This window comes from Motacilla alba, chromosome 4A (assembly GCF_015832195.1).
Source record: "Motacilla alba alba isolate MOTALB_02 chromosome 4A, Motacilla_alba_V1.0_pri, whole genome shotgun sequence".
In the NCBI taxonomy this organism is placed as follows: Eukaryota; Metazoa; Chordata; class Aves; order Passeriformes; family Motacillidae; genus Motacilla; species Motacilla alba.
The window spans coordinates 6303188-6425083 of NC_052045.1; the positions used below are offsets into that span (position 1 = coordinate 6303188).

The 121896-nt window shown below is 48.5% G+C and overlaps 7 protein-coding genes and 1 long non-coding RNA gene across 17 annotated transcripts in view; 4 read left to right on the forward strand and 4 right to left on the reverse strand.

Moving 5' to 3' along the window:
• LOC119695210 (probable G-protein coupled receptor 83) overlaps window positions 1-1858 on the reverse strand; it is an 8792-nt gene extending 6934 nt beyond the window's left edge. The window contains exons 1-2 of the mRNA XM_038123207.1: window positions 1241-1858; window positions 361-486 (exon numbers count right to left, since the gene is read on the reverse strand). Of these exons, the coding sequence (XP_037979135.1) occupies window positions 361-486; window positions 1241-1624 (510 nt within the window). The 5' untranslated portion in view covers window positions 1625-1858. The remainder of the gene's footprint in view (window positions 1-360; window positions 487-1240) is intronic.
• Window positions 1859-26724: 24866 nt separating this feature from the next.
• On the reverse strand, window positions 26725-34695 carry LOC119694962 (probable G-protein coupled receptor 83). 3 transcript variants are annotated; one of them, XM_038122666.1, is made up of 4 exons: window positions 33809-34695; window positions 32109-32234; window positions 30353-30486; window positions 26725-29708 (listed from the first exon to the last, which is right to left on the reverse strand). In XM_038122666.1, the coding sequence occupies exons 1-4, from the start codon at window positions 34184-34186 to the stop codon at window positions 29333-29335; spliced, it is 1014 nt and encodes a 337-aa protein (XP_037978594.1). In that variant the 5' UTR covers window positions 34187-34695; the 3' UTR covers window positions 26725-29332. The 3 variants fall into 3 exon arrangements, with proteins under 3 accessions (XP_037978594.1, XP_037978592.1, XP_037978593.1); XM_038122664.1 differs by having other exon boundaries at window positions 26725-29845; XM_038122665.1 differs by lacking the exon at window positions 32109-32234 and having other exon boundaries at window positions 26725-29845.
• A 13255-nt stretch (window positions 34696-47950) lies between these two features.
• HEPH (hephaestin) lies at window positions 47951-70468 on the reverse strand. Of its 7 annotated transcripts, none has more exons than XM_038164798.1 (21): window positions 70365-70468; window positions 66852-67048; window positions 64521-64765; window positions 63817-64029; window positions 63046-63225; window positions 62448-62702; window positions 61783-61951; window positions 60466-60605; window positions 59521-59652; window positions 59145-59356; window positions 57352-57502; window positions 56828-57040; window positions 56298-56502; window positions 55908-56047; window positions 54879-55010; window positions 53879-53985; window positions 52905-53130; window positions 51472-51611; window positions 50945-51107; window positions 50210-50242; window positions 48425-48669 (listed from the first exon to the last, which is right to left on the reverse strand). In XM_038164798.1, exons 2-21 carry the CDS (start codon window positions 67010-67012, stop codon window positions 48425-48427), a joined length of 3462 nt encoding a protein of 1153 aa, XP_038020726.1. In that variant the 5' UTR covers window positions 67013-67048; window positions 70365-70468. The 7 variants fall into 7 exon arrangements, with proteins under 7 accessions (XP_038020729.1, XP_038020730.1, XP_038020731.1 ...); XM_038164796.1 differs by having other exon boundaries at window positions 70017-70421; XM_038164800.1 differs by lacking the exon at window positions 70365-70468 and adding an exon at window positions 69267-69365.
• LOC119712925 (proline-rich receptor-like protein kinase PERK10) lies at window positions 68469-69565 on the forward strand. The gene is made up of 2 exons (XM_038164805.1): window positions 68469-69150; window positions 69257-69565. The coding sequence occupies exons 1-2, from the start codon at window positions 68499-68501 to the stop codon at window positions 69556-69558; spliced, it is 954 nt and encodes a 317-aa protein (XP_038020733.1). The 5' UTR covers window positions 68469-68498; the 3' UTR covers window positions 69559-69565.
• A 102-nt stretch (window positions 70469-70570) lies between the features above and the next one.
• Window positions 70571-86184, forward strand: LOC119712924 (heat shock factor protein 3-like). Its single transcript, XM_038164804.1, has 13 exons — window positions 70571-70777; window positions 71854-71962; window positions 73614-73741; window positions 76574-76698; window positions 77544-77619; window positions 78283-78344; window positions 78779-78860; window positions 79139-79272; window positions 80059-80304; window positions 81449-81554; window positions 82119-82184; window positions 83029-83095; window positions 83683-86184. Exons 1-13 carry the CDS (start codon window positions 70640-70642, stop codon window positions 84012-84014), a joined length of 1671 nt encoding a protein of 556 aa, XP_038020732.1. The 5' UTR covers window positions 70571-70639; the 3' UTR covers window positions 84015-86184.
• Window positions 86185-89560: 3376 nt separating this feature from the next.
• Window positions 89561-99235, forward strand: LOC119695198 (V-set and immunoglobulin domain-containing protein 4-like). The gene is made up of 9 exons (XM_038123185.1): window positions 89561-89741; window positions 90390-90746; window positions 91298-91579; window positions 92493-92567; window positions 93220-93297; window positions 93605-93673; window positions 94350-94463; window positions 95631-95652; window positions 96757-99235. Exons 1-9 carry the CDS (start codon window positions 89582-89584, stop codon window positions 96938-96940), a joined length of 1341 nt encoding a protein of 446 aa, XP_037979113.1. The 5' UTR covers window positions 89561-89581; the 3' UTR covers window positions 96941-99235.
• A 3026-nt stretch (window positions 99236-102261) lies between these two features.
• Window positions 102262-111552, forward strand: LOC119695118 (V-set and immunoglobulin domain-containing protein 4-like). Of its 2 annotated transcripts, XM_038123016.1 has the most exons (9): window positions 102262-102397; window positions 103715-104071; window positions 104671-104952; window positions 105857-105964; window positions 106491-106556; window positions 107089-107211; window positions 107513-107534; window positions 108340-108558; window positions 110326-111552. In XM_038123016.1, exons 1-8 carry the CDS (start codon window positions 102343-102345, stop codon window positions 108515-108517), a joined length of 1191 nt encoding a protein of 396 aa, XP_037978944.1. In that variant the 5' UTR covers window positions 102262-102342; the 3' UTR covers window positions 108518-108558; window positions 110326-111552. The 2 variants fall into 2 exon arrangements, with proteins under 2 accessions (XP_037978944.1, XP_037978943.1); XM_038123015.1 differs by having other exon boundaries at window positions 108340-111552.
• On the reverse strand, window positions 109003-115944 carry LOC119695119. Its single transcript, XR_005255058.1, has 2 exons — window positions 115814-115944; window positions 109003-112628 (listed from the first exon to the last, which is right to left on the reverse strand). It is a non-coding gene; the product is annotated as an uncharacterized LOC119695119 (long non-coding RNA).
• Window positions 115945-121896: the final 5952 nt, after the last annotated feature.

The window sequence follows — 121896 nt, forward strand, 5'->3', positions numbered from 1 at the left end:
TCACTCAAGGGTATGTTTTTTATTCTATATAAATTACATAAGAAATGTCTCCTGTTCCAGCCGGGCCTGTGAAGCTGAGCTTTCCTCCTCTCTGCTGAGGCAGAAATTCACCTTTCATGAGATTTTCTTTGTTAGATCTTTAAGCTGATAAAATCTGATAGTCTGGAACTTACTATTTGACAATAGCACATGAAATGGGAGTGATTGCTAGGGACAAGCACATGGCCTGGGCTGTCCTTGCTGCCCTGCACTGGACACAGAGCCAGCATTTGTCATGGTCAGGGACAAGCACAGGTAAAAACTGATCACAGCCCAAGTCTCCTCCCAGAGCCTTGGAGGAAGAGGGGCAGGCAGTGTCACCTGGTGCCTGTCCAGAGCGATGGCCGTCAGGGTCAGAGTGGACACGTGCAGGGAGCAGTATTGCACAAAGCGGCTGATGTGGCACATGGCCTTTCCAAAAATCCACGTGCTGTTCACAAAGCGGACCTGAGGGGAAACAACAGCTCATCAGCCAGAAAATGTGGTAAAACACAAATCCATGGGGAATTGGTTTGTTTTCCAATAAGTCCTGTGGCTGGCTGGTTGGGCAGCTTCACCTGAAACTTATAGAAAGATCAGCTATCCTGGTCTCTGAAACACCTTTACAGAAGAGTTTTTAGGATCAAACCCCAGTGATTATGAAGTGATGATGCCACAGCCCTCCTGGCCAGTTCTACAGACATTGGGAACAGTGGTAAAACCTTTTTATTATGCTAACAACTATATTTGGAAAAAGTGGACCAAGGTTTGATATCAACCCCACTGTCAGATTTGGAGAGCTTTCACTGAAGCCTTTATCCAGCTGGCATCTCTGAAATGCTTGACTATTTTCTTCCAGTCACCTAGTATGACTGGCATTCAGACTGTTCTGACCCACTAAGGGACTCTCTAGTGCTCTCCTGCATGAACATTAAAAACACAGGAACTTGTTCTCATTCCCCAAGAAGCTCTTGCTGGGGTTTAGCAGCACACATTGTGATAGACTTTGGAGTTTATGGGAGTTACAGAGTCGAACTGAGCAACAGAGAGCCCACAAGTTGCTGAACAGTGTTTTACTTGCCTGGTAGAGCTATCAGTTAGGCTTGGTGGTGTTGGGTTCCCACCTCAGCCCTAGGAGAGAGTGCATGGAAAGCCTATGCAGAATTCTGGTGGGTGGGAGACTCCTGTCCTGGTTGAAGGGACAGCAAGACCAGCTACTTACCAAGGTGAAAGGTGTGTTGAGCAGTGTGATCATGATGTCTGACACTGCCAGGTTGACGATGAAGAGGCTGGTGGCTGAGTGCATCCTCTTGTTCTTCAGCACCACGTGGCACACCAGCATGTTCCCAAAGAGAGACATGACGATAATGACTGAGTACGCCACGATTAGCAGCGCTTTCACGGTTGGTTTCTGGGATTCTGGCTCATATTTAGCCAGCTCAGCAAATTTCTCCCACTCAACAATGCGGCTCTCTGTCCAGTTGAAGATGCTCCTGTTCGTTGTGTGGTAGATGGACATGAGTTTGGCCAGGGAAGAGTAATGGTCGAACTCCTCAAGAAACCCTGTCACCTGTGACCTGGATGGCTGAAGCAGTGAGCGAGGCATGGTAGGTTGACCCCAGTCTTCCCTGCTGGAGAGCAGTACCAGTCAGAAAGGGGCTGGTTTGGGACCACACACTTTCTCACACAGCAAGAAGAGCAAGAGCTTCAAAGGTGAGCTCTGGGCTCAAGGAGGCTGCCTGACCATCCTGTGCTGCTGTTGCAGGAGTTTCTTCCCAATGCAGAAACGTTCACCTTTCGCTCTAAACAAATCCAAAGACGTCTTTCCAGCAACAACCTGAATTCTGAATAGAAACCAACACTTCACTTCCTGGATCAGATAGGTCTGTGCGTGACACCGCATACATTGCAGCATGACTACACCCCAGTTCCCTGCACACCCCAACCACAAGGAGAAACCAAACTCCCCACCTGTACCCCCCTGCACAATTCCTACCCTTACCCCCTCTCACTTACCTCGTACTGCCCGGCCGGTTTTGTTCCCGACCGTGCCCGGTCCCAAGGGGCAGCAGCGGCTCCTCCGGCTCCTGCGCTGGACACCCCGCACCGCACACCCCGCACCGTACACCCCGCAGCGCACACAGGCCACTCTCAACACACCCTGCACCGCACACCCCACACACCCCGCACCTTACACACGCCACTCTCAACACACCCCGCACCGCACACCCCACACACTCCGCAGCGCACACACGCCACTCTCAACACACCCTGCAGCGCACACCCCACACCGCACACTGCCTGCACCGCACACCCCGCACCGCACCGCACGCTCTGCACTCACCGCCGCACGCCGCGCACCTTCCGCACCGCACCCCTGCACCGCACGCACCCCGCGCACCTTGCACACCCCTCTCAGCGCGCACCCCGCGCCCTCTCCGCGCTGCACCGCGCACCCCGCACCCCTCTCACCCCGCACCCTCTCCTTGCTGCACCCCGCACCCCTCTCACCCCGCACCCTCTCCTTGCTGCACCCCGCACCCCTCTCACCCCGCACCCTCTCCTTGCTGCACCGCGCACCGCTCTCACCCCGCACCGCTCTCACCGCGCCCCGCAGCCCCGGCCCGTCCGCACGTGCAGCCGGCGGGGCCGGGGCCGCCGCTCGGGGCGGGGCTCGGGGCGGGGCCGCTCCATTCATAAATCGGCGCGGGCGGGGCCCCGAGAGTCGCTACCGGGGGTCAATCAGTGCCGCGGCTCCCGGTCCGTGTTCCGGTCCCTGTCCCGGTCCCTCGGTATCCCTCGGGGCTGCTGCGGACCCGGCGCTGCGGGGCTCGGGGGCGGACGGCAGCGCCCACCACAGTGGCGGGCGGGCACGGAGCATCCGTGCTTGCAGAGTCCCCGGCGCTGCCCTAACGGGAAAAGGGGAAAACCGTCCTCACCAACCTCTCCCGGCCGAATCTTTGTGGAAAGGCTCCCGGTGGAGTTTCAGCGCTTGTTTTTTGATAAGTGTTTTTCTCACGGCTGGGTCACTCTTGACAGGCACTGACACAGAAGACAGTTCAGGTTTCAAAGACTTTAGGCAACATATTTTTTAACTAGATAGTATCATCTTTCTCATTTTGCATTCTGTATGTATCACTTATTCCTTATATACACATACATACATACACACACACACACACACACACACACATATATATATATATATATATGAAGGGTTTTTTGGTTTTTTCCCTGTCCACTTCCAGTCACCTGCATGATCCCCTTCCCCTGTCCATGTCCATGCTGTGGCCAGGCCATGCAAGGACTAAGGCAGGGCAGTAGCTACAGGATGGTGAACACATGGGAGGGACATGAGACACAGGGCACAGAGAATGTGCCTCTTGCCAGACTCCAAATTCTGCTCCTGAGTAAAAAGGTCCCATGCTGACATGAGGAGCCAAGAATTCACTTTCATTGTCAGTCTGGGGTTTAACAGCCCGGTGCAGTTCAATAAACAGCTATGGATATCCTGTATGTCCCAATGATAAGAACACTTATATTTTCCAAATTATCTATTTTTTCCTATTTCCAATTAATAATGCATCTTAAAATGTTGTTCACAAGCCTGATGTCTGTCCTGGTACCTGGCATCTGTAACCTCTATCGGGGCATATAAACCATGATGACAGTATAATGTTAGATTTTTCCTGTTTAGGGGCTATTTGCCATGGAGCAAACTGGGCATCCCAGCTTGCACTGTGTCAGCCATAGGCTCTTGGACAGACTAATGAAGATCTCCCTGGCAAATAGTAGAAAAAGAGTCCAGATGAAGAGAGGAGGAAAGATTTGTATATTTGGTGTATATTTCCAAGGAATTGGTTCTTTGCTCAGAATTTTGTATTTAGGGATTTACAGGTCTAAGAGATGCACCAGTTCCTGACTGTGGCAGAGCTCCAGTTGCTTTCAGCAGAAGCAGAATGAGCTTTGCAGTCGCTCTCTGGAGTTTCTTGCCTGAGGGCTACAGAAAAGACCCACTGGATGTTTATTACCACTATAGCAAGATGATCTGGGAGGTTTCTGCTATTTTTTAGCCCCCCTGAAGCCATTCTCACTGTGGCCGTGAGATTCTTGTGCATCCAAAGAGTTGTTTCATAATCCTCCCATGCTGTTCTTGCCGGCACACATTGTCACTGGCTTTACAGCTGCAAGCTCAGAAGAGGAGAGCTCTGAGTTTAGTCTAATCATATTTCCAGCAAAATCCCAGACATGTCAGCATTCTCCAGGTGCAAATTATCAAACTACAGTATGTGCTAGAACCTACTGAAACACTCAGGCTCTCACTGGCTAAGGAGTTAAGACTTGATCTCTTACACAGCAATAATCCCAACCAGCCTCTCCTGCCCTCGGACCCCTGATGGAGCTGCCAGCCCCATGTTATTAGACATGTTATTAGACAAGTCTCTGGTTGATGCTTGTCTGGTTTTTATCTGTCAGAAAACACTTCAGGAGCAGGAATGGTTGTGTTGTGGAATAAAATTGTTAGAGTTTTCTCCCTGTCCTTGAGCAAAATTCCATTTACCTGCCTGTCTCTGAGGAGACTGCATGCAGGAGGTGTTAAAGGTATTCAGTGCCTTTTGTTCTTGTGTCTTGCTCTGAAATGTCAGAAGGTTCTTTGTTTTCTCGGAGGGCTGGCTTCCCTCTGGACAGAAGAATTAATAAAAGTGCAGATACACAGGCACCAGAGGCTTTGGAACTGAGGAGCTGCAGAGCTCCTCCTTTTGCCCTCGACATTGATGTCTGTTAGATTTTAGGGCACAGAAAGTATAGCTGAGCCCCTGAAATATTAATTACCAAGCTTTACTTTGCACATGCTACCAATGTGCACAGCCCAGACATGTGTTAGAACCCAGCTCGGGTTTGCCTGAGGTGGCAGCAGGGAAAGAGCTTTGGCACCAGGCACTTGCACCTGAGTGCTTCTGGAACCTTCCTCCCACCTGTGCTTTCAGCAGCCCCATAGAGGCTTTCAGGCTCCTCTCACCTGGCATGGACACACCAGACTTCTAAGCAATGGACATTGCACATCTAAAACATAAACTGCAACCAAATTTTAGATTCATTTTCCAACTTAAATTAAAATTCAGAGGGCAGGAACTGGGAAGTGCAAATAGTCGTCCATGATAACCAAAGCTCAATTTTCCTAGGGTCAGAGCATGATCTGGCATCAGTTGCCACTGACGTGGGAACAGTGCTTTCATGTGCATTAGGTCAGGCCAGAGCCTGCCTTTATTATGTGCTCTGGCTGGCTCTGAGATTCAGCACAGGCGAGTGGGTGGAGGGGCACCTTGTACAAAATGGGCTTCAAAAGGAGAAATAAGAAAGGAGCTGCAATGCCATAGCAATTGAAATTGATGTCCTGTGAATAGTTACAATTTAGGCTTCATTATTCAAAATACAAATGGCAATTACAAAATAGCTACTAATAATGCAACTTCGGGGTAGTTGGAAAAGAAAAGCTTTAGAATGGATTTGATAGTCCTTGAGGTTCAGCTGTAAGGTTTGGGTGACAGAACAAAGAGAACTACCATTGTATCTATCTATTAAAATCTACCATTGTAACTATGCCCCCTCCTCTTTCTGATGGGCTTTGTCTAGCCCCACTGGGGCTGGATCTTCAGGCTTCTTTTTTTTATTATTTCTCCTTGGAAAAAAGTCATACAGAATGACTGACAGCACACCCAATTGCTGTCTGATTGCTGCCCCCCTGATTTTCCATGGGATGTGAAACCCTAGCAGGTAGCAGTAACAGCCAGCTCCTACCTGTGCTGTCCTACCAGCTCTGAGTGCTCCAGCCTGGCCATGGCTTGGGCCATCGAAGTCTGCCCTTTAGTTTGGTGCAGCCCATCTGTGTGGGAGTTCAACCCATCAATTTCATTGTCCTTTGCTGGGGTGAACTCTCAGCTTCAAAAGCCTCTGAGCCTTGAACACTCCTTACAGTGTTTTCTTTTTAGGAGGTTCTCCCCTCTCTGTGTGGTAGTCAAGACAGAAAAACAAACAAGCAAACAAAACCCCCCAAAAAATCCTGTTTTCCTTAACAGAAAACTCTTTGCTAATGAAAGGGTCTTGACAAAGAGTGGAAGGGGTAAGTCACTTTCTGTGTGTGGTGTGCATGGGGGCTGTTGTCGGGGATATTAATGCCCTCATTCCTGCCTGCAGCTCACTCTGTGGGGGCACCAGCCACAGCTTCTTTGAGTCCTCCTGCACAGGTACGGGAACAGTGAGCAGAGACGCCCCCACATCCAGGTGGGACCACGTGCCACCCACACTCACACCCCCACTCACTGAGCCCTGAGCTCACAAGGAGCCTTCTCAGCTTTGTTGAACAGTTCAAAACTCACACGCCTCTCCCAGCATCTGAACCCAGCCCCTGTGCCAGCACATCGCTGCTTTGAGGCTAGAGAGCTGCAGCTCTGCAAGCAGGGTTTGTCAGAGCAGCTTCCCTTCAGAGGCGTCTGGAGTGGAGGCCAGCAGCTGTCAGACACTGCACAGACCCTGTCACAAGCTCAGGAAAGAGCTGGATATGTTTGACAAGGTGAGGAAGACTCAGGCAGCACCTTCCCCTGTGCTGTACATTCCCTGGCTTTTAAGAAATGCCGTCCTGGAATGGCTCATTATCTTTGTTCCCTTCCAAGACCCAATTAATTTAAAGCATGATGGGTTTGCTGGGATGACTCACACACCAAAGGAAGGGAGGAATGAAGACAGGACTTTGAAAGTATTGGTACAATGACATTTACTTCAAAACTCTGTCCTTTGTGCAGCTCTGACCAAAGGAAAAGATGTGACCAAGGCTGAAGTTTCCTGAGCCAGCAAGGGACAGTCATGCAGAGGCTGATGGCAGCTGCAGCATCCTGCTGAATTCTATCTGGGGACAAGTCACCCACCAGGGCCCTGATTCGGGACCTCAATATATGGCAAATATCTGTGTGTAGCTGTTGGGGGACGTGTCAGCTCTGAGCTGTGGAGCTCTGGTGAAAGCGCCTTCCCTCAGGTGGAAGGATCCCTCCTGGATCCCGGGAATCCTCCCCAGGATCCACATGTTTGCCCAGTTTCTGGGTTTGGCAGGAATGGTTCAGCCACCAGCAGCATTGGGGACAGGCACCTTCCTGTGTCACCCCTGGGCCTGGGTGCCCCGGCCAGGGGTGCAGCTCCACCACACAGCCCAGGGCAGCCAGGACTCAGCTCAGCCAGAGGATGGAGGGTGCTGAGGCTCTGCCAGATTCCTGATCAGCAGAACAACCACAGGCACCGGCAGCTCATGGTGAGGGGCACTGGGAGCAGGAGCCTCTGCAAAGCTGAGCTGCAGCAGGTGCTGCAGGGTCCCAGCAGGCTGCCAAAGTCCACCATTCTGGGTTTGCAAAGCGTGGAAGCAGGAGCACAAACAGCCAGGAAAGGAGGGGCAGTTCTGACAGGCACTTGTGCTGAAGCATTTAAAACTTAATTTTCAGCTCATTCAGTTAAAAGAGGTTGTGAAATTACAGCAATAAAATCTGAAGAGCATAATCCAATTGGCACTTTCCTGGGAGGTCTAAAGAGCTCAAACACAAAAGTAGTGATTATCTTGTTCTTAAATTATAAGTTAAACTACTTTACCACCAAGGGAACAAAAGATGGCCAGTAGGGCATCCTTCCTGAAAGGGACTCCAGGGGCAATCCTGTCTATTTTACATCCAAATTTCCTTCTAAGCAGCCTGAAAAAAAAAAAAAAGGATTAATACATACTGGAGAAATGTGATTTATTGGAGCATGCAAACACATACATGTCAGAGAAATGGCTCCCTTGCTGGAAGGAGGTACCATGGATAAAGAGGACCTCTAGGAGGATTTCCACTGGTTTCCCCTGCAAAAGCTCTTGAAGAGGCTGATCTGAGTGGGAGGGTGGGCACAGGGCAGCCTTGAGGATGGACAGAGAGTGACTGGCTGCCCCTCTGCCTGCACGGGAGACACGGATGGCTACGGGACAACTTCAGGGAACTGCAACAAAGAGGAATGGCTGGACAGGTTTAGAATGAAAGGGGCATTTCTCAATGCTGTGCAAAACTGGAGAGTGCTGTTATTGCTCAGGCAGGTCCCTACGCAGCCCCACGCTGCCCCTCTGCTCCTGGAGCAGCTGGACAGCACTGGGGTGACTCACCAAAATCCAGTACTGGAGATAATTGGAGCCTCCAAAGCTCAGTGTCGGGAGCTAAGCAAGAGCACTGAGGAGTGAGCTCTGGCCCTAGGATCAAACAGCACAAAGATTTCCAGGGCCACTTGGAGACTTAGATTTCTGTAACAACTGTAGACAAGGCAGTAATTTTCCATTTCTTTACTTACTGGTGCAGAATTCTAAACAACCCAGGCAAGAAATCAACACACAAACCACCCAGCCAGCATATGGCTGCAGAACACTGCCAGCCAGCATCCTCTGCTCCCAGCTGCAATTATCCAGCAAAACACGTTACCTGTGCCAGCTCTGGCTGGTTTATCTGCTGAATTTTGATCAGCTTATATGGAAACAGGCCCACAGGGTGAAGTCAAGGCCCATCAATGTACATTTCACTGCTGGGTAAAGTCGAGGCAGGTTTTTTCCTCTTCACAATAGCAATACACTATTTCTATCAAAAACTTTTGTATTAAATCCTCTGAAACTGTGACTGCGGAACAAGTTCAGGAATCAGCAAAACCAGAAAGGACATATCTAAAGGTGTCTTTTTCTTATCAGTTCTTTGGTTTCCAGCACCAGCATCACTTGGCCCTTAGCCACTGGAACCTCTCCTGCAGCAAAGAGACCAGGTGGGCATTTGCAGGGAGCCAGCCCAGCCCAGGGGAAAAACATGCCATTTTATTCAACCAGAAGATTCAGTTTTCACAAAAACAAACCACAAACAAACAAAGAATCACAAAAACAACTAACTTACCATCAGAGAGCTCAGCTAATAAAGCCTCCCAGCCTATGACACTGGCAGTGAGGTCACATCTCAGCCCCTCAGCTGGTGCTGGACAGGAGCTGCTGGCTGCAGCCCAGTTACTGCCCCTTGCATTTGGGTTCTGCAGAGGCTGGGCCCCTCCCCAGCCATGGCAGGAAATATTCTCCTTGCCAAAATGAAGCTTGGCTATATTTTGAAATTCCTGGGCTTCTCCTGGATTCAGGAAGCTCTGCTCCGGGTTCAATACCTGTCAGAACAGAGGAGGGATTGTTCCTCTGCTCCAGAGCTTTGGTACCTCAGGTACCAGGAGAGGTTTCAGAAATGCTGATTTCTTGCTCTTGCTCAGCTTTCTTGCTCCAGGGACTGATCTAAATCACTGTCTTGTGGGGTTCCTCCCTTTCCAGGTGTAAGAGGAAAAATTACGAGGGCTCTTCTTGCTTTTGAGAAGTTCAGCAAGGACAGGAGGCCCAAACCCCTCTACTGCTGGGGCAGGGACCACTGAGCCAGGGCTGGGAGGAACAGGGATGGGCAGAGAATGCTGGCAGGGGCTGGCCACGCTTCCTGCCTGCCCTCCCCAGCACCTGCACAGTGCCCAGCACATCTCTGAACCCCTGAAACCCTGAAACTCTGACCATGAGGCTGCAGAGCCTTTGGTAGCACAAAGACACCCACACATGGCAGGAGGCTCCTGCTGGGCAGAAGTGTGGAGACCAAGGGAAATGTTGCTGCTGCTGCTGCTGCTGCTGCTGCTGCTGCTGCTGCTGCTGCTGCTGCTGCTGCTGCTGCTGCTGCTGCTGCTGCTGAGACTTTTCCCAGGAGGAAACACAGAGAAGGAGTTCAAAGCCTTTGTTTGGTTCAATGCCATCCCCCTTGGTGCTGGGATCTCCAGCAAGCCTGCCCAGATCCTCCCTGGACTTCTCTGGTTCATAATGCTTAATTACACTGGGTGATTGATTAATTTCTGTATTTGGGGCTTATCCAATCTGGGACTCAGGTCCTCTCATTTTTTCTTCCAGTTTCTTCCTGCCCTAGATGATAACTCATTCAGGAAGCTTCACCTCAAAGAAGCCCCTTCTGTTAGATTTTCCCAACTGAGGCCCTTGAGGCCGTGGGCATCAGGTGGATGTATCTGCCAAATATTTTTCTATTTTCTTAGGACTTTAGAGTGCCTGGGATTTAAATGCACTAATGTTCCGTGTTTTTTGTTTCCTTGACTAGCCTGGCAAGCACAGAAGCTAAACCTTTCCCAGAGGCACATGAATGGCTGCAAAGAAGGAGAACCAGGAGCCTGTCTTTGTTCACTTAAGAATTTGTGAACAAAAAACTGAAAGGAAACTCAGGAGACAGGCATTTCCTTTTTGTATAGAGAATTCAATGCCAAGTGCTGGGCTCAAAGAGACATTTTCCACTTTCTATTCAGCTCATTTGTGCTAATCAACAGGGGTATAATCTAAGTGACTCTAGTAAGTGCAGGTCAGTGGCCCTGATGTGGCTTGCTGGGATGGAGTGACAGCTGGCTTAGACCAGCCTAAACTGATTTGTGGACCTGAACCCTAAAATACCTAATAAATGTGAGTGAAGAAAACAACCTGTTGTCAGCACTGAAGACCTCATTTGAGAGCAGAGCTACACCCCAGGTCTTGGGCTGGCTCCTTATTTTGACAGTCTAAGTCCTCCCATTCTGATTCAGGAGAAAATCCTGAATTCCCTGGGAAGAGGGAAAGAACAGAACTCAGTGTTGCAGTTGTGTGGCAGCTGTGAACAAAGATGAGCTGACACAATTCTGCTTTGCTTGCAGCTCAGGTGATAATAAAATGACTTTAATAAATGACTTCAATATTTAATGTATTAAATCATTATTATTATTAATATTTAATAATTTAAAAAGTATTTTAATAAAATGAAAATAAAATTATTCCCCATGTACCAGAAGCTCATTGATGTGGTAAAACTCAGTGTGGCTTTGGAGGCAGCTACAATCCCACATCCCTGACCACCAGCCTGTGTTTTGTACTCCAGTCAATCAGCACTGACACGGAGCACTGGAAGGCCCCAGTGCCTTTGTTGCTATGACAAGGAGGGACCTTCAGCAGTGAGGTTCTTCGCCAGGCTGCTCAGTGAGCAATATTCTCTCTTTCCTCCTTAGTATGTGATTGGGCTTAAACACACCAGCAGCTTAAAGAAAGGCTTTAACAGAAAAGTCTGTTGTGTGTATGTGTGGGGAAATAGGAACAGCAAAATAATAGCACCCTGTGACATAAACCATGCCCTAGGCCTGGGGGGCTCCAGCTGTAGGTGTGGCAGGAGCAGGGGCAGCTCAGGCTCCTGTAGCACAGCAGACAGGTACCACAGGCTCAGAGCGTCCTCTCCCAGCTCAGGATGGTTCCAGACTCACCTGCAATTGCAGCCATGGGCAGGTGCCTCAGCAAAGCCCTCACTGAGGCTCAGAGCCAGAGCAGCACTAATGGACATGACCAGAGTGAAGATCTCTTGAGCAACATGAACCCTGATTGATCACATGTCTTTTTGATGACGGTCTGATTTTGCAGTTCTCCTTCAGGACTTCTGTTTCTTCTTCAGGACTGAATAATTCTTATTCAATGAGCATCATCAATATGCAGCTACATTCTGAAGATGAGCTGCCAGGACTGCAGACACTTTCTGCTGGATTATATTCAAATTTCTTACAAAGGCATTTTGATTCAAATTACTCTAATTCTCTAATAAAAGCTTTGAATCAACCTGTAGCTCTCATGCTTGAAACACTGGAGTGGTCAGGAGATGCACAATGAATATTCAGAGCTCTAAATCTAGATACAACAATGTTTTTTTTCTCCATGTTTGCTCACACCTCCTTTCTAGGGGTCAGTGCATTAAAGGAAAAGATGTGAAGTGTAATTGTCCTCCTAGTGCCTCTCTCTGTGGTGTCCATCACCTGCTGGGGGTCACCAGTCAAGCAGGTTCATGTTCTCCAGCAATATGATGGCCTTCAGCAATCTGCTCCCTCTCTCAAAAGCTGCCCCCTACACCAGGAGAGTACAGCTCGGGCTTTGATGCTGCTATCTGCCTTTGCTCCCTTGTTTATCAAACACTTTGAAATATGTGACACTCCTTTTGCAGGCACTCCAAACCATCCAAGCACTCCCTTTCCACAGGGCTCAGCAATTAACACTAATCTCAGGCAATAACAACATAAGAGGAACCAGAAGACAAGGGGCAGCTCTTCACAGGCTGGGGACGTGCCTTTAGAGTTGCTGCAAGAAAACTCTCCCTGGATACTCAGGCAGTTTATCCCCGAGTGAGGACAGAGATTTCCTAGAACCTCTTCAGACAGCTTGTAGGATTTGCTTCATTAAGATGCCAGGAAACATCATCCCCACTCCTATACCCTTTTGCATTGACTTTCTTCCCCAGCCAGGAAAGACAGATAAAACTTTTCTTGAGAAATTTATAAAGATGCAAAAGTTCGCAAGGATGGTCAGAGGGGACAGCTCCTGGTGCCGACCTCCTGAGCGGAGTGACTCAGGGAGGGAGGAGGCACCTCTCTGGGGACGGCTGGGCTGCTCCTTCTGTCCCCTCTGTACAGCACAGCCTCATTCTCTTTGTGATCTTTAACACCCCCTGGCCTCCGTGGGTTTGTTTTTCCATATCTGAGCACATGTTTGGCTTAATGCTCCCTTAGCACGAAAAACTGCACTCAGACAGGGATGACAGTGATCTCAGAAACAAAAAGCTTGCAGCTGAGCTAATCCTTCATCAAGCTGCTGTTCTAAGTGCAAAAGGACTGGGGGCAAACCCCCGAGGTTCTGAATTTTCAGGAGTTCTGAACTGGCATTTCCAAGCATCACAAAATTGTGTCTTTCCTGCATCTTTCCTGCAGATCATTTGGACTATGAGAGGCAAAATGGGCAGAATAATCAGATGCCATTGAACCCTCACAGGACTGCAGTGACACTCAGGGAAGGGAAAGCTGTGGAACAGCCTGACCAGCAGCAGAGGAGAGAGATATAGAAGGATTCCCTGGAGGGAGAAACCATTTTACAACTCTGAAAAGCAGACAAAAATAGGCAATTATATTGCTATGGTAGTAAATCAGGCTTTTAGGTGTAAAGTGAAGCCTAAACTTCTCCAGAAATCCCTAAGTACTTCAAGATCTGGGAAATGGAACTTCAACCACATCCCTGTGAGGAGCAGAGCCCCTGGCCAGTGCGGGTACCAGGCTGGAGAAGGCCAGAAACACAGAGCAGACACAACCAGACCCTGCTGTGCCCCCCAGCTCCCCACAGCCCAGAGGAATCAGCCTTGGACACAGACCCACCAGACCCCCGCATTCACAGAGCCAGGACCTTCACAAACCTCCAGAGCCTCAGCCCTTCACACACCTGCTTGGCTTGGGTGCCAAACCCACCACTCCAAGGGCAATTCTGCAGGTTTATTAAATACCCAACAGCTCATGCACAAACCGCAGCACAGCCAATGCAGCCAGGAGCACACAAGGATTCGCTGCCCCTCAGATATCATTTTCCAGTGGTATAAATAAGACCCACTGAGTTCCAGGCTTCTTTTATGCCCCTCCTGAAGCTGAAGCTTACTGAAGATGCAGATGAATCTCTAGTCTACACCACACCATGCAGCACAAACCTGCTCACAGATTCTACAGCTTTGAAGAATTATCCTACCCTCAGAAAATGCTGTACAATCTGTCCTATCCTGATTTTCTTGCTCCTCCAGCAAATCACTCAGCAATTTCCTGCTGTACAGTGCTAAAATAGAAGGGAAATTGTTTCCTTATGAATCAGCACAACCAGCATTTTTTGCTTGTTTTATCTGGCTGAGTAATTTTCTCTTAGGAGAGAGAAAATAGTGCCCACGATCCCGTGAAACATCCATGGTCAAACACCTGTATATCCCAGGGAAAGTGACTCTGGACATGGGAGCCAAATATTGAGAGGCTATGTTTATTTTTTCATCTCCATTGAGGGGATCCTGTGGGCTCTGCTGGGGTGCACTGGCAGCATCTCCCTGGTCCCAGGGGAGTGAAGCAGAGAGCATCACTGAGGCAGCACCGTGCCAGGTTGCCACCCACACTGTTCTGCATGCTCCCACTCCGGGAAGGGGGCCAGTGGGTGACACAGCCAGGACAGCCCGAGAGTTCATGCATTGCAGACAGACCATCTCTGCTCTGCTCCGTTTTTGGGAAGTTTGGAGTTGCTGTGGAGACACAGAACAGGATGTGACATGACAACTCCTCTGCCTATGACCTTAAGGAAGACTTATTTTTATTAACAAGGAATGCACGCAGACAAATATTCCTCTGCTGCTGGCAGCCGTCTGTGTGGCTTGGCAGGAGTCACATCCCAGGGAGTGGGAGGGCAGGGGGATGGACAGAGCTCAGCTGGGTCACAGCTCCCCCTGATACAGGGCACACTCTTGCTCCCTCTGCCAGCTGGAGGTCGGTGGAGCTGCCTTGGGAGGGAGCCCCAAGGGGACACTCCTCTGTGGGGCCGGGTGCCCTCCTAATGTCAGAGCCAGGTTCTCCCCCGGCAGCAGCTTCCCCAAAAGTGTCCTCAGACAGAGTGTGATGGAGGATCCCACGGATCCCTGCTCAGCACAAAGCTTTTCCTCTCGGCTTGACGAGGCCCTGACAAGGACCCACTTGCGTCTGTCCCTTCAGAGCCAGGTTTGGAGTTCTGTGCCAGTCTCAAACACTTTGCCTCTGGAATTGAGTCTCTTGCAGTTGCAGCAGTCCACGAGGAATCGTGAGTTCCATAGGAGTGATTGATAACTCCTCTTTCTGAGCAAACACGACTTGACACAAGCTTAAAGAGCTTTTAAAACGCTGATCAAGAAGAAGCTGTAATTCATTACTGGAAGCTGGAATTAATTACTGCTGATAATCACATTAACCAGAGAATGCACATTCTTTGCAGGGAGTGATCAGGAGTGCTGACAGGTAAAACAGTTAAGCTCAAGAGCGTGGAATTACCCTTTTCCTCAGGAAGGCCAGAGACAGAGAATGAGAAACAGATTCATCTGAAGCTCCTCATGCCCTTTAGTTTTCTGTCCCCTCCAGGACATCCCCAGTTTCTTCCCTCTCTCCAAAGCTGAACCATGCTGTCACTCTCACCTGGATCCCTGGGATCCCATCCAAATGAGCTCAGGCTCTCTGCAGTGCTATTTGAAAGGTCAGGATCTGAGTCATGACTCCAGTATGGTGATATTTTTGGCACTGCTTTAATCATTTTCTCCTGTATGTTTCATGCACTGCCTGCCAGAACCCCTTGTCCACCCAATTATGGTGAAAATAGATAATTAGTAATGGCCTAATTCAGGAACTACTTGGAATTATTGACGAACAGACTCGAGTCCAACAATATGAATTCTTCATTTATCTTTTCCACTTCAGTGCTGGCACCGGGATAAATGCTGGACCAGGCTTTCCAAGGGAGACGCTTGTCAGCTGCTGGGAATGTTTATGTTAGAATCCTGACGTGTAATGCTAACATGCTGGTGCAAAAAGGGAGACGAAGCCCGTCACTAGGATCCCTGTTGTTCCCTTGGGGTCTTCTCTTGACTCCCAGTGACAGAACTCTTTTCTGTGCTCTGCAGAAAACCAGCACCCTGCTCTTCAAGCCTTGTGCTCTCACCACACCAGCCACAGGCATTCCAGATCACATGAACTCACAAATATTTCTGGCATTAATTTGTGTTCCTCAGTCTAGACTCATCATGTCCAGCTATTTCATTCCTGAGATCCCAAAAATTTCAAAACTGCATTTCCTCTGCTGAAGTTTCATTCCACATAAATATTGTTTTTAATGCCTCATATTATTTGACAAATATTAATTCATACCAGCTCCCCTGTGAAGCAGAGAAATTGCTATCATTAACCTCACTTTATGGAGAGGAAAGAGAAGAGAAATTTGCTGAGGGCAAAGAGGGAAAACTGGTATTAATGTGGGAGTGAGAGCTCAGAGGCTCCATCTCTGAGCCACCTCTCTCCTCAGCAGAGCAGTGCCAGGCATCCTTTTTTGGGTGGCCAGCAGAGACGTGCGTGGCACTCCACTCACATCTGCTCTGCTGTTTCATTCCACACAACCTGCTCAATAAACACCAGGGTTGCCCAGGCACTAGATCAACAAGGGAAGCCACCCTGCCTTCCCTCCCTTGCCTGCCCTGCAGCAGCATCCCTTCAGTGTCCCTGCACTCAGAGCCCCTTTTCCTCAGCCTGAAGATGACACCAAAGCCCTGCAGAGGGAGAAGACCCCTGGCCCTCACGTGGGGCCAGTCACTGGGCTTTGTCCTCACACTGGCTGCCACTGCAGGGGCAGCTGGGGCAGATTCGACAGCCTGGGCACCAACACATTTATCACAGGCACCACGGGCACTGCCACACATCCTGGACACCACTGCTGTGTGCCATGGGCACTCCTGCACACCCCGCGGGCATCACAGGGGCTCTGCCACGTCTCTGGGAACACACTGGCACAAACCCTGCACATCTCACCAGGGTGAAACTCTAACGCTGCCCCCGACAGCATCCTGGCTGTGACAGGAGCAGACCTTGCTGTGCCCTAGAGGCAGGGCTTTCTCAGCTGGTTTTATTTTTACCAAGGGATATGTCTGACCTGCAGAGGGGTGATCTCCCAGCTGTTGCATGGCTGAGCTGCAGCAAACGTGCCAACAGCACTTGACACTGGCACAAAACAGCCTTCCCCCTTTTTAATGGTACGTGTACTGGAAACTCCTATCTCGACTAGCAGAATCCCAGACTGCCCAACACTCCATCTCAGCATGGGGAGGTGTTAGGAAAGATATTTTTGAAGTTCTGGACAAGCTCAGTCAGTGAAGTGCAATTACTACGAAAAGCTCTTTGTGTAGAAGATAAATTTTGCTGTGCACACAGGATCCTGCACTCCCCAGACAGAACCAAGACATAAATCAGAGCACACATTCAGGGGACACACTTTCCTGATACTAATACCTCAGATATTTATTGAGGCTTGGGAGAAGGGACAGTTATCTGACTGACACTGTATTTTCCTTTTCTCTTTCACTCCCCTGCAAAATGCATGTTGGTTTTATGGAAGAATGGGAAACTGGCATTATTAGAAGTCACCATAGAGGCACCTTTGACCTGGTTGGAGATTTTTATTTTGGAGGAGACTATTTCCCTACTGCAGTTTTCCTGGTCTTCTGAATGTGTTGAATTTTCCAATAAATGTGTCCCTTAAAAGAATTATTTTGTCTGTAGCCAAAAGTATGACTTTATCACCAAAAATTCCTCTGCCAAAAGCCCTTGTCAGCTGCCTGACTGATTGCTGAAGACTAAGCACAATTAATGAGCCCGCCAATATTCAGGATTCCTGCATGACCAGGGCAAGAGGAAGTATTCAAGACATAAAATTCTTTTTCCACCCAAGAGGTGAAAGTTAAATAGCATTAATAATAGCAGAATAGGGTTGTGGCAGCCTTCCATTCCCGGGCTACCAAGAAACCCAAACATATAATTCGTAGCAGTTTTGGGATCATTTTAAAACACTTAAATTTGTGTCAAGCAATTTGCAGAAAACTGGGTAAGACTCCAAGAAAGACAGGCTTTCCTGATTGTTCTTTGATTGTTTTAAGATTTTTCCATGTTTGAACAGCAGCACACGGAAGCACTCAGGCTGTTGGTGGTCCTGGGGACACCTGGCTGGAGCACAGTGAGGGGACATAGGACAGGGTGTCAGCATGGGCTGAAGAGCATTGCCCTGCATGGGAACCCTGCTCCTCCACCTGTTTCCCTGCAGGTGGCTCTGCCTGGACACGGCAAAGGCTGAACACTGGATGCAGGGCAGAGACCAGGCTCCCAATTTACCAAACACAAACTGTGTCACTGCCAAACCTGCCAGATGTCCCTCTCCTTGAATAAGTGCCCATGAAGCTGGGACAAGCAGGAGAGGAACGCTGGAGCAGGGCTTAGAAAAGCAAGCTTTGATCCTTGCCAAGGTCTCAGACATGTGGTAGCATGTGAAAGACTGCATTTCTCAGGGCCTCCTGTGTCCCTCAGTGCCTCCTATGAGGTTGTGAGTGCCTGCTCAGCCCCACTCGCAGCTGATGCATCTCCCCCTACGTTGGTGATGGTGGTGAAGAGAGCTGGGCAGTTCCCTACTGAACTGCAGAGGAACTAATTATTGTTTTAGATGATTTTTACTTACACACACCAATGAAGTAGAGCAGCTTCTGCAGGAAAGCCTGTATTTCAAAGAGTCGTTCCATGTGGTGTTTACTGGAGGCAAGGGTGTTCTTGGAGGAGGGAGGTACACTGGCCAAAGTCCCCCAGCTCAGGAGGAGCTTTTCCCACCAAGGAGGAAGCCTTCCACTTGCTGGGCAAGGATTCCATTGCAGGGTTTCAAGACATGGGTAGCTGTGAGGATCATTCCAGTTCTGTGTCTGGCATTGCTTCTCAGAGTCTGCTGGACCAAGTCCCTCAAAAACATTGGTGGGAGAATCTATTTTCTGTGTCCTATCCAGTTACTGGCTCTCCAAGCACACTGCCTCTTTCCAAAGCACATGGCTACTACATGAAAACAGAGGGGGTTATTGGGAGCAATTGGAGAGGCAGCTTTTGATGGCTGGAGCTTTTAGAGATTGCTCCTGTGGTTGTAATGTTCCCTCAAACTGGATGGTGACACATACCTAAGGGTATCAGCCAGCCCTGCTCCAGGCCCTTTAAGCCCTGGTCTGAAATGCAACACTTTAGAAATATGATGGTTTAGACAACTTTAGTCAGTGAGTCAGTTCTGGATTATCAGCCCACAGAGGGAGGATACTGACTATCCCTCAAAAATTAGCAACCAGCAGGCTCTTTCCTTTGATGAATGTTATTTTAAAGAGTCAGCTCACTTCTTTGCTCCAAGAACACTTCCCATTAATCACTGCACAGGAACATTGTGACCTCCTCCCCCAATGGCTTTATGCCCAGGATGACTAGTTCAGCATCATCAGGAAAGAAGAAAGGGGAGAGGAGCTGGAGAAGATTTTGTCCCACCAAAGATGTGGGCAAGTAGATGTCACTATGGGAAGGTCACTTCAAGGGATGGGATAGATGGGAAGCAGCATACAAGTGCTCACAAGACTTCCAGACCTAAAAGTATTAGAAAACAACAAAACCTTTGCCTGCTTCAGGGGAAAAAAATAGAGAGTGGGAAAGGTCCTGTGCCAAGACATGAGCAGTTCTGAGTCTGGACTGAGCAGGCTCCTGTTGCCTCATCTGACAGACCTCCCTGGCTGCCACACACCCTCCCAATTTCCAATGAGCTGTGCTTATTGCTATGACCACTGCTGTCTCACCAGTAGCCAACCCCCGCAGTGCTGCAGTGAGTGCCTCAGTTCAGTGCCTCTGCTGTTGTCCACCAGCTGGGATTTACCCAGAATGAGCACCAGTTAAGGAAATCATGACAGTAGATAAAGCTGCTGAGGAACAACTTCCTTCATATGGCTTGGACTTCACATCTCAGTTTCTAGAAACTGGGAGAATCTGTGATTACTCCTAAGATAGTTAGTGATACCAGAGAAGAGTCTCTGGGTATGACTGAGCAGGGAAAAAATGCCCAGAAGCATCAATTCAGTGAATATTTACTCTAATTTGCAAGGCCCCATGAAAGGGTGGTACCTGCAAGCCCTGATCAGCCCAGAGCTGATTGCAATTTGCTCCATTAGTCTTTAAAACCACAGAACATAGAATGAAGCAGTAAAAGGCTGTGGGGACCCTCCCATTGAACTTTCAGGCCTAGCAAAACCCCACCACTAGTTTTAAAATTCTTTCTTCCCATTATATATATGGGAAGAAAGAATTGATGAAAGAAAAAGTGAAAATATATTTCACATTTGAGACCTTTCTGTGGCTTACACTGTATTGCCAAGTGCTCCCTGAGGAATTAAGAGGAGACTCAAACTCTTACAGGCTATCAGGATCATTAGCGAAGGCATTAAAACCAAACTTGAATGTCTTAAAACTATTAAAGCCCCGTTGTGGTACATCCAGCACCTTTAACACTGTCCAGGCTATGGGAGGAGGATGGGGCAAGCCCCAGCCAGGGTGCTCAGGGAGTCCTGGGGATGCAGCTTCCCAGGGACAGCTCTGTTGAGCAGGAACATGGTCTGGTCAGTACCAGGCACAGGGAAGGCTCTTTCTTCAGGGACTCATCAACTTAGTGAGGAAACCTTTGAACCAAGGTCACTGGGGTTGGTGATGTGAGCCTGCAGGTGGGTCCAAACCGCAGGGCCCTGGGCAGCAGCCTGAGCACACACAGTTGGAATGGAAACAAGAAAGAAAATACTGGCTCATTTTTGTTCCCCTGCTTTGATGTCTATGTCCCAGTGAGAGAAATGCACCAGCCAGCCCCGTGCCAGCAACAGGAGGAGATTTCCATACAAAAACATGCAAGCACAAAGTTGTCTGCAATAGGAAAATGCTGCAAAAGGTATACTTCTTAATTTGCTACCAGAAAATACTTTTCACCCAAGATTTTTCCGATTTCAGATTGATAGTGCTAGCTTGTATTTTAAGCTAAAACATTTTGATATTCCAATGGCAATTGGCAAATCCTTTTTCTGGCTGTATCTCCTGTCAAACTGGCCTTTTCCATAAAACACTTTGGAAGTCTTGTGTGACTGACAGCTGTCATACTGGCATCAGAGACTCTCTTCTTTTATCCCTGTCATCTCCTTCCTTGTGTCTGAATTATCTCAGGGATTTTGGGAAACTGGTTAGAAGCTCCCAGCAGAGGAGCAGCAGAAGCCCTGGGATCCCTTCCTTCACCCCACATGGTGGTTTTAGATCATGATCATCTCCAGCAGACAGTGCTGAAAGGAACAGGTTCTCCTTTTCAGCCAGGGCCCCTGGGGGCTCTTCTCTGTGGTGTGTTTGCTTGGGTTTCAGGCAGGTAAAGCATTCACAAAAAGTTTATAATTTGAATCTTTCTTTATCCAGAGGCAGAAGTTTATGTTTTCCACTTAATGTTTCTTGAAATAGCAGGAACAGCTGCTAAAGAAAACTACCTGTTTTCAGAAAAAGAGAGGAACCCTTAATTTCAGATTTGAAGTGATTTTTGCGTTGTTTAAACACACCTGCCAAGTTCTAGCTTTCTTTTCTTTTCAAGTTCATTTAAAAAATTGTCATAGAGGGAACAAAAAACAGAGCTCTTTCCATTTTGTATGCCAGACTTCTGAAGTCTCCGGCAGTTCAGGATGAAAATTGCCAAGGAAAAGAGGGCAAAAAATGTTTTAACAGACAGAGAGACATTTGCTATCACAGGAAAGAATGAGGTAATTTAGTTCATCTAAAACACCTAGATCACCCAGAAAATTGAGCTGACATTTATACACACACACTAATTACCAGAGACATGAGCACATCAGAGGAGTTCCCTAGGCTGAAGATGTCACAAATTCCATGTCCTGGGTACCTGACTATGGGCACTGCTGCCCAAGAGATCCACTACAGAAAAGCTGTGTTTCAGCAAAGGGTGACTGAAGGCACAGCCAGGACTCAAACAGCAAAGGCTAAAACAGACTGAAAAGTACTCCCAGGAAATAAATATTCCGAGGCAAGACTGTAGGGGGATTCTGCTCAAAAGAAGCATGACAATTTGACAATTGAAGCAAAATTATCAGGTTACCTTCCAGTCCCAGCAGCAGGGCCTGGGATGGCAGCCAGCTCTCCTCAGCTGGAAGCAAATCACCAAAGCACATCCCTAATCCCAGGAAGAGGCTCCCAGAACACAGCCAAGACCAGATCTTGAGGACATGGGGAAAGGCAAATGGTCCTTGAATTTCACCTAGCCAGTTGTACCTGGACTGACACTTGGCAGTGTGTGGCTAACATGCTGTAGGCAGTAACACGGGCAATAAATAACCTTTAGTTCACAGCCAGGGGTACTCGGTGCACAATGCTCTACAGGATTAGGTTAAAACTGCCTCAGACTGAGTGACACTTGCTGCTCTGTCTGGGTCCTCAGGTGCCTGATCCCACCAGGCTGACCTGCTGTGCGAGGCTCTGGGGCATCTCCAGAAAACGTGTGCTTGGCTGCAGTACCACTGGCTCAATGAACTCAGTTACACAGCCAAGGGAAGGGTTTTATTGCTTCCCTGAAAGCCATGGAAACAAGTAATGATTTGTAGTGGTTTCTTGATGGTCTGATTCTGCTACCTCAGGAGACTCAGGAGAAGAGTGAACAAAAGACAGGATGCTGACTCATGAGCAGAAATGGAGAAAAAAAGGTGACATGTGTTTTAAACCAGCCTTCAGAGCAGTGATGATATTCTGGAAGAGGCTAATGACTGGGAGAAGTATCTGTGGGATTCATCTGTTTGTTTTAACTTTCCCAGGGCAAGTGTTTTTTAGCTGTGGGCTTTCATATATATTAGGTGCAATATTATTACTCAGAAATCATCAGCTGGAAAGGAGAGACATTATGTCAGAGGACGAAAAGTGACACCCCCAGCATTTGGTTCAGCTTCACCAGAAATCTGTCATCTCCCAGGTCTTTTTTGGAAGAGTCTGAAGATTTAAGTTCAACGTATCAGAGGTATTTGGCTACTCTCCTCTGGCTGACCACTGCAAGCCGTCAAGACCTATTTTTAGACGCATGAATAACGAAGGATTTTGGAGCGGATCCTGAAATGTCCTGAGCCTCAACAGGAATGTGACGGTGGCACTCAAAGGGGCTTGTTTGCAAGTGTTGGATTTGTTCATTAGCTCTGAGCTCTCCATCCCAGTGTGTGCTGTGAGTCACATCTCCTCCGCCCACAGCCTCCCCGTGGAAGTGGTTCCGACTGTGGGGGGTCTGTGCTTACTTGGGGCTCAGCCGGGGTCCGGGCAGTTCCACCTTCTACTGATGTGGCTGTGAGAGTCACAGCCCTGGCACAGTCCCCCTGCAGCCCCCCCAGCCCCTGCCAGGCTGGCAGCTCGGGTCTGTCAGGGAGGTGCTGGGGTCACAACTGCTGCCCTTCCTTGGCCGGTCTGTGCCGCCACTCTCGACAGCCCAGGGCTCGGGGCAGTGACTGGAGCTTCAGCTCAAGCTGCCTTCTCTGGTTTGTTTGACTGTGTTCTGCCAGCTGAGACACCCAACTCCTCGGCCATTGCTGTGTCCGAGGCTCAAGGGGTCCCTGCCAAGGCACCAGCACAGCTCCAGACCACCAGCATCAGCACGAGGGGTGTCACCGTGTCACATCCCAAATGCGCAGTGTCCCTGCAGCACATCCCAAATGAGCAGGGTGCAGTGTCCCTGTGCCACATCCCAAATGAGCAGGGTGCAGTGTCCCTGTGCCACATCCCAAATGAGCAGGGTGCAGTGTCCCTGTGCCACATCCTGCCGTGTCCCTGTGGCACATCCCAAACGACCAGGGTGCAGTGTCCCTGTGCCACATCCTGCCGTGTCCCTGTGGCACATCCCAAACGAGCAGGGTGCCTGGTTTATCGCACCTGGGGCCTCTGGAATAGCAGGTGAACCATCAGGGACAGGCGGGCACATGCACGCACTCTTTGTCACATATCACATTCTTCTCTCCTGCAGCAGATGGGTGACAAGCTCAGACGCCCAAGTCTGCACGGTGTTTCTCAAACCCTGAATTACATTTTGATATTTTTCAAATTTGAGATTTTTCAAATTCTCCTAAAAAACCCCCGTTTCACTCGGAGCACGCCAGCGCTGCCCAGCTCGGCAGTCAGTGAGGCCTGGGAGCTCACTGGGCGAGCGGCTGAGGACGAACCCGGCGGCGCACCCCGGGTCACGGGCACCCCTCGCGGGCCCTCCCCGGGTCACGGGCACCCCTCGCGGGCCCTCCCCGCCCGGTCCCGGCGGTCCCGGGGCCTTTTCCCCCGCGGGGCCCTCGGCGCGCCGCGGCCAGGCAGGACGGGAACCGCGGGCCGCCAGGGGGCGCTGCGGGACCGTGTGGCCGCCCTGACGGCGAGGCGGGGACAGAGCGCCCCCTGCTGGCTCCCGCCGCCGTTCCCGAGCTCCCGGTGCCCTCTCCCGTGTCCCGCCGCCGTTCCCGAGCTCCCGATGCCCTCTCCCGGCTCCCGCCGCCGTTCCCGAGCTCCCGGTGCCCGCTCCCGGTGCCCTCTCCCGTGTCCCGCCGCCGTTCCCGAGCTCCCGGTGCCCTCTCCCGGCTCCCGCCGCCGTTCCCGCTCCCCCCGCGCCCTCTCCCGGGTCATTTTCCCCATTTAACGACGCTGCTGTGCCCTTCCCGGTGGCTCTCGGCGGCGCCGGTCATTCCATAGCGGCACGTCAGCCCTGGGCTCCCCGGGCTGCCTGTGGCCATGACAGCCGTGGGTATTTTCCTGCTCATTGAACTCAAAACTTCCTTTGGCACAGGAGCAGCCGAGCGAGCTGGGATCTGCAGGGGAAAGCCCACAGGACACGTCCCGGTTACGGTGTTCGAGGGCACTTTCTCCTGTGGGAAGCTGGCTCCACACCTCACATTCTGGAACACAGCAAAGCAAACCTCCAGCAATAAAGAAACCGCTGGTGACGCCAATTCCTGCCTTTCAGACAGGCAGAGCTGAAGCAGCTGAGCCAGCACAGGTGTATGAAGTACCTGTAAAAAGCCCTGCTGGCAATGCAGATCTTATAAAGAGTCATAAGGCCTTCAGCAATGACAGGACCTCAGTGTGACACATTCCAGCTGGAAAATACTCTGCTCTTCCTGGCCTTTGGATTTACAGTGGGCGAGAGATGGGATGGGACACGGCCTGTGTCATGTGCCCCCCTCCAGGTCCTCAGTCTTCCCAAAAGCTGCCAGCAGCTCGGTCCCTCCGGGCTCCATCCTGCTCCTGCAGCGCCCCTGTGCTCGAAGGCTCTCTCCCATCTTTGTGGCAGCCACCCATGCCCAGCTCCTTGCCCACACACAGCCCGGGAGACACTTTACACCAGGTTCCTGTGAGGTGAATGTCAAGACAAACCCCATTTACTCTTGTCCACACGGTGACAGAGGAATATTAAAAATATAAATGGATTCAGGATCATTTAAGGGTCAGTGCAGATGCCACAGAAAAGGATTTTCCACCTGAGAAAGCTGAATTTTGTCCTTCTGTGGGAAGAAAAAAAAAAAAAAGTGGCTTCTCATTTTGATGTGTAGGAGACCAGGCCCATTCTTTTTCATTCTTTTTCACCTGAGGTACCAGTCTCTGTGCAAACAATTGCACTGTGTGAGTTTACATTCTCTTATATGGAAAAATCATCAAGAAGAAGCAATTCCTATACCTGAGTCAGGGATAAAAAAAAATTTAAATGACCAAAGTCCACAGTAGCAATAAAGTGTCAGACCAAGTAACTTGGTTTTACCAGCTTAATAGGTATTCAGTTAGCTAATAATTACTTCACTGGCAAGCTTAACTCCTGCGCAGTGAGCACTGGGCTCTTTGACAATAGCAACAATCCCAAACCGAGTGTCAGCTCAGGTGACCCTCTGGTGTGTTCAACACACAAATGTGTGTTCTGGTGTGTTGGGGGGCAGAGCACACTATGAGCAAACCCTCAGGAGTCTTCTTACCACAATTAAAGCCAAAGACAGAGGAACCCTCCATGGAGGGATGTCTTTCCCATTCCTCTGACTTACACATTCCTATTCCTGCATCTCCCTGGTTTTCAAACTAAAGCCATTTGGTCTGGGTTTGGAGGGTGCCTTGGGTGATGTTGAAGTGTACCCAGTTAACAGCTTTCATTTTAATCACTCAGAAGTGACTCAAAAAGCCTGTGAGCCCTCTGTGGGGCTGCACAAAGCTCATCAGGGCTGGTTAAATGATTCACAGCTGTAGGTTTATTATTCTGCTTGGAAAGTTTCTTCAAAAGGAGAGATAAGAAACAGCTCTTCAGAGAGGGCAATAAAATATTCTCTTTTTTTTTTTTTTTGGTGTAGTCACCTGATTTTAACACTTTGACTGCAGAAGAGTTGTTTTAATGTAGCTGCAGGGCTCTGTATTTTGCATATTGCTGGTTTTCAGTAGATGTGTAGCTGGAAATTGATGTATCATCTTTGGTGACCAGTTACCTGCCTGAGCTCTTGCTGCCCTACTTGCAGCTTTCCCAGCGAGCCTGGGTCTGGCACAGTCACAGCACACGTGTTGTTACTGAGCAGCCCCTTCCAAACAAATCTGACTTTGGTGATCAGTTTTCACGTGTGGCAGAGCTGTGGCAGACTTGCTGTGCAAGGTTCCTGCCCTGTTTGCTTGCAGTCATGTGAGGGAGAGCACGAGTTCCCCAGCGAGGGGAGGGGAGCCAGGGGATGGCTGAGCATCCCAGCAGGAGCACTGGGGACAAATGCACAAGGAATCGATCAGGCTGTGCTTCTCTTCATGGAAGTGTTTATTGGAGAATAACAATTAAATTCAAGGAGACCTCAAAGTATCCCATGCTCCTGCCTGCACCAATGTGCCAGGCAAAAAGTGCTGCTGGGACCAGCCATTGACCACATGAGCTGCAGGGAAGCACGTGGCAATGAAACAGCATTTGCAGTCAGGGCACATCCATGGCCAACTCCTCACCTGGGTAACCACAGCACTTCTTTGTGCAAAGGGCTTTTCGTGCTGAAAGAAGTCAAGGCACATGGAGACAAAAGTTTTGGTCATGGGTTTATGTCTGCCACGAGCAGCAGTCTATGCTGTTTTGCTAATCCTCTTGTGAGAGAGAACATCTTCTCCTTTTCATAACTCAAAAGTTACACAAAACCCAGAGGAGAGAGAGGGTGCTGAACCAATATTTTATTTGACTGTTAGCCCCCAAAGAACATTGGTGGATCAGATCTTACTGTATTACAACCACACAGATATTTTAACAGAGCACATATTAAAGCAAGAGCATCCGGTGGGAGGTTGTATGTAATCAGGAGGAAGTATGCCAGACTTTTACAGAAACAATCACCTCAAAGAAATGATGTTTTTTAAGGCAGCTCAACACTGCCAGACTGCAGACTCCTACCAAGGAAAGCACTGCTGTGCAAGGATCAGCATGGGATGTGCTCTGAGGAAACAATGTCAGCTTTTCATCTGGGAGCAAACTGTCCCTTGGAGAGCTGTTGCCAAGTGAGGGATGATGTCTGCCTACTGCCATGGTCAGATGGGCAGCCTGTGGGTTTGGCCTTGGCCTGCACCATCCCTCCATTCACACAAGGCTGAGGGATGCTGAGCCAGCACGCTGTCCTGCTGAAGGAAAAGGGCAAGAACAGACTGATTTATCTAGCCCAGAGTAAGGATTTTGACAGTTCTCTGGGAGTGGGTTGGGATATACCTGCAAACTGAATTATTTAATCTCATTGATTTTTTCCTATGTAAAGAGAAGAGCATTTGAATAAGTTTTACTAAGTTACAGTAACAATGTTTATTTGCATTTGTGATTGGTTTGGGTTTTTTAAGAAGAGACATCTTGTATATAGAAACCTCCCGATAGTAATAGTAGGGAAATGCCATTTGCAGTGTCATGGATTCCCAGTTTTCCAGACAGTAAAACACCCAGCTTAGGAGTAATGTCTGGTTAATGCTGTAATTTACTTGTAACACAGAATTAAAGGTTTTGGTACTCCCTCTGTGGTGCCAGCTCCAGGCAGGACCCAAATCCAGTGGAACCAAATCAAAGGTTCACCTGGTCAGAGCCAACACCTTAGCCTTGGGTATTTGCTCTCTGAGGAGATGTTTCTAATTCCATTTCTTCCCCATAGCATATCCTCTGCAAAGTAATTCCTGCATATGTGAAGGAAAAGAAATCATTGTGCCTCAGATGGGAGCACAGACCTGAAGCCTTGGTACTGTCAGTGCCACTGGGATTTGCAGTGTCCCAAGCCATGCCAGGTCCCTGTCACAGCTGTAGTTGTCCTCCTCCTTCCCACAATAACTTAGGAAAAAGCAAGATTGGTGTTACTCTTACTCTTTCCTCCCCTTCACAGTTTCTTTTTGAAATACAAATACATTCTCAGGTCACATATTTTTGTACCCATCAAAGCATCTTGATTTCCAAATTGAAGCAGCCTTTCATGCAGGCCTGCAGCTGTGACATGCTGCCAGTCTGGGTGGAAATGCTCAGATATAGAGGTGTAATTTAGAGTATTTTGCATGGGAAGACTGAAGCTCATTTCCTTTTCACTGTCTTTTGAAGCTCAACCCTTTACCAGCACGAGGGCTGAGCCAGTGCAGAATGGACACAAAGAAACTGGTTATTCTTTCTGAGAAAGAGGAAAACACAACTTTGGTGGCATTTCATAGCCATAGGCTGAAGTTGGCCATGTGCTCCCACTGGGTGTCTCTCTCTAGTGACCCAAACCCAGCTCTGAAATGTGGTGGCTGGCTCCACTGTGAGCCCCCAGAGCAGCAGCTGCTGGTGCCAGCTGTCAGGCACACACATCCCCAGGAATCCCAGCTATCTCTTGAATTCCAGAGGCACTGTTTGGACCAGGACCAGCACTAGTGCACCCTGCCACCAGCGATGTAGCTGGAACACAAGGATCTGTGCTTGAGGTGAATGCTGCGGCACATTGTCAAATGCTCAGTTTAACTGAGCAGGGAATACATGACTGTTTACATGTTACAGGTTACATTTCTTCCATCTCCTGCCTTTCGGGTTGAAAACCTGCAGGTCTGGTTTGTTCCGTTGTGATGGAACCAACACAATGCTGGTTCCATCTCAGACAAAGGCAGAGCCCCCAATTCCATAGCTGCTTAAAGGTTGCTGCTGTTACTGCCCATGGGATAACTGCAGGACAGAGAGACAGGCTGAACCAATGGGGAAGGGCTGCCAGGCTGGCAGGGAAGCCACAAAGAACACAGTTCCTGAGGACTGGTAAAAATAAAATATTATTGAAAGTGAAAATAATTTCAATTTTATGCCAAAGAAGTGTTGATTCATGAAGTTAAAGCCCTAACAGCTTTAAATCAAGCCACAGTGTGTAGCTGGTGTGTGTATAACCAGTGTAGCTTCCCCGTGTTTACTTAGACCATGAAAGGCTTTGTGTGCTGTTAAATACTTTTTCTCATTTTTGCTGACAGTTCCAATGAAAAATTCAGTCAACACCCCTCATTCTGGAGCCCACAAGCGGGCAATTCATCCCTAGAGAATTTTGATACCTGAGAGAACAAGGTCCTGAATGACCCAATCAAAGGTTGAAGTTTGCATGCTGCGGGCAGAATGTGACTTGATGGTCTCCAGAGTCCTTCCCCAACCCATTTTCCCCATGATTTTGCAATCCCTGTGTGATGCTGCCCAGCTGTCAGATGAAAGGCTCAGCTTTCTGCCACAATCGGCTGCACGCTGGATATGTCCGTCCTCGCAGAGTTCCTCTGGGAAGGTGTCTGTGCCTTCTGGCACGTGCTGGTTCTTTTGCACGGGCAGTTCTCAGCCTTGGCGCGCCAGAACAGGGGGGAGATGGGCTGCAGAGCGTGGCCCTGAGCCGCGCTCCGGCGGCGGCACACGCACAGCAGGGAGCGCAGCTCCGTGCGGAAGCTCTCGTTCAGCCAGCAGTAGATGAAGGGGTTGTAGCAGGTGCTGCTCATGGCGAACCAGTGAAAAGCAAAGTACAGAGCGTTGCTGCTGTGGATGGCCCTGCAGGAGATCAGCACCACGTAGCAGTTCAGGGGAAACCAGCACACGGCAAACACCACCACCACCACCATCAGCATCTTCAGCGTCATCTTCTTCTTCCTCTGGTGGGCATAGTATTGCTCCATGGTGAGGTCCCCGATGGCGTTCCTCAGCCAGAGCTTTTTGGCCACTATGGCGTACGTGATGGAGATCACAAGCAAGGGCAGAACATACAAGAGAACAAACGTAGTCAGGTCCAAGTACTTCCAGAAAAGATCAGCAGGAGGAGGGAAGCTGGGGAGGCAGACCATTCGGATGGTTCTGTTTCTGAAGATCAAAGAGAAAGAGCTCTCAATTCCACTACCAGCTGCACGCATCTGAGGATGAACAGCTCAGACATTCAGACAAGTTTCAGTACAGGTACAGGTAACAGAACTCATTTGGTGTCATGGGGAGGTGCCCCTTTCAATGGAAAATTTTACTCTAGGTTTGACCTTTGGCTCTAATGAAGGTTATCCTAAACACATCCCCAGGAAAAGAAATCATCCATATTGGCATCTGTGTCCTCTGCTGGCGAGGAGGCCCTCTCCCCTGTACCTGCCCCAAATTACATGGTTGAACCTCTGAGCCCAAAACAACTAATGAATCAGCCTGGAAGCAATTCCATCGACTGTCATTGTCCCTTTGTGACAGACACACCACCCATGTGAAGGGAACGAAAACTTCTCTGTTTCACCACCCTTTCTGCTCTAATAACATGGACGGAGGGATGTGGCCTTGGCTTCTCTAGGGCTTTGCAAATGTCATACAGCAAAAAATATGTAAATGTCTTACCCAATATAAAACCTTGTCAGAGTCTGATAAATGGCGTGGGGCAGTGAGAAGCAGCTGGCCATGACCCAGATGATGATGATGCAAATCCCTCCTTTCACCATGGACATGCGTGGCTTGAGAGGGTGCATGATGACCTGCAGAGAACAACAACTCCTGAGGATTTACAGCATCTTGGTCACTCTTTGAGCCCCATCTTGCATGTGGCATGCAGCAGCAGCTCCACATCTCTTCAGTGTTAAAAGGCAGAGAGACTCACTTTACTGGACTTCAGGGAGCACAAGGGCTGGGAAATGCATGGAGTTGTGCCTGTGTTGGATGTTACTGCTGGCCCAGAGCCTGAGCAGGGAAACACATTCAGTGAGACCCATCAGCAGGACGCCAGAGACCACGGCAGTGAGATCCCTGTTGAACTGTATGCACTGTGGAGGATTTCCTTAGGCAATGAAACAATAATTAAAAATAGACCTATCATGTCATCCAGATGATCTCTTGGCTGATGAGGTCTTCGGTATCTTATGCATGTCATTTCTAGTCCCATTATAAATACCTACTTAATCAAGTTATACAGCTCCCCCAGAGTATCTGTCTGCTGTGGTATTTCTCAGGATTAGCAATATTTATAGAGGCAAGTTTTGGTGTCTCTTCTGTTCAGGACATCTCCTCACTTCTGCCTTTATCTCCTTGGGTTATACTAGTTCATTCCAGCCCTGAGGAACCCCCTCCACTGAATTTAAGGGCATGTATTTTTTGCCCTTAATTAAACAAACACTTTTTGATACCTAGCCATGCCTTGCAATCAACCCAGAATCTACTGATAAAAATGAATCACTGTCAAAGTGCTTTGATTTCAGGAGCTGTAATATTGCACATGAAATGGGCAGACTGTCAAACTCCTTGTGGTAAAAAGGACAGAAGTGGCTGATTTATGCTTCGACAGTCCCCGTGATCCTCTGACACCAGGTGGAGCCAGTTCTTGTTTTGAAGTTCATCCAGCCACGGCATTTATCACCTGAAGTTGCTTTTCTGTAGGAACTGTTTCAGTGACTCCAGCGCTGCAAGAAATCCCGTCTGCCTGTGAGCTCGCCTTGCTGGATCTGGCCTCCCAGCACTCAGCACTCATCAGCTAAAGAACAAATTTCCAACTCTGTTTCACTTAAGGAAACCCTTCAGTCTGTGCTGATTGCTTGACTTGAAAGGTTTTCCTAGCTGGAGGAGGAGAGAATTTCTTCCCTTGAACTGGATGAGTTAACATAGTTCTTACTGTTTCCAGCCTAAGGCAAGGAATGGGGCAAGTGTCAGAACAGACAGACTCTCATAAATCTGTGTGGAGAGATTGTGTGGGCTGGCTGATGTTTGAATTCAGCACTCATCCTCACCCTGCTGGTGGGGCTGTGCTCTGAGGCAGGGCTGAGGAGGGCAGGGAGCCCACGAGCCCAATGGCCTGGGCAGATCAGGGCTGGATCAGACTGTCTGGCACTGATCTCCTGAGGTTTTCAGTATCTCCAAGGACAGAGACTCCCACTAACCACAACCTCTCTGGACAGCCCGTTGCAGTATTTCATCACCCTCACTGTAAAAAACATGGGTGTTTGTTTTACAGGTGTTCTGTCCACTGCCACAAAAGCTGGAGTTCTCCCTTCTGTTCCCTGAGTCTCAAAACAGTGCCGGTTTCCAGGTACTGGGATTTGAGGAGGAAACAACTCTGTATTTAGCACTTTATTCTCTAGCAAACACAGGAGTGGTGTCTTCAACATACCTGGTGCCGGTCCAGTGCAATGGCAGCAAGGGTCAGCACAGACACGTGGACAGAGCAGTACTGCACAAACCGGCTGATGTGACACATCAGCTTTCCAAAAACCCAGGTGCTGCTCACAAACCTCACCTGAAGAACAGACAACATCAGATTAAGAGGAGCAGTACCTGAAGAGAAGCAAATTGGCTTCCCAGGTGCTTTAATACAGCTTCCTGAGGCTTCGGAGGTGCTTTATCCTCAGTTTTTCCTAGGGAAACAGTGACTGTGCAAGAAGGTCTCAAAGTGGGGTGAGATTTACTGCACTGTGCAAACCAATGGCTTGAGCAGTGCTCTGTGTATGTTGTGTATGTGTACACTTGTACATTTACCATGGAACACATAAAGAAATAGCTCTGTTCCTCAACAAGGCTCTGCAGGGCACACCAGGTGCCTCCCAGAAAACATTATACTTTTGGACATGTGGATGCCGAAAGCTGCTACACGGTCTCCAAACTTAGTGAGAGAAATCCATGGAATGCATCTCACCCTTTCCCAGAGAGGTCTTACTGATAATGGCTTATCTGCAGAGGAGAATGTACCAAATTGCCTCATTCCCTTGTTATTCCTGACTGCGTAATATTAATTGCAAATTAATGTCATTCATTTTGCTGCAGATTAAGCTAATTTGAAGTAAAGTATATTTACTACAAAGCATCTGTCCACAGAAAATTAGTCAAGACTAGCTAATCTGTTTTCAATTAGTCTAATTAATTTCCCTGTAGGGATGACTCTTGCAGCACTGTCACTGAACTGGAGCAGTGTGCTGGATCTCTGGAGCTGGTGTAAAGCTCATTCCTGAGAGAGCTGATAGATATTTAATTAAACATGCCTAGTGTGTGGCTGTTTGTGTGCGAACACACAAGAGGGCACCAAGCTCTCCCTGAAAAAATAACGGGATGCAAATCCCACCAGGGAAGTCCCACCAAAGAAACAGCATCCGTTTAAGAAAGGGTGAATTCCAATAGCTAATTCAAGACCCGCTTTTGGAAGGCTGAAGAGCGCTCTGGGCAGGATGAAGCAGGAGGATTTTGAACAGGAGCGCTGGGTCAAATCCAGGAGCAGAGTCCTGTGTACATGGCATGTATAATCTGTGACAGTGGGGCAAGAAATTAATCTTTAATTTTTTCCCACCTCATTCATTTAATGTTCTTTTATAGCATATATATTTTTAGTCACTGAAAATAAAAAAAAGGACCAATAACCCCAGGAAGCACCGCCTGTAGTGGCTGAGGGAGGGACACACCACCGACACCATTCAGTGCAGCCTGAGCACTTCCCTGAGATGTTGCACACGGACTGACCTGGTTCATGTTGTTTCCATAGGAAACCAGACATTAGTTGTATTTTCTCGTGTCAAACTTGTCCCTACTTCCCCATCTACAGGCAAAAAGGGCTCACAGATCTGTGCCTTGCCCAGGCAGAGGGGGAAAGCTGCAGCAGAGTGCCCCCTGCAAAGGACTGCGAGGAGGGGGCGTGAACCCCCAGCTCCACTTGCTCAGAGGGTGTTTGGGATGGGGGCCATGACTGCACCCTCTCCAGGAGGCAAAAGGGGAAGGGGGGCAAAAGTAAGTCTGGATCCCAGCCTGGTCCCAGCCCTTCAGTCCCAGTGCACACAGCTGACAGGCACACACAGACACCGGCAGGCGCGGCCGGACGGGGCTCACCAGTGTGAAGGGGGTGTTCAGGGTGGTGATCATCACATCAGCAACAGCCAGATTTACGATGAAGAGGTTGGTGGCAGAGTGCATCCTCTTGTTCTTGATGACCACGTGGCACACCAGGATGTTGCCGAAGAGAGAGATGCAGATGATCACAGAGTAGGCGACAATCAGCAGCGCCTTCACTGTCCGGCTCTGGGACTCGCCCTCATACTTGGCTCCACTGTCAAAGTCCCCCAGGTCCTCCAGGTTCAAGTCACTGTGGAAGAAGGACTGGTTAGGGAAGCCGTACAGTGCAGAGAAGAAGCTGGTCGTGTTGTGGTTCTCTGCTCTCCAGAAGGGCTTGGGCATGTACTGCAAGGGGAACCACGTGTGCTGTCTCATGGCTGGGGCAGCAGAGCCCTGGTCCAGCCACACTCGTAGCGCCTTCTGCCAGCTCAGCTGCTAAAGCCAGTGGTTGCAGGAGGGAACACGCACACTTGCCTTTTAAAAATCTGCCCCATTGCTTCAAACTAGAGAAGAGGGTTGATAAATGGGTCCTTCTGCCTGTGCTGGGGACACATCAGCTTCACCTCAGATGCTCCCTGTCGGCTGTCCTTCTTAAGTCCCATGTGTCCCCCTCAGAGGTGCTGATTCAGAGGCTGAAATATCAGAGATCCCCAAACACTTTCTCTCTGCACCAAGGAAGAAATCTTACTGAATAATTCCTTTTGGGCACCGTTCTTCAATCTGCAACTTATCCTTGGAAATCTGCTTTACTGGTTCTCCACACAGTCCTTAATCCATCACGTTTCTGTTTCCCAAGAGTTTTCAGAGCTTAGCAGAAACAAAAAATCAAGGGCTGTCTTTCACTTTGCTTTTCCCCCTCCAAGGATCTCTGACTACTCAGTGAAGCAGCTTTGCTCAGCAGCAGAATGGTCCCTGTGTTCCCTGTGATATACACAGCTGCCAGATGACACACTGCACAGGAAGGAGCCAATGGCAGATCTCTTCCCAGTTTTTCCTGAGGTGTATCGCAACCCACACGTGGGCAACAGCACAGCCTGACATGTGCAGATCCAGAGAGCAGCAAAACACAGATGGAGGGTGGACGTGCTATGATCTCCTCTGTCTGCTCTCTGCTCTTCTCTGGACATCCAGCACAACAGCTAGATGGGGTGAAGCATCTTCACTACTTTGTGGCACCCCACTTTCTCTTCATCCCAGAGTTTTAGCAGAGAACATCGGAGGGCCTTGTGCTTCGCCCCAGCCCCTTCCTGCTCATGTGGTGCAGAGGATAGAGTGAAAAGTGAGATGCAATCTGACAATAGGAGCAGCAGCCCACATGCACGGGGGGCACCCAGGATGGCCAGCTGCACTCTCTGCGTCCCGGCTGGGCTGGGCTCTGTGCTGAGCCCTGGGGCACTCAGGCACCTGCTGGCATCTCTGCAGCAGCCTGGCAGAGGCTGCAGGAACACACCGGGCACCATCCCCGGGCCCCTTTGCTGTATATGGCCCTGACAGGCCCCCTTGCCATTCCCTGCTGTGTAACAGGAGGGTGAGGGGGCACAGCAGCACTGGCTGGACATGCATGAATCCAACAGCAGTGAGATGTCCCAGGTGCCAGAGGTGGGTGACTCTAATCCCATATTCCTGCAGAACAGATTTATTCTGTTGCAGGTACAAACACTTCAGCAACCCCTCGCTGGTTTGCTGCAGTTATTATTTACTTGCAAACATTCTGAGCTGCTCAAAGCAGGATTTGGGGTTCATCATGCATTGGTGCTAGCTCCTCTCAGTCAGACAGACAAAGCAAGGGAGAAATGTACTTTTGCCAAGCCATCCAGGTGAATTGTGCCACCCATTGTTTCTGTAGAAGGTTTTTGGCTTTCATGTGATGACACTACTTGAGACACAAGTTATTGGCAATTTTCATTTTTGTGAGATTATTTAGCATTCTCCATGTTAGTGCTCTTTTGAAAGGAAATGTCAGATTGCTTAAAATGTCACTTGAGATGCATATCCACCTTCTGAACAAATCTAATGTGATCTAAGGTAATCTCATCAGCAGATTAGTGTTGATGAGGACCAGAGAAATCAGAGCTATACTGTAAAAATTCAGATCCTTGGGAACATGAAAACACCAGATTTCAAGCATTTTCATTGCCATGGTTCGTTGTCTTTGCTCATGGAGGCCAAGGGGCCTGTTGGGAACAAGTCCCTGAGCTCAGTGGGTTCATGGAATCTTTCCTGTACTTCCCTCCAGGGGTTTTTTCCTCTCTGACAGAGAGAAGTGAGATAATTCAGCAGTCACACTCATTGTACAGCATGTAAAAGCATCCAGGGTCAAGGCTGCTTGCACTTGCACCTGAATTTAGGCTAATTTTAAGGAAATGAGTTCTAAAGACATGATTCATCTCCACTATGGGACGAAATTTAATGATGAGGCAAATCATAATAGCAATGGAGATTTTCTCTGCAGGCTGCTCTATAGGCTCAGTGGGTACACGCATTCAAATGCTTGTCCCTGTCTGTTCCCATGAAGATTACAGAAAGTGCTTTCATGACTGGACTATTGAGCTCAAAAACTGAATGAAATTGTTCCCACAGGTCCCTGCAGATTGTTATGTTTCATATTCATGAGGTATGTAAAGACTTCACAAGAAGGCAGATGAGAAATCCTGTGAACCCGAGACCACTGCGTTAAAACATTTACTGATAAAGATATTCCCATCATGTTCCAGCTGTGGATTTTTTGGTTTCTTGCTTTGGTCTTCATCCATCCTTCCCTGAGCTCCACTCCTGATGCTGAATATGGACTTCCCATGTCATCAGGAAAGGAGGTGAGAGCTGCTGGAGATAAAGTGCTGCTCTGCTTTGGGTCTGCACTCAGGACACCCAGAGCTGATGCCCAGAGCACCCACCAGGAGTGTCCAGCCTCTGAGAGAATCCCCTCTCCTGCCAGCTGGGAGGAGCCACAGGAGGCAGGGAGCAGGGATCCTGGCAAAGCCTAAACCGAGGTCTGCTGGTGCAATAATCAGATTTCTGGATTGAAAAAGAAAGTGTCTCTGCTCTGCCATTGAGAGCTGAAAGTAGCTGGAAGCAGACAGGAAGTTTCAGTGCCTGAGCCTCATCCAAAGAGAGAAAATTCAACAGCTGAAATTGTCAAGTCCAAAGGGAGAAAATTCAATTCAATGTGTTTGTTGCACCATTCAGCTTCTTGCAAGATCTCTCTGCCCTAGAGGGTTTCACAGTTTACCCTTCTCTATGTTAAATAAAAGTTTGATAAATAACAGAAACAACAAGAGCTATAGAACAATCCCTTAAGTTTTATTTCATTCAAAAGGTTTGTTAGAAATAAGGGTCTGGACATTCCACATATACCATGAATCTGCAACATTTTCTTTTTTCATATTTGCTTTAATGCACTTGGGACACTGTATTCTTCTTCATTTGCAATGATTAGTCCTGCTTTTGTGACTCAGAAAACATGGGACGAACAGGCACAGGAATTTTCCAGGACATTTCATGGACTTGATCATAATAAATAACCCACATTTGGTGATGACAGAGTGAATACCCCAGTAATACATTAAATAAAGCAGTTCTGTAATTCAGACAGGTGCTAACCATTCAAAACCACACCACACACGATGGCTTTCTGTGCAGGTGAGCCAAAGTTTGGCTCCTGGGGAGGGAAAGATCTGCTCAGCTCACAGCAACACAAGGATCACTTATGTGTTCCTCCATCCCACTCACACCATTCACTGTGGGCTCCTTCTAGATATATGAGAAGCTATAAACCAGCTTTTACAAAAGATTTTCACTTACTGAGAGCAGACTTTTGGGCAAAATCATAACCTTTACCACTCTTAATGTGGTAAATTTACCAGTCCCAAAGGCTTTTGTTTTTTCCCTGAGAAAAATCCCTGTTTGGGGGAAAAATGTGGAAGGAAGGCACCAGGCACAAACTGTCTCTGCCACATACTGAATTACATCCCCTTGAAAGAGTATTTGGGCTTTTATTCTCAGGTCTTTCTTGGAGGCAGTGTAATTGGATTCTCATGCTGCAGACAGACAGAGGGAACAAACAACGGAGGACACATGTGGGATACCAGGGTGCTGATGCTTGACTTAGGAGCTGGAAATAACTTCTTCAAATAGGCTAGACCAGCTTTCTGCAGTGAAGCCTGACATCTGAATTATTCACAGTGAACTGGAACACTGGGGAGGAGCTGCATGGCCTTGGAGCCAGCTGCTGTACTGTGATGGACCCTGTCCTTTCCTAGAGAGCAGCCTGGGCTAGCTGAGTGTCCCTCAGCTGGTGAGGAAGAACTCCCCAGAGGCAGAGGAAGAGCCAGCTCTAGCTCAGTACAACATACTTGACAGGTTTACCACGACTTCTCTACTGTAGCTGCAATTATTTCTAATTCCATGTGCCAGACACCCAGAGAGGAGCAGCTGTAGCACACAGAGCAAGGTGCTTGAGGAGGGCAGAGGCTGTTCTCAGCTGAAAGGACCAAGTTCCATTCTAAAACTTCAAGTTATTCCTCATGACTATCCAATGGCTGTAAAACAAAGCCAAGGGACTCTCTATTGGCTCAGGACGTGGAATTTGACATGCACTAATGCAGAAGGTTGGCTCTTGGCAAAGAAGGCTCAGCAGATACAGAGGAGACAGGATGTACAGGGGAGTTGACATGGCAACTGTCACTCACGGTCCCTCAGGAGACAGAAGGGAGAACTGCCAGGTTCAGGCAATGTTGGGGGTTTTTCACTTTCTAGAGGATTCAATACCAGGAGAAAAAGCCAGGTGGGTTGTTCCAGAGCTGACACTGGCAAAGCTTGGGGAGTTGCTCCTGAAGCCTCTGTCAAGTCTTTTTTCTTTAGTTTGAAGAGAACTCCTGTGGGAGGAAAACTACTTTGAAGTTTTGAAAAATAACAACATGAAAAAAAAAAAAAAAACCAGTCTGACTATACTAGCAGGTACAAATGTTCAGACAGAAATCAAGAGCCAGGGTCCTTGAATAAGTGATGCAGAAGAGAAAGTATGATTTGAAAGGAAACATTTCTGAAGACAGAGATGCCATGAGCCCTGAACATACACTCCCAAAACCCACCCATGAGCAGCAGCTTTCTTTTTCAGAGAGTGACTGCAGAATAGGTGGTGTTTTGTATTCTGAAAATGCTGTTTTTTCACTGAAAATCTGAATGAAAGCCAGGACGTAAATGCCATCACCAACAATCTGAAGTTTTAGCTATGGACAATACATTTTACCTCATTCAATTAAAAAAAAATTAAAAATTCCTTGCTATACTTCAGAAGCAAATACTTCTTTAAAATAGTAAAATTTCCAACTTCAGTCTCTCAGCCCAGAGTTCAGGTGCTGAGTTTGGGGTCTTGGTACAGAGCTGGAGGGGGCAAATGCCTCCAGGGGATGTGGCCCTGTACAGGGGTCCCTCAGGGAGGGCAGTGGTGGTTGATGACCGTGAGCAGCAGAAAATGGCCTCATCTCAGGTGGGGAGGTTGGCTCTGGAAGCAGCTCAGACAAAAGATCACTCCTCACCCCCACCTGCCAGCACTCATCTCCTCCACAGTGCCCTTCACATCCTAGACAGTCTGGGCATCTCCCACTGGGATTCTTTTGCCCTTAAAGCATGCACAGCCTTTTTCAGTGCCTCTTATTCCTCCTTGGATTTTGTTTTTTTCTTTTTTATTTCTTCAGATATTTCAGGGGCTAAGTTTTGGAAACACTGATGATGATTCCAGCTTGGATTAGTTTGCATTCCTAGTATGAAAAACATTTCTTGCATTCATTCCCTTCTCTCCTTTCAACTGCCCTTTATCTGACTGCTCCAGGAAAAGCAGAATTATCCACTGCTTTGTTTTCTCTCCTTACAGCCCCAGCTGCACTCACTACAATTCCTGGCTTGCAAGGGGAAAAAAAATCTACATGTACTTTTTCCTTTCGATGCCAGATGCCACGTTCCCGGGTGATCTGTGAATGTCCAAATCTCTTCTCAACATCCCAAATTTCAGAGGCAGAGGCACCACATGCCCCGAGGACAAACCTCTCTCTGGCACACCCACACATCGGCGCCCCTCCTGAGAGCTCTCCTGACTCCCTGGGCTCCAAAAGGCTCCTTGGCAAGCTGCAGGAGTGATGTCAGTGCTCAGAAGGAGCTCCAAACAAGGGCTGTAGCTGGAGGAAAGCTTGGCAGGATGTCTGCTGAGCGCTGCTTGCCGTGCAGCAGGGGCACAGCTGGTGTTAAAGGGGTTTTGACCATTTCCCAGCTAAACCCTGCCAGCCTGTGCCTCAGCACCTCTTCAGAGAGATGGAAACCAAGTGCAGGACTCAAAGTGAAATGCACAGCTCCACTGCTGCCCTGATGGAAGGGTGATGGCCCTCACAGCTCGTTCCTCTCCCTGACCCATTTCTGAGCACAGACCAACTGCAGCTCCATCAGGCGCACTAAAGCAGCCGCTATTATGGTACAATCAGCTGAAACCTCCCCAGATTGTGCTGTTATGTAAAATTACACAGCTGCTACCCTCTCTCCATAACATCCCAGCCTTTCTTCTCTTTGCCTGTTTCCCGGTGCTGGGGGAAGCCACATGGGTGGTATCAGCATTCAGTTCAGGGAAACAGAGAGCCTTGGGAGGAGCACAAATCAGAGCCCTGATTTGTTCCTTGGGTTTGGCTTTGGGGAACGTAGCAGGAGGTGGTCTCAGTTCTTCCCACCCGGGGACAGGTGCCAGAAACCACCCACCAGACTCCTGCTGTGGCCCCAGGTGGTCCCATAGCTCCCACCAGGCAGCTTCATCCTGAAGTGAGGGGGCTGCCCTGGAGTTGCTGCTCCAGCCCAGTGCAGGTGGCAGCAGCTTGCTCTTGAGGGACTCCATGTAACACTTGGACTTGAAAGAAAGCTGGAAAGAAAAGAAGCTGAATGTGTGTCCAGGAAGAGATGTTTGAGCTGGTCCTAAAGAGATACCAGAAAAACCACAAAATCCTCTGGAAGTATCCTTTTTTCTTTTCAGTCTGAGGCTCTGGTCTCAGTGTGTCTCCTGCTGTAGAGGTCTGATGCTGGCACCAGGACACAGGGCTGTGGCACTATGCCCTGCCCTGGCACAGCCCTCCGTGTGGGGGGACTGCACTTTTTCCAAAGTACCACCAGTAATTTGATGAAGTGACTTGGCAAAGGTGTGGGGGATTACAGGGGGTGTTAATTAAAATTACTGTGTAGAAGTATTTTTAAGATAGAAAAATGAACATCCAGGTTGAACCCTGGTCTCTGCCCACCACCTGCCCAGGGCAGCCAGGGGAGCTTGGGGCACCACAGCCTGAACTCCCCACTCCTCACCTGGGCATCTGGGAGCTGTAGGCACCAGGATACTTCCAAGGAATGGGGTGCACCGACCCCTGCTGCAGCTCAGCCTGAGCACATGGCCAGCACCTGTCCTCCCTGCTGCTGCCCCCAGCACTGCTCTGCTGACCCTCAGGTCACTGACAGCACCAGGCACCTCTGCAGACCCAACGCCATCACCCCATCAGTCTCAAAGTCTTCTCCAGTAAATCACTTTCTCCTTTAAAACCTTTCCTGAAACTTTTTTAGTTTCCAAGTTGCTGGTATTTTAAAGTTCTTGTCCATACTGTAAATTGACAGTGATCAGTGGAGTAGAAATTATTTGGTCTTGTTTTCTCCCCAGCACACAACATTCCACATTACAGAAACACCAACACATTCCAGATTAATTACTTGGCAGTAAAAGTGTAATGAGACAACCTTTGTGCTTCTTCATTTCTCTGCAATATGGGTGACAGGAGTGGGGAGGGAAAAAAGAAGAAAAAAAAAGAAAAAGAAAAAAAAAAGTCAACCTCACCCAGCTAAAATAAGCAAGAGACAAGAACATCTGCATGTGTTCCTTGTTAAGCAGAAGGAACACAGCTCAGCCAGACCCACTGGCAAGTGCTGAACTATTCACTGACCTGGAGGTAACAATAAAGGAAAAAAAATGTTCTGAAGGACAGATAAAGCCATTCCAAAGGACTGAATCACTGAGAATGGGAGTTCCTTGGTGCAGGGAAGTATGTGCTAGGGAAATAAAAAAGTGTCTGAGTCAAACTACCCTAAAGGCTTTGCCTGATGAATCAGCCTGGTGAGACCTCACCTGCTTCCAGAACATATTTCTTAAGGTAATGTCATTCATTTCTTTCATACTGGTGAATCTCAAGGAGGAACAATGCCACCAGGGCTGCAGTCATCATCATAACTATTTTCCTTCAGAGACTACCATTGTGTCTGGGCTCTCAGCTTGGAAGAAATGCCTGAAAGGAGGTAACTGAAAAAGAGAAAGAAATGAAGTTTGAGACTGTATTACCTCTTTTCTAACAGTCAGAATTTGAAAAGAAATACAGAAGTCGATGAGAGGTTTCCTGTGTGAGAGGTTTTCAATGTAGACTACAAATTCCTACTTTTTTTTTTATTTTCTGCTGCTGTTTACTTAAGTTAAGGACATTCTCCTTAGGCTGGACAGACTTGGGCATTAATCAAACACAGGCAGCTTCTCTGAGGGCTTACATCTCCTCTGGGCATCAATAGATCATGGCTGCAATTGCAGCTGTCCTGAAATCAGTTGGGGGGAAGAGGGGGAAGATGCAATTTGGGAGCCAAATAATCTAATTTAGAAATGTTTCTCTCCAATCACTTCTTAGTGATTTGCTCTGGGTGATTACACATCACTCTGGAATGGGTACACTGCGTAATGAGGGAGAAATACAGGAGGAAAAAAAAGAAACAAGGGAGAAAAAAACCCTGACATCCCAGCAGCTCCAAAGGTGCTGAGGACGGACCCAAAACACAGAGAAATGCATTTAATTTTATAAAAGTAGCTTAGAAGTTTACACAGCTATTCCTGTCTTAAGTTCTAATCCTGATCCCTTTGAAATGAATGGTATTCTTATTGTTTGTGTTTTCCTAAAATTTCCCAGAACTTAGCCCCATGAATGTTCAAAATTAATAAGCTGTTTGGGAACAGGCTGTCTCCTTCCAGCACCTCTAACACTGGCCAAAAAGGTTTTATGAACCTTTGTATACCTGATTTGCATATAAATCTGACCTCCAGAAGGTATTATGAAATTTTAATTGTAGTCCTCCTGAAGCAAGGTGGGCCTGAATTACATCCAAACTTCTCCCTTGCTGAGCAGAGGATTTTGTGCCTGGCAGTCTTACAAACCTCTTCTGCTGCCAACTTAACAGGATAACACTCAAAAACCTTGAGAGCCCTGAGTGGAAGTGGCTATTAATTACAAAGGTTCAATTATCAACAACGGCACCTGAATTGCTGAACCTCAGACCCAGCACAGCACGTCTCCATAACCAAATATCGTCTCTTTCTGAATCACTGGAACATTTGCATGAGTCAACCTGAAGCAAAACAAGCAGCCCTGCACACAAAGGAGGCCTTTCTGTCCTCTGATCCATAGTGCTGCTTGGAGCCATGCTGGGCAGGGACTTCTGGAGCCACTGCTGAGCAGCTGGAGCTGCTGGAGGGTGAAGCAGTTGTAAGCATAAGCAGCCAGCCAAATTTGCAAGAACACTGAAAACATCCCCATGTGTGCGAAATAAAAATCAAAAGAAACTACTTCTGCACAAGCATTTGGTTTAGGATGTTTTGTTTGTTGCAGTGTCTTTTTGCCACACAAAAGCAGGCAAAAACAGCCCTGAACCTCTGGCCCCCACCTTGCTCCATCTGTTACTAATCAGGATCTAGGACAATATGACTTTTTTGCTGTTTTCTGTGCAGCCAAATTCCCAGAGCTTACACACAGGACATGGAAGGTGTGCTAATGCCTGTGCTAAATGCTCTGACAGCAATGAAAACATCTCTGGCTTTTGTGAGGAGCAGCAGCACGAACACAGATGTTTTGAGAATGCACAGGCAAGGGCTGGGGGTGGTGACCCAGGCCTGGAATCCACAGTCCTGGGCTGGGGCCACCGGCCACAGACCCCAGATAAACAGAGGAGGTTGATGCTGCCAGGGCAGCAGCCACGCACACAAACTGCAATTCAGATTTCTGACCGAGGCTCCTTTGGGACGCTCCCTCCTCGCAAAGCCCTGATTTCCTTCAATCGATTCTCACATTCCCTCTCTGAGCTGTGCTCCACAGTCTGGGCTGATCACGCTTGCCACAGCCAATATCACTGTGACACACACCCAGGACCCAGCGAGGGGCTCACTCAGCAGGAACAGAACAAATTACTTCTGTCTTCACAGAGGTTTGGCATCGAAATGTCACATGGAACAGGTAGACAACCTGCTGGAAAGATTCCTTCTTATCACACAAAACTAACCAGAATCTCAGAGAAGCCCAGTTGAGTTCTGTCATGTGTGGGATTGTGCCCTGGAGTCCGGAATTTGTTGTGCTAGGTATGAATCCAGTAAAGGTTTGTTGCCCTTCCAGTCCACACCGTGACATTTACTTGCTGTCACCTTAAGACAAGACATCCAGGGGTTCACTGCCTCTCCTCCATTTGCTTTAGTAATTTATGTATCTTTAGCCAACAGAAAGCTGGGTCATGACTGTCAGCTGGCAGGACAAGGACAGACCCAGAAAGGTGCAGGACGTGTTCAGAATGTGCTTTACAACTCATTGCCATTCCAAAAAAATCACCATCTGCTCTCTGATCCCAGACTCTCGGTTACAGGACGTACCTGTACAGTCCAGGTACAAACAGGCGCAAGATCCAGATGTGGCATTGCCATGGCAACACACTTGTAAAACAAATTTGCTGTTCTTTTGAGACTCACCATTTAGGGAGAAGCAGCAGTAAAGCTGGGTGCTGCAGGGGACTCAAAGAACTGCTCAATGGAGCATGGGGAGCGGCACCAGGAGAGCCTGGGAGAGGTGGCCAGTGGGACAAATCCTGGTGGGTAGGCAGGGATGGAACCATTAAAGCAGCTGCTGTCATGAAGCACTACTGAGGCAGTGAGGTTATGGAAGGGCAGATCAATGAAGCAGCACAAAGCAGCCTAGGGAAAGGGATCCACAGGAAAGCCCTGACAGAGCATGACTGTGCAGCTAAAGAGCTGTCAGAGGTCACAGATCAAGTGCAGGAGCCACATGGCTCAGGACACAAGGATTGGATGATATTGATTAAATATGGGCAAAGTCTGAGGAGGTGTTTGGTTTGATTGGGCAATATTTGGGCAAACTGAAATGAGAAGAATTTTAAATCTTGGTTCCATTTCCTCGGGACCATTGAGCAGATAAATCAAACAGCAGCTCATCCCAAGAAAAAATATTTCTTTTGCATTGAGAAAATGAAGCAGAAAGGAAGCTGTCTGGGGTCACATGCCAGCTGTAACCTACTGAGTTGTATATTCACAGGTATTGATGAAAGGAGGCTGAAGATTGTTTCAGCACTAACAAGCTCTTCTGGCCCTGCTGGAGCCCTGCAGCGCTCACCAGCTGACCAGCCACCTCCTCATACCCATGCTGCTCTCACTCCTTGGGTTCTTTTGATGTTTAACAAACTGAGAGCCTGCAAATTGGACTAGTCACAATTCTCATGGTCAGCCTTGTACAAGAGGCTCAGTTTTGATAAGCCCATCCAAATCTGGCAGTACATCCCTTACCCCACTGGCTCCAAAGCACAACGACCTGGAAGTTTTCAAAAGGATGGGAGGAAACACCAAACCTGGAGGGACTGACACTACAAAAGTACCCACACCAGTGGCCTCTCCCACGTTATGTTTTGCTTAAGACCTTCCTGCATTTGGCATGACATGGGGAATAGAACTGTCTCACTGCCAACCCCATTCCCTCACACAGCCACTGCTGTCCCAGCACAGCCCCCAGCACAGGAGCCCAAGGGCAGGCAGGGACACACACTGTGCTCACTACCAGCCTCAGCTTTGCTTTGGGCTTGTTTGCTTCTCACAGGTCAGCCTGACCCAAGGAAGATAGCTGCTCTTCACTTGCCTCTAAATAAGAAAGCTTTCCTTGGAAGATAAAAACCCAAATACGAAAAATAAGGATCCAATAAGAAGATGCTACAGGCAGGATTTCTGTCAGCTCCTTACAGTGACAGACTGCAAAGCTTCCCATACTGATATACACAAAGTAAGACAACTTCTTTGTTATACCTGATGACACTAAATAAGAGAGCATTTCTCTCTCCTGTGCCTACCAGAATGCAGAGCATGCATTGAATTGTCTCTTACACAGCAAGTTCCTACCCCATACCTTCTCCCAACAGCCTGAACTCCTTCTTCACTGTTTCCTTGTGTCTCCTCAGGGACAGGTGACTGTTTCATCTCACCCCTCCTTCCCACAGTTAAAGAATGCAGAATGAAGCCTGTCTCTCAAGAACACCGAATTATATTAGGTTTATAAAGCACCTGGTGAGCAACATATTTACTTCCCTAAAACAAGAGCAAATTAGCAAATAAATTGATTTCTAAGCCAGGCTGTCTTTGATTTTTAACACCATAAATGCTAATTTCAGCAACAGCTGTTTGATCAATCACATGCCCAGTCCTGCTCCTCTCACATCCCAGAACAGTGTGTGACTGCATTTATTGATTGTTTCCAAGACAAGTGCTGCAGCAGGTCTGGTACCTCGTGTGAGCACATTGCCTTGTTGCTGCATCCCATATTCCAGGCTCCACACATGAATACACCAAATGTGGCTTTCTCTTCTGCTCAGATCCATCCTCTGATTTTACCTTGCAGATCCACTTGTTTTGGAGCTGTTGTGCCAAAATTCCTCTCCCCAGGCAGTGTGTGAGCACATCACTCCAGACTTGCCATCACTCCTGTAACTTGCTATGCCAACAAAATTGCAAACAGGCTGCATTTTTGGCCAGTCTGGATCACCAAGCAATTTAGTTCAGAATTAGAAGCTGCACAACAGCTGAGAGCCCAGCAAACCCTTTTGCTGACAATTACTAGTCTCAGCAGTTTCATGGAGTGCCACGGGTCAATTCCACATTAACTTTTGTGTTTTGAAATAAAGTACAAAGACAGAACTTTATATTTCCGTGTGCACAACCAAAAGGCTTTTGACTCACACACCTCCCATGCACAGTCAGAGAGGGAGTCAGCAGGAGGATGAGCCACACAGCCATGGCTGAGGGCATGGCTGCCTGCCCATCACTGAGCAGGGTGACAGCACAGGGATCCCACCCCAGCCCTGCTGCAAACGGCCAGCTGCTGCAATGCAACAAGAAACTCTGCTTTGCAGCCACCTGAGAGAACCTGGAAGGCTTCAAAGAGGTGGGTGAGCATCTGAGTCAACTTTGGAAAATGTCATTGCAGCTAACGGGGGCCTAGGAAGGACAGGGTTAAAACTGCAGACAAAAAATAAAGACTTCTTTCTTCATTCTTATTTCTCATGTCATAGCTTCTAAAATTCCCTGCAACTGATGGGTTTGGAAATCTCTGGTTTGCAGTAGCAACTGAACCAGCCTTGAATCTGAGCAAAGTTCATCCATATTTAGAGCATCCAACAGCCCTCCAGCCCCTCACCAGACTTAATGAAGTGTAATGAAAGAAAAAGAATGAGCTTTGTCCTCACTGCCAAAGGAAAAGGCAGCTGGAAATATGCAGGGGCTTGATATGAATTGAACATGATTATGTATGTGATAACCACTGTTCTGAAGAAAATGGTGCTGTTATACCTAAGGAGCCCTCAGCAGGCCCTTGTAATTAGAGCCACTTAGCTGCTTTAATTGCCTCTGAAAGCCACCCAGAGCAGATTGCTTTTATGCTCTTTCCATTTTAAAACCAGGCACAGAAATATGGAAGCACTAACCTGCATCCATTTGGGTAACGGGGATTCAGGGGAGGGAGCTGGACGGGGAAGGGCTCAGTACTTGACCCACAGGACAATGGGACTGTGGGATGTGTGGGCACACACAGGAGGATGTTATGGTGATGTGTGGGCACACTGATGCTGGAAGATGGCTACCACAGCCCACAGCTGAGCTACAGAACTCTGGTCCCACCACCCACCCCCCAGCACAGAGCAAAAGGATGTGTCACAGGAAAGCTGAGAGTGAGGCACAGCTCGTCATGGTCCTCAATGAGGTTCTCACAGTGGTATGCAGTGCCCCAAATTTGTGTCTGCCCACTTACTCATCAAGAACAGCAATCCAACTCTAAATTAACAATCTTTTTTCTGTATTCTTCATTGATTCACAGAACTGAAAATATTATCTTTCTCTCCTTCTAATTAATTATATTAATGGTTCACAGTTTCTTGGGAGACAATTCCCAACTCGGTTCTGGCAATGGAGCAAGACTGGAATCTGGCCTAAGCTATTCTGCTAGAGAAGACCAATTGGAGCTGTTCTGGAGAGAAGAAAATGTCCCCTCCCTTCCTTGGGGAAGGAGAGTATTCCAGAAGGAGCTTTTTTAAACATCATTTGTCTTCAGTCAGTTCAAAGAGTCCTTGGATCTCTCCTGGATTTTCCTTACAGAGGGCTGAGGAGAATATATGAAGAGGTCAGGGCTCCAGCTTTCCCTCTTCAGCTTCTAAAAGTACAGTGCACAATTGAAATGATGCCCCAAAATCTTTGCTGTGGACAAGGATCCAGCCCCTGCTCCAAGCACACAGCCCAAGGTTTGTACATGGCTTTCAGAGACCAGAATTCTTTTGAGACATGAGTTTGAATCCGTCATCCAGGATGGATCTCCGATTGCGCCGTAACCTCCTCTGCCTCTCGAGACGGATGACTGCTCCCAGGAGGACAGCAGCAGCCAGGAGCAGCAGGACTCCTACAACAGCCAGAGAGATGACTGTGGCCTCTATCTGCTCTTGGGTCACCTTAGATCCAAAAAGCATCATCTTCTGGGACTCATCCTCATCCTCAAGCGACAACCCTGAGAGACCAACAGAAAGGTATTTTCAACAGCAGCCAGCAAGACCAGAACTGAAAGGTTGCAAGAAATGCAACAAAAGAGCACTAAGAAAAACATGATGCAAAGTAGTGGAATCACCAACCCTGGAAATGTTCAAAAAAATGTGTAGATATGGAGCTCAGAGACATGTTTCAGTGGCAGACATGACAGTGCTGAGTTCATGGCTGTACTCAATGATTTTGGAAGTCTTTTCCAATCTTAATGATTCAATCATTCAAAGGAGGCCCTAGTGCCATTCATCATCAGACCCTCATCCCTGAGCCCACACAGAGATTTGAGATGGATGGTTCCTTCCTCAGAACCTGACAGTGTCTCACAGGTATCCAGGCCCAGTCAGCCACTGCTGTGCCCAGCCCAGAGATGAGAACACGTGTCCAGGCTGGGTGCCTGCTCCCTGTGCCCATGGCTGCTGTCCTCCACACCACTGAGGGCACTCACTCAGCCATGCCCATGGTGAGCCACCGAGATCCGGAGCTTGCTTGTGCCTCCACACAGAGGCAGCAGCCACCTCCTGAGAAAAGGGGCTGTCTGTTCAGGCAACAGCTGTTGGCCAAGGTTTCTGCCTGGTGAGCACACACAAGCTGGTATCTGCATATGGTATGATACCAAATTATTTAATATATGGCCACCACTGCTCTCACAAATTTCCTACTCCTCTTCTGGTTTGCCCATTTTGAGTGAGGAAACCACTGGGGAGAAAATGACTGAAATAAGAGTGGAGAAAGTCTGCGGAGTTGTAGATGGGTGGCTGCATTTGCAGCTGGTCTGAACTGGCTCTCAAATCAGCTCAGCTGAATTTCCTCACAGCAGCTGAAAAATGGAGTTGTGAAGAAAGATGAAAAATCAGGAAAATAAACCACCAGTGTACACCACTCCGACTCCTACCACAGAAAATTACAAGGGGATCATATCTAGTACTCCCCTCTCCCTGTGCTGCTCAACCAAATGCCTTCTCACATCTGTTCTTTACAACACCCAAAAAACTCAGGCACGTGCTTGGGCTCTTTTCTCTGATGGGGAACATCAGAGCAGAAGGCAGATGTCCTTGTTTGCATGCTGGCTCCATCCCTCCAGCTTGTGGAGATGATTGTGAAACTTCCCTAAACCACAGGGTCACTGACAGTCCAAAGAGGGAAGACAACCCATCCCAGGCACCCTCCTCCAAATCTCTGCCAGTACCTAAGCTCATCCTCTGAATCTGAATCCATACATAGCAGGCACAACAGGGTGTGAGGTCACTAATCTTTTCCACCTAACACAGGCAAACAAACCCAACCAGCCCAACTTCCTTATTTCTATCAGCAGAGGACAGACTGCTGCCCTCCCTGTTATCTACTGAAGCAAGGCCTCACACCAAGGAACTGCCAGGCTGGCAGAGCGGAGGCTGTGGGTGCTGTGTGTTCCTCCCTCCCCTGACACAGATCCAAACCTCCGTGTTGCTCAGGGATCTGCCCTCTCCCCTTCCCACAGACAGGGTTTGGCAGTGCTGTACACACCATACCTGAGGTGGCAGTCAAGTCTTCCAGCTCTGATTCTGAAAGGAAACAAAAGGAGGGTGAGAAGGTGTTGGGCTGAGCAGGCAAAGCCCAGAACAAGGCACATCTGGCAAGGGTCAGATCCAGAGGCAGCATGGTTTTCCAGGACTAGCAGGCTGTCCTTTGTCCTGTCCATGTTTTCCCTCTCTACATGACATGAGAATTTTTGTATCACCTGCTTCAGAGGCAGCCCCAGTTCCAGTGCACAACCCTTTCCATCCTTCAGAAGGAAAAGTGCTGAGGGAGGAACAGAGATGGCCCTGACACTGGGCAGGCACTGGTCACCCACAGCTGAAACAGTGGGGCATTCACTGTTCTGGTAATACATCTAAAAGCACATCACCATGTGGGCTCCATTGCAGACAAACCCAGTACTGAGAGAGAATCACTCACCTCTGAGCACCTTCCAGTTCTCAGTAAGAGCAATTACAGGCTGAGAGCTGAACAGAGCATTTCAGACCCAAGCTAAAAATCAAACTCAGAATAACAACACAGGTAATGTAAACTCCAGAAAACAATTTGTTTTTAACTCCAGCTCCAGGTATTACCATATTTAAAGGGAGCATCATAATTTAATAACACTTAGGTAATTATCTGCTCCATTAACTGGCTTTTTATAGTATGTGAGAGAGTTGAGATACAAACACAATTTCACAGCAGTAGCAGGAAGTGCTGGATGTTTTACAGTGACAGCTCCCTACCTCCTCTAGGCAGGACAGTGAAGAGGATCTCCATGCCAGCATGGATATGGTCAGACACATGACAGTGAAGCAGCCATGTCCCAGGGTTCCCAACCAGCATCTCCACCATTTCAAAGGTCCCAGGGAACAGATCCACAACATCTGCTCTGTAGCTTTTGCCATTCTGTCAGAAAAAGGAGGCCATTAGCTGCAGTGCTCAATGCATCTTCTCAGGAAGAAAATTCTGCCAGTGTTGCTGGGGACTTCAGCTTTTTAATGCTCAAAAAACCCCAAAGCTTTCAAAAGCAGCTCCAGGCCTGCAGCTTGGAAAGCAAACAGTCTGGTAATGCCTAACCCTAACAAGGAGTAAGCTGGACATCTCAGCACAACACAGGCTTAGGGAGTCAGACTGGGATGTGTAAAACCACATCCTTTTCCTAGCTGGGTGGAGCTTCTGCAGAGTCATTAAAAACATTCAAACACAGAGTCAAGTAGAAGTGCTGGTATCAGCGGTCAGGATCTGCTTCACCATCAGCAGATATCCTTACCTTGTATATGAAGGTCTCAGCATGAAAATGGACTGTGTGGACATCAACCTCGTGACCCATTCCCAGCAGGTACCAGTTCACCCTCTCTCCCTCATACATGGTCAGCCCAGGCAAGGTGGCATAGAGCCTGCCATTGATTGCTGTGCAGGGAATGACACAGGGGAAAAGGCTGTCAGCTGTCAGTGAAATTGTATGGGTGCTGCACCTCCACAGAGGAAGGCAGCAAATTAGAGGCTACAAAGCTCATACAGCTCCCAGTGTATCAGCAGTTAAGTGTTCCCCACAGGACAGTCCCCCAGCTCAGCTACTTATCCTCTCTGCTCACAGACAAGTCACTTGCACTCAAGGCCATGCTGTAGCTCAGCTCAAATAAATCTCAAGAATTACCTTTGCTGAAAACCTGCAGTCAGCCAGCAGAAGTGGTTGCTTCTAGAAGTCAAAATGCATAAAAATGGTATTTCCAGCCCAGTGATGGAGAAGCATATATATACCTACATACACATAAATGTCTGAGCAATTTCCCTGATGAACATTGAAAAGGGGTGAATCCTGCCAGAGAGCAGGATTTACCTACTTTCTCAAGCACCACAGCTGGAAGGAATCCTGCTGTGACTGCACACACAGGAAAGGAATCGAAACAGTGAGTGAGCTGGCTGCTATGGCACACACATGAAGACTTTCGTGCTCAGATGACAACAGAGGGAATAAGATGGGAAGAGGTAGGATCTCAGAGCAGAGCACCAGGTTTTTACCAATTTGTGTAGCCTAAAACAAGTATCCAACTTCAGCATGGTGGTTCTGCTAGCTGTAATACAGGGTTAACAATTACACCTTCGTGGACGTGTATTTGCAGAGTCTTTATCTCACCCATACAAAACCAGCAGTAATGACAGCACACAAAATGCAACTCCTCAGTACTCTTATCTCCACAACTGTCAAGGGACCTGTTTTGCTGAGGCTATCTTAGATATAATATGGAGAGAAAGTAACATAAACAACATGCTAATTTAAACAAATGTGTTCATCGTTCTATGGTAGAAATAACCTAAAACATCTAAAACAACTGAGCCACATCTTGCAGCCACACAGCTCAGAAAATTAATTTGAAGCCTAACATACCCTGATGGTCCCTGAGACAAACAGAATTAAATTTGTCTGACAAGTTAATTTCATGTTTGATTTTATTTCCTTTTCTGAGTCACTCAGACACATCAGAGATTAACCTCTCTGGCTTGGATGTTGCTATTCCTCCTCACAGGGACAGCCACAATGATCAGCCTTCACTGCAGATCAAAGATTAGGGCTGTAGGTGTGCTGCAATATTGAGAACAGACAGTTTGGTTCTGTCTGTGCCACTGATAATGGGAAAGGATGAGGACATTCACCATAAGTCAGGCTCCCTACTTAGGCTGCAGAATCAACACCAACATTACCGTGCATTTTGTTGCTTTCCACAAATTTCTCATCCAGCAGGTTGATCTCCTTGTGATTTCCCTTACTGAAACGTTCCACATTCTCCTCCAAGTACCAGGACTGATTTTCATCAAAAACCAGGAAGAGCAGAGCAAACTCCCTCTTTACATCCTTCCTGGTCCCGCTGGACCGCAGGGCCCCTCTCCGGCAGACCTTCAGGGGCCCGACCAGCCCACTGTACAGATCCTGATCAGAAGGAAGGAGAGCTCTGAGGCAGGGATCTTCTCACCCTCTTTTATGCAGTTCTTTGCCTTTCAGCAATTGCTTTCTATTCCCCCATCACCCCACTTAAAACAACCAGTGCTGCTGTACAAGTATTCTCGTTGGAGAGCATCAGCCACTGAAGCACAGGAACAGGAACTGTACGTGCTCTTACAAATGCAAATCCAAAAGTCATAAATATGGATGGTATCAAAGTATTTTCCACTTGGTGACTGCAAAAACACCTGCAACTTGAGATAAAAAGGCCATTATTTCCAGGTTGAATGTGATGGTTTACTGCAGGATGCACCAGGTTGTTGCCCTGTGAAATTAGTGCTCTGATACTTCTAGCAATGGTCAAATCTGCCTGCTTTATTCATGAGGTTTATTTTGGACAATTTCTGCCTTTTGTAGATTAGCCCTATGGCTCTCACCAGTACAAACCATGACCAACTGGGAGATGTTCTAAAAGCCTACAAATAACTGGAGGAAGGTTAGTAGCAGGGAGAGATGGTGGAAATGTTTTATGAAGGTTTGTTAGGAAAAAATAAGGACAGACAACAGGACAAATTTAGATGATTTCCTCTCCATGGAGAAGGCTGGACATGTTACCAGGTGATTCTTCCACCTCTTACCTGGGCCAATCTCTAAATTGCACCCACCTCACATTGTTTTCTAAGCAGGGTAAAACATTGGTCAAATTAGGTTTTTCTGGTTATAACTTTTATTTTACCTTTACTGGGTCCACTGCAGAGTAGTAGATCCAAGGAACACAGGCTGAATCATTTGGCCCTGGACCAGATCTCTCAGGAACTTCCCACCGGTATGTCACAATGTCACCTGAGGGACAGAGCAGCACCACACACCACGTGACACACCCACTCTCTAAGCAGCAGCAAAACCAAATGGAGAAAGAAAATCCTGTCTCCAAAGCCCAAATTCAATTCTGTATTTGTCAGATATTGCATCTGCCTTACCCAAACACGAAGCAGGCTGGCAGCTCCCCTCTCAGAGCAAGACTGAGGGGTCACAGGGTGTAAACACTGTCTGGTACCAGCACAGTGCAGGTTGATCTGCTGCTTTTGAGACTGGACCTGACCATGGAAGGTCATTCAGATGGACCTTAAGATAATCTTTCTTCTCTTTGAAGTGATTTTATGATGCTGATTCAAACTGGGAGTAAAATCACCCTTTTTTCATATTAGCAGCCCATTTCACAAAGACAGGATCTGGATGACAGCCTGACTGTGGCTTGGACAGTCTGGGCAAGCCAGAGAGGACCAAAAATTAAATACACTGGTATCTGGATCATGAGACAAAAAGGCCATTTCAGTCAGAACCCAGCAAGAAATGGGGAATTTCTCCTATTTCATACTATTTTCATACTTTTGTGCTCATGCATCCCAAAGAAGAGTCTCCCCCACCCCAGGACTGGCTGAGCTGTCACCTGCCTTCACCTTCCCCTTCCCACAGAGAGGCCACACTCCATGTGGGGAGGATAAGGCTGCACACAGAAGAATGTCCTACACATGTCCCAGAGGGCTGCCATCCCCACACAAATGTATCACTGAAACTGTGCTGGACCTGAAAGACCAGTTACTGTCCAGTCCCAGCACTCTATTATAACAAAACCAGGACATCTGAGGCTGCTGAAGGAAACCGGTCTGGCTCTGGGATAAAACCAGCTGTGTGAGTGAGCCCACACAGGAATGCAGCTAGAGACAGGGACCTACCAGGGTTTGCCACCTGGGGATGTCCAGCCTGCTGCTCCAGCACCCCGTGTGCATGGATGGAGTAGGGTCGCGAGGCGTTGTTCTTGAATACGACGTTGACAATATCGCCCACCTCCGCCCACAGAAAGGGGCCTTGAGACAGGAAGAGTGTACTCTGAGACCAGCAAAACCCATCAGAACATCTCCTGGGATATTCCCACCCCTCTCTCAACATCTTCTCCCCAGAAATATGATGTTATAATATTTATGATGATCCCCTTCCTCTTCGCTACCTCCCAACAAGAGGATTGGATGTCAGTCCCAATCCAAGTCTTAGGAAACTGGACTGATTTTCACAATGAGGACAATGAAGGTGGTTACACATCTTAACTGGGCCCAGCACAGCTAAGGCTTGATTTCTGAATATTGCTATGCTAAATGTCACATATTGATCACCCCTTGCTATCAGTTTCAAAAAATATGGTAATATTCAACTGAGCCTGACAGTGTCACAAATCAGAGCTGCAGCCCATTTCGAGTGGCAGATGCTGCCTCAGCCTGGCTGCCCTGACACCACTTACAGCCTTGGGTTCATAACACAGAGTTCTGTCTCCACAGACCTCCACTGGTCTGTGCAAAATGCTCCTCCACTTCCCAAGGCTGCCTGCTCTTGCCCCAGAAGCATTTCTCACAGCTACAGATTTTCCACTCTATTTCTCAGAACCCTCTCCAGAAGTCAGTGGTTGTTTCTGTCCTGTAGTCAGAGAAATGCAGCTGCGAAACATGCTTTGCCCAAGCCATGACAGAACACTGTGTAAAGCCAAGTGGAAAAGCCCAGGCTTTCCTACAAGCTGTGCACAGGACTCTTCTAACTGCTGTCTCCAAGGTGGCAGATGTGAGTGGGAGACAGTCCCAATTTCTCTGCACTGACACAGCAGATGCCTAAATATCCAGTGAGCCTTCAGATTACAGCTGTGAGCCACTGCAGCTTCAGAGCCCCAGTCCCATTTCTGTGTGAGAGGAAGGTGAATCCTGTGCACACATCCTTACCCAGTATCCCTAGGTGCTCGTCACCACTTATCCTGGCCTTGGGGGTCTGGAAAGTGCCATCCGTGTACTCCCTGTAAACTGCTTTCTTGTACCTGGAGCCGAGCAGTCCATTCTCGTTGCTCAGGAACACATCAGCATAGCTGGGAAATGCAGAACGAGTGCTGAGATAAACCAAAACCTCATGGGGAACAAACAACCAACTTGTGTCAGGGGGTTCACAAGCTGAAGGGGGTTCCCAGAGCCAGCTTGGCCTGCAAAGAGCATCATGACACGGAGGGCTGCGCTCCCACCAGCAGCACCACCAGGTCACAGGGTGGCCAAGACACCCAAGAGGCTCCACCAGGGTCTGCTGGGACACTGGCACAGGCTTCCCCAGAAGGTGGGCTCTACCTCTCTGCGGCGTGGTCGTGCCGCTCCCTCTCCCAGCTGCGGTCGGGGGCGTAGTCCCAGAGCAGCTCCTCGGCCGCGATGTAGAACGTCCGCACGCCCCTGTAGCGATGGGCAGTGCCTGGCCTGCCACACTTGGAAACGCCGTACTGCTGCCTCATCCCAGACTGGTAGTGATTGCTCGTCTGACAGTAGATCTCAAAAGTCCCTGAGGGAGGCAGGATGAACAAGGAAATCAGTTGCTTTTGAAGATTCCAGAAGACCGGTGTCAGTGTGTGCTTGGTGTATCTCTGTGGTGCTTAGGGAGCTTGCTTGCCACAGGCCAAGGTTAAAAGGAGTCACTGGAGAAATCAAGCAGGAATGGCACAACAAACTCCTACACATAAATCATCTCAGGAAGTTTTCCCACACAAGAAGCACCTGTAGCAGAGCTGACCCTGTAAGAGTTCATACCACGCTAGAGAATCTGCCACAGGAGCAAATACCACAATGGGAGATTCTTCCATCCGCCCAGTCAGTGTGCAGGCACTCACCACTGTTATCAGGCTGCATGAAAGCAGTGGCAAATGTGTGGGGGAACAGATTGGCTGAATCTCTCCGCATCCCGTTCATCTGCAGGGTGTTTCCCTGAAACACGGCTCCGTGCACGTCCGCTTCGCTGCCCAAGCCCAGGAGGTGCCAGGACACTTTGTCTCCTTCACACACGTCCAGCCCAGGCAAGTTACCAAACATAAGTCCATTGATGGCTGGAAAGGAGAAAGCAATTAACTCTCTGCAGGCAGGTGTCAGCCAGGAGATTTTGAGCATACACTTTGTAGGACAGGCCTGCCAGTCAGAAGAAGGGTAACTCGTTTGTAATTCACCCCTGGATACACTGAGAGGACACTTCTCCAGACAGCTGTGCTGCTTGTCCATGTCTCTCCTGGTGCCTCCAGCCCGTCTTGATTCCAGGCCAACACCACACAGCCCTTCCAGCCCCCAGCTCAGCCTTTAGGTGAACATCAGCCCGTGCTTTGCAGGTTCATCCCTGCTGTCAGAGAGCAGCATCCAACCATACCATGCATCCTGTTGGATTCCTCAAACTCAGCATCCTTTTCCACAGATGTTTCTTCCATCCTCAAGTAGTACTTTATGTTGGCATTTAAATACCAGCTGAGGTTCTCATCAAACACGTTGAAGAGAAGATAAAATTCCTTGTCGATCCCTTTCTATAATTACAATGATGGTTGTCAACTTTTAAAATGCAACAATTAAGTAACCTTAGAGTTAAAGCTCTTTTGCTTGGGTCTTATATTCCCCTTTATTTTAAAACAGGGCTTATTGAGGGACAGGACTCTGTCCCTTTACTCATGTAGAACATTCCTCTTTTATTTCATAAAAGATACCACTTGTGCATTTTCCATGATATTTCACATTAATAAAAAGAACAAAACTCCGCCAAGGCCATGAAGTCAGTGCCCCCTTCCTCCCCTACACCTAAGGTGTCTGTCCAAACCAGACCCAAGACCAGAGCCCAGACACAAGGCAGGCTGATGACCACACCACATCCCTCCTGCTTCCTATCACAGGCCTGGATTGGGGGGTTTTAATTACCCTAAATCCTTCAGAGTGTTAATTCTCCTAAAAAAATGCACTCCAAAGCATGATGTTTCCCCACTAAAAGAACACTGTGATGGTGTCCAGACTCTCCCACGGGTGTCACTGTCCCCAGCAGCACACAGGCAGCCAGCCTGCTGAGAAGGTGAGCCATTCCCAGGCTGCAGCACATGGGTACAACAGAATGGCCAGGTACCTTCCACAATTAAGCATTCATTAAAGGTTTGCCTGAGACTGTAGAGCCAGAATTGCCATCCCAGGTGATTTCTCCATCTTACATTCATAAAGGTCTGTCTCTTTTGCTTACATGCTTCCAATACCTGCCCATGTTTATCACAGTTCCTTCACCTCAAGGGCTGTATGTATTCCCAATCCTCTTTGCTCAGCAGATCCACATTTCCACCCTGGCTGCACATTGATTTCTTCTGCACTCCTGATTTAGCCACATGGTGCCCCCACTGACTGTGAGCTCGCCCAGGAAGGCTCTGAGGACAGCAGTCCCCAGATCTGTCACCATTCCCTGAGCCATACTGCAGGACAGCAGTTGGGGTTTGATTTGCCATCTGCTGTCTTTTACAAGGCTCTGCTCCTCTGTCTGGTACCTCCCCAGGGATATCAATTTACTGTCTTGCTTAGATTTACTGCCAGGAATAGACTACTTCTGAGTGAAATTCCAAGAGGAAGTTCTGGCTGCCCTTCAGGTTTCACCACTCCATCAAAAGTGTAAGACTGACATGGATTTTCACACGCTTTTTTGTAGCCAGCTCTGCTTGAAAATTATCTTATCTGGCAGAATAAATGAGGTTCACCCAAACCTCAAAGCATTGTATCATCCAAGCAGAACACCTGTAAGCAAAAATGTCTTTTCAATGTTTCTGGGACTCAAGGACTATTCCATGTGCCTCTCTGAAAGCAGCCTGCTACACGAACCTCAGGACAAGAGTTACCTATAAGGTAACTGTTCCAAGGTACAGTTTTTCAGCCAAGTTTATCTGTGAATTAAAAGCAGAGCTGAGGAACTGTTTTGAGGGCAGCTCTTGAGAGCCCAGAACACTACTGGCCTCTCCCAGGTGAGATCTGAGCACCAGCTGTACCAGCATTAACTTGGCCAACAACAAGGCTTTGATTTGACTCTCCTGGACTCACACTACTGCACAGTTGTTTTTAATATGCTCCCTTAGTGCTTTGCTGATGCTTCCTTTCTCTACATGAAAGCAAAAACCTGGTAGGAACAGGGCAGGAAAACCCCTTTACCTGCTTATTGTTGTCATCCAAAGCACCCAACTTGCAGATGAGCAGAGGCCCCACTAAGCCTGAGCTGGAGTCTTTGACAGGATTTGCAGCTGAGCTGTACAGCCAGGTGAGGCAGGGAGGGTCGCTGGACGTGGGCCCCACGTGCTTTGGCACAGTCCAGTGGTAGGTGAAGTTGTGCAGCGGTGCCACAGAAACCCCACTCTGGGACAGGCCTTTAAAACAGGGATTACAGGGTTATTCCCAAGCCCCTGCACAAATTCAGTTACACCTTCTCACCAGCTACTTTCAGAGCAGGCTCTACTTCGCTCGTGCCAACCAAACACCCAGCACCTCTGAAGGGTGATGGGGGAGTACTCAAGAAAAGGGATCCACCAACCATCATGGTACCACATCCCTTCTGATGCCTTCCCATAGGACACTCCATGTGGCTGGATGCTGAAGGGCCACGAGGCTTTGTTTAAAAATGTCACCAGGATGGTGTCTCCAACTTCAGCTTTGATCACCGGACCTAGAATACAGCAGAGGGAGCACATCAGCAACAGAGCATTTCCCCAGGCCATCAGGCAAACCAAAGCAGACAGGGCACCTTCCTCCAAGCTGCAGGGCCAAAGATGAGAGACAACAGATGGTCTGGCCTTGTTGCTGCCAAAGGGAGCTCAATGGGAGAAGGGGCTGGCAAGGATTGTCTGAAAGCAGTTTGGGTGCACAGGAGAACTCAGAGAGGCATCACACCTTCATACAGGGAAGTAACAGAACAGGAAGATGTGCTGGAATGCCCTCAGGATCAGCCCATGACTCCCCACACCCATGTAAGGCCCCCTCAGCCACCTAAAACATGTGCCTCAGAGCTGTGAGATGCTCCAAGCCCACCAGAGTCTGTAAGCCCATGACCCAGCCAGCCAGAGAGGAGCTATAAGCCTTTACTATGCCTGTCCCCCTTCACCATGCCTGTCCCTGAGCACCCATGCAGGAGAGAAAGCTCTCTGTGAGAACATGGCATTTGCAGCATGCCTTGAAGGGGGCTCTGTTAAAAACACATAACCAGGAGCTATAGCTGTGACCTGTTCAGCTCTAGTCACACATACTATACTGTATCCCTCACTCTTACCTCTAGAACACCTTCAGAATGACCCCTGAAGTGAGTCTGTCCATTCTACCACCCTGCACCTTGGCTTGTTCAGATGTGACTGTTGTGAAGCAGCTCTTGTGCCCCTCCCTGCCCCTCAAAATGAGCAGGCAGGTACAGCCACCTGGCACTGCCAGCATCAGCACCCTTCTCACAGACACTGACAGAGGATTTGTGCTCCTGGATGATTCTCACCAAGTATTCCAAGGTGTTTCTCTTCTTCTGATTGCTGCTTTTCCTCACGAAAGCTCTCATCAGTATATTCCACATACTTTGCCTTCCAATAGACTCCCCCAATGCGGTAGAGGCCACGCTTGAAATACTGCTCAGCAGGACTAAATGCAAAAAGCAAATGTCAGGTCATGTCACAGAGAAATGAGCCCTGTTCCCCTGCTTCCACAGGCAAGGCCATCAGCATCTCCAAATCAAGCAGTATTTCAGACAAAGACAACATCTCTAGTTTGGAACAAGCACAGCTTTGACTCTGCAAAGCTTTTTTTGCCCTTACAGACTCATCCACCTCTGTGTGTGTGTGTGTGTTGTGTGTGTTCAGGGAGCACCTGCAGCACAAAGCCCTATCCCAGGTGAGCCTGCCAAGTGTGATCAGCATCACTACACAAGATGTGTGAAGGAATGAACAAAACTGCAGGGCAGTCAGTGGGAAGGCAGTGCTAGAACTCCAACCTCTTCAGAAACTGGGGACAGCCCCATTCCCAACTAAAATAAACAGCTGTAAAGGTATTTATTTCCTCCACTACCACCCTCACCAAATATAAGTAACAAGCCTTGCAGGAGAGGCAGTGCAGTTACAAGGCCAGCTCACAGGTCTAAGGTCTGCAAGGCTTGCTGCATGGCATTGGGTAAATAATTAACCACGCTTCATTTCCTCTTCTCCATCTGAATAAGCTATATCCTCTCCAACAGATTGCTAGGGAAGGGATGTAATCTCTGTGGAAGAAGAAGAATTTCTCTTTCAGTTAGCCAAAGACTGAAGAGGAAGTCTCTCAACTGCTATCCCTGACCATGGGATAGAGGGCTGCCACCCAAGTGCTGGCATCTGATTGCCTGGAAATTGCATCCTGCAGCCACACCAGCCTAAAGCCCATCTGCAGGCCAGCAATGCCACCCTGTGTCTGCTGCACCAGGGGCTTTTTGAATCATTTCTCAAATAGATCAGTCTGTTCCTAGGTTAGGCACAGCAAGCAGAAATGAAGCCCAGAGACAAATGTGGTAGCTCATGTTGTACATCTGCTGGGATTTCTGCTGCTTGTGGGGGCAGCCGTGCCACACAGCACTCTCATGAGAAGGCCCTAAGGTACCTGTACTGCTCACAGTGCAGTCCAGCTACAGCAGCCTCCTTTTCTAGATGGGCTGATTGGCCTCCCCAGGAAATGCACCCCATGTGAGCAGCAGGCATGTATTTTGAAAAGAAACTCCCATTTTCCTGAGCAGCGTTCCTGATACAGGCCAGACTCCCCAAAGGCTGCCCAAGCCCAGCAGCCTCTCACTCACCTGTCTGGGTCAGTGAGCTGCTTCCCAGTGAGCCTGTCGAACCCCGAGGGGCCGTAGTCCCACTGCACCTCCTTGGCAGCGATGAAATATCTCCGAACTCTCCCTCCCAGGCTGGGGGCTGCAGCTTGCCGAGAGCAGGGCCGGACTTCATAGAGTGCCCCCATGCCAGCTGCCCAAGACACAAAGGTGGACACTCACTCAGCCCCTCCTGCCAGCCTGATGGGCAGTCCCACCTCCCCTCTGCTGTCCCAAAAGGCACAAGGATGGGAGAAGGTGAGGAACAGCAAGGAGTTCTGTGAGCAGAACTTCCAACCTTAGATATTGGATGCTATGGAAGTATGGACCTAGAGTGACTGGAGTCTTCAGCTGTCCTCAGATCTGTCATGCAAGTGCCTCTTACAGGGACCAGAGCTCTTAAAGCACTGCCTCCTCTCAGCTTTCAGCTGTACCCAACATCAAACATCACACCATGGTACAAGGCACCCCCACCAAAGCTGCCCTGCACATTAGTAACCAGCCCACTCCGATTTTACAAGACAAGGCATCACCCACTCATCTAGGGACATTTTTCCACACCCAAGACACTGTTCCCTACCACACTGTACATCATGTACATCAAAACCAGAGGACACAGAGTCCACAACATATTCCACCCTCTGCCTTACCTTGTATGTGATCATTGACCTGGCAGCTCAGCAGCCATCTCCCAGGGTTCCTGGGGATCATATCTGCTGTAACAAAAGTGGCTGGGAAGAGGCTGGCCACGTCGGTCCTGTGGCCTCGGATTTTGAGTGTCTCCCCATGGAAGTAGGCTGTGTGAACATCAATTTCATTGCCCATCCCAAAGAGGTACCATGAAACAGAATCCCCAGCACACATCTTCAGCTCAGGGAGGTTGCCAAACACATAACCATTAATAGCTGCAAAAAAAGGCAAGCCAAAATTAGAGAGCAGAAAAGGGGCCTTCAGAGCTCCTGCCAGCAGTGACAGTACAGACACAATAGGAGGATGGACCTAACCAGAACTCCTCCTCCTCTTCTGCTTTGGAGAGCCCAGCTCCACAGCTCATTCCTAAAACAAAGGGTATAAAATATAAAAGCTCACTCAAGCCAAAGATAAAACCAAAACAATACTTTAATTTTCTGGAGTCATTGCCCTGTCCCTAAGATATTTGCTAAGCCCACGATCTCAGAGCAGATCCTAGAGCACTGACACTCCCGAGTGTCTCAGCAGACACAGTGGCCTCACAGAGGTGACACTGACCGTGCATTTTGTTGCTCTCCTGAAATTCCTCATCTTCTTTGTCCACAGAGCCAGGCTCTGTGCAGAATGATGCAATGTTCTCATCCAGGTACCAGCTTAGGTTCTCATCCACCACACTGAACATCAGAAAAAAATCAACATCCACATCCCAGCGTCTTTGAGAGCTGCCAGTCAGCATTCCTGAGGTGAAAGGAGAGAGGAATGAATGAAGAAAATCACTCAGGCAGAAAATCACACATCAGGCAAGAGATTAGAACTGCAGTAGCAGAGAGAGTCTTGTCACATGAGCTGGGGACAGATGCTTTCCCACCATCCTCACAGCTCACCACAGAGCAGCAAGCTTACCCTTTTGCAATATACCCCTGCCAATACAGCTCTCTCTCCCAAGCAGCTCTGCCACTGCACGCTCAACTGCAACACCTTCAGTCTTCTCACTCCTGCTGGAACCAACCAGTCACCATGATTTTCATACACAAACTAGATCTTGGACAAGAGTCTTGCTTTTAACGTGGATTCAAGCAGCTCTCTTGGATCAAGCAGCCTGCAAGCTCACCTGCCCAACCACTATGGGATAAGGAGAATGCAATGACCAGAATCCAGCTAGAACCCAGGTACAGTCCCTCTCTAACCAAGCTGCATTTCCCTCTGAAGCTGGGAGCTGCACACCAGATTATCTTCACATCCCATCCCTATTCATGGCACCACAAGACCTCACAAGACCTTTACATTATGGAACTGCAGGCCTCAGCTGCTTTCTCTTGGTGTTTTTACCTGTTTTACATGTAAGTAAAGGCCCAATTAATCCAGATGCAATGTCCCTTGGTGCATCAATGTGAGAGTGGTAGATCCAGGTCAAGCAATTTGGGTCATCATCAGTTGGACTGTGATCTTCAGGGACAGTCCAAGTATAGGTGTAATTCTTTCCTGGGAAAACAGCATCATCCTTCTTCTGATCCTGGGGGGACATATCAGGATACAGGGATCCTAGAACAATTGAGCAATCACAACATCCATTCAAGGAGAGCCAAGATGCCCACATATGTAACCTTATACTGAGCTGAGAGTCACCATCCCAGGGCTGAAATACTGTTTAATCATCACTTCCTCAAAGAGGCACTGAGGCACAGAGCCACTGTAAGGCAGCTTGCCCAGTAAACAGGTCAGCACGCAGTCAGCAGGATTATTTCCATTCTGCCTAGTGCTGCTTTGCATTCAATTCCACACTGTGCCCCCACTGTCAGTGTCTCTACAATCTCTAGAGCTGATCAGTGTTTTGGAGGTTCTAAAATCAAGAAAGCTGGGCCCAGGTCAGGACTCCAGCCCCATCACCCTGCTAACCCAACACCCGGTGTCTTCACCAAACACCCAAATGCAGTTGCCTTCCAGCTGGGGCTTTATGTACAGTTCTCCTCCATGCATACTCCTAATTTCCCAGTGAGAAAAATCTGTCTCCAGGATGGCAGTAGCTCATTTACCTTCAGAGTCCTTTTTGTAGAAAACACCATGAGGATGGATTGTATATGGTCGAGTAGCAAAATTTTTTAGGTGTACTTGAATGGTATCCCCCACTTCTGCTCGGATGACAGGCCCGAGGAACCCCAGCCAGACAGGCTTGGGGATCTCAGAGGTGTACGTGGCGTCCGTGTATTGCTTATAGACAGATTTCTTGTAGGTGCTTCCCACCCTGTCTTTCCCAGACTGCAGGAATGCTGAGGCCTGGCTGTTGAATTCAAAGGGCAAGGCACTGTGAGTCATCATTATACACAACAGCTGGTCAATACTGCAGCGGAGTGATGGTGACACTTTCTGGGGTACAGCCAAAATCCTTGGCATTAGAGGACCCTGGGATGCTCTAAGCCACCCATGCATGGCCCCAACCTCAACCCCAGCTCTTCACCAACAGACACAAAGTGCTCCCTGAACTGTGCCTTGCAAACAAGAAATGGGAAGGACAGTGCTTCCCAGACAATCCCATGTGGGTGTCACAGGAAAAACCCTTCTCATGCCTCCTTCAGCCTTCACTGGGCTCTTCAAAACTCACTTTGAGTCCTCTGTGGCACTTCCAGCTAAATCACAAGGCAAGTAGAGTGGAGTCCTGAGCTCTCTGGCCAAAATTTGAAGTCTGCAAGATGATTTTCTACTTAACAGTTTCCAAATTCCTTCCAGAGTGGCAGACGAGTCAGGCAGGTACGTACTCAGCACGTAACCAGCTTCCAGAGTTAAAACCTCATACAGGTACTAAAGTTTAACTCACAAGCATATTTGCTCATTAGGGGTAATTCTTAATAGATAAGAGATGAATCACAGTCCAGGTATTACTGGAACCAGCCTAAACGAGAGACAAGGTCACTCCCTCACTTCCCCCTTTGGATTGATCACCCCCAGCAACAGAGCAGCCCTGGAAGGAAGGTAAACCCTAATGCACACCTCAGAGAATGAACAGTGGAGATCCAAATACTAAACACTGGCCTCATCATTCAAAAACAGGCAGGGCTGTTTGAACAATCCAGAGTTCAGACCTTTGCCAAGTCAACCCTGCAGTCATTATCAGCAAAGAGTTTAAGATGTTTTACAGATGTGCCTCTTTCTCCACACAGTCCATTTCTTCCCAACAAAGAAACCTCCTTGAAATAATTTGCTACTTCTATCAATCATATCAACATCTCATCCCTTTCTAATTGCCAATTGCCAGTTTCATTTCTGCAATCATTGTACAAATAGGTTCCATTAACTAATTGTTTGCAGGGAGAAGAGTTTTCAAATTGCTTTTAAGTTCAATGGCCCTGAATTTAATTTCCTTCTCTTCATGTACTATGAGAGAAATGAAACAAAATCCACTGCATTCATTACCACTTTAGGAGTATGGGTAACATCTTCATTAACCCTGAATTTTGGGGTGTTTCCTGTGAACTTATTTACATCTACACAGCATCTCCAGAGAACAGAGACTTTTCCATGCTAAACTGAGAGACCTTGATGTTTCTGCATGCCCTTCCTGCTCCTGTTGTGCTGTTTCTGAAGGAGGTGTCTGAACCTGAGTTTTAGTTATCCTGGAGGGGTAAAGGACTGAGAGCAGATCAAAAAATACGAGCTATTTGCTACAGAAAATGAGAGCAAGGAAAAAAAGTACAAATGCCTTTAAAATACTATGGAAACTTTTAAAAAACAAAACAAACCACACACACAAAAAAACACCAACCAAAGAAAAAGCTTGATGTTTTGAAAGCTTAACCCAAAACACTGTTTGTGTAGTAACTTGAACCAATTATTGCAGTTTCCAGATTTACTTTCACAAGAAAAACAAAAATGTTTTTCAAACAGCCCCTAAAATCCCATGCAGGAAGTCCCATTAAGTCTAAGGCTCAAAATTCCACTGGAACAAAAACAAGCTGGCTCTGTGAAGTCATTTATATAAAGATGAAAAGTCATCATGCTTCAGGATAAACAAGCTGATCACCAGCTGGAATTAAGCAAAATGAAACTTCAGGGTAGAGCATTGCAAAATCTGGGCAATTTTAGAACAATCTGTTCTGCATCTGCTCCATTTTCTATTCCGTGTTTGTTTTCCATACACTTCTCTCTCCTGTATGGGCTCTGGACTCTCCAGACTGACCATCCCTTTTCCCACTGACACAGGTTTTACCACAGGCACATAAAGCAAGTTAAACATTAAGCTCATAAAGATCAGAATCTACGGGAGTGTGTCTCTTGCTTGCTCAGATGCCCCACAATACTTGCATTAAATTACACATCAAACAACATCTCAAAGCCAGCCCCAGACTAAATTCTGCTCGAAGGGAACGTACCTGTTACGTGCAATACTCTGGTTAGCAAGCACGTTCCTCCCCGTTGGAGCATAGTTCCAGTTCACCTCGTGGATCCCCAGGTAATAAACTCGGATTACGCCCCCAGCAAATGTGGGTGACAGCATGGGCATGCAGAGCAGCAGCCACCAGACTGATCCCATCTCAGCCTGAAGGGAAGGTGGTTTTGGAAGCTACACCTATTTGGGAAAGACAAAAAGAATGAAACAGGGTATCACCATTTGGTTTGAAGGTGCTGGATATTTTGAGAGGGTAGGAAGAAATCAGGTGTAAGTATTATTGGGATCATTACTCAAATACTGAAGAAGGAAATCACTCTGTAACAAAATCCACACGGTGGATGGAGATCATGCCTTGGTAATGAGTCCCCAGTACCAAATGTGCTGCTCTCATAATAGTTTAATTAACCCTTTTTTCACTACTGCTCACGTTTCAAATCATCTTACAGGTCCACATACAAAGCTCAACAAAATAGTCCTGATATATGTATAGTTTAAACTGTCACCAAGATCTCTCTATTTCAAGTCACCTGAGGAAGTACAGTTTAGTCACTATGAAGTAATTTTAAATTTTAACTTCTTTAAAGATGGCTCCTAGGGAGCAGCTATCTGTAAGCCAGGAGTGTACCTCAAATAGGCTGCACAAAGTTTCTCCTTTCTGTTCCATTCCTTTCCCCATAATTTTGATCAGTAAGTAGCTTACTCATAAAACTTCCAATTAACACCAAGCTTGTTGGCAATAAGCATCAGAAATACTCTAAAGAGAGTTGGTGAAACTGTCTGAAATCATCAAAATACAACTGAATAAAGGCTCAAAGAACCTTGTGAATAAAGGCTCAAAGAACCTCCTGCACGAAGGACAGCCTGATGCAACATGGGCAGTAGAATTACACCAAAAGATAAGAAAGGATTAAACTGCATTTAAAAATCACATGAAAATGACTACAAGAGCTCTCACACAATGATACCCTTAACAAAGCTGGATGTAGCCAGCAAACAAACCACACCTAAACGAGCTGCTGAGATACAGCTCCTGAGACGTGCAACAGCAACTCAGAATAGCAGGGAGAAACAGAAAGCAAGAGAATGAGAAGCATGACCTAGCAAGAAAACACAGAAGAATCAGTTCTCCCTTTCATACTGAAAGGGATGGTGACACAGCACCATGGCAAAGGTTTTTCATAAAGAGACTGTCATTATTTATTATTACTGTCTTTGTAACAGCAATGTGAATGTATAAAGTCTGTCTGCAGCAAAGCTGGATGTTCTGTAAGCTTTCAGTCAGCACAGCATCACACAGAGCTGCTCTGAAACATCTTCTAACATCTGATACCCAACAGACACGATTCAACCCCAGCACATGGCAATGGACTAAACACCTTCAAAGCTTCAGTTCTTGATTTACAAACATGCTGTGCTATTCTCAGCAACTAATGATAATCAAGTATTGCTGTTTCCAAACAGTCAATAAATTGGACAAAGTTCGGAGACACCTTCTTTCTCTCCTTTCTCAGAAGGGAGCTGTAGGGATCTCTAAATCTGAGATGCTTTGGATCCATCAACACTGTATAGCTCTGCTCCAGTGGCTCCACCAGCCAGTGCCCTTCACAAGCTCCTGGTCACACACCTGATGAAACTCAGACACAGAACAGCCCCTTCAGAGCAGCTTCAGCAGTGTGGGAACAACAGCAGCACACTCATGCCCACCCCTACACACCACTCAGCCACTGACTTACTCCCTGCTGCTGTTCACAGGGAGGTGAAACACCTTTTTTACTCACTCTGTGCCAACATGGACTCAAAGGAAGGAGTTTGGAAAGCCATACCTGTGCTGTTTCACGCCAGACCAGAAAAAGGCAATGGTGACAGCAATATGGAAAGAAACAGCAGCCCCAGTCTCAGCCTGCAGCCTGCCACCCTGCCAACACCCACCCCGAGGGAAGGGCAGCGGGATGCTCCTGACTCAGCCCAAGCTGCGACCTTCGTGTCAGCTCAGGGCAAAGTTCGCGGGAGCTCCCGGCGCCCAGGGCGGCAGCCGGGGCAGGCTGGTGTCTGTGCAGGCAGCACCACGGCACGGCAGAACAGCGGCTCTCCCCGAAAACTGCCCACCGAGGCAAACCCACCGAGCCAGAGCCCTGCTCCCCCTGCCAGAGCCCTGCTCCCCCTGCCCACCGAGGCACAGCCACCGAGCCAGAGCCCGGCTCCCCCTGCCAGAGCCCTGCTCCCCCTGCCCACCGAGGTAAAGCCACCGAGCCAGAGCCCTGCTCCCCCTGCCCACCGAGGTAAAGCCACCGAGCCAGAGCCCTGCTCGCCCTGCCCACCGAGGCACAGCCACCGAGCCAGAGCCCTGCTCGCCCTGCCAGAGCCCTGCTCCCCCTGCCCACCGAGGCAAACCCACCGAGCCAGAGCCCGGCTCCCCCTGCCAGAGCCCTGCTCGCCCTGCCCACCGAGGCACAGCCGCCGAGCCAGAGCCCTGCTGGCCGCCCCGAACCCCATCGGGCGTCACACACAGCCAGCGGTCTGTCCCCAGCGCTCCGTGCTCTGCTCCGCACGGATCAGCCAAGGACAGGGCTTTGGCACAGCCTTCCCAAGGCTTTACAAGAGTCCCACCTGGGCTCTGCTCGGCGTTTGACCACAACATCGCACACACCTCTGGGGTAATTCTAGGGAACAGCAAAAAATATCCCTAAATGGAGATGTAGCAGATGTCTCAAGGTCGGTGCTCACATACCCTTCGCAGTAATTAATCACCATTTACTTACTCGACTAGTACAATGTCCAAGTAGCTAAATTAGTTTCAAAAGTTTTTTGGCTTCGTTTTTCATTGATACTAATATTTGCCTTGATTAAGGAAAGAAAAAGAAAGAAAACCAAAACCAACTCAAGTTTTATATTACATCCATCCCTGAATCTTACACTTTACAACAGAATCCTCCCCCAGGACTGCCCTTTACCGGGTCCCCGACAGCACAGAAATCGCGAATGAACGGAAATCAGATTTCAGGCGGGTTGGTGGGATCCAACTCCTATCTGATCCAGGCGGACGATGCAGGGATATTCCCCGACACCTGCCTGCAGGGAAACCACAGCCCAAGAGCGAGGGGGAAGCACAGAAGGAAGGCAGGAGCACGGACGGCTCATCCCTTACGTGCGGAGCGGGAGGCGGCGCGGCGGGGCTGCAGAGCGGGACGCGGGAGCGCCGGCGGGACCAGCCCGGGAGGGACAAAGGGGCTCTGCCTCGGCGGGCTGACCGAGCCCCAGCCCGGCCCGGCCCCGCAGCGCCGACCGCGCCCGCTCCCGCCCACAGGGCGGGCCGGGCTGCTCCGCCCCGCACCTGCGGGAGCGCCTCTGCCCGGCCGCGCCTCAGCCGGGCCGCGCCCCGGAGCCCCGTCCGCGGCGTGCACCTGCCCGCCCCGCCCAGGGCTCGGCCCCCGCTGCGGGGAGCCCCGGGAGGGCGGGCGGGGGCGCGGGCGGAGCTTTGGCCAGCGGCACCCACCTGCTGGGCAGGCCCGGCGGCGGCACCGGGCGAGCGCTCCCCGGGGACCTCCCGGGGCGGCGGCTGCGGTCCCTTTAAATGCCTGCGGTGACGTCACGCGGCCGCGCGCTCCCCCGGGAGCACAACAAGAGTCACGCTCGCGGCCGCCGGGGCGAGGGGCGGGGTTTGGCGGCTCCCACCAATCAGCGGCCGCTCCGCGCGCCGGCCCCGCCCCTGGCTGCGCGCGCGGCGCCGCGCGGCCCGTCCCCGCTGGCGCGGCCCGTCGCGGTCCGAGGATGCGGGAGGCGCCCGCGCTGCCCCGCGGCCCCGCCGCCCCCGGCGCGCCCGGCCCCGGGCCCGTGCCCGGCTTCCTGGCCAAGCTCTGGGCCTTGCTAGAGGATCCCGACAGCGACGACGTCATCTGCTGGAGCAGGGTGAGGTGCCCGCTCGGGCCCGGCCCGGGGAGGCCCGCGCGAAGGACTCGAGGGTGGTGGGGGCGCCGGGCCGGGGCCGCGGAGCCCGGCGGGCGCGGGCGGAGGGTCCCCGGCTGCCCGGAGCGTGCCGCCCCGCCGGCGGGGGTGCGGGCGCACCAGGGCCGTGCCCGGGCCCTCCCCTGTTGGCCGGGCCCCCCCGCCTGCGGCCCGCGGCGGTGCCCGCGCAGCGGGACATCCCCGGGGACAGCCCCGAATTCCCGCTCCGCCGCTCCGGGCGGTGAACGGGCGCTGTCAGGAGCCATTAAGGGCCCATTTTCCTTCCGGAGCGGGAACGGATGTGCCCCGCGGGCTTAGGGCACGGACACGCTGACCAGACACGCACTGTGTTTACTTTTGTTCCCTGTCATTTTTAAATCCGTAGGATTTTTCTGCACTTTTTTTTCCAGCCGTTTGCCCTTTACAAAGACAAAGATGAAAACAAACGTAGTATTTTTGTCCTCTTCATGAACAATATAAAAGTGATGCAAAAAGCTCTTCCTGTTTCCAGGAAGTTTGGTCTTGAGCGTCTGGTAAATCTGGCACTGCTGGTGTCACACTTACCCCTGGTCACCGCTGGGTTGTGTTGTCTGAACTTTCGGTAACTGAGCAACGTTACGTGGTTATTTTTAGTGATGACATAGCACGCACAATGGAAGAATCTTGTCAGGAGCTGGGCAGGCTGATGAAAGGAGATGAAATCTCTTTAGTGGCACGAATTCCATTCGGCTTGTGCAATGCTTATGTTTACTGGGGACAAAGGGAGCGGGCTTTTAGAAGAATTTTGCTTTGCATTAACATCAGCGTGTCAGGGCTTTAAGAAAATTCCCCGTTCAATAGAAGTGTTCTACGTAACTGTGTCTTTGAATTCAAACTTTTTAGTCCAGTCCCAAGTGCTCCCATGGACAGTTCACTTGGTGAAGTCTTTTGCCTTTCTCTGCTGTCAGAACAGTCTTTGCTGATTTATGATCTTCACTTAAGAGCAATACCTCAGAAAAGCTGTGCTTATTCACTAACTGTTACTTCTGCTTGTTTCCTAGAATGGCGAGAATTTCTGCATTCTGGATGAGCAGAGGTTTGCCAAGGAGCTGCTCCCCAAGTACTTCAAACACAACAATATCTCCAGCTTCATACGGCAGCTCAACATGTGTAAGCATCAGCGGTTCCTCTGCACTCTGTCTGCCAAGTTCATGGCTGCTGGGCTTTGGTTTGGATTTCTTTAAACAAGCAAACGGACTTGGCAAGTGTTTCATCCCCAAAAACTTAAGCCCTGGCCTCAAGTTTGCTTTACAAAAGAAAAGACTGATGGTAGAGCATGGTTTAGTGTTTGGGTTTTGTGTTGTGGCTCCAAGTCCTTTTGAGTAACAGCTGTAAGAATGTGTGCTGGTGCCTAGAGGTAGCGTGAGGTTCCCTGAGCTCCAGCATTGCTCTTGCAGCAAGCAGATGTGTACCCATGGGAGAAGAGGCTGTGTGTGCACCCTTACACCTAGAACATGAAGAAAAATTGCCTGGATTTTGGGGCTACCTCTGCTCTTGCCTGCTTTGCTGTGTTGCAACCAGATCAGTCCCACTGATGGCCCGAGCTGCGCTACATTTCTCTTTATTCTCATTATGTTTTCTCTGCTCAACCTGAAAGCATCGTGTGGCAGCGTTGCATAGCTCATGTGCAGTGAGGCCAGGCAGAGGGGTGCAGTGAGGGTGGCTCAAGGGCACAGTGCAGCATGCAGGGCTGCAGCAACCTACAGGAATCACTGCAGAAGATTCTGGAACCAGTGGAGGGACAAACAGCATGGGAGGTGCTGCTTTAGTTAGAATTCCAGGCTGGCAGGGAGGAGCTCTCTGTCCTTGGCCAGTAGGTTTGCCTGATCTCTCTAGGTGATGCCTGTGTAGGTTTTGGAACCTATAGCACATCTGTTTGGTCTCTGGACAGAGAGTAGATGCTTCTGTTTGTGTTGTGTGCTTGTGTTTGTCAGATCCATCACTTGAGTGACAGAGGATAATCCAAAGAAGCAATCATCTCTTCCCTTGTAGCCAGGATAAATGAAAAAAAAAGCAAATATTCCTATGTAGCTATACAGTGTAGTGGCAGCCTCCTTTTCCTGCTGGATCTATCCTGGCTTTCTAATAATAGTTGGAGTGCATTAATTGTGTTAAAACCTTGACTGAGGAGAGACGTGAATTGGCCTTTCAGCTGAATCATGCATCTGCCCTGTGGTGTTTGAGCAGTGATGAAATAGAACTGGCAATATCTTACTTTGAGCAGGCATTCTAGTCCAGAGGAGGTGCTCTGCTGCAGGTGTTTGCACAGGCAGGCAAGGAATGAACTTCTGCCTTGCTTTGTTCTGTAAACCATGGTGGTACATGACAGCGTTTGTTTTGATGTGTAGTTATCAGGGATAAAAGGGAAAGCGTACCACTTCTCTGCACCCACTGGGACGTGATTCTGTTCAAGATGTTGTAACAACTCTCATTTCTAACTAACACTGAAGGTTTGTACGTGGCTGTGGTGGTTTGGTCGTGGCTGTCTTGCCCACGGACACACACTGGCCATGCTGTGCAGCTACATGTGCAGCCTGCCAAGGGTGGGCAGTGGTACTGTGGACATGTTCTCTAGCTGTGAAGATCAGAGCAATGAAATCATTGAGCACCAAGAAAGGCTACCTTGGCTTTTTTGTAGTTTCTGCCCCCACCAATTGTAGTACAGTGGGTGTTTTGGTAGCATTGGACTTTTCTTAGGCTAGATGTATTCCAAGTCAGCTTTCAATTGGAAGAAATGGCTTTGTTGATTTCCTCTCCACAGATGGCTTCAGGAAGGTGATTGCTCTGGAGAATGGTATCATTACAGCAGAGAAAAGCTCAGTCATTGAGTTCCAGCACCCTTTCTTCAAGCAAGGGAAGGCACATTTACTGGAAAACATCAAGCGCAAGGTATAGTCTGAGACATGTTTACTTCACTTAGTTACAAAAGGTGGCTTATCAGGAGTTCATATGGGTGTTCCAAACACAGCCTGCAAATACCATGGGAACCAAGGTAGCTCCCTCACGATGCCAGACCAGTGCTTGGCTGGGCCTCCTTGTGCCAGTGCTTAGACAAAACCTGCTCTGCTCTTGGTTGTGAACTGGGGTAGGACCATCATCATCAAACCACAGCCCTTCTCCATAGAGTTCATATCCCTGATTGCAGCTTAGCATGGTCTGCAGTTCTGTCAGCATCTCCAACTCTGCAAAAGGCTCAAAGTAAAAGAAGCAAAAGAAAATACATTCCCATTTGGCACTCATTAAAAATTAGCAAGGTCATCAGTAACAAGTTCATTTGAATGAGTTTGCTTAAAGTATATTGGTCCTCCAAAACTGTGTTGCCACTAAGCTACATCCTTATGAGCATTTTCTGCTTTTCTTTTGCACGTTCAGGCCTTGTCTGACCTGTTTCTGCACAGATATTTATCCTCTGTTGGCACATTACAGCCCATAATATCCTGAGGAAGAGAGGATCATGATACATCACGTTGACATTTGAACAGCAGAATCTTTTCTTCAGCCTGTCGTCAGGTGTGGCTGCAGTGCCCAGGGTAATAAAAGCCCAGCTTAGGCTGGAGAGCCACAATGATGTTTGCATTGATTGCTCACTGAGCTGCCCCTGCTGGGAGCCAGGATCGATGGAGTGGTGCTGGCTGGGGCCCGTCCCCCCCTGCTGCTGTGAGCAGCCTGTCCCAGCCTGCACGCCTGGCAGGGCAGGTGCACCCTGACGTCAGGTGTGGCACCATGCGTCCCAGGGGTGGTGCACTGGGTGGAGTGTTCTAGATGGAAAGACAAAAGCTCTGCTCAGTGCCAAGGATATTCGTGTGAAGTGTTGAATAGCTTGGTGGAAGATACTCTTTGTTGCACAGGAAATGTTAAGTGATTTTTTTTGTAAAGCAGTCTTTAATTTCCTTGCTCTTCTACTGCCTGGAATGGGGCCATTTTCCAGTACTGGCTATAAACTCTATGGCAAGCCTCTGTCTGGAATGCAGGTTTGAATGCAGGACTTGCTTTGCTTCCTGCCTTTCACCTTTAGCTCTGCTGGTGTGCAGATACCCTGTGTGTCTTCACAGAATACCAGAATGGTTTGAGCTGGAAGGCACCTTGGAGCTCGTCTCAGTCCACCCAGTGCCGTGGGCAGGGACACCTCTCACTAGACCAGGTTGCTCCAACCAGGGATGGGAATGGGACAGCCAAGTTTCCCTGGGCAGCCTGTGCCAGTGCCTCAGCACCCAAGGACTAGACACCCTGATTAGCCAGTTGGGGACTCTCTAGAGCAGTTCCTTGTACTTGGGCAGAATTTATATTGGTTCTTGTTTTTTTGGAGGCTAGCTGGCTGCATTTGGAATTTCCACCCACTTCCTACAAGTTTTGGTTTTCTTCCCACAGAGGGGGGCATGTGCTGAAGAGAAATCAGACAGCATTGAATTTCATTTGGGATGCACCCTGTGTACATTAGCATAATTTATTAACTGCAGCAAACAGCAGAGCATCTAGACTGCAGACAGGGAGGAGAACTGTCAGACCCTTCAGTGCATCCTTTGCACCATGGGATTGTGTCAAGAAAGTAGTTAGTCATGTCTGAGAAGTGATTGCACAATGCCTGTGTTCTGCTCCAGCACAAAGGGATGGGATGTTGGTTTAGAACACCATTGGTTCATTTCTGACCATTCCACTCCCCTTTGGAAGACAAGATGTGTGAGCCAACCTGCACAGGAGTTACCTCACACCTCAGCAGGCCAATACCACATTGGTGCTTTCATCTCCCCCATGGAATCCACATGAGATGCTTTCACATCCTCCTTGGAATTTAGCAGAGTAACAAGAAAACTCCCAGCAGGCTGCAGGTTGGGTACGACTCCATGTGGCTCAATTATTTGGCAAAGCGATGTTCAAAATTATGTCCACAAAACCTGGATGTGTCATTCAGATATGTGCTTGTGATGCACTATAGACCTGTCTTTTTCAAAGTCCTGAATTGTGTTGCAGCCAACAATGCTTCTGCTGCAGAGAGAGTTGCTGAAGGAGCTGGAAAATGTTTAATATAGAAATGCAGGAAGGAGATGGTGAACTTTTTGCTCTTTGATGGCTTTTCTACCATTGTTTGAAGCAGCAGCATTCACAGATTGTGCTGTGAGCAGAAAAGCTGTTTGGACAAGTCTCCATAACTCTGGAATGCACTGAGCAGAGAGGTAGCAGAGGAAGCACCAATAGGAGACTCTGCAACACAAGTGGTGTGGGGTAAATTTTCAGATTGAGTAGGATACATCTAACTAGAGACCTTCATCTCCTGGTAACTTACTGGAAATTTGTTACTCCTTTGCTGGCAGATTTACCCACCCCTAGAAGGAATATGATCATTTTGTTCTTCCACTGTCAGCTATGGGGTTTTTTTGGCTGGTGTTCACTCTGTGACACTAGAGGGCAAACTGTCACCAGGCCTGGCAGGGCACCTCCAGGGAATGCCCTTTGCAGTCAGTGGTTTTTACTGTGAATTATAGTCATGAATCTACTGGCTCCAGGTACAAGGTGCTAATCTCATGTTTTCATTGGATCTTGTTTTGTTCATACAGTGCAGCCTGTCCTAAGGATTGTCTCCTGTAGCAGCTGTGGTGTTTAGTGCCATGTAGGAGTTGCAGTCTTACCTGGTCTTGTAATGAGGCTTGGTTCTGCCCTGCAGGACACTCTCCCTGCAGCAAGGAGCATGCACTGTTTGTAGTAAAGCTTGTGTACCTATTGCAGGTGTCTGCAGTGAGAACTGAGGATCTCAAGGTCTGCACAGAGGATTTGCACAAAGTCCTGTCTGAGGTGCAGGAGATGAGAGAGCAGCAGAACAACATGGATGTCAGGCTGGCTAACATGAAGAGGTAGACTCGTCTGTTTCGGGGCACTTATGCATTGAATGTTGCTTATGTCTGATGGAGATTGGCTAAATATGGGTTTCATTTGAACTGGAAACAGGTGAAGCTATATCTTTTCCTAAGAATGCCCATTCCACCCCACACAACATTCTGAATCTTGTTTGGTTTTGTAATTCAGTTACAGACTGGAGATTTAGACTGGGTGTCTGTTGGCTGCCTTGAGATTTCACTCTGGTTGCCAGCACCTGTAGTAGTTCTTAGGTCAATAAAAGCATTTCATCTTTTGAATACAAACAGGGTTGGATGCACTGAGGGACAATTGGTGTTCTGTTTTCTTTCTAACTGGAAGTGGACTTTGCACATCCTCGTCTCTGTTCTCTCAGATCCCCTTCATATAGGCACTGGTAATTCATTTAGTATGCCAGCAGATACCAGCCAGAGTCCAGGAGATACCTTTCTCTCTCTCTGTTCCTTAAAAAAAAAATAGCCAAACCCTTTGAACACCACCTTTAGATCTGTCCCAAGGCTGTCAGTGTTTGGAAACAGGCTGAGTGTAACACAAATTCAACAGCTTTGAGGCTTTGAAGGAATACCTCAGATCAAGATTATTGGTGGAGCAGCAGAGGATGAGGGTGTCCTTTTTAAGTGAGTGTTTCATGCTGCTGATGGAAAATGGAGTGAAGTTAAACCAGAGTTTGTTAGTGGATCACATTAACTGAGGGTTAGTTATCCACAGAGGGAATGTTGCCATTGGTTCTGCAAGGTACTCTAAAAGTTTGAAAGCTGTAAAACTAGAGCATATAAAGTAAACTCTGTTCATCCTCTGTCTTCTGATTTATTCTGCATTGCAGAGAAAATAAGGCCCTGTGGAAAGAAGTGGCAGTTCTAAGGCAGAAGCACAGTCAACAACAGAAGCTGCTGTCTAAGGTACCATTGCAGCATCTTCAGTGCTACCATCCTTATTCCTGCCTCTGTGATACTTCATGGCATTCTTTGCTTATGTAGAATGACAAATGACACAGAGCTGAACAGGCTGTATTAATACAGCATAAAGAAAATGGTCACAGTTCCTGAGTGTCCCAGAAGTAGCACAGTAAAGAACCACGAGCAAAGCACTAAGGAAAAGTCATAGTAGGATGTCAGTGTGTGGAGACAGTGCATGGTAACAGGAGCCCAGAACTTGAGAGATTGCAGGCACATGGAACGGAGTCTGTGAAAGATCTTGGACCAGGATACACTTAGACCACTTGAGAAGTAAACTTGGAATGCAGAAACTGTAGGAGTTTGCACGCTGGAAAAAATTTTCTCTGGTTTATTCCTCAGCTGTTTCTGGTCTGGAATCCTTTAGTGACTTGTGCTGCTATATTGCATTTCAAAAAAAAAGCCAACTGTGCAAGTGGGCTAATTTTTCTATGCAGTTTGTAACTCTTGCTTTGTTCTTTAAAATACATTGCAAATGGTTTTCTAAAACTGCTCTTAATTTCTGTCATGTAACTATATCATTTTATAGTAAAATCTGAATTAAGAATTAATTATTAGGATTGCTATGCTGACCATTTGGTTTTGGTTTTCTTTTGTCTTTCCTTTTAGATTCTTCAATTTATACTAAGTTTGATGCGAGGAAATTATATTGTTGGGGTCAAAAGAAAAAGGTAATTACTTGATAGGTCCCAGACCAGTGTCAGATGTGAATTGTAGGGATAAATCAGTTTCTATTGTGTGACAGGTATTTTTATCACTTATACATTCAAACTTGAGAAAGCTGATGGAAGTTCAGTCAAGCACAAAATAAGTATTTCCTCCTTATCACTAAAATAGGTGGGATGGGAATATTCTATACATTTTCAATTCCAAAGGGCACAGTTACCAGAAGTGGTGTATCTCCAAACGTGCATGTGTGACTGACTTCTTCCAAGCCACAGCGTGTGTGCAGGACAGGCTGCCTGCAGTACCCTTCCTGACACACATTCCCAAAAGCCAGGCCTCCTGGCAGGGCAGGAGTGACAGCCATTACTGCCTGTCTTTGGCACTGCTGAAGCTCTTCCCTCTGGCAGGCAGGATGAACTAAAGCTCTGCTCTGTCTCAGGTCTCTCACGGATGCTGCGGGTGCTTCACCCTCCAAGTACAGTCGTCAGTATGTCCGCATCCCTGTGGAGAGTGGCCAAGCTGTAAGTCTCCCCAGGGACACAGGCAGTGGGTTGGACAAGAGGATACACAGTGATATCAGTATTCCTTATAGCTACAAATACCCTAACCTGGTAATCAAATGCTCTCCCTTTTGTAATGGGCAGCTTTAGAGCAACACTCTGGCTGTAAAATCGTGCAAATCAATGCAACTGGTCACAGAGGAAATGCGAACAGGAAAGAGAAGCTGCAAGGAGAATGGGGCTACAGTATGAGAAAAGGTCAGAGGCTGTGGTTTACTCATTCTGTGCTGTATCTGCAGATGGCTTTTTCTGAACATAGTGCAGCTGAAGAGGATGGAAATGGTACAGGTCTGATAATCCGAGATATCACTGACAGCCTGGAAAATGCCACCAATGGCCTCCTTGCTGTGGCACACACAAGTGGCAGAGCCAGGTATGTCCAAAGTATATGAGGTATTTATGCCTGGGGTGATAACTGGTTAGTTCTGTTAATGTTTGCCATCCATCTGCATTCTGGGGAACGGAATGTCTCTCTGAATGTCCACCTGTGCATGACACGCCTGTTGTAGGCTTTCCTTCTGCAGCATGCAGCATTGGTCATTGTCAGGGCTCATGTCTCTTCAGGAGTCCCTGGAGGCCTGTCAGGCTGATGGGCATTGCAGCTTTAATTTGCTGAGACTTCTCTGTCTGTTCAACAAATGAACACATACTTGACTTTTCAACTGAACAGGGACCTGAATGCATATATAGGTTTCCAACAATCCAAAATGTATATATATTGCTAACAAATCAAGATGTGTAGATTTAACTCCAGTTTCAATACTGGTCTCAGTAAGCATAGCCTAGGGAAGGCATTCTCTGCGTGGCAACGGATTTTACTGAAAACTGTTTAGTTGTTAATGCCCAGAGTAAAATATAGACTGATTTGGACTCTTTTTCTTTCCAGAATGTGTCTGTTAGGAGTTTCCCTCCTGCCTAATTCCTGTATACTATATTGCTGCTTTTTGCCTGGGAAAAAGAGGTGTTTTGCTCTGATACATGGTTTCTGTATAAGCTGTAGTAAGAGATTGTTCATCTGCCACTTTGCTGCTTTTCCTAAGGATTGTTTCTTGAATCCTTGACTGGCCTAATCTTAATAAGATTTGGGATACTAAAGCTGAAATGCACAGTAATGCAGTTGATAAATTCTCCTGTTGTTTCTGTTTGGGTCACATTTTAGAGAGCCACAGGCAGCTCTAGATCCTGGCTTACCTCTTTGTCAAGTATCACAGCCAAGTGAGTTAAGTTGTGCAGAACCTGTCCCATCAGTTCCTGTAAACGATGTCAGCAAATCCAGCGAAATAGGCACGGCTGCTGTGGAGCTCCACACTGCACAGCCAAATGCTCCAGAGGACCCCGTGTCAGTAATTGATTCCATCTTGAATGAGAGCAGCTCTGGAAACCAAAGTGATCCTTTGCTGGACAGGTATGAACTTGTTTCTGAAAAGTGTTATGCTGTCGTCACCTCGTGGGATGCTGTCAGACTTCTGGAGGGTGTTTCGTTTGGCAGAACATAGGGAATTAGCTTTTGAATTGTCATTGGTGAAGTGAATTCTCTGCACCTTTGTTACCAGGGCTTGAAAAAAGCCAAGTGTTGGCATCACACATTGAGAAATGGCAAGTGTCCCTGTCACCTTTATGGTAGCATGTGTGCCTCCATCAGTGTGTCCCATCAGCCCACTGCTGTCACTGCCAGGGGCTGCCAAGCAGCAGGAGCAGGACACTGATCTCAGGCTGGCATTGTGGGCTCTTTGTTCCTGGTGGTGGATTGTCATCTCACTGTTCCTTTCCTCCTCTGCCCCTCATTTGTACAAATGTTTCCCGTGCGCCCTGTCAGATCACAACTCTGGATCAGAGGTGCAGGCTGTGGGTTCCTGCCCCACTGTGGCTGCAGGAGAGCTGTATCAAGGACAGAGCTTTAACCCTTGCTCCTGCAGCTCTTCTGCTGTGGTCAGCAGCAGGTAGGAGGATCTGGGGCGATGTCCCAGCACTCATGGTCTGAAGGCTCTGCTGTATCTTCCCTCCTGGGCACTGCAGGATGTGGGGCAGTGCCTTGGAACTGCTCATTCCTCAGTGCAGGGAATTCAGTACAGGAGCTCCTCATGGCAGAGCAAGACATGCAGTGTGGGCACTGTGCCTGCAGCTGCCTTCTCAGGTTCTTCACTGTCCCTCATGTCCTTCCAGCTGTCCCTGGAAGCATGTCCAGTTTGGCAACGAGCCGATGTCTCAAAGTAGGTAGAGTTCCTTCAGGCCCAGATTATTTCCAGCCCTTTGCTTATCATTTATTGTCCCAGGACAAAGCCATCAGACCTTTGTAACAGATACTGGTGCACAGGCTGGGATCTGAGAACATTCACCAGATACTCAAATGAGGGAGGAAGTAGTTATGGAAGGAGGAACTGCTTTTTGACCTGGTAGCTGTACCTCAAACAGCTGGAGTGAAAGGTGATACGGGAATGTGATTTCATCCATTTGGCTATTCTGCATTGTAGGCAGCCTGCCCTTTGGGGCAAGAGAAGGCCCTGCCTGCCAGCTGTGCCTTACAGTGCTGTGTAATTTTGTCTTTTTAGAGAGGAAATTCAGGATTTTCTGAACTGCATTGATGCCAGCCTTGAGGAGCTCCAAGCAATGCTGTCAGGGAAGCAGTACAACTTCGGTGCCGAAGCCTTCAGCGACGTGAGTGTCTTCTCACTGTGTTTGAGAAATACTGCTCAGGTTGTGTCATGAAATGCTGCTAGTTTATTTCATGTTGTAACGGGTAAGAGTCAGGAACATCTTGAAAAGCAAATAATTACAAATAGAATTATTCATAGGTATTCACAGTGTACAAGGTAGTACTGGGAGTCTTTCCAGGTCGTACAGGATTCCTGTTCTACAGAACTGAAGGGGAGGGGGAAAAAGGAAAAAAATTGCCTCTCTTCTCCTTCTCAAGCCTGATCACATACCATCACATCCTGACATACATCCTTGTATTGGATTCAACTGGATGATATAGATGATATGGAGTGAAACTTAGCTGTATTCCTGGAATCACTGGGAAATAGGGTAACCTTTTCTCCTCCTGTGACCTCAGTTTACTGCCACAGCTTGAAGCTCCTGCTGAAGGCCCATGGAGGTGCCACTGTCCCCATGCTTCAGTGGAAGGAGCAGCTCACTGGGTCCTGCAGTCCTTTCAGGAGCTCCCTGCAGTTTTATTTCAAGAACTTTATTGGTTGACATCTGATCTGGTTTTATTTTCAGACATTTAATCCGGAGCTGCCAGCCCTGGATATGAACTTGATGGAAACTCCCCCTGGTATTGAAAATGTAAGAGTAAGATTGACTTCTGTGGTGGGGAGGGCAAATGTGATGCTGGGAGTTGAATCTTGCTTGATGCAGCTCAAGGGTGGGAACAGGATGGGTGGCACAGGGTGACACTGCTGGTTCATCTCTTCCAGCTGACTCCAGGGTTTCAGTTATCAGTGTTGGCTTGTTGGAATTTAGGAGGGATCTCAAGATAATTTTCAGTCCTACATTCCTAGTGCAGTCATACACTTGGAATGCCTGTCTGAAGACTAAAGGAAAAGTACTAAATGAAAATTGTAATGCAATATACTGTAGTTGTTCTGAACAAAGCTCTGTGGGATTTCCTCAGAAGATACACAGAAGTTCAGCACAAACTTACTTCTCTTGGTCCAGTTCCTAAAATTGATTCATACTATTAAAAAAATACCCTTGCAAGTGTTATTTTTGTTGTAGTCCTGAAATAATATTTAAACTAGGATTTCCCAGTAAGAAGAGCTTTGACTACAACTGATGTAAAATGCAGCTGTGTTTAAGCAGTGCCTGCAGAATTCAATTACACAATAAAATCATGTTTAACTGTTATCCCAACAACACTGATTATAATAAAGCTTCTGGTCTGGAAGGTAGAACAAATATTTGCTAGTCAGAAGCTTGTTTGCTGTAGTAAGTTAAGTTTGTTTGTATTTCCCTGTGCCTCCTTCTGAGAGCTCCTGTGTGCAGCCCTTCATGTGCAATGACAGGCTCACTGCTCAGTTGCTCCATCTTTTTCCTCTTCCTTTCACATCTAATTCTGTTAACCAGTCAGTAAAGATTTCCATTTTGTTGTTAAACTTTTTGTCCTAACTCTCTGTCTGCTTTATTTCAGATGGCAAACTTGGCAGAGAGCACTGAAGGTCTGGGAGCAAACGAGAGGGAAACAGCAGGAAGCAAAGGTGGGCAGGAAGGAACACTGAGCTCTGTGGCAGCTCCAGTCTCTTTGAAAACTGTATATTGAAATGGAATTGTTGTAGCCTATAATATCTCCTTCTTTGGTCTGGGCTTAAGCTTTTTGTGAAGACTGGGATGTTTCACTGATCTTGAAGCTGTGCCTCAGTCTTTAAAGGCCTATCCTGTGCCCTGAGGTTTTCACACAGAAAACATGGGCCCCGTCCTGTGTCCCTTTTCACATGGAAACGTGACACGAGTGCCACAGTGGGGAGCAGATCTGCAAATGCCCTTGTGGCAGTATGTCCTACACAGTTTGTGATCCCCCCAGAGGCAGAGCTGCTCAGATTTCCACTGCAGTGCTGCCATTGCATGCTGTGAGAGTCAGGGCCTTGGAGTGGGCTTCAGGCACTGATGTTTCCAGGCACAGGGGCATTGGCTTCACTCTGACAGCCATGGGCTGTGGGGTTTGTCCCAGCCCAGCTTGGGCTTTCCTGTAGTGCACCAAGTTTGAAGGAACCTCTCCAGGTTTCCTTGCCTTGAATAAGAGCCCTCAAGTTGGTGAAACACTTTGAACTGTTTGTTTTTCCCTCAGATATGCAGCTGATCCAGTACAGGGCCAACCCTCTGCTTTCCTTATTTGAAGAGCTGCCTTCAGGTGAAGCTGCAGGCAAGGCAGACGATCCAAAAGACTTTCTGCTGCCTCCCCTGGAGGAGAAGCCTGCTCTCCAGCCTCCATCAGCCAGTGGAACTGTGGTGCCACTTGCAGCTCCAGCAAGCCAGGCCGAGCCTCTGGACACTCTGGGAATGGGTGATCCACCTCTCCTCCCAGAAGATGGGAATGGAGAGTATAAACTGTTTCCACTCCTGCTTCTCAGTCCTGTTGCTAACTTCATAGATGAGGCCTCTGAGATAGAAATTTCTTGAACTCATAGAACATCTGTAACCAGCTTAGTGCTATGGAATAACCACCAAAGGAGTGGAGCAGCAGAAAGTGTGAGCTTGGTCCTCACCTGCTTCCTGGGGACCCTGCTCTGCACAGACAAATGGAAGTTCTCTTGCTGCAAGCAGGGAGCACATCTGGGAGAACTGAACACAAGCTCTACAACAACAAGAGCTGGTGGAGTGAAGGCACCAGACAGAGGGGAAGAACAACAGCCCTGTAAACATACCACAGTGTATTCCATAACTTTTTATCCAATATTCTTATTGCAAGAGGAAATCTGTTTGTATCCTGTTTGTAAAGTTTGGCTGGGTTTTTTGTTGGGGGGTTGGTGTTTGTTTTTATTAGCTGGATAGTAATGTGGTGTGTAATATTTTAAACCTGGGTTTTACTCTTTGGAGAGCCTGCTTCAATAGGTGGCTTGCCTACTGTTTGAAATTAAGTTGGTTTTAAATTTTGTTTTTAATTTGAGATTTCCTTTTTTTGATAGTTACTGGCTACAATTGTTTGCATCTGCTTAGATTACTTTCATACTCCTAGATTTGCTCCTAGGTTTAGGGAACATTTTTCCTATGGAAAATGACATTTAACTGTGAAGTATTATTTTTTAACATGCTAGCACACATCCATTGCCCTGGATTGTAGGAGTTGTGGTAGGAAGTGCTTGCCCTCCTGTGTAGTGCTGATTTCTCATGCACATTGCATGGCAGTTCCGGGGTAACCTGCCCCCAGTTCACAGGTTGTGTGTCCTTGGAGATAGTCAGTAGGACTGATTCATGTTTAGCAAAGGCCAGCAGCTGTCCCTAAAATGAGAAGGGGAGCCCTGGGGTGCCTTGCACTGACTCACATTAAGGTGTCTCTGCTGGTAGCAGTTTTTGTTCCCCACCCCTGTATGGACACCAGGTTTCACGCTGCAGTTTCTGCCCATGGAATCTCGAAGCCAAATCAACCAGATGCATCTGAGTCTTTTGACAATGATTCACATAAAACTAGTGTCTACTTAAACCAAAAAGTCGTTCCCCAAAGTTTCTTTTGGCACTGTTTCCCAAGTTCTCTGAGCAAGCTGTGTGCTAGTACCAAGCATGTCACAGCTTCAGCAGCCCACACAAACCTGCTGTGTGCTGAAGTGACAGCAAGCTGCTGGGGCTGCAAGAGGCCTGGATGCAGGTAGAAACCCCCTTGGATGATATCACCTGGTATTTCCTGCCAGCACAGTTACTTTAAATTTTTTCCAGTTTTAGGAATTCAGGCTACCTGCAGGCTTTGTTCTCTCTAATGTTCCTGATCTAATAAGTGCTGAGCTCCTGTATTTGAGAATCCAAGGTAGATATTCTGAAGCCTGCTAGATAATGCATGTTACCTGTGCTGGCCCAGCTTCACTGGGTTTGTGCTTCAGTGTCAAATCTGAGTTGCAGAGAAAGGTCCTGCTCCTGGGTGTGTAACACCTGCAGTGTCATTTTATTTCTGTGCTTCTGTACCTGTTCTTACCTTGTGACCCTTCTCGTTTCCATCTTTTGAACTGCCTTTTGTCAAGTTTGTCTTATTCAAGCCTTCAGAGTCTTTCTTTCACTGACTTGTTGAGGCCAAGGGCTGAATAGTCCCAAGTTTTCATGAGCTGAAGGGAGAGGGGAAGGTGAGCATGTTGCATCTGTCCCAGGTCAGGTTTGGTTTGTTAATTCCTTCCCAAAGGCCACAGTTTTGGCAAGAGTGAATCTTGGCCAAAAAAAAGCAGTGAAAACCAGGCTTTTCTGGTGTGCTGTTGGACAGCACCATGCAGCCAGCAGAGTTCTTTGGGAGGCTGATCTGTGCCTCTGACTCCCAGCACTGGTTGGACGGTAATTTCTGTGATGGATTAGTGTCCTGTTCCTCTGTCTCAGAGTCATCTCCCCTCAGCGCAGCTCACTGTCAGGTATGGGGTCTGAGTGCATCATGGGTTTTTAATACACCTTCTCTCTTAAGAAGCTGAGAAACCAAGGCTTACAAAAATTGCAAAAAGAAAAAATAAGTTTGTAAATCTGTGTGTCTGGTTTATGTACAGGTCCAGGAAAAGTATTTGTGCAACTTTCCTAAGAAAGATTGCAATGGAAAGGGGAAGACTGAATAACAAAAAAAACCCACATGCTGAAGTAATTAAACTCAAGAATTGCAAAAAGATTACTGTGTTTCTTGTACATTCTTTGTGTGTTTTCCTGTCTGTGCCAATGTTTCCCAAACCTGTTTACTGATTTCTCCAGAATTAAGACCTTTCATGCTCCTGGGGCATGGTCTCATGATGCAGCTGCTGCTGGTTCAGGACTCAGGAGGGTGATGAGGAAAGCCTAATGTCTGTTTCCCTGTTTCCAGAGCGTGGGAGCACAGCACCTGGGACTGGTTTTTCAAAAGGGTTGATGTGAAAGCTTAAAATATCGTGTGTGCAGAAAAATACACCAGATGTAGCGCACACCTGCACATACTCTCCACAGACCCCAGCAGGAAAGGCCCTCAGCTCCATAAGGTATGGGTTAAAATATTCACTGGAGGTAACAGAAGGAAATGAAACAGCCCAGATCGTGTGTAGCATCAGGCAGACCCCAGATCTGGCACCCCTGTGCAGACTCTGCCCAGGGTAACTGGCACCACAGGCATTACAGTTTCTGGGGGACTTTCCTTGAAGTAAGGAACTGTTGATCGTTTCCACTGCCAAGAGAAAGGATCTTCATACGGAACATGCTGCTCTTCAGGATAAGGACAAGGACATGGCAGTGGAGTTGGCACGTGGAGCTATGGACAGAATCCTCTCTACGACAAGCTGGCTGAACCTGCAGCCCCGTGCACCTGCAGCACAGTGCAGCCACTGCCCAGCCTGTGCCCGAGGGCCAGGGCCCAGGCACTGAGTCAGCAGCCCCCACGTGCCAGCCTGGGTGGGGGCACTGCCCCACTGCAGCCTGAGGTGTCACCAGTTTGTCACCCATGACCGCAGGGGCCTCGCCGGAGCAGCAGCTTCCTTCCTTCTCCAGCATCAGTGTACATGGCTGCTGGCTGGCTCCCTGGCTTTATCTCTGTGTCTGGGGAGGAAAGATTGCTCTCCCTTATCGTTCACGTGCTGGGAATCCACAGAACACTCCCAGGCGTGGCGGGTGCAGACTGAGAAAGTGCCAAGTTCCTCTTGCATGCTCCTTTCAGATCTACTTTTGCACTGTTCTGACCCAGCCCTCCCCACACCGCCCGTGGGAGCCTTGCAATCAGTTCATATCTCCTGTGTGCTTGCTAACAGCCTTCCAGAATACTAGAAAAACTGATTTTGCTCTGTCTCATCTAGGCTGTGTGATGCCACCTCATCCATCCATGCTCAGAATGTTGTGCTGTCTCCTAAAACAAGATTCTTGTTTTGAAAAGCAGCATCATGGTATCACAGATGCCCAAAGCAGAAGCAAGGGGTTGCTGCCACAGTCACTTTAGCTACAGGTGCCTGGTGCTGCATTTTATAAAGGACAAAACTTCTCCTGCCACTGTTCCCCCCAACCAACACGGTAAATGTTAATAAATTAAAAAATACCTACACAGCTTTTTTAGTCACATGCTTAGAATTTCAGCTTCCTGGTTGGTCCAGATCCTGCCAGTGCTGCATTCCTGTTGTGTTTTCCCCCCAGCCAGCAATCAAGCACCACGCAGCCACTCGCTCACTCTCCCACCAGTGGGATTGTGGAGAGAATTGGAAAGGTAGAAGCTGCAATACTCTTGGGTTGAGATACAGACAGATTAATAGTGAAAGCAAAAGCTGGCACACAAGCAAAGGATTTATTCACTGCTTCCCAGGGGCAGGCAGGTGTTTAGACACCTTCAGGAGAGCAGAGCCCCATCAGGTGTAATGGAGACTTGGGAAGACAAACAGCATCACTCCATGTGTCCCCCTCCTTCTTCCCCCCAGCTTCCTATGCTGAGTGTGATGTCATGTGGTGGGGTCAGTTGGGGTCACCTGTCCTGGCTGTGTCCCCTCCCCATCTCCCCTGCACCCCAGCCCCCTCCCCAGCGTGGCCATACGAAAAGCAGAAGAGGCCTTGGCTCTCCATAAACACTGATCAGCAATAACAGAAACACATCTCTATTGTCAGCCTTGTGTTCAGCACAAATGCAAAACCACCCCTTATTAGCCACCCTGAAGACAATTAATTCTACTCCAGCCAAACCACTGTCTTTGACGTAGCTCAAGACAACGTAGGCTTCTATCCTCCTCCAGCAAGCACTGCTCCCTGCAAAGGAGTTGCAATGGTTTGACCTTAACGTGGTCTTTTCCTCCCTTGAACCAAGAAGTACATGAACACTGCAGCCACAGCAGCTTTTGCTGCTTCTCCCTGTCCCAGTGGCTGCAGGGCATCTCACGGGAGATTTCTGGTGGAGGAATACAGGGCCACAAGGGAGGATCCCACTGTGCCACTGCAGACCCAAAGCAGCGCTGCGGGAGGGCTGTGTCCCCTCCAGGGGCTGGGATGAGGTTGGCTGCATTGAATTAGTCTGATAACTTGTATTTGAGGGCAGGATGTTGAATTCGGGTGTAACAACAGCAAAGGCTCATTTCAGTTCAGCTGAATGCAAGGAAGCAGAAGAGATTCTTTTACTGGAGCAGAAGAAAAATTGAGAGAAAAAATTGTGGAAAACAGCAAAAGGCAGTAAAATCCCTTGAAAGGGATATGTCAGTAGAGGAACAGGTACTTCTCTTAGATAGGGCTAGTGCTCAATTACTGAATTATAGAGATTAACTATAACATTTAATGTACAGTAATATATCATTACAGTAAAGAAACCAGGATTTCATGGTCTCAAAGATCTTCTACTGTGACACGTTCCTCTTTTTCTCTCTGGCCATCTCCATGTTCACCTGTTCCCAAGTAGTCTGAAGGCACTGGAGGGATGTATGGCCTCAATCAGGGCTTGTAACTGAAAACAATTAACCAATTAAACCAAGCAGCTAAATTGCTCTGTGAGAAGGGAGGATCCATCTGTGAAATGCAGTGGGCTTGGTGGTCTGGATATTTGCAGCTCTTGGGAAATTTTTGGCTTCAGATTTGTATACCTGAATTTGTCACTCTACATGCGGTAGAGTGATAGAGAATATTTTAGCTGGAGGAGGCCTACAACAATCATCTGTCTTGCACTGGTAATGTAAAGATTTAAGGGGTTTCGTGAACCTTTACTTAAAGCATAGTGGTGGGTGTCACACAAGCTGGTGAGAAAGTGAATTGTGAGGACCTAGAACTTTCAGCTCCCTATGAGTTCTCTCTCAGACCTGTGTGTGTGTAATTCCATGTTAAAGCTTATTTGTCAGCAAGCAACACAAGGAGGAAAAGAGGAAGAAATGGTCGCCTAGGAATCAAAATAAATTAAGGAAAAAACTTAAAAAACAGGAGGAGGAAAAACATACTCAGCAGAAAATACAAAATAACATAGAACTAATTTTTACACTTTCTTCTTCGCACCCTTCCTTAGGGTTTCCGCTCTGCCCACGCCTCTGGTGGTCACTGAGACATTTCTTTTCTGATAAAGAGGAAGGAAAAACCAGCAGCCGTTGTCCCGGATGCTCGGTGACAGAGTGAGCCCAGGCAGGGAAGTGTTCCTGATTTCCCCCAGCTCGGGAAAAGCAGGTCAGCCTGGTTGGAGAGGGAGCAGCCCTGAAGGAAGGATGGGAATGATGCTGCAAGCAGCCATGCTCCTGAGTTCCCTTCTCCACTGCAGCGGTGAGTCTGGGCTGGGCACAGGCCCTGCCCTGGGTGTGCTTGGCAGGGGTGGCTCTGTTTTGGGAAGAGCTTCGATTCAGTCCTCAGAGTGAGAGAAATGTCTGGGACAAAGGCAATGGTCTGCTTTTTTACAAGAAAAAGAGTTTTAGGTTTCTTTACCCAGTGGTTTAAGTTTCTCATGTTTGGCTTAGGCTGAGAGAATGGTGTGTTTCAGAAATACAAATAGGCAGTGGAGGAGGCAAGTCTTTGCTGTTCCTCAGAAGCCCCAAGGGTGATGTTGGGGGCAGCCACTGGCTGAGACCAGGGAGCTGCAACTTGAACTTTAGACCAACTCCTTCCCTCAAGCCTAAATTATCCAATAACTCTGACCCTGTGCTCTGCTCAGTGCTGGTGGTGGCAGGGGAGCCCCAAGCAGAGCAGAAGAGCCAGGCTGCACTCACGGCAGGAGTCAGTGCCTCGGCCATCAGCCACCTCCCATCCTCATGCCACGCTGATTTTTGGCCAACCCTCATGCTCCCCGCTGCCTGCTTGTGTTTCTCATCTGCTGGGCTCTCTTTGCCAATGCTCCCCCCATGACTTCACCACCTGGGAGCTGCCTTCACCCTGGCTGCTCTGTGGCTAAAGTTTCATCTTCCTTTCTTCCTGCAGCTTTCCCGGACCTGAGTGGCCCCAGTGAGATCAAAGGGGTCTGGAAGGACTCTATCACTCTGCCTTGTGCCTATGTGCCTGTGGAGGACCTCGTGCAGCAAACCCTCACCTGGACTGTGGTGCGTGACGTGGGTTCAGGTGCTATCATTCGGAGAGATGACTCTGGGGACCACGTTCTCCTGTCTGAGTACAGGGACAGAGTCAGCATCCCAAAGGACGCCCCAGGAAATGTGTCTCTCCTCATCCTGAGCCTGGAGATCTCTGACAGAGGAACCTACACTTGCCAGGTCACCTGGAGAGACAGCAAAAACAGCCTGATAGCAAAGGAGATCACCACCACTTTGGAGGTTGTTAAAGGTAAAACTGAGAAAAGGAGGCTGTTCAGGAGGGAAAGGCTTGGCTCAGGAAGGCTTTTGGGAATTAGACAGAGCAGGTAGGCAGTGACTGTGTGTTTGCATGCAGAAGCATTTTGCTGATCGGTGTCAGCCTCGAGCAAGAAACAGCAAATAGGTCAGAGAGAAATTCTTCTGAAGGAACAGCACCTTGCAGCTCGGAGAGGACCTGTGGCTCCTCAAGGACCAGTTCAGCCCTGGCTCTATCTGCAGCCAATGGCTCAGTGTTTCCCAGCGGCATGCAGCAGTGGGGAAGTCCCAGGGATGCTGTATTGCTGTTCTTTGACTGAATTTCACCAGCATGTGCTTGCCCTCCCTCTGCCCAGCGCGGGGGGTTTATAGAGGCACAGCGACTGCAGGACACCTGTGCGGCTCAGCTGAGCTCACCCTGCGCAGGGAGCGATGCTAAAGCCGAGCTGATTCCTCCCGGGAAGGCACTGCCAGCAAGAGCTGCTGTGGCAGGGGGACCGTCCCCAGCTCAGCCTGTGACCTGTGCCCCTCTGCTTTGTGTTGCAGTGGCAGCCACCAAGCCCATCATCAGAGCCGCAGAGCCGGGGCTGACGCTGCCGGCTGGAGCCAGCACCAGCCTGAGCTGCGAGGCCGGCGGCTCCCCTCCCATCAGCTACCGCTGGTTCCGGAGCGGCCCGGCGGGCACAGCCGAGCTCCTGAGCAGCGGGGCCGAGCTGGCCTGGCCCAGCCTGCGGGCCTCGGACAGCGGCACGTACTTCTGCGAGGCGCACAACAGGGCTGGGGCCGGCGCCGTGCAGCGCAGCGATGCCGTGCGCCTGACGGTGACAGGTGAGTGCCACGGCGCGGCTGGCAGCGCAGATCCGGCTGCGGGGCAAAGGAACAGCATCCTCCTGCCCTGCCCGGAGACAAGGAAACGACAAACGCCTTCAGCACTGTGACACAGCCCTCCCCGCTGGCTCCAGCCTGTGTCCTTCTGCGTTTCCCGTCTTCAGTTTCCTCCTCTTTGAGGAACTGCTCTTTTCGGATGTAAAAGAGGGTTCCTGCTTCAAACATTCATTTATTTATTCCTCTGTGGGTTTTTTGAAGTTCTCCCTGGCCCTGCACTGCTGCCCACTGCAATTCAGCAAGTTTAGACAAGGAGTCGGGGCTGTATTTTGAGAAGCAGGAACAAGTGAGTGCTAATTCAGTGGCAGGACAAACCAAGCTGGCCTTTGCTCCCCACCACCAGCTGCGTGTCTCAGGGAGACACGCTGCACTTCATTCCAGGCTCTGACCCCTCCAGGCTCTGCAGGACAGTGTGTGACACCTTGGACTCGGTGGCCTCAGAGGCCTTTTTCAATCTAAACAATTCCATGATGGGTGCCTGGTGGCAAACCTGCCGCTCCCCTTGGCTGGTGACTGGATCAGCACAGCTGTGAAGCCCCTGATGGCAGAGCCAAGCACAGGCACCTCACAGGGGCTGGGAAAGAGGCAGAGCCTGCTGAGCTCCAGGCACGGAGCTCTGGCTGAAGCCCTGTGGTGCTTGTCCCAGCAGCCCCACCTTGGCGGGAGCAGCACGGGAACAGGGCTCAGTGCTGCAGGGGCTGCCTAACGCTGCTGGCACAGCATCCCCCTGCTGCTGCTGTCAGCTGCGAGGGAGCTGCTTCCTCCTGCTCCCACCTGTGGGGAATGCTGTACCACAGCAGCATCACCATGCTGGTCAAACCCCTGTGTAAGCCTCTCCCTCCCCCTCACCTTGCAGATGTGCCTGCAACAACAGTGGCCTGGCAGAGGAATGTGGGAACCACGGGGGGACAACTCTCAACCACCAGTCAGGGTGAGAGCGGTGGCAGCTGATGGCATGGATGGGGTGTTGGGGCAGTGTGTCACCCGAGCTTGGAAGTGGTTTTATTGCTGGGGAACAGAGTCTTGGCACTGCTGAACTTCAGTCCATATGCCTCAGTTTTTAGCTCAGATGTTTCCGAATGTCGATCTTCCCACAGTTTCCAACCCACGGAGGGCTAATGTTATCTTTGTAGGAGAGACTGTTTGTGCCTTAGGACTGCTGAAAATGCCTTTTCCTTGCTTGCAGATCATATGGGATGGGATGTTCTGAGTTTGGTTCTTTTCTGAAGGACTTTTTTGCTTGTTATCTGATCCTGAATGGAAGCCGCTGAGAGGAGGCAGATCTGGGGTCCCCAGTGGGGCTGCACACAAGGGCTGCAAAAGTTTCCTCGGACCCAACTGACAACATGTACTTGACCAGGGACAGCGGTTTTAGGGAGGGCTTGTGGTCTCCCATTTGTTTTTGTGGCATGGGGGAATTTTTGCCTGGACTAGAGCAGGTCTGCTTGTGGAAACTTTCTATGGCTGGATTATGTTTCCTTTGGACTTATGGTGCCCCAGTAACCACGGGGGGGATTGTGGAAGCTGGTGTCAGTCACCAGAAGCTGAGGGAAGACGTTGACAGGTGTTGATTGTTCTTGCAGAAAAACCTCAAACAGAGCTGGTGTCTGGAGGTACCTCAGGAATCTCCTGGACTCCATGGGGCCCCACCACTACTGCAGGTGTGTGTGTACAGGTACCTGTGTGTGCACACAGGTACCTGGTGTGTGTAGATGCAGTTTGGTTATACATAAATATGTATATATACTATATATAGTATCCATCCCATAACCATATGGTACTACAGGTACTCTCTCTATAGTATAGTGTATACATAGTGCTCATTTCTGCAGTTTGCCTGTTTTCACTGCCTTGTAAAGGGGCTGGAGGCACTCTCTTCTGATCCTACAGTTCGAATCCCAGATCTCCTGGTGCTCAAATGAGGGCTGGAAATGCACTGTCAGACTTTACCTCACGTTTGTTTTCCAGATCTGCCCATACCAGCAACGACTTCTGAGAGTGGTGTGAGATATCCAGGGAAGAATGAAACAATTCATGGTAAGTAAGAGCAAAACCAAGCTGAGAAGAAGATTAAGGACCCAAAGCAGATGCTCTGTAGTCAAAATTAGTATTCTGTCTTTTTAGCTGCAAATTGCATTAACAGCTGTTCTCAAAGGACCCAGGTAATTCATGGTGACTCTTTAAAAGGCTCTGGATGTTTTTATGGAAGAATGAAGAAAAAAAGTTGGCAAATGGGCACACAGAGTTGTTGCTGTGTTCCTGAGCAGTTGGTCCATTTTTTATCTTGGACTGTCAAAGCTGAAACAGCAGAAAAGCCTCAATGTGTGCCTCGAGCAGATCTACACATCCTCCAGCCTTGCAACATTGTGACAGGTTTCGACTTTCCAAACAGAACTGAGCAGCATCCTTGAATGGCGAGCTTTATTTCATGATGTGCAGTGCAGTTATCCTGCCCAGCTCACACCCCTTGTCACCTCAGCATGGGATGGACACTGTCTGTACAGCTGGGGTCCCTTGGTGAGGTGTACACAGTGCTGGGTCACACAACATCCACTCGGAGCCACAGGACCAAGGCTCTGTGGGGACACAGCCCCACGTGCTCAGGCAGGGCTGGCTGTTGCTGGCCCTAGGGACATGGTAAATGTCATGTCCTGCTGCTGCTGTCACCCAGGAGGGTTCCCCTGTCTGAACATCCTCTGTTGTATTGCTTTAGATTTCCAGAGGCCTGGCTTGTCCCTGTACCTGGTCATCCTGATTGCTGTGGGGTGTGGTACTGTGGTTTTCCTTGTCATCTCTCTTATCACTTGCATTAGAAAGCCCAAAGACGGTGAGTAGAATGTTCTGGAAAGCCTGAATGTTTTACACATGCCCGGCATGGCTTTACCTTTGATGGGTTTTGGGGCCTGGAGCAGAGCTTGCACCACCAGCTGCAGCTCTGGCACCTGCATCATGCAGGCAGTAGATGACACAGATGGTGGGAGACCCAAAGAGGCAGAGAAGTCCTTGCAACCAGGAGGGTCTTCCAAGCACCAGCCGTGGGGCTGGGGCAGCAGTGGCCCTGGTGCTCCTGAGCTGCACCCTCCATCCCTGCACTGGCTCTGGGGCAGCTCAGTCCCTGCCCTGCAGCCCATCCCAAGGTGTGTGACTTGCTCTGCTACAGAGCCTTGGGAGGGTTGTTTCCCACTGCTCCTCACAGACTTCCCAGGGCTCAGACTCGCCTGCCTGGCCAGGCTCATGGCTCCAAATCTTTCAAGTCTCTGGCAGAGGGTTCATCCTATTCTGCTTCTGGGAAATGCCTTTGGCAGCAGGGGCTGCTCAGTAGTTCCTGTAGTTGGCACCCAGAGGGAAGAGGTCACTGTCAATTCTCCCTATTCCACATGAATTTGTTTCCTCTCTGGTCTTTGGTCACAGGAACCATTCACTGAATGCTCTGTCCCTCCTGCACTGCCACCAGAAATCCCCTTGACCAAATGTTCCTTGGAGCTCTCTCCTCACCAGCTAAGCAGAGAGCACGCAGATGTGCTTTGGGGTTTGGGATCCCACAGACTTCATTTTCTCCTTTGTTTTGATAATGATCTTCCTATGACTCCATGCTACCAATTAATAATAAAATTGTAAAATTGTCAGGTATTTCTTTTGCCATTTTTCTTATTTTCTTTTTTTTTTTTAAGGAATCAAGAATAGCCACTTTCAAAACTGTTCTTTATTGACTTCTAATGAAACTGGGGAAACTGTGGACTTCTAGTTTCTAACCTCAGCTTTATCTTTGACATTAGGTCAAAATAACCCAGTAGTGTGATAGCTGGGTTGTTTTTGTTTTCTTGGACTGAATCCTGGGAAACTGAGTCATCACCAACCTGACACAATATCCAAGGCTGTTATTTTTGTTGTCTTCAGAGGTCATTTTCTTAAACCAAGAAGTTAAACAAAGAATTTTTTTTTTAAGGAATGTAAATGCAAATTATTGACACAAATTCTGATTTTTCTTTTCCAGCTCAAGTCTATGATGTAAAATTGTGAGTATAACCCTTTATCTGGCACATTGATGAGCCCTGGGGGGATGTATCAGAGCAGAAACAAAAAGCCCTGCTGTTAGCTGTCATAATGAAAACCCCTTTAAGCAGTCTGGGTGAAGAAGTTCACAGGTAGCTCAACAGCACGTTGTAGGACGGCTTGTGGGCTTTCCACAGCAACACAGAATGTGGGAGGAAAGATCTTTTCATGGCAGAATTGTAGAAGTGAGCAAGAGCTGCTTATTGACTGCTAAGCCCAGGGAGGGCTACTGAAGATGATTGCCAAGGCTAAATTCTGTGTTTTTCCAAGGCTAAATTCCCAGTGTTTTTTCAAATGCAAAAGAAAGGAACTCCCCTTCTAGAGACACTGGTTATACTCTGATTTATCCTGAAAACATTCCTGGCTGAATTTGCTGCTTCTAACCATAGCTAGGAAGGAAGTTAGAGCTATTTCTAAACTCAGGTTTCACATCCTGATCTACTTGTAACCTGTGGAAGTTTTACTGAAAAGCCTGATAATCTGGGCAGAACATACAAGGAGAACCTCTTCTCTAGGTATAAAGTGCTGCTGACTTGAGTATTACAGTGGGATGTGCCAGCATCCCAGTGCCAGGCTTCCCCAGCAGTGGGAAAGGCAGCAGTATAGTTAGCATTTGAACCCTGAGCAGTGGAACAAATGCTGTGATGACATTTCTCCTCAGAGGATCTATCTTCATTTAAAAAATATTAGATATCATAAGCCAGACAGTGGATGTGGGCTGTTTTCAGTTCTCAATTTATACTTCCTCCAATATTTTTTATAAATATTTATTTCTCTTCAGCAATTATGTGATTGTGCAAGAAATGGTGGTAATCTTTCATTGCTTGCATGCCCTTTGCTGCCTCTCCCTGGAAACTTTCTCAGGGTTGGAAGTGATGCTGCCACAATGCCCAAGGTTTTTCTGCCACCAGAAAGCAAAGGACAAAATTCTCTCCTTCAGAATATTGCCATAGTCCAGTGGCCCAAGTTTACATGGGTTTGAGTCAGACCATAGTACTGTCAAAATCCTGATGGCTGGAGATGCTTTGTTTACTCTGGTTGCTATTCTTTTTGCATTTTGATTTCAGCCACAACTTGAGAGCAGCAGCTTCTTCAAGCACAGGTCACTATGAGGAACCCATCTCTACCACTGAAAACAACTACGTGATGGAGTTCAGGGAAAACAAAGTCTCTGAAGAAGCAAATAAGAATGTGTCTGGCTGTGTTGCAAACCCCCAGGAATCTGAGTATGAAGTAGGGGATGCTTCCTGAGACCCAACAGTGCTCTGCAGATACCACTCCTGAGGAGCACCTTCACCCAGACAAAATACATATTTATTTTCCCTTTTGCCCCTGACAAATAGGTTGGACAAGCAGTGGTTGCTGTCCCTTCACAGTCCCTGCAGTGAAAATGCAGGAACTTCAGTTACAGACTGCTGAATAGAATTTCTGATTTTGTTTTCCTTGATTCCATTTCACCAGCTCTATCCAAGAAAGCCCTTTGAATGCTGCAGCAGGCAGGTCCCAGGCTAGGAGCACTGTCCTGAACTTACTGCTTTATCTGGCCAAAAGGACCAGTGTTTCCAGCCTTTGTGTGGTGGGAGGAGAGGCAGCACTGAGGGCTGCTCAGTATCCCTCTCCCTGTGGGTGAGCAGGGCAGGATGTGGCTGGCTTGGGAATCGATGGCTCTTCTCCTCCCGGCCTGATGCTGCACAGATTTAACATGAGAGAGATTTTATAGAAACACGGGAAGGCAGATTAAAGCCAAGAGAAACTCAGGAACCTGCCACACCAGGAGAAGCAGTGCAGGATGTAGGAATGTCCCCTGCTGCTCTTGTGCTGCCCTTGATCCCCCTCCACAGCGCTGCAGCGAGGTCTAGGCACACTGGCACAGCTCTGGCAGCTTCTCATACTGCAACCAGGCACATTCTTTCTGAGCTCGTGTTCTCTGTTCTCTCTTTAAATGCATGATGGATATTTGAAAGAAATGAGATACTTTTCCATAAGTTTGGGGTAGGATTGCTTACACATGCCTCACATATTTCGCTGTGTGCATTTCTGCACAACTGGCTCATTTTGGAATGCCAGCAAGCCACTCACAGCCCCTCACTAGATACTCAAGAAGTGCTTTCCTCCCAGCTTAAAAGGCCTGAAGGGTAATCTATGAATAATTTCTACTGCCTGAGTAAATCTATTATGCAGAGTTATGGAAGAACCTTTTTATAACAAACAGGGCAATTCTGTGTCTCATTAAAGGCCATGCAGAGAGATGTAAAAGAGAGGGAGTGACCTGAGGGGTGAGCAAGACATTGGTAACACAGGCACAGGATTAATGTGCCCCCAGCTGTGCTGCTCACACTCAGGACAGCTCTGCATCTGCAAGCCTCTCAGCATCAGTTCAAAACTCACCAGCATTCAAAGGGAGTGTGAGGTGCTAATGGAAAGGTATTCCAGTCAAAACCAGGACTGTGGTACTGTGAAGCCCATGGAGTGTCACTGCCTTACGTATGCATGTTGGCCTCATCTTGGGTTTAGCAGAGCAAGAAAAGTTACTGAGAAAGATTGTAAAGAATAATAATTGGCACAAAACCACATCTGTGCAAACAGTCTCTTGGAAAAGAGAGAAGAAGAAACAAATGAGCAAAGTGTGCCTGTGGGGGTCAGGGCTGAGAAGGTGAAGGGGCTATGGCTTGTTTACAGCTTCTCTGAAAAGGATGCAGATATTAGTGATAATTACCTGGTAGCACTTTCAAAGGGCAAGGAAAAGTACTTCTTTGTATGCAACACAGAAATAAATGTGGAACACAGTGCTGCTCACCCAGGGCTGAGAGCCAGAGGTCTAATGGGAAATTGGAGGAATTAATGATTTATAAGTTTGTCAGAAGGCACAAACTACCAGGCACACTTTCCAGGCACTTATCAGGGACCTTATACTTCTCCTGTGCTACAAGTTTTATTACTTGTTGTTAAGAATGTACTTAAAAATCAAGGGCTGGGGCATCTTGAAGTCTGTATGAAAAGGGAATACCTGGCAGTTACTTGTGCTGTCATGGAGAAAACCGCCGACATCTACATGCAACTTATTGCAGATGTGGAGAAAATAGGTGTGAGTGTGTGTGCTGCATGTGTGAGGTCAGAGGAGTGGAGCACAGCCCATACATCTGAGCTCAGCCTGACTGCTGTGGCCACTGAAGGGGGAATATGGCCACCTGGATTGACCTGCAGGGCTCTTCATCTGAGGGGTCTGATGTGGCCAGAGCTCCAGCCAGAGGAGCAGCGAGCACTAAGGGAAGAGATGCAGAGACAAAGGGTGTCCCACTGAGGGACAGGGTACTCAGTCACACTGGGGTCTGAGCTCTCACTGCTGAAACCCCGTGGGTAATGGCTACAAGGAATCCCACAGCTTGCCCCAAAATCACTCAATTCCACCTGCACTGCAAAGCCACAGGCAATGCAGCCCTCCCAGTGTGGTTAAACAGCCACATTATCCTGGCTGGACAGCCAGCACCAGGAGCTGATGATATTAAATACAGCTGTTGGAAGGCAAGCTCATTAAACTGAAAATAAATCCATGAATTATGGTCTCCATGTGTTTTGTGTCTGCATGCGCTGTGGGACAGCTGGGCAAGGTCCAGGTCCTGACTTGGTCTGGGGAGTACCTGGGCAGAAGAGCAGCTGCTGTGCACCCTGTGCCATGGCAGAGCATGAGCTGAAGTCCCAGCAGATCATCCCAGAGCAGCAGATTTGTTTACCAAACCCAGAGCTCAGCCAGCCTCTGCAGAGCACTGGGAGGAGGAGCTGGGCAGCCTGAAAAAAGCCAGCATCAGATGGTGCTGAGACTCCAGAGAGCAGCAGCAGAGTGTGGTGACTGCAGGTAAAGGACATCTGCACTGCTCTGATGGCTGGGGTGTGCAGCCCACCTGCAGCACCAGGAAAGAAACGAGAACTCAGAGGACATCGCACACATGGGGCACTTTCTTGGAATCAGGAGCTGTTTACAAGGATTTGGCCAAGCTAATAGCAACCCAGAACTAATGTCATTGACCTGGGAATTCCTGGGAAGGGAAGTGAATTTTTCAGAGAGCACTTGTACATCATGTTTCTGTTACACAAGCTTTAAGGGGAAATGCTAATTTACACTAATTTCTGTTTCTTGAAGTGGAACAAGGTTATGTTTTGATGACTGACTGTATGATTATCTGATATGACAGAACTATGGTGTGAATGGCTTTGGGAGATCACACAATCAGTTTCTGAAGGACATCCAAAAAGTACTTAGTAAAATACCCTCTGTGAGTTAGCTATGGCTGGACCAAACAAGAAAGTCTCAAGCAAAAATTGCTTCTTTTTTGAGTGTACATGGTTGAAAAAGAGCACTTTAAGACCTTTCTTCTTTGTTTATCTACTTTTTGGTGATTTGCTTATAGTTGGGTACTGAATTTCATCTCCTTGAACATTAAGGATGTTATTTATCACCAGAAAAATGATAGCAAACTTCTCTGGCCACTGGCAAACTTTGTCAGAAGATGAATGTAAGATATAGGCTCAGCAGAGCTGGTGCCTATGAACAGGGTCTGAGTGACCATCTGTGCTCAGGTTTGGGGACATGGGGACTTTACTGTGTCACCTGTAGATAGCCCAAGATGCAGAAATGGCAGAACAAAGAGTGCCTGAGCTGTGGCACTTGAAAAAATGACACTTGAGACAGTGTCCTGGCCTGTGTGTGGGAGGAAGGTGGGTACCTGGGGGGACAGGCTGCAGAGTGCCTCACCTGCAGCACTGTGTGGGACAGAGCAGCAAATTCAACCCAGAACAGAGACCCTGGAATAAAATACTGCATTTTAACAAACCAGGCAGCTAGCCAACATGTCTGAGGCTTCGAAGGCTTTTTCTTCTTGTGTTCAGATACAAAACTATGAGGAGTCTTTCAGTAAGGAAGAAATGGGCTGACTGTGTGACTCAGGGAGCTGTGTCTGTGTCCAGGGAGAGAAAGACGTCATGTACATCATTTGGGGAACTACAGTTATTTATGCCTGCTTTAGTTAAATAGTCTTTTTTTTTTAATCCTGAATAATTAGAGTCTCAGGAAGTCTTGCATGTCCAGTTCAAAAAATTATCCTATCAGCAGTTTTAGCTTGGGTTTTCAACTTCTTTCAGGGCATGTTCCCCAAAACTCAGCTTCTCCTAAACTGTTTTGTGTAGGAGACTGTTTGGGACAAGGCTCTACTGCCAGTCATGGATCAGGGTGTGAAAGGGTTGGGTTTTAAACACCTCTATGAAAGTTGACACATTTCCCTCTTTGAGTGACACAGCTAGCAACTTTAACAAGTGGTTTTTTGCTTGTTTGCTTTTAGGCAAGATTCAAACATTCCTAAAATCTTGTCAGGGGCAGCATGGGCAGATGGATACAGGCCATGTGCACTGGTACCCCACTTTCAGCTGCAGCAAAGATGTCAAGAAGAAAAATCAGCAAAAATGAAGTTTCAATGTTTTACATAGACATTCTTTGCAAGAATGGGGGTGGCTGCCCCCATTGTCTTCCTCAGCAGGATGGCAGCTGGTGGTGGCTCTCAGAGCCCTGGATGAATTTGTTACACCAGGTCTGGCAGTATATTTAGCTTTTTGCTCCAGACAAGTTCCACCACAACGATCAGCAGGGTGGAACTTGGAATCACAGTCAGCAAGGGCCCCACGGGTGGGCATGCCTCTACCTGAGACTGAAATGAGATCCACTCAGCTCTCATTACCCTACTGACTCTGGGAAAATGAAGATCATCTCCAGCTCTCATTACCCTGGCAGAGAGGGAATAAGCTGTCACTGACATGGAGCAGCACTTCCAGAGATGGGTTCAGCTGCAAGGTGAATGTTTCAGCCCCAGTAGACAGGTATTTGCTGTGATGGGATGAGGCTGTGGCAAAACCATCCCATTTACCTTTCTCTCCCAGCTCCAGTAGAAAACAGCTCCCTGTCCCTCAGACACATCTGCCTCCTGCTCAAAGATACTGTTTTCCTGGTGCAGCAGTTAGAACCATGTGCTAAGGCATGGCTATTGAAGAAATCCCAAAAAGCTGCTCTGGTGACTATTAAACACCTATAAGAGAATTCACTAGGTCAGTAGATTTGCTTTTATACATGTTTCTTATTTTTCTGTAAGTCCTTCTCCTTCTGGTAATAATTAGTAAGCACAGATCAATCCTGTGTACCACACCTAGATAATTCTTGGAAGTACTTTTAAAGATACCCTACAGAGCACACTCAGAATGTCCTTTGGCTGCCAGTCAGAAGTCACCTCCTTGGCAAACACAGTGTGTGCTTTCAGAACATGACTTTTGCCCATGAACTGGATTATTGCAGCAGAAATGGGAGCTGAGAGAGTCTGTGATGCTCAACATGACCTGGCAATGGACACTTGCAGCTCAGAAAGGCAGCTGGGTCCTGGATGCACCAAGAGAAGTGGATGGGGACAGGGAATGGGACTGGAAAGATCCATAGAGCCTTTCTCCTTCCTTCACCCTTCACCCAACTCAGCAGTGAAATGGACTCGTGATGTTTCAGAAAGAGGATCCTAGATGACAAAGAACAGAATAAAAGGAAGTGTTCTTCATTTGCAGTCTGGTCCCAGGAGGGTGGGAGTCTCTTGGGGAAAGGAGGACAGACCTGCACTTCTGGGAGAATGGGAGAAGTTGGGCGGATAGTGGTGTTTGTGATGACTTTCATCAGCTGCAATGGTGAGTAAATGCTTCAATGTATAAGAAAAAAATCAGAGTACTAAGAGGATAGCAAAAATCTTTTGAATTATAGTATCTCTTTTTTTTTAATTGACAAGTCAATTAGGAGTATTTAGCTTATTGTATTAACCACAGAGCCTGAAAATTCATGAGAGTCTCCTTTGGCATCAGATACAATGAGGTGCTTTCAAGAGTGCAGCAAATGGGGTAGTATTGGGCAAGTCAGTTTCTCTGCCCCACGGCAAGAGTAGAATACAGTTTTTTAGGACCTTTGGCAGAGACCCACTGTGGTGTCCAGCTCTCAAAACAGTCTTGGTGAAGCTGGAATATGCCTTCTAAATTTAATAACTCATCCTCATTGTTCTGTTAGCATGGCCCTGGGAAGAAGAAGAGCTGTGAGACCAGGTGCTGGCACATTTGATTCCCCTTGGTCTCTCGTACCTAGTGACTCTCTGGTTGCATCAGGAAAGCTGGGACTGGGACCTCGGCTTCAGTTCCTATTCCCTTAACTGAATATATCCTTTCTCAGGGCATGTACGACACTGGCAGCAGCAGAGGATAGTTTTGGGAAATAGGAGAAAAGTGCTCTTAGACGTTGTATACAAAAGCACAGGATTGCTCCTGACATTTAGAAAACTGGGTTGAAATATATTCCCCATTTCTTCATAAAAAACCCCAGCTTTGTAGATTACTGGGATCTGCCTCTCAACCAACTTCTTGTGAGCTAAAGCTGCTGAATATAACCAATGTCTTTTCAGGGAGGGGAAAGGGGAGAAGAGTAAGGGGTATTGGGAGAGATGAGCCAAGTCAAATGAAATTCAGGTGATTTGCTACTTAGAAGAGGCACGTCCCAGAGGAGATGTGGGATCCATGGGCAGGCAGCTGGAGAAATTGGGAGAATGTGTGGAGAAAATCTGCCCACTCTTCTCCTGTGCATACCTGAACACTTGGCAGGGTGCTGATCTGGGTCAGGTCAGAAGCTTTCCAAGGCCAAAGCAAAAGGATAGGTTTTGGTCCACCATTCCTATTCCAGGTTCAGCACTGCAGGGAATACCCCTAAATGTTGCTGCCCACAAGGAGACTGTCTGTACCGAGAAAGAATTGGCAAGTGCCCAGACAGAAACACAATAAAAATAGCCATGAGGTCAAGGCAGATGTTCACTTCCCCATGCCTGATGACGTGGGCTGGCTTAGTGCTGTGGTGTACAGCACATCTGAGACCTGGCCACGTGCTAGCACCTACTGCCAGGTGAGTCCTGTCTGTCCGGAGGACATTTCCCTCCTCTGCTGCATTCTCATTTCTTCTGTTTCCCGCAGCCCTCCTGGATCTGTCTAGTGTCCACCAGGTCACAGGCACATGGAGGGCATCCACCACTGTACCATGTACCTATGTGCCTTCAGAAGATTTCACACAGCAAATGCTCAGCTGGAGCGTGGAGCAGGACTTCAGCACCTCCACCATCTTCCGGAGGGACAGCTCTGGTGACCACATCATGCTGTCCGAATTCCGAGGCCGAGTCAGCATCCCAAAGCACAACCCAGGGGATGCCTCGCTCCTCATTCAGAACCTTGAAATGACTGACAGTGGACACTACACTTGTCAAATCGTCTGGAGGTCTAGAGATGACCGCTTGATAACAAGAGAGGTGACCACTACAGTTAAAGTTGTCAAAGGTAAATCCAGCAGTAAAGTCCTGCTCTTGTGCAGCCAGAGTAAACCAAAAGAAGCTAGGGGGGACCAGCGTTGGTGTGAATAGCCTTTCACACCACACTGGGTTGGGGGTTGAATCATCTGCCTCCCTTGCTGTGTTGGTTAGCCTTCTCAACAGATGGAGGTGTAGGAATGAACTGGGGAAGGGAACTTTAGTGTGCAGCCCAAGCTGGATCTATTGATGGGCCACTTGAACCCACGATGTTTGAGATAATATCCAGGTCTGGTTCTGTGCAGGCAGCGAATATCTCTGTGGTTCTTGTAGCAGGTGGGTGTTGTGTGAGCCAAGTCTGCCTTCTCGCCTTCCTGAGCATCCTCAATGTGTGCTAGAAAAAACTCTTTCTGCAAGGGGGCCACGCACCCCCGAGAGCAGGACTTTGTGAAAGGGCGGCAGCAATGGATTAACATACAGGTTACCTGAGCTCATCCTGCGCAGGGAGCGATGCTAAAGCCGAGCTGCTTCCTCCCGGGAAGGCACCGCCAGCAAGAGCGAGAGCCGCTGTGGCAGGGGGACCGTCCCCAGCTCAGCCTGTGACCTGTGCCCCTGTGCTTTGTGTTGCAGTGGCAGCCACCAAGCCCATCATCAGAGCCGCAGAGCCGGGGCTGACGCTGCCGGCTGGAGCCAGCACCAGCCTGAGCTGCGAGGCCGGCGGCTCCCCTCCCATCAGCTACCGCTGGTTCCGGAGCGGCCCGGCGGGCACAGCCGAGCTCCTGAGCAGCGGGGCCGAGCTGGCCTGGCCCAGCCTGCGGGCCTCGGACAGCGGCACGTACTTCTGCGAGGCGCACAACAGGGCTGGGGCCGGCGCCGTGCAGCGCAGCGATGCCGTGCGCCTGACGGTGACAGGTGAGTGCCACGGCGCGGCTGGCAGCGCAGATCCGGCTGCGGGGCAAAGGAACAGCATCCTCCTGCCCTGCCCGGAGACAAGGAAACGACAAACGCCTTCAGCACTGTGACACAGCCCTCCCCGCTGGCTCCAGCCTGTGTCCTTCTGCGTTTCCCGTCTTCAGTTTCCTCCTCTTTGAGGAACTGCTCTTTTCGGATGTAAAAGAGGGTTCCTGCTTCAAACATTCATTTATTTATTCCTCTGTGGGTTTTTTGAAGTTCTCCCTGGCCCTGTACTGCTGCCCACTGCAATTCAGCAAGTTTAGACAAGGAGTCGGGGCTGTATTTTGAGAAGCAGGAACAAGTGAGTGCTAATTCAGTGGCAGGACAAACCAAGCTGGCCTTTGCTCCCCACCACCAGCTGTGTGTCTCAGGGAGACACGCTGCACTTCATTCCAGGCTCTGACCCCTCCAGGCTCTGCAGGACAGTGTGTGACACCTTGGACTCAGAGGCCTTTTTCAATCTAAACAATTCCATGATGGGTGCCTGGTGGCAAACCTGCCGCTCCCCTTGGCTGCTCACTGGATCAGCACAGCTGTGAAGCCCCTGATGGCAGAGCCAAGCACAGGCACCTCACAGGGGCTGGGAAAGAGGCAGAGCCTGCTGAGCTCCAGGCACGGAGCTCTGGCTGAAGCCCTGTGGTGCTTGTCCCAGCAGCCCCACCTTGGTGGGAGCAGCACGGGAACAGGGCTCAGTGCTGCAGGGGCTGCCTAACGCTGCTGGCACAGCATCCCCCTGCTGCTGCTGTCAGCTGCGAGGGGGCTGCTTCCTCCTGCTCCCACCTGTGGGGAATGCTGTACCCCAGCAGCATCACCATGCTGGTCAAACCCCTGTGTAAGCCTCTCCCTCCCCCTCACCTTGCAGATGTGCCTGCAACAACAGCGGCCTGGCAGAGGAATGTGGGAAGCACAGGGGGACACCTTGCAACCACCAGTCAGGAAGACAGTAGTGACATGGAGCACACAGTGACAGGTGAGTGCCCAGGCCAGGCTTATTCACCTCTGTGGCAGGAGAAGACCAAGGCAGGGAGTTTGCTCTTCCACAGCCAGATCAAACACGTATGAATTGTGTCTTAATTGTTACACCAGAGGCTAGCACCCCTACTTGAGAATGTGCCTGATGATGGGAGGGGACAAGAAAATGTTTTCTGTGTCCCTCAGGGACCAGAACTGTTGAGGCTGTAGAGTTTCAGAAGGAGGTCACCTGAGACAAGAGACCTGGCACAGGCCTCCACACCTCAGGAAGTTTATGGTGCAGCTGATGGCAAAGCCCTCAAGCCAGCCAGGGAGTCACCATAGGAGAGAGAGTGAAGGTATCCTCTGGAAGTCTAGGGAAGTGCCAGCAGGGCAAAGCCAAAGCATTCCCAAGCCAAATGCTGCCCCAGGCCTGCTGGCAAGACACACACACAGGATAACAGGTGAGTCTAGGCTGGCAGAGCAGACCCCATTTTCCTGATGCCCAGTGGGACTGCAATGCATCCACCATTCTCCACTGACAGATCCAGCCCACACGACACGGGTCTCCAGGATGGATTCTGCTCCAGTGGGGCTTTTCACAGGCACAGGTGAGTGGAGTCTCATGCTGGAAAACACCAGATTTGCACTGGCAAGGGCAGGGGGGCAAACATCATCCCAGACCAGCTCCACATCTGGCTGCTGTGCTTGTGGCAGACACGGCTGCAGGGAAGAAACCCTGGCATGCCAAATACCAGGCGTTATCCAGGCAGGAGCTGCGCTCCTGACTCCCGCCCACACGCCTGTTGGTGGGGGTGTTTGCAGCCTGAAGTGTGCTGTTTGTTTTCACGCAGGGATGCCCCATCCCTGGAAGTGTCCAAGGCCAGGTTAGACGGCGCTTGGAGCAAGCTGGTTGGTGGAAGGTGTCCCTGCCCACGGCGGGGCGTGGAACGAGATGATCCCTTTAAGATCCCTTCCAAACTAAACCATCCCGGCTTTCTGTGACTGCCGGCAAGTGGCTGAGCCCCCAAGTGGCCTCGGCCTCTTCTCGGTTAGGATTTAAAGGCCGTCCGAAGCAGCGGGGGACTGGCGGCTCCCGGCCCCCGTGTCCCCCGGCCGCGGTGACAGCGCTGTCCCCCGCAGGTTCCCCGCGGCTCGGCCCGTCCCCGCTGCTGTACGGGCTGCCGGCCGCGCTGGGCGGCGCCGCGCTGGGCGCGCTGCTGGCGGCGGCGCTGGGCTGCTGGCGGCGCCGGCGGAGGAAGGACGGTGAGCAGCGACAAACCGGGGCCGGGCGGTGCGGGCAGCCCCGGGAGGAGGGCCCGGTCCGAGGTGACGGGCGGGAGGGACAGTCCCATCCCCATCACTCCCATCCCAATCACTCCCATCCCCGTCACTCCCATCCCCATCACTCCCATCCCCGGTTAATCCCTTCGAGAGAGAAGCTTGTGGGAGGGTTATTCCCAAAAATGTGGAAGCTGGGTTTTGTTCTATGACACATAAAACAAGTCGATGCATATCTTAGATTCCTTTCTTTTTCTTTCTTTTTTTTTTTTTTTTTTTTTTCCAGAACCTCTCTATGAAGTTGCTTTGTGAGTGCAATTTTCTACTTCGGGCATTAAGACTGAGGGCACTGTACTGGTATCTGCTCCTAAAAAGCCTCTTTGCTTAGTGAAAAGCAAAGATTTATTTGCCTTACAGGGGGAGGATCTGAACACCTTGGCAGTTTAGTTAGCAGCATGAGGACTTAACACGTGGTCACAGGAGATGGCCAGACTGTTCTTTAATATGGTAGAAAAAACAGAAGGATACTCTGGGTGCTTTGCTGTGCCTGTCACATGCCATGGGAAACCTGTTCTCTGTGGGAAATTGTTGCTATTATTTAGCAAAGCAAAAGACATAAATTTTCTGCTCTTCCTTTAAGTTCCCTCTACACTTGCCTTTCTCTATAAGAAACATGTCTTAGTGCTTGGCCAAGTATTACTTTGCAGAGTTCCTATTAGCATATGATTATACAAACACTTCTGCCCTATCCTCATCGCGATCTTCAACACCTTCATGCTGCTTTCCTACTCAGAGACACACCACAGCCATCTGTAGCAATTTTCCCCAATTGTTCCTGGTATTTATTTTTCAAAGGCTGGACTGTCTGCTGGTAACTTTAGGGTATAACATGATAATGCCATGAGAGTTTATAGTACCAGTATTAACCAGTGCTTCTTTTTGTGTAATTCTTTTAATGTCACTTTCTAGTGTCTTTCAGAGCCCCCCAGGCCCTCACTAGAATAGTATGAATTTTGCTGTTCCACAGATTATGTGGTAGATCTTGTCTCTAAGGTGTAAGTGAAGTGCCATCTGCTTTAGTCGTCCCTCTCACTCGTGTCTCTCTTGTCCCAGCCGCCGCACTGCAGATGTCGCCCTGCTGCACCCTGAGGTGGAAGGCCCTGTTAAGTGCCTACAGGAGGAAACGTGCTCTAGCACTGGAAAGACCACAGTGAAAGACAGGAAAAGCCCCGAGTATGAGAACCTTGTGGCTGCAATGGAACATCAATATGAAACAGAAGGAATTTTGTAAAGTACCAGCTTTTCCACATAAGCAGCCATGCAGGGCTGCAGGTACTGAATAGTGAACTCAGCAGAAGGAAACTCTTCCTCCTGTTGTCCCTCTGTTCTGCTCTCACTGCTTGCTTTAACCCAGAGCTGCATAACCTTTTGGTCTTTGGCAGACCAGGCTCTGTCTGGGGGAGCAGAAACCCCCAGCCAACTGTTTGTCTACCCACTTCTGTAGAGCAAGTTGTTTCTGAGCAAGCTGAAGGACCCAGGGCAGGAAGAAAGGATCTGAAGGAGTGAGAACATGAAATACTTTAGCATGTAAATCCTGGAGTAGTTTGTGCAATGCTGCCAGTCAGTAACACTAGCAAGGGATACTCTTGAATGTGTGTTCCTGTTAAGACATCCCAGGCTGCAAGGAACCAGGATTGTGCTGGAAATTGAGATTCTCAACAAATACTGGTTGTACATCCTGCCTGTGCTTGAGTTTTCCTTTTTTTTTTTTTTTTCTTACAGCATGGTAAAGGGACCACAGAGGGGAGGTTGATGTCCCAGGAATGCCATTTTTGCTATCAGACTGGAGCTCAGTGCTCAGAGAGAGAGGGAATGAGTCTCTGAACTGTCACCCACTGGTTTTCTCCTGGAAAACAAGAACTGATGTTGAAGGAAATGCTGGCATTTAATGTTTACAGTATGGGGGCCAGAGGCATGATAAAATAGAGAGAAATTTGAGGCAGTTGGATAATGATTAAGGGACCTCTCTGAATACAACAGGCTGACAGCAATTTACTCTGGGGGATGTAAGTCAATCTGTGTGATTACTAATGCTGACCTGTGTGCAACATGGATGCAGTTCCTGCCTTCAGCTGCATTGCATTCCCTACAGTACACTGTCACTCAGCAGCCTGATTTGCCTTGTCACTGTTAATTGTTTGCATAGTGCCTGTACTGCAGTGCTGCTGTCAGTCCTGTCCTCTCTGTGCCTCCCGCCAGCATCCCTTTGTCCTCCAGGGACTTGGCAGGGAGGAGGAATGCCTCCTGGCTTTGGCAAACCAAATTTGTAAGAATTACTGGCCTTTTTTTTATATCAGTGGGTGCAGCAAGGAAAGCATAGGGAAGCAGCTGAGCTCAAGTCACACACACATCCTCCTGCTTGGCCCTGACTTCACCCACAAGGCTCGTCTCTGCTGCCATGAATCACCCACCTCTTTTCGGGTCAGCAGCCTAACAGCAGGGTCACTTTGCTGTTTGTGGCCTGAGTGCTGGGTAGAGCCACACTTGCACCTTTACAGCTCCGAACTGCAGGATGTGAGGGGGGAAAGATCAGAGAAAAAAAATCTCCTGCCTGTATTGTGAGGGCTTCACAAGCACAGTGACAGCCATGCAGGGAGGGCTGTGCTGGCTGTTAGGCTACACTCCAGGGAGGCAGATAGAATCCAGTCTGTCCCTGTGGGACTCATGGCAGCCAGCCCTGAAGATCCCATGCTGCAGAAGCTGCTGGCATCAGCAGTTCTAGGGGTGGTGCAGAACAAAGGAGCTGAGGGGAATGGAGAGCTGCAGCCATGCTCAGGCAGGGCAGTAGCATGTGGTGCAAGGTCAACACTGGGTGGGAAGGGAACTGAAAATTTCTCAGCTTCCCCATCCTTACCTCAGCTAATCTAGGCCCAAAACACATGACATGGCACTCTCCTTTCCCCCACAAATATCATCCTCATTCATTTTCAATTAGCTTGGTATTCTGTGCAAGTTTTCCTGCTGTTAAAAGCTCTGAGCTCCAGGTTCACTCATTGACTATGTAACACCATGGTTTTTCCATCTTGTGATTCCTCCCAGCACTGATCTGCTCTGACAAGGTCTGGACACCTTCCTCAGAAGACATGAAGCCTGGGAGAAGCTACAGAGGAAGAAGGCAACAGGAGTTAAGAAAGGGGGAGCAGATGGACCCAGATGGACCAGCCCCCATGGACTCCATGTTGTCACTCCTCTAGTTAAGGCAGCAACAGGACTTTGGTCACAAATAGCAGAAGAGTGGGAACATTAGAAGCCTGTCACCAGTGCCGAGGTGTTATTCCCTGGGTAACAAATGTGTGATTATTTCTTTATTTTACTTTTAGCATGTTTTCCATGCTTCTAGTAAAACCTGTTGGCAACAGAACGTTTTTCTTCTGAAAGCCACAGAGAGTTCTGCTGTGTTGCTTCACTATCAAACCAGAAAACTTCTCCTTTCCTTGCACTGTGCTCATTTGCTGAGCTCTGCTCCAGAAGGGAAGGAAAAGCTCAGCTTCTGCCCTGAAAGGATACTGCCTCCCAAAAACACACTATCTCAAGTGGCCAGCACAGTGTCACGGGACTCGCAGTTCCCCTTGCAGTGCCTGTCCCATGGAGGGGACCTGGTGGCTTTTACAACTGCTGGGTTTGTACCATACTTCAGAGCAGGAAGGTGGGAGATGAAGTCCCAGAGAAATTTGTACCACTGTAATTTGATGCTTGTTCTTGTAAGAGAGGAAAGGGTTTGCTTTCTTCCCCTTCACCCCAGTCATCTGGAAGGATCAGGGAGCTGAAGGGGAGAGTTGTCTAAAAAGCAGAGGGCAAACTACTGAAGAAAATATTGAAAATGCATGAGAAAACAAGAAGGAAGGGCATAAACAAACCCTTGGCCAGCTGTGGTGCAAAGGAGGTTGGGTCTGTTGAAACCTCAAGGTTTGAGTGACAGCAGGGCTTGGAGCTGACATGGCTGTGTGCTTCATGGAAGATCCACTGGGGACAAGGCAAAGCCTCAAATCATAGACCTTGTTCTCTTTTGAAGCTAACCTCAGTGATAAAAATCAGGGTGATGTCTGTGAGTCATGAGGAGGTGCTTGAGAGAGACCATGGGAGTGTGAGTCATAAGGAGTAGGGCCATTTCTGACCACTGGTGGACCATGTTTGTCCAGAAGTGCACAAGCTATTCAAAAAGCAGAACACAATTTGCTCAGGCAATGACATACCTTCATGGGTTCCAGCTTAGTACAAACTCCAGCTTCTTCAAAGTATTTACTAAGAAATAGTTGTGACAAAAAACCCAATTTGGGTTGTTTTTTTTTTTTTTGAGAGCATTAATAAATGCTTATTAATGCTCTCAAATATTGTAAAATTTGCTGGTGGTACTGTCCTAAAACTAGTCAGTAGAGTCTTGGGATTTTTTTTTTTATTCTTCAGTTTTCCATGTCAAATGCTTTCAGAGAGTTTGATTTGTAAAATTGGGCTGCATGCTGCCACTGTCATTCCCCTACCCTGACATATCTGAAATGCTACAAGTCAGTTACTGAAAACACTTAGCAATCATTACATCTTCAAGTGGATGATTTAGAGGCAATTACTTTAATTAAACAACAGAATAGGCAACCTTGCTGCAAGTGCTGACTAGGAATAACCATGCAAAGACAAGAAGTCTTCTCCAAATAGCAAGGCTCCCAGAAGAGGCAATGGACTCCATGGCCTAATTTAAAACAGATTGAACCAACATGCATTTTTCACAGGCTAATGGGCCAGAGGGAAGTTAATGAGCAGCCTCATTAGTTTGTACTCCATATTAAAAAAGATTACTACATGTGCAAAGGCAAGATTCTTTATTATGGATAATGCTGCCATTAGCCATGATGTTGTGATTATAGTTGCCAGGATCCTTGTTAACTGAGCTTAATTTACAGCTGGCTAGTTAATGCTGGGTAAGAGAACAGCATTGTATTTGGATGCAAACAACAAGGACCCAGGGCACAATTCCCTGTCTTCACAGTGCAGAGAAATTGCACTTCTGCTCTGATTTACTGTTGGGAGGGATAGCCCAACAGATACTTCCAAAACCGGGGTGGAAGGGAAACCTGGCAGCACAGGATCCTTCAGGTGTTGTGGAACAATGGGATGGGCTGCTCAGTACCTCGGTGGATTTCTGCAGAGGCGCCGAGCCTGGAGAGGAAGGCTCCTGCCAGAGCAGGAGGAAAGGGCTGCACCCTCGGCGTCGCGTTGCTCAGCAGTGCCTCACTTGGGGTATTTGACAAACTGACACTCTGCACACTGAGTGTCGGACTCAGCTTGTCAAATACACGCAGTGCCACACTGCAGCTCCCGGGGTCACGGTGGCCTCGCTGGATGCCAGCCTGGGCACACAGGGGGAAAAGAAGCACAGCAGCTGTTGTTAACTTCACAGGGGCATTTTCCAGTTAGCAAAAAGCATCATTTACCCTCCCATATTTCCCCCTCCTGCATTCTTTTTTTGGGTGAGAGAGAACCACACCAGCAGACACTGCCTTCTGCTGAGGAAAATATCCACTCTATTAATTCAAAAGTCAGAAAAAGAAGTACAACTCTGCCCCTGGGCATACATGTAGGGGTTAATCACTGACTCTGTTGGAGGCTCCTCCATTGGCAGAATGCTATAAAGATTATGATGCTGAAAGAAAACCAAGCTCCACAAAGGGAAACGATGAACTTCTTCAGAAGTGAAGTGAAACTTTTTCTTCCGTTGACAAACCACCCCCCTTCTGCTTCATTTCTAGCAAACAGAGAAAGCCTTTCCTGCAATAAGAGGAGCTTTCCACCTCCAAACACTGGCATAATCCAACCTTTAAGGGTGAACATCATATTCACACACACTTCTTGCACAAATACAAAATATACTCTTATTCCCTTGTTCTTTTAACAGGAGTGTGCAGGAAATGCAGAAATGCACCTAAAGAAAACTAAATAACCAAACAAACACAAGAGAATATGTTGCACACTGTTTATGTCCTTCATACTTTTTGTGGACATGTCCAGATATAGCTGAGTTTTTAGCATGGTGTTTTAGCTTTCTTACCAGTCCATGGATTTTAATTTCACATGACCAGCATCACCAGTTTGTGAGAAAGTAGTCATGGTATTTTTAGTATAAAAATAAAGACTGAAGTTATTGTAATTATATTTTTAAGGTAGACCATTAAAGACACTAAAGTAGAATTAGATTAAGTATATTAACAATATCATACAGTGGGCAATTCATCAACCATTTCTACCTCTAATTTCTCTGACTATTTTACACAGATGATCATAGGATTCCATCTAACATCACATACAGAAACATATCTGGAAAGGAAAAGGTTTTTTCAGGTGAAAGCATAGCAAATACATGTTCTCCAAAACCAGAAGAGTGGAGTAAGACTCAAGAGGAAGAAAGCAGCAACAGCTTTAAAGGTAAAATCTGTTTCTAGACTGAGTCACTACCCAGGCTTTGCAATTCTGGCATTCCCCTGTCTCCACCTTCGCCTTGGGTGTAATGTAGATAGTGACCAGTTCTGTGCTCTGTCTCCTCATTCCAAATGCAGCTCAGCCATGGCAGATAAAACTATGTGGCAATGGATAAAATCAGCATATGCACTTCATGAAGATAAGAAAACTATGTTAATAAGCTGATTTAAGATCAGCCTACTGGAGTACATGTGAACCTGTGATCCCCCAAAGGATTCTAAGCCATACCAAAACGTGGGGAAGCCACTGGAGAAAGACTAAGCAGGCTCTTCCACAGGTATCAGTGACCTTCAGACTGCCTTCAGCTTCAGTGCTGATGTCTAACAGGGGCAGATCTGGCCTTGGAGGGGGAAGAAAAAAACAAGGCAGCACTGCTTCTGCAATTGAAGCTTAAAATAATCCCCCGTTGTGGCTTTCTGAGGGGAAAAACAGTCGCTTAAAATGTTGCTGTGAGGGACAGATAAGGGGTGGGGACACAATGGAGATAATTCTATCAGCAGATGCGAATGGAACTTGAAACTCTACCCGTAGAGATCATATCTGATGTGAATGGATTTGTCATTGTCAGAGCTTCTGGTTTCAAGCTAAAGTGGGTATTCCCAAGTAAAAGCTCAGTGTTGTAAAACTGAGCAATCTACTACATACTCTGAAGGCCAAACAGAAAGATTTTTTCTTCCTGCATTCTCAAGTCAGTCCCTTACCAAATTCACAAAAAAGTCCCCTCCAGGCTGCACATAATCGCTCAGGTATTTTTACAGGGCTGTCAGACTGTTCTGCAACTTGTAATGAAAATAAATTAAAAGTAAGATTATTGGATAGATTCAACTCTAAACCTAATAACAGCGTGCATGGAAATGTGGCTGTGTGGTTTTCACATGCTGAGTAGCTGAGCCCTAGGATGCAGGCTGCAGCCATTTCAAGACATGCATTTATTTTGCAGTATTTGATCTGGAATCAAGGTCATCTCTGTTCTCCCCCTGGTGAAAGACAAATCACAGCCTGAATTGAAAGCAAGAGTCCTGTGGCAACAAGGTCTGCTGAACCCCTAGCCAGCTGAAACCTTGGCTTGTGCTTCTCCTGGGAGCTGGAAGCCTTTGTCATAACAGAGACAAATAAGGCTTTGCTCATGGCAGGCTTCCACTGGATGCTGTCCTGCTCCATATATGACCTTCCTAGGCCCCCAGCCCTGCAGTGGACGCTGCAAGGGACTTTGCCAGACAAACGCTGGTTCACTTCAAAGCCCCCAGGAAGGGCCTGATAATGCCCCCATTACCTTTAGGTCACCCTCACATGCTCCCACAGCCCCTGCACTCCCCCGAGCCCCGCAGCCCCCGTCCCTGCACTCTGGACTCTGTCCCTGTCCCCACACACCCAAAGAGGGGAAGAGGGTAAGTGCAATAAACTTTCATCTGCTCTACTGAAACCATGGGGACAGTGAGAAACGGAGCTGAAGAGCACACTCGCACACGGCTGGGACAGGGTCTCTCCCTGGTTACACCCTCCTCCATCCCACACCCTCCTCTGCTCATTGTGAGCTGCCTCATCTATGACTAATTTTGATCAAAATCTCCCACTGCCAGCAGCTCACCCGCAGCATGTGTGTGTCTGTGAGCTGAGGGAGCACACACACACGTGTACCCTGCTGCTGAGTGGGGCTACGTATCACTGCTAATCATGATTCATCTTCATGAAGGAGCCAGGGCACAGTGCTCCCTGGCTGGGACCAGTGGCATTCCATCCCTGAGCCTGTCCTCCCCAAGCACACCCAGCCGAATGCTACCTCATCCCTGAAAGGAGCCACCAAAAAGCCCCTCTGGCTTAGGCAGACACAGCCCCAGCACCGAAGGGCAGCAGCCCAAACCCAAGCAGGATTAAGACCCCTCGAAGTTCGAGGCGTAACACGGGGCGGGAGAACAGCTTTCTTCACTGCCAGGTACGTGGACACCCCGCACCTTTCGGTGTCCCAGCACCCACGGGCCTTTGGGATGAACCCCAAAGGACACATCCTCCCCTGTCCCCAGCGCCCCTTCCGCGGGCAGGACGGGGAGCTGGCACCTACCGTGGCGGGGCCGTGCAGAGCCGCGGCAGGCCGGGCCGGCAGCCGGGGCCGCAGCGGGGGTCGTGCAGAGCGCGGTGGGGGCTCAGCCCGGGCACACAGCTCGGTTTTGAAGGGGCTGCTCCTCCTTCAAGAGGAAGCTGCGAATGGGGAAGATAAGGCTGAGGTTAGATAACAGGAAATGTCTGGATGTGAGTGACAACACATCCAGGTTGTGAAAGCAGCTCTCCCCGTCCTGCGGGGTGAGGGCGAGTGCCTCGGCCTTTGCCCAGGGCAGCCACGATGCCCCAGGGGCCGGGCTCACAGGGCCTGCAGCACAGTGCCACCGGCAGCACAGCGATCGGCACCAGGGAAGCTGTGAGCAGCCACACCGACTGTCCCCAGTCCAGCCACCTCCATCTCACAGTGGTCAGGCTCCGCTGCCCTGGCTGCTGAGGAGCCATGCAGAGGCGTGTGAAGGCACAAACAGCCAGAAGGGTTCTGGTTCAGGACACAGGCTCATGCCCAGGGGTGGATCTCCTACCCTGAGTCAGAGTGAGGTGCAGGGAAGCAGAGTTCTGTCCTCAGGGCTCCAGCCATTGCAGGAGGTTTTGTTCCAATAGCTGCCCCACAAGACTCACCTTGCTTTTGAACTCATGGCCATGCTTCAGCTCTTCTGTTCCCTCGCACTCACATGAGCAGACAGGTTTTGCGTCCTGGTTGCAGCACCCAACCAAGGAGCTGGCCCTGCCTCTGTGCCCCTGCTGGTCCCTCCACACACCCTCTGGTGTCCCCTGAGGTCCCTGTCCTGGTCCCTGGAGCATCCACAATGCATGCACAGAAAAGTAAACACCAGTGGATAGTTCAGAGTTGCAACCAGAGCAAGTCCCAGAGTTTCTCCTCTCCTGTCTCCTCCCTGTACCACCCTCAGTATGAGGCAGTCTTAGATGGCACCTCAAATCAGTGCTGTCTTCATGCAGCCTGTCCAGAGCCCCAGCTGGCCAGCATGGCTGTGAGGACAGAGACCAGCAAGCTGCGTTTGCCCAGGCCAGCAGCACAGGCTGGCCATGCAAGACCAAAACGACTTCAAGCAAACCCAGGAATTTTAGAGACATTCCTCATCTTTCTAGGCCAGTATGATACACAGTATATTTTGTAAGGCCAGGATCCATTAAAAATATATTGTTCTGTGTCTGCACCATCCCAGGCATGTTTGCCATGAGCTAGCCCTGATGGTGTGATGGACACTTGAGGGACACCCCTCTTGTAGGATTGGTTTTCCCACTCCCAGCATTCAGCTGCAGCCCTTCCTTTCCAGTTTTGCCTTCCCACTGCTGTCTGGCTCTTCAACCAAACCCCACAGACACCCTCCAGTGCTGGTGGCTGGGGCCTGCCCTAGTCCAGCAGCTTTCAGTTACATTATCAGCATGCCAGGACTGCAACCGCAGACTTTATGTTTCTGCAGCTCTGACCAAACCCCTAATCTGGAAAGCACTTATTTATGCCTCCAAGTAACTGAGCCCCCTGCGAGCACCCACAAAGTACTCCTGAGACTCTGTGCAGACATAGTAAGACCAGCCAGCCTGCCAACAGTCAAACCCATTCCCTGTGCCTGAGGAAAAGTCAGATAATGAGGAATACAGTTACTGTCCAGTTCCTCTTTCATTTGTCTGTGTTTTAAAATATACAATAAAAGAGGAATGGACAGGTCTGGGTGGTTTTGTTCTGCTTTTACTTTGGTTTTAACTGGCTGCAAGGAGTAGGTCTGTTCATGTAGTCTATTTAATTTTTTTTTATGCAAGCCAGCATGAGCTTCAGTCCATGAAGGCTTTGTAGCCAACATGCCACCAGAAGCCTGAGACTCATCAGCTGAGGCAGTGGGAGATCAAGCATCCTCCCCAGCCAGGATTTGCCTGCACCTAACCCCAGCCCAGTCCTGTGGGCCCACAGTAATATCCACGGTGGAAGGCTCTCAGGGAAGCTGATTTCCTCTACACTTTGCAGATGTCACCACACTGCCCTACTCTGTGCAACAGCCTTGAAATCACACTCAGCATTTCCCAATGAAGGGACTGTTTTCAGTGCACTTGCAGTGCACACAGCTCTTATCTTGCTCCAGGAAGAGGAAGAAAGGAGGTAGAGAAGTTGTGGGCATCACAGACTGCCATCAAATAATGTTTCAGGGGCTTCTGCATACTGCTCCCCACATTTTCTTGGAAAATCACTTGAAAAAAAGTGCATCCATTTGATTAGCATGCAGCAAATTATCTCACACTGCCTGCAGTCTCAAATTCTTGTACTTTTTACCTGGCATAAAGTAGGACATGAAGGATTAGCAGGTGTGTACTGGACATGGAAAAGCTGGGACTCATGTAATACCTATGTTGCTCTGTGCAGATCAATCCACACAGACATGAAACAAAAAAGGACATGGAACTCTTGGAGCAAGTGCAGAGCAGATCCACAAAGTTGATAAGAGGCCTGGAGTACCTCCCCGACAAAGACAGGGAAAAGAGTTGAGGTTGTTCAGCCTGGAGAAGAAAAGAGTGTGTGGAGACCTTATAGCAACTTCAGTATTTGAAAGACCTGTAGATACTGGAAGCTGGTGAAGGACTCTTTATCAGGAACTGTCTTGACAGGACAAGGAGTAATGGGTGCAAATTGAAAGAGAGGAAATTTAGCCTGGATATTGGGAAGAAATTATTAACTGTAAAAGTGGGGAGATACTGGAACAAATTGCCCATGGAAGTTGTGCAAGGCTCAACCCTGTCACAGTTCAAGGCCAGGCTGGATAAGGCCTTGAGTGAGCTGGTCTAGTGGAAGGTGTCCCTGGTCATGGCAGGGGGAGCTGGGACTAGATGATCTTTAAAGTTCCTTCCAACCCTTAGCTTTCTATGTTTCTGTAATCCAAACTGACTTAGCCAAGGCCAGGTGATTGCAGACCCTGGCCCTTGGTCAGCTTGCCTTCACAGCACACCAGGAGATTTTACTTTGGGACAGCTCCTTGCACAAACATTTTCGAAGCCAATATACTCCTTTTGATGAAGGAACTAAAGCTGTGTGTTACCAAGTCAGGCCCAACTCCAGTCATCAGTGACTGTCTTCCATTTCAATTTGCTCAGTCAATCCAATTCTGCCATCCAGCAGCATCCAAAATTAAGTCCATCAGTTTTAAAGCCACCATATGAAGAGATGGAAAGACAAATTATTCATACATCTAATTCAAAAATACCAAACCAGTCTTCTGAAGTTTTTCCTCCCAGGTGAAGAATACTATTATTTACTCCTGCATTGGCTAACTGTTCAAATCGTGTTCCTTCATCCTTTGTTCTTGAAGAGCTTTCAGACTAAATCTCAGAGAACCAGTTGCTACCAGACTTTCTCCTGAGCTATCTGTGAGAACAGCAGGCTCTGCCTAGCCCTGCTGCAAGGTGTTAATGACCCAGGGTCTAACAAAGCCAGCAATGACCTTTCCACCAGTCAGCTTAACACCACCCTTTTCAGTTTGTCTAGATGTAGGTGAGCTTTGACACTTCCCAGCATTACAGGTGCTGCTTGGGAGAAGCTGTGAGGCCCAGTGAGAGCCCAGCATGAATGCACATGGGGGAAAGGGTAAAAAGAAGGGTGTTTATGTGAGCGACCATAGTGACCATGTGAGTGAGTAGAAGAGGAAAGGAGAGACCAGGAGCAGCCCTGAGCTGCCACTGCAGCACTTCTCTGTGCCTCTGGAAGCACTCAGGTGCTGCATCCTCCAGGGAGCAAGATGGGGTGAGTGTTTTCACAGTTCCTTCCCTCCAGAAGATGGCTAATTAGGACAGCTTAGCTCCAGGCACTTGCAATGGTGCAGGAAAATATCACAACTATTCCTTGAAGCCAACCTGTGCATGATGGAGGAACTCCCTTGGGAGGTCTTTAATCCCTACATCTGGGCAGGGATCTCTTCAGCCAGCAAAGTTAGAGACATTTCACCCTCACCACCAGTCTGCTTCTAGAACAAGACTTCTCAACTGCCACGTCTTGTCAGCAAATCTCACTCAGCTGAACCCTGCCTCACTGGCCAGCCTGAGCTTTGAGTTGTGTGAACATCTTGTTCCCATTTCCATTCTTCACCTCATTCAGAAAGAAAAAAAATCAACACACTACGTGGATCTCCAAGTTTTGCTGTCAGTGCCATCCTCCCTTCCTGTCCTCTTTTCTGGCAGGTGCACAGCAACAAAAGTCAGAGGCTGGGCTCCAGCAAACAGCGGATACTTCTGTTCATGGCTGATTATCTGTTTGGCACATTTGTTTTAGACCTCTGGTTAAGGGGGGGAAAATGAGAGAGAGACAGAGAGAGAGGGGAAAAAAAAAGGCAGACACCAACCAAGAGGTTCAAAGGCTGGTTTTCAGATGGACAGTGAGAGATAAGAAAAGCCCACTAACTGTCACAGCTACTGAATGACCCAGAAGACATCCTGTACCTCATAGACTGTTAAGAATAGCATCCAGGGAACAGTAGTAGTGTTGATATTTAATCCTAAAGAAGTAGCAAAATAGCACCAGCCAGAGGTCAAGTAAGTTCAGGTAGCTTCAGTTTATTCTTATTTAATTTTAATGAGCACACTTGGATTTTTATATGAGTGGAGGAAAACCAGACTTCCTTTTTTTCCCCAGGTCTGGCATACCTGTTCAGTTGAGACCAGTTCTCTGTTCATAGGTGCTAAGTAACCTTGTCTAGAGATTTTGCATCAAAATAAAGTTGTATTGCAGCCACTTTAATAGCTTAATTTCCTTAATTCTAATGCATCATTGAAAAATAAAGCTACATTTTCCATATTTGCTCCATCAAAGGACTATCTTTTTTTCTTTCAGTAATCTTATTACATGGCTGGACAAAGAGTAAAGTCTTACTCTAGGTCTGAAAGATTGATAGACTTTATCTCTTAAAGAAATCATGAGCTATGGAGCTGCTTTATTCACTGCTGGTATCAATACAGTTCTGAGGACAGAATTCAACCCTAGAATTCTCAAAAGACAATCATGGATTCATATATATATTGCATTTTTTTCATTAAAAAAAATTAACAAGCATTTAAGTTGTCAAAGACAGGATTGTGCCAATTCTTTTTCACAGACAATGAAGGCAGAGAGCAGCTGTGCTTCTGACACTCATCACTGAACATGCAGTGACTCAATTTTTTTTTCTCTGCATATTACTTTCAGAAACCACACATCAGCCAAGTTTCTCTGCTGCCACTTCCTGGAGACCCTACCAAATGAATACCCCGGGTACAAAGCACTGGTGATGGCTACAAGGCATGGCAGGCAAAGGCCTGTGGTGAACCTGCACACTCCTGCTCTGCAGCTACAGTCTCTGTGCCGTGCCAGGCTCTCTCCCACATGGAAATACAACAGGAAAAGCAGCTCTGCAGTGGTGCTCTCAGACTGCCCTCCCACTGCTCAAGGGGCCAGTGCTGGCAAAAGCAATTGGCAGTCAGGAAAGAAAACCACATCAAGTCTTCCATGTTTGGAGATACCACTTCTAAGGGCTCCTAAGTCACAGATAACTGGAAACCAGGAGTGCAGCTAGAGAGATACCAGTTGCCCAGTCTTTCCATTTTTCCTCTAGCATCTGCTGCTGGTGAACCTCAAGTGATAGGGCGCTGGGTCAGCCAGCCCCGAGTCTGACCCCGGGCAGATGTTCTGCTCTTCAGTTGAGCCTCAGAACTGACTGCAGGAACAGCATGGAACCAACATACCAGGAACACCTAAACGCCAAGTTGATGTGTTTATCAGTCCTGCACTCCACAGGCAACTGCTGCAGTGTCACAGAGATGTCCCTCGAGCACTGACCACTGTCAGACCCTTCACTCTGGGCTTCTGGGAGGAGGCAGATGTGCAGTTATCTCTCACCCCCCTTTTAGAGCACAGAGGGCATTTCGACACCGCTGCCTCTGCTTGCAGAGTCACTGTCAAAGGGAAGTACGTGACCGCGGGGCTCTGGCTCGCAGCTCGCCTGCTGTGTTGCTCAACAGTGACAGTTGAGTTTACATCAGCCACCTTTCTCTGTGGCAATGAAGTGCTTCCCAAAGACCATCAGAACAGAACAGAAGGGGGTTTCTGTACAA

Coding starts and splice junctions, on each gene's coding strand:
- LOC119694962 (XM_038122664.1), bottom strand. CDS start 34,186: ATGAGACAGCACACGTGGTTCCCCTTGCAGTACATGCCCAAGCCCTTC. Junction 32,235..33,808: donor TGAACACCCCCTTCACACTG/GTGAGCCCCGTC, acceptor TCTGTTCTTCAG/GTGAGGTTTGTGAGCAGCAC. Junction 29,846..30,352: donor CTGACAAGGTTTTATATTGG/GTAAGACATTTA, acceptor TTTGATCTTCAG/AAACAGAACCATCCGAATGG.
- HEPH (XM_038164801.1), bottom strand. CDS start 67,012: ATGGGATCAGTCTGGTGGCTGCTGCTCTGCATGCCCATGCTGTCACCC. Junction 57,041..57,351: donor GGAATCCAACAGGATGCATG/GTATGGTTGGAT, acceptor TCTCCTTTCCAG/CCATCAATGGACTTATGTTT. Junction 53,986..54,878: donor TCCCCAGGTGGCAAACCCTG/GTAGGTCCCTGT, acceptor TCTGTCCCTCAG/GTGACATTGTGACATACCGG.
- LOC119712925 (XM_038164805.1), top strand. CDS start 68,499: ATGAAACTCAGACACAGAACAGCCCCTTCAGAGCAGCTTCAGCAGTGT. Junction 69,151..69,256: donor TGCTCCCCCTGCCCACCGAG/GTAAAGCCACCG, acceptor CTGCCCACCGAG/GCAAACCCACCGAGCCAGAG.
- LOC119712924 (XM_038164804.1), top strand. CDS start 70,640: ATGCGGGAGGCGCCCGCGCTGCCCCGCGGCCCCGCCGCCCCCGGCGCG. Junction 70,778..71,853: donor ACGTCATCTGCTGGAGCAGG/GTGAGGTGCCCG, acceptor CTTGTTTCCTAG/AATGGCGAGAATTTCTGCAT. Junction 73,742..76,573: donor TGGAAAACATCAAGCGCAAG/GTATAGTCTGAG, acceptor TACCTATTGCAG/GTGTCTGCAGTGAGAACTGA.
- LOC119695198 (XM_038123185.1), top strand. CDS start 89,582: ATGCTCGGTGACAGAGTGAGCCCAGGCAGGGAAGTGTTCCTGATTTCC. Junction 89,742..90,389: donor TTCCCTTCTCCACTGCAGCG/GTGAGTCTGGGC, acceptor TTCTTCCTGCAG/CTTTCCCGGACCTGAGTGGC. Junction 92,568..93,219: donor ACTCTCAACCACCAGTCAGG/GTGAGAGCGGTG, acceptor TTGTTCTTGCAG/AAAAACCTCAAACAGAGCTG.
- LOC119695118 (XM_038123015.1), top strand. CDS start 102,343: ATGGGAGAAGTTGGGCGGATAGTGGTGTTTGTGATGACTTTCATCAGC. Junction 104,072..104,670: donor TACAGTTAAAGTTGTCAAAG/GTAAATCCAGCA, acceptor TTTGTGTTGCAG/TGGCAGCCACCAAGCCCATC. Junction 105,965..106,490: donor CATGGAGCACACAGTGACAG/GTGAGTGCCCAG, acceptor CTCCACTGACAG/ATCCAGCCCACACGACACGG.